General features: G+C 44.1%; 2 protein-coding genes across 2 annotated transcripts in view; both read left to right on the top strand.

The window, feature by feature from the left end:
* Window positions 1-18,052: 18,052 nt before the first annotated feature.
* On the top strand, window positions 18,053-74,941 carry SERPINI2 (serpin family I member 2). Its single transcript, XM_075861571.1, has 8 exons — window positions 18,053-18,329; window positions 24,090-24,320; window positions 32,221-32,415; window positions 35,865-36,057; window positions 38,392-38,489; window positions 39,886-39,972; window positions 49,495-49,581; window positions 74,783-74,941. The coding sequence occupies exons 1-8, from the start codon at window positions 18,068-18,070 to the stop codon at window positions 74,857-74,859; spliced, it is 1,230 nt and encodes a 409-aa protein (XP_075717686.1). The 5' UTR covers window positions 18,053-18,067; the 3' UTR covers window positions 74,860-74,941.
* Window positions 74,942-98,602: 23,661 nt separating this feature from the next.
* Window positions 98,603-137,971, top strand: part of ZBBX (zinc finger B-box domain containing) — a 199,239-nt gene continuing 159,870 nt past the window's right edge. Inside the window, exon 1 of the mRNA XM_075861573.1 lies at window positions 98,603-98,725. The gene's annotated coding sequence lies outside the window, so the exon portion shown is untranslated. The remainder of the gene's footprint in view (window positions 98,726-137,971) is intronic.

Below are 137,971 nucleotides of genomic sequence, written 5' to 3'. Positions count from 1 at the left end.
GAGGAGCGAAGACATAGATGATGGAATGGAAACGCTAGAAATACCTATATTACTACTGTCACTGTGCCAAGGAACTGTAGAGGATCTGGAATCCAACGAAACCTGGCTTGAAGCCAGATCGTCAGAGTCTTCCTGCTGAGATGACCGCGAGCCAGCCAACCAGTCCACAATGGCCGTATTGTCTAAAGTAACCCGACCACCGGAGGAGATGGACAAGTCTGGCTTGCTGATACTGCTACTACTACCAGCAGGCACATGGCAGCTGCTACTAGTGGAACTGGGAACATGTCTTGTGCCACAAATGCTGGTACTGGGTCTGGCACCAACAGATCCAACATTTGGACTGGAAGAGGAGACGGCATGGGTGTTTTTTCCTCTACCCCGTCCTTTCACAACCTTTTTTTTCCCAGACATTTCACTGCTGGAGTGCAGCAAGTTGAATCAAAACCTGGGGGATGAGCACCTTCTAAAAGCGTATTCACACTGACACTGGCTTGGCAAATGGCAATGAATGAGAATTTCTAACAGCCATGCCGCAGTGCACTCAGGGAATGCTGGGCCTTGTAGTACTACTACGTCTACTACAAAGGCTGCCTGTATTGCAAGTTGTATTGTTATTTGTTTGTTATGTTAACGGCCGGGTATGAGCCCCTTCTAAAAGCGTATTCACACACTGACACTGGCTTGGCAAATGGCAATGAATGCGAATTTCTATCAGCCACGCCGCAGTGCACTCAGGGAATGCTGGGCCTTGTAGTACTACTACCACTACTACAAAGGCTGCCTGTATTGCAAGTTGTATTGTTATTTGTTTGTTATGTTAACGGCCGGGGATGAGCCCCTTCTAAAAGCGTATTCACACACTGACACTGGCTTGGCAAATGGCAATGAATGAGAATTTCTATCAGCCACGCCGCAGTGCACTCAGGGAATGCTGGGCCTTGTAGTACTACTACGTCTACTACAAAGGCTGCCTGTTTTGCAAGTTGTATTGTTATTTGTTTGTTATGTTAACGGCCAGGGATGAGCCCCTTCTAAAAGCGTATTCACACACTGACACTGGCTTGGCAAATGGCAATGAATGAGAATTTCTATCAGCCACGCTGCAGTGCACTCAGGGAATGTTGGGCGTTTTAGTACTACAAAGCCTGCCTGTATTGCAAGTTGGATGCAATGGGGATGAGCCCCTTATAAAAGCGTATTCACACACTGGCTGAGTAGTGAGTAGTGGATGAGCCCCTTCGATTGCTGGATTCCTGCCTTTTAGATTCCTAAAGCTTTCCCTTACTGCACAGAGATGCTATCCCTACAGCTCCTGTCTGTAAAATGGCCGCTGAGCTCCGTGCATAGACTTTTATTGCAGGCTTGAGCCCGCCCCTATGCTGCCTCCCGATTGGCTGGGAGAGCCGTTTGCAAGGCATTATGGGGTAGCCTGATGTTAGGTGATCTTGTGAAATCCTCCATTTTAGATGTAACATGTGGCAGGCGCCAAAATGTAGCCGGGTTCGGTCAAAACGGGTTCGGCCAAACCCGGTGAAGTTTGGATTCGCTGCGAACCGAACTTGTCCCGGTTCGCTCATCTCTAAACAGCATGCAATGTCAATGAGCTGCTTCTAAGGACAGCAAGATATTGTTGTCTATTAAAAGAGGCATGGACTCGCGGGACAGGGATATAATATTACCACTTTACAAAGCATTAGTGAGGCCTCATCTAGAATATTCAGTTCAGTTCTGGGCTCCAGTTCATAGCAAGGATGCCCTGGAGATGGAAAAAATACAAAGAAAAGCAACTAAACTAATAAGGGGCATGGAGAATCTAAGTTATGAGGAAAGATTAAAAGCATTAAACCTATTTAGCCTTGAAAGGAGATGGCTAAGGGGGGACATCAGTGGCGTAGCTATAGGGGTCGCAGCGGTCGCAGTTGCGACCGGGCCCCTAAGCCTGGGGGGCCCACGGGCCCCCGTTGCCATACAGCATGTTTTCTGACTAAATCTTCTGTGCCGTTAAGCCGGCACTTCCGGGTTACGGTCACATGGTACACTTAGTGTACCATGTGACCGTGTTGTCACGTGACACGGCTTCCAGACAGAGCAGAAGAGTCGGTGCGGAGGACTCCAGGTAAGCTGCAGTGTAATGTAATGTATTGTGTTGGAACGTTATGTATTGTAATGTAATGTATGTGATGCCTTGTAATGTATTGTGTTGTATGCGGTGGAGAGGGGGGGAGCGTTAAATCACAGCCCCCCCTCCTCCACCGCAAACTGCACAATACAGTATAGTACACATGAGTGTATGAGAGCGGGGCTGCGGCTGTGTAATACAGTCACTGCCCCGCTCCTGAGTCCTGACATGTGATGATGTGATGATGTGATGCGGCCGGCGCTGCACTAATGAGCGTCGGCACTGAAGGCAGAACATGGTGGGTGCGCTACAAAACACCCCCATGTTCTGTCCCCAGGGCCTGAACCGCCGCTCATTAGTGCAGCGCCGGCCGCATCTCCTCATGCTGACCGCGCTCGCACTTATATCAGGAGCGGGGCAATGGCTGTATTACACAGCCGCAGCCCCGCTCTATAACGGCGGAGATCAGAGAAACCGCTCATCTCCGCCACTATTCTCCTGAATGCTGCGATCAAAGCTGACTGCAGCATTCAGGGGAAAATGAGAAGGGGGGATGCCCCTGGATCGCGTCACAGGGAATTCCTGTGACGCGATTAAGGGACATACCATATATGGGCAGACAGCCCAGGGTCTGTTGAAGGACCCCAGGGCTGTCCTACCATATTTCCTGTTGTTAGGGAATACTGAGGTATTGTTAGGGATCTGCCAGGTACTTCATCTAGGTATACTCCTGGGATTAATCAGTCCACACCTGAGGCCAGACCTGTTCGACTGACACCATCTCCCACCAACCAGGGTGGCAGGCTCAGGAGTGGGAGAGCCTATCGCGGCCTGGTCTGTCGGAGTTAGCTCCGCCCCCTGTCCTTTATTACCTGCCCTGTTCTCTCCTTCAGTGCTTGTAATTCTTTTGGATTCCTGGCCCCACTGCTGCTTGCTCCAGCCTGCTTCTGCCGTGCTTCTGCCTTGCTGCAGTTCTGCTTGACCTGCTTTGCTTTGCCCCTGGCTTGCTTCTGTCTCCGTGCCCGCTGGGTGTACTCACTTCGTCCTGGTCCTGACTGTTCGTTCGCCGCTCCGTTTCCTCGTGGCGTTCCGTGGCTACTGCCCCTTCCCTTGCGTGTTCCCTGTTTGTTTTCCTGTGCACTTAGACAGCGTAGGGACCGCCGCCCAGTTGTACCTCGTCGCCTAGGGCGGGTCGTTGCAAGTAGGCAGGGACAGTGCGGTGGGTAGATTAGGGCTCACTTTCCCTTCACCTCCTTCCTGCCATTACATAATTACAAGCTCTTACCTAGTCTACCATTTCTCCTACGCTGACGCTATCATGGACCCCCTTGAGACCCTGACCCAGCAGATGCAGGGCCTCTCCCTACAGGTCCAGGCCCTGGCCCAAAGGGTCAATCAGGGTGACGCTGCTTTAGTAGTACCCCTCACCTCACCTCTAGAACCCGACCTCAAGTTACCTGACCGGTTTTCAGGGGACCGTAAGACGTTTCTCTCCTTCCGGGAGAGTTGCAGACTGTATTTCCGCCTAAAGCCCCACTCCTCAGGTTCCGAGAACCAGCGGGTGGGTATCATCATATCTCGACTCCAGGAAGGGCCCCAAGAGTGGGCCTTCTCCTTGGCTCCTGACGCCCCTGAACTTTCCTCTGTTGATCGTTTTTTCTCTGCCCTCGGACTCATTTACGACGAGACTGACAGGACTGCTTTAGCCGAGAGTCAGCTGGTGACCTTACGTCAGGGTAGGAGACCGGTTGAGGAATACTGTTCTGATTTTAGGAAGTGGTGCGTAGCTTCTCAGTGGAACGATCCGGCCCTAAGGTGCCAGTTTAGGTTAGGATTATCTGACGCCCTGAAGGATCTGCTGGTTAGCTACCCCTCGTCTGACTCCCTTGACCAGGTTATGGCCCTAGCAGTACGACTTGACCGATGTCTCAGGGAACGTCAGCTTGAGCGCTTCAATGTGCTCCCCTCTGACTTTTCTGCGATCCCCCCCGAGGTCCCGTCTCCTCGCCCCTCCACGGAGGACTCGGAGGTACCTATGCAACTCGGGGCCTCCATGTCCCCTCGACAACGTAGGGAGTTTCGCAGAATGAATGGTCTCTGCTTCTACTGTGGGGACGACAAGCATCTACTGAACACCTGTCCCAGGCGCAAGAATAAGAAGCCGGAAAATTTCCGCGCCTAAGTGATCATCGGGGAGGTCACTTGGGTGCACAGGTATTTCCCGTTAATGTGAAACGCAATAAAATTTTGCTTCCCTTTCAGGTCTCGTTTGCTGGCCGGTCTGCCACGGGCAGTGCTTTCGTGGATTCTGGCTCATCTGCTAATATCATGTCTGTGGAATTTGCTATGTCTCTAAAGATGCCTTGTATTGATTTACCTTATCCTATCCCTGTAGTAGGTATCGACTCAACTCCCCTTGCTAATGGTTATTTTACTCAGCATACTCCTGTTTTTGAACTCCTGGTTGGCTCCATGCATTTGGAGCAGTGCTCTGTACTGGTGATGCAGGGATTATCGTCTGATCTGGTTTTAGGCCTTCCCTGGTTGCAGTTGCATAATCCCACGTTTGATTGGAATACTGGGGATCTCACCAAATGGGGTAGTGATTGCCTGATGTCATGTCTTTCGGTTAACTCTATTTCTCCCCGGGAGGAGGTAAACACGCTTCCTGAGTTTGTTCAGGACTTCGCCGATGTGTTTTCTAAGGAGGCCTCCGAGGTGTTGCCCCCCCATAGAGATTACGATTGCGCTATCGATTTGGTGCCTGGTGCCAAGCTTCCTAAGGGTAGGATATTTAATCTTTCATGTCCTGAACGTGAAGCTATGAGGGTGTATATCCAAGAATGCCTGGCCAAGGGTTTCATTCGCCACTCGACTTCTCCTGTAGGTGCTGGCTTCTTCTTCGTGGGGAAGAAGGATGGTGGTCTTAGGCCGTGCATTGATTATCGTAACCTGAATAAGGTCACCGTAAGGAACCAGTACCCACTTCCTTTGATTCCGGATCTTTTTAATCAGGTTCAGGGAGCCCAATGGTTTTCTAAGTTCGATCTACGGGGGGCATATAACCTTATCCGCATCAAAGAGGGGGATGAGTGGAAAACTGCGTTCAACACACCCGAGGGTCATTTCGAATACCTGGTCATGCCCTTTGGGTTGTGTAATGCCCCTGCTGTCTTCCAGAATTTTATTAATGAAATCCTGAGAGAGTACCTGGGTAATTTTCTTGTTGTGTACCTTGATGACATACTGGTGTTTTCCAAGGACTGGTCCTCCCACGTGGAGCATGTCAGGAAGGTGCTCCAGGTCCTTCGGGAGAATAATCTGTTTGCTAAGACTGAAAAATGTGTCTTTGGGGTACAGGAAATACCATTTTTAGGGCAAATCCTCACTCCTCATGAATTCCGCATGGACCCTGCCAAGGTTCAAGCTGTGGCGGAATGGGTCCAACCTGCCTCCCTTAAGGCGTTACAGTGTTTTTTAGGGTTCGCCAACTATTACAGGAGATTTATTGCCAACTTCTCGGTCGTCGCTAAGCCTCTTACGGACCTTACCCGCAAGGGTGCTGATGTCCTCCATTGGCCCCCTGAGGCCGTTCAGGCCTTTGAGACTCTCAAGAAGTGCTTTATCTCGGCCCCCGTGCTGATTCAGCCCAACCAAGAGGAGCCATTTATTGTGGAGGTTGACGCTTCCGAGGTGGGAGTGGGGGCCGTCTTGTCCCAGGGTACCAGCTCCCTCACCCATCTCCGCCCCTGTGCTTACTTCTCTAGGAAGTTTTCGCCCACGGAGAGTAACTATGATATTGGCAACCGCGAACTTCTAGCCATTAAATGGGCTTTTGAGGAGTGGCGGCACTTCCTGGAGGGGGCCAGACACCAGGTAACGGTCCTTACGGATCACAAGAATCTGGTTTTCCTAGAATCGGCCCGGAGGCTTAATCCTAGACAAGCTCGGTGGGCACTATTCTTTACCAGATTTAATTTCTTGGTTACCTATAGGGCTGGGTCCAAGAATATTAAGGCTGATGCTCTGTCACATAGTTTCATGGCCAATCCTCCTTCCGAGAAGGATCCTGCTTGTATTTTACCCCCTGGTATAATCGTCTCTGCCACGGATTCTGATTTAGCTTCTGATATCGCAGCTGATCAGGGTGCAGCTCCCGGGAACGTCCCTGGGGACAAACTGTTTGTTCCCCTGCAATACCGGCTGAGGGTACTCAGGGAAAACCATGACTCCGCTCTATCTGGTCATCCTGGCATCTTGGGCACCAAACACCTCATTACCAGAAACTATTGGTGGCCTGGGTTACCTAAAGATGTTAGGGCTTACGTCGCCGCTTGTGAGGTTTGCGCTAGGTCCAAAACCCCTAGGTCCCGACCTGCGGGCCTACTACGTTCCTTGCCCATTCCCCAGAGACCTTGGACCCATATCTCCATGGATTTTATCACCGATTTGCCTCCATCTCAGGGCAAGTCGGTGGTGTGGGTGGTAGTCGACCGCTTCAGCAAGATGTGCCACTTTGTGCCCCTTAAGAAGCTACCTAACGCCAAGACGTTAGCTTCTTTGTTTGTGAAACACATCCTGCGTCTCCATGGGGCCCCAGTCAATATCGTTTCTGACAGAGGGGTACAATTTGTTTCCTTATTTTGGATAGCTTTTTGTAAAAAGTTGGAGATTGATCTGTCCTTCTCCTCCGCCTTCCATCCCGAAACTAATGGCCAAACGGAAAGGACCAACCAATCCCTGGAACAATATTTAAGGTGTTTCATCTCTGACTGTCAATTCGATTGGGTCTCATTCCTTCCCCTTGCTGAATTTTCCCTGAATAACCGGGTCAGTAACTCGTCAGGAGTCTCCCCATTTTTCTGTAATTTCGGGTTTAACCCAAGGTTCTCCTCCGTCTCCCCTGGTTGTTCCAATAATCCTGAGGTAGAGGATGTTCATCGGGAACTGTGCACTGTCTGGGCCCAGGTTCAGAAGAACCTAGAGGCGTCCCAGAGCGCACAAAAGATTCAGGCGGATAGTAGACGTTCTGCTAACCCCCGGTTTGTCGTCGGGGATTTGGTCTGGTTGTCGTCCAGGAACTTGCGCCTTAAGGTCCCGTCCAGGAAGTTTGCTCCCCGATTTATTGGACCTTATAAGATCATTGAAGTCCTCAACCCTGTATCCTTCCGTCTGGAGCTCCCCCCATCCTTTCGCATACATGACGTCTTCCATGCCTCCCTCCTTAAACGCTGCTCCCCGTCCTGGTCCCCCTCGAGGATACCTCCTGTTCCCGTTCTCACCCCTGAGGGGGTGGAATTCGAGGTGGCCAAGATTATGGACAGTAGGATGGTCCAGGGCTCCCTCCAGTACCTGGTCCATTGGAGAGGATACGGGCCGGAGGAGAGGACTTGGGTACCTGCACGGGATGTTCACGCTGGGGTATTGATCAGGAGGTTCCACCTTCTCTTCCCCACTAAACCGGGTCCCCTTAGTAAGGGTCCGGTGGTCCCTCATAAAAGGGGGAGTACTGTTAGGGATCTGCCAGGTACTTCATCTAGGTATACTCCTGGGATTAATCAGTCCACACCTGAGGCCAGACCTGTTCGACTGACACCATCTCCCACCAACCAGGGTGGCAGGCTCAGGAGTGGGAGAGCCTATCGCGGCCTGGTCTGTCGGAGTTAGCTCCGCCCCCTGTCCTTTATTACCTGCCCTGTTCTCTCCTTCAGTGCTTGTAATTCTTTTGGATTCCTGGCCCCACTGCTGCTTGCTCCAGCCTGCTTCTGCCGTGCTTCTGCCTTGCTGCAGTTCTGCTTGACCTGCTTTGCTTTGCCCCTGGCTTGCTTCTGTCTCCGTGCCCGCTGGGTGTACTCACTTCGTCCTGGTCCTGACTGTTCGTTCGCCGCTCCGTTTCCTCGTGGCGTTCCGTGGCTACTGCCCCTTCCCTTGCGTGTTCCCTGTTTGTTTTCCTGTGCACTTAGACAGCGTAGGGACCGCCGCCCAGTTGTACCTCGTCGCCTAGGGCGGGTCGTTGCAAGTAGGCAGGGACAGGGCGGTGGGTAGATTAGGGCTCACTTTCCCTTCACCTCCTTCCTGCCATTACAGGTATGTCCTAACAACTGCCTGTGTGCTATCAGCACACAGGCTAATGTACTGGCATATAGCTATAGGCCAGTACATTGAAGTTTAAAAATAAAATAAAAACAAAGTAATGTTAAATTAAAAAAATACACATACATCTTTTTTATAATAAACATTAAAATAAGTCTCAATACATAAAACATACACATAATCGGTATTGGCGCGCCCGTAATAACCTGCACAACAATTTTTTTGCATCATTTATGATGTGTACTCTGTAAAAAAATAAAATAAAAATTGCTTTCTATCACTTAGGCCCCATTCACACGACCGTGCCCGCAATCAGGGCCCGCGATTGCGGGCACGGCCGGCCGCCGACTGCCACCCGCATTTTCGGGCCGTGCTCCCATACAAAGTATGGGAGAACGGCCCGCAAAATGCAAAAGGACGGACATGTTCCAGAATTTTCGGAACATTTCTACGGCACGGACACCCATGAAAGTGAATGGAGATTATTTACGGCCGTGTGCATGGGGCCTAATTGTGAGGCACGAGGTGTGATGATGAATTTAACCTCCATCTGCCTCACACTAATAGTAATTAACCCCATCATGTACCTTACACATTAACCCATTATGACTGAGAAACATGATGAGGTTAATTACTATTAATGTGAGGCACATTCAAAATTCATCATCACACCTCGTGCCTCACATCAGAAAATGGAAGAACTTTTTTTTATTTTTTTATTACTGTTGGCAAAGTAAACGAAGTATCGGTATCGAAGTCCAAATTTTGGTATCGTGACATCCCTACACTGTGGGTCGCGTCCCCATTGGGGTTCGTGAGTCACTCACCGAGGTCCCGGTTCCAATCAATGCTGGATCAAGGAGCTGACATCTCCTTGATCCAGCATTCCCTGTGCCGTGAGCGGCTCGACGCAGGCAGGCGGGATGTAGCGACATCATCGCGCCTGCCTGCGCTGAGTCACTCATAGTACACACCGGAGGAGGCGAAGGATCCTCCACTCGACGTGGGAACGGGGATAGGTAAGTAATTATGCACATATGGGGGCATTATACTATATGGGGGGGCTGATATTGTGGGGGGGGCATTATACTGTATGGGGGGCTGATATGGGGAGCATTATACAGTATGGGGCTATTATGGGGGGGCAGTATACGTTATGGGGCATTATACTGTGTGGGGGCAGCTATGGGAGCATTAACTGTGTGGATGCATTATACTATGGGGGCTGTTGGGCAAGGCGTCTGGGCATAGGAGCGCGCAGGGGTCTGATGATGATGGTGGTGCTGGGGAGGGGTAGGGGGGCCCAAGCTGAATTCTTGCACCCGGGCCCATGAGCCTTTAGCTACGCCCCTGGGGGACATGATTAATTTGTATAAATATATTAATGGCACATACAAGAAATATAGTGAAAACCTGTTCCATGTAAAATCCCCTCAAAAAACAAGGGGGCACACCCTCATCTGGAGAAAAAAAGGTTCAACCAGCAGTGGCGACAAGCCTTCTTTACTGTGAGAACTGTGAAATAGCCTACCGCAGGAGCTGGTCACAGAAGGAACAGTAGATTGCTTTAAAAAAGGCTTAGATAATTTTCTAGAACGAAAAAATATCAGCTCCTATGTGAATATGTAGAATATTTGTTTCATCCCTTGCCTTTTCCCATTCCGTGGTTGAACTTGATGGACATGTGCCTTTTTTCAACTGTACTAACTATGTAACTATGGAGAGAATTAACAATTGAAATAACTGTTTTATCAGCAGGACTGTTAAGGGGCTCGTCCACACGTAGCGGAATTGCTGTGTATTTTCCGTCCGGAATTGCGGATCGAAAATACAATAGCAGCAAAGTGGGTGAATTTAACAAATCTCATCCACACGCTGCGTAAATATTCCAAGCGGAAATTGACCTGCGGTCCGTATTTTTCGGACTGCAAGCATGTCAATTCCTGCTGCGGAAAGTGGACTGAATTGTTGCGTTTTTTAGAGGAGATATCCCCATCTCCCAACATTATGAAAAACGCAGCAAAATACGCACCATTTTCTAAAGTTAAGAGCACAGGAAATGGTGCGTTTTTGCCGCAGCGGAAAGTCTGCCACTTTCAACGGAATTGCTGCAGAAAATTTTCTGCAGCAATTCAATTACGTGTGGACAAGCCCTAATACCTAAGGCCAGGGCTACACCTAGACTTTTTGTAGTGCTACTGATTGATTTTAACTCTTGAGTGACAGATACAGTCCACAAGATTACATGCAACTTAAGGGGGTTCTACACTGTGTGAACAGGGCAACGATCAGCAGATGAACCAGCAAACGCTCGATCATCTAGCTGATCGTGTAGTTTTAAAAAAGTTAAATATAATCGTTGTCGGCAGCACATCTCCCTGTGTAATCAGAGAGACGCGCTGCCGACATTATAATAACATATGTGGACGAGCGATCAGAGTAACGACCGCTTGTCCCCATCCATAGCTCCGTGGGACAGGAGCAAACGAGTGCCGATTAATGATGTCTTGTTGATCGGCGCTCGCTTCACCGACCGATTATTGGCCGGTGTAATAGGGCCTCTAATGTACTCATTTGGATAGCTTTTGCAGCTCAATAGTTAAAATCAATCAGTAGCACTACAATAAGTCTAGGTGTAGCCCTGGCCTAAAGCTTGCAGAACTCCATGCAAACTGACAAAAGGATGTTTACTATCTTTATTCAATTCCTTTCTCTCTTTCTAGGTTAAAGAAGAATGTTACATAGTTTGTACGGTTGAAAAAAGACACATGTCCATCAAATTCAACCAAGGGATGGGAAAGGGGAAGTAATACATTTCTACACATAGGAGCGGATATTTTTTTTTCTAGGAAATTATCTAAGCCTTTTTTAAAGCCATCTACTGTCCCTACTGTGACCAGCTCCTGCGGTAGACTATTCCATAGATTGACAGTTCTCACAGTAAAGAAGGCTTGTCGCCTCTGCAGGTTGAACCTGTTTTTTTTTCAGACGGAGGGAGTGCCCCCTTGTTTTTTGAGGGGGTTTTTACATGGAACAGGATTTCTGTAATGTCAAGGTAGGGAGACAGACAGGTGAGCCCTGATCTACCCGCCACTCAGTCCCTGCCTACTTGCACGGCCCGTCCTAGGCGATGGCGTACAACTGGGCGATGGTCCCTATGCTCAATAAGTGCACGACAGACAAACAGACAAGGGTACACAGAAGCTAAGGGAAATGGGGCAGTTGCCCCCGGCAACACCGTGAGCAACAGAGTAGTGGACGAGCCGAGTCAACCAGGAGTGTACGAGGTACCAAATTCAGAACAGGAGAGTAGTCAGTAAAGCCAGGGTCAATTTGAAGCAGAGGTCAACAGTACTAGCAGGAACGGCAGAGCCAGGAAACCAGACAGAATCACAGGCAAAGGAAGAGCAGGAAATGAAGGTATAAACAGACTGAGGGCGGGAGCTAGCTCCGTCTGGCCAGGCTGTGATAGGTTCTCCCACTCCTCAGCCTACCAGCCTGAGTGGTAGCAGATCGAGTCACTCTATCAGACCTAGGAGCAGATGCAGACTGATTAACCACGGGCGTCGACACAGAAGCTGTGTCTGGCAGATCCTTTACAGTACCCCCCCTTTTATGAGGGGCCACTGGACCCTTCCTAGGTGGACCTGGCTTATTGGGGAACCGAAGATGGAACTCCTGAGCAAAACCCCAGCGTGAACATCCCGGGCGGGTATCCAAGTCCTCTCCTCAGGCCTGTATCCTCTCCAATGGACCAGGTACTGGAGGGAGCCTTGGACCATACTACTATCCACAATCTTGGCCACCTCGAATTCTACCCCTTCAGGGGTGATAACAGGGACCGGGGGTTTCCTTGATGTAGCCAATGACGGGGAGCAGCGTTTCAGGAGGGAGGCATGAAACACGTAGTGTATTTGAAAATACGGGGGTAAATCCAGCTGGAAGGAGACAGGGTTAAGGACCTCAATGACCTTGTACGGCCCTATATAACGGGGAGCAAATTTTTTGGATGGAACTATAAGACGCAAATTTTTTTGAAGATAGCCACACCAGATCTCCGACCACAAACAAGGGGTTAGCAGAACGTCTTCTATCTGCCTGAGTCTTTTGTATGCTCTGGGACGCCTCTAGGTTCTTCTGAACCTGGGCCCAGACTGTGCACAGTTCCCGATGAACTACATCTACCTCTGGATTGTTGGAACCACCAGGTGAAACGGAGGAGAACCGTGGATTAAACCCAAAATTACAGAAAAAGGGGGAGACCCCTGACGAGTTACTGACCCGGTTATTAAGGGAAAATTCGGCGAGGGTAATGAAGGAGACCCAATCATATTGACAGTCGGAGATAAAACACCTTAAATATTGTTCTAGAGACTGATTAGTCTTCTCAGTTTGGCCATTAGTTTCAGGATTGAAGGCTGAGGAGAAGGACAGATCAATCTCCAACTTTTTACAGAAAGCTCTCCAAAACAATGAAACAAATTGTACCCCTCTGTCAGAAACAATATTGACAGGAACCCCAGGGAGACGCAGGATGTGTTTGACAAACAAGGTAGCTAAAGTCTTGGCATTGGGTAGTTTCTTGAGGGGCACAAAGTGGCACATCTTACTGAAGCGGTCTACTACAGCCCACACCACCGACTTGCCTTGAGATGGAGGCAGATCGGTAATAAAATCCATGGAGCTATGGGTCCAAGATCTCTGGGGAATGGGCAAAGAACATAGTAAGCCTGCTGGTCGGGACCTGGGAGTCTTGGACCTAGCTCAAATTTCACAAGCGGCGACGTAGGCCTTAACGTCTTTAGGCAACCCAGGCCACCAATAGTTTCTAGCAATGAGATGCTTGGTAACCAGGATTCCTGGGTGGCCAGATAGTGCAGAGTCATAATTTTCCCTGAGTACCCTTAGCCGGAATTGCAGGGGAACAAACAGCTTGTTCTCAGGAAGGTTCCCGGGAGCTGAACCTTGATCAGCCGCAATTTCGGAGACTAAGCCAGAATCAACAGAGGATATGATTATACCTGGGGGCAAAACACAAGCAGGATCTTCCTCCGAAGGAGGGCTGGCCATGAAGCTACGCGACAGTGCATCAGCTTTAATATTTTTAGACCCAGCCCTATAGGTGACCACAAAGTTGAATCTAGTAAAAAACAACGCCCATCGAGCTTGTCTCGGGTTTAGCCTCCAGGTAGATTCTAGGAAAACCAGATTCTTGTGGTCGGTAAGGACAGTTTCCTGGTGCCTAGCCCCTTCCAGGAAGTGGCGCCACTCTTCAAATGCCCATTTAATGGCTAAGAGTTTGCGTTTGCCCATGTCATAGTTACTGTCAGTATTCGAGAACTTCCTGGAGAAGTAGGCACAGGGACGGAGATGGGTGAGGGACCTCGTGCCCTGGGACAAGACAGCACCCACTCCCACCTCGGAGGCGTCAACCTCCATGATGAATGGCTCCATTTGGTTAGGCTGAATCGGCACTGGGGCAGAGATAAAGCACTTCTTAAGGATCTCAAAAGCTTGGACCGCCTCCGGAGGCCAGTGGTGGAGATCAGCACCTTTACTAGTAAGATCCGTAAGGGGCTTAGCGATGACTGAGAAGATAGCAATAAATCTCCTGTAATAATTAATAAAAAACCTCTAGGAAGCACTGTAACGCCTTCAGGGAGGCAGGTTGGACCCATTCAGCCACAGCCTGAACCTTGGCAGGGTCCATGCAGAATTCATTAGGAGTGAGGATTTGACCCAAAAATGGTATCTCCTGCACCCCAAACACACATTTTTCGGATTTAGCAAAGAGTTTGTTTTCCCGAAGGGCCTGGAGCACCTTCCTGACATGCTCAATATGGGAGGACCAGTGTAAAGGATCTGCCAGACACAACTTCTGTGTCGACGCCCATAGGTAATCAGTCTGCACCTGCTTCTATGTCTGTGAGACTGACTCCATCTTCCACCACCCAGGATGGCAGGCTTAGGAGTGGGAGAGCCTATCACAGCCTGGCCAGACGGAGCTAGCTCCCGCCCTCTGTCTATTTATACCTGCCTTTCCTGTTACTCCTTTGCTTGTGATTCTTCTCTGTTTGTTTCCTGGCCCTGCTGCAGCTTCTTGAACTACTGATCCTCTGCTTGTGATTGACCTTGGCTTTTCTGACCACTCTTCTGCTCTGCGTTTTTGTACCTCGCTCATCTCCTGGTTTGACTCGGCTCGTTCACCTCGATTGTTGCTCACGGTGTTCCCGTGGGCAACTTCCCCATTTCCCTGGCTTCTTTGTACCCTTGTCTGTTTGTCTGTCGTGCACCTATTGAGTGTAGGGACCGTTGCCCAGTTGTACCCCGTCGCCTAGGGCAGGTCGTTGCAAGTAGGCAGGGACTGAGTGGCGGGTAGATTAGGGCTCACTTGTCTGTTTCCCTACCCCGACATTACAACCAGTCCTTGGAAAACACAAGTATGTCATCAAGGTACACTACAAGAAATACCCCAAGGTAGTCTCTTAAAATCTCATTTATGAAATTCTGGAAGATCGTGGGAGCATTACACAACCCAAAGGGCATGACGAGGTATGACCTTCGGGCGTGTTAAACGCAGTCTTCCACTCATCCCCTTCTCTGATTCGGATAAGGTTATAAGCCTCCCGAAGATCGAACTTAGAGAACCATTGGGCCCCCTGAACCTGATTGAAGAGATCAGGAATCAAAGGAAAGGGATGCTGGTTCCTTACAGTGACCTTATTCAAGTTTCGGTAATCGATGCATGGCCTAAGACCACCATCCTTCTTCCCTACGAAGAAGAAGCCAGCACCTACCGGAGAAGTAGAGGGGTGAATGTAACCCTTGGCCAGGCTTTCCTGGATATATTCTCTCATGGCCTCACGTTCGGGACAAGAAAGATTAAAAATCCTACCCTTAGGGAGCTTAATCGTATTCTCTATGAGGACGTAACACTTCGGAGGCCTTTTTAGAAAAAACATCAGCGAAGTCCTGAATAAACTCAGGTAGAGTGTTCACCTCCTCAGGGAGAGAAATAAAATTAACAGCAAAACAGGACTTCATGCATTCATTACCCCATTTGGTAAGATCCCCAGTATTCCAGTTAAACGTGGGATTATGCATCTGCAACCAGGGAAGGCCTAAAACTAAATCGGATGATAATCCCTGCAACACCAGTACAGAGCACTGCTCCAAATGAATGGAGACAACAATGAGTTCAAAAACAGGGGTATGCTGCGTAAAATAACCATTAGCAAGTGGAGTGGAGTGGAGTGGAGTCGATACCTACTACCTGGACAGGTTTAGGCAAATCAATCAGTGGCATAGCTAGAGACATAGCAAATTCTACAGACATAATATTAGCAGAAGACCCTGAATCCATGAAGGCACTGCGGGTGGCAGACCTACCCTCAAAAGAGATCTGAAAGGGAAGCAAGATCTTATTAGGTTTCATATTTACGGGAAATACCAGTGCGTCCAAGTGACCTCCCCGATGGTCACTTAGGCGCGGAAGTTTACCGGCTGCTTATTCTTACGCCTTGGACAGTTTTTCACTTGATGCTTGTCATCCCCACAGTAAAAGCAGATACCATTCTTCCTGCGGAGCACTCTACGTTGTTGGGGAGACACGGAGGCCCCGAGTTGCATTGGTTCATCCGAGATTCCCGTGGAAGAACGAAGCAACGGAAGCTCGGGATGCATCATGGGGGAGCCACAAAAACCTCAAGTCGTTGTTCTCTGAGACGTCGGTCAAGACGTACCGCTAAAGCCATAACCTGATCTAGAGAGTCAGAAGAGGGATAGCTGACTCTCGGCAAAGGCAGTCTGGTCAGTCTCGTCATAGATGAGCCCGAGAGCAGAAAAAAAAAGGTCAACAGAGGAAAGTTCAGGGGCGTTAGGAGCCAAGGAGAAGGGCCATTCTTGGGGGCCGTCCTGGAGCCGGGACATAATTATACACACTCGTTGGCTCTCAGAACCTGAGGAGTGGGGTCTTAATCAGAAATAGAGCCTACAACTCTCCCGAAAGGAGAAAAAAGTCTTCCAGTCCCCTGAGAACCGGTCAGGCAACTTGAGGTGGGGTACAAGGGGTGAGGTGGAGGGCACTACCTGGTTAGCATCACGCTGGTTGCACCTCTGAGCCAGTGCTTGGACCTGTAGGGAGAGACCCTGCATTTGCTGAGCCAGGGTCTCAAGGGGGTTCATAATTGTGTAGGAACCAGGGTAAAAAAGGTATATGGGCCTGTGATTATGTAATGTCAGGGTAGGGAGACAGACAGCCCTAATCTACCCGCCACTCAGTCCCTGCCTACTTGCACGGCCTGTCCTAGGTGATGGTGTACAACTGGGCGACGGTCCCTACGCTCAATAAGTGCACGACAGACAGACAAGGGTACACAGAAGCTAAGGGAAATGGGGCAGTTGCCCACGGCAACACCGTGAGCAACAAGAGTAGGGAACGAGCCGAGTCCAACCAGGAGTGCACGAGGTACCAAACGCAGAGCAGGAGAGTAGTCAGTAAAGCCAGGGTCAATTTGAAGCAGAGGTCAATAGTACTAGCAGGAACAGCAGAGCCAGGAAACCAGACAGAATCACAGGCAAAGGAAGAGCAGGAAATGAAGGTATAAATAGACGAAGGGCAGGAGCTAGCTCCGTCTGGCCAGGCTGTGATAGGTTCTCCCACTCCTCAGCCTACCAGCCTGAGTGGTAGCAAATCGAGTCACTCTATCAGACCTAGGAGCAGATGAAAACTGATTAACCACGGGCGTCGACACAGAAGCTGTGTCTGGCAGATCCTTTACAATTTCACTATATTTTTTGTACGTGCCATTCATATATTTATATAGGTTAATCATGTCTCCCCTTAGTCATCATTTTTAAAGGCTAAATAGTTTAGTTTTTTTTAATCTTTCCTGATAACTTAGATTCTCCATGCCCCTTTGTTGTTCTTCTTTGTATTTTTTACAACTCCAGAGCATCCTTTCTATGAACTGGAGCCCAGAACTGATTTGCATATTCTAGATGAGGCCTCATTAATGCTTTGTAAAGTGGTAATATTACATCCCTGTCCCGCGAGTCCATGCCTTTTTTAATACACGACAATATCTTGCTGGCCTTTGAAGCAGCTGATTGACATTGCATACTGTTATTTAGTTTATGATTTACAAGTACACCCAGATCCTTATCAACAACATGTAAAGTGATCAATTATAAAGCATTCCTTTATCCTTCATCTTTCATGTTTTACCAATATTTCCACATTTTCCACATGGTGCAATATGAAAGTAATACACTTACAATCCAAAGAAAGAATTTGTCTGGTTTAAAAAAAAAAAAAAGTTTCTAGATAGCAATGTCAACAAACATAGCCTGACATTTAAGAAATTAATCATTGTCCTGACAGATTAAACATACTATAGCAGCTCCCTCTACCTTTCAGAGACATTTACTTTTCTTGTCGGGGGAAATCCTAAGCTGTTTTACAAGTAAGTACTTTAAAAGACACAAATAAGTAGCAGAGATGCAGAAGCAAAGTCTCATACTTTCATGATCCCCAAGTAACTGGGCATAAAATGAATGTAAAATATAATAAGCTCAGTATTTGCACAATGTGGAATCAAAAAAATAATGAAAACACAATGTAAATGGATGAAGAAGAGGACAGCATTGTTTATCTGTAAGCGCTAGAACTTGGCACAATAGTCGAGGAATATTACATTTTAGATTCAGGACTGGATCGCAGGTAGCTTTATATGAATTGAGCAAATTGCTTGGAGACAGTAAGAGACAATAGCAATCTAGTTATGTCCGTTGTTTTTGTCTTACGTAGTTTCTATTTCAGGACCCAGAAGAGTACTTGGGGATTGTATTACAATGAGAAGAACCTTCATGCTGCTCTTTGTTGTGACTCTAGCTGGAGTTTGTATAACTAGCATGGCTCCAAGACTCTGGGGAGATACCATTACTGAATTTGCTGTGGATCTGCACCGGGCCATACGTTCAGTTGACACAGAAGAGAACATTATTTTTTCCCCACTTGGCGCTACATTGATTCTAGGAATGATAAAACTGGGAGCAAAAGGAACATCATCACATCAAATAAAGGAAGTTCTAAAACTGCAGGGAAATCAAGACAGTGAGTCTCCATTTTATTAATCCCAGACCTGTAGTTTATACACGGATTTTGGTAGCTAATCAATGCTCCTTTATACTGTCAGCAAATGGGGTCTGCCCTGTCTAAAGCCAATAATGTTAATGTATCAGTGGGCTATTTCCGAGTACAGAACTCAGGAGAGATGAGAAAGATGGGCTTGTAACTGAAACCTATTTGTTTTGCAATCATGTTTTGACAGATTATCAATCATAGGTGAATACATTCAAAAATTGGATGAAGAAATGGTCTTTGTGGGACTGACAGTGCTCTCCATTCATAGCACATTCACTGTTTTCTGACTTTTAGACTTTAAGTTTGTTTTTTAACATTTAAGAATTTAAATAGTTTTTTTTAAAAAACTGTGAAATAGCTTTCTGCACGGTGCTCCCTTGTTCTTAAAGGGCGCCCACTATATACTTAAAACCCTAGTATTAGAGCAGGCAACCTAATTATTGCACCATCTAAATGTATTTGTAAAGTCCTGAAAATAGCTTACCACATATGCTATTCCCCTCCTTGAGCCCTTTAAGCGACTCATCAGTGCTGAGAGGGGTTAAATAATTTTTATAAAGAGTCATGGGTAAAGTTCACTTCTTCAGATGGCATTTCTGGTGCTTAAGTGTATCTTTTTTCAAGCTATAATAGGGAATTGTACAGCCTGTATCTGTAATCTAATGGCAGCCTATATGAGTGACAGGTTCCCTTTAAAGGTGAATTCTACCCAAAAGCTGTACACCTAGCCTTGGACATTTACAGTAATCTTTCCCTAATTCTAAATTACCTGAGCAAGTGCAGCCAGAAAGGAGAAGGCAACCTGCTAATGTCTGAGTTAGGGTCCCTGGGTATGTAAGAACGTTAGAGGAGATGTGAGCCCACTGGAAAATCAACCCAAAGCTTTTTTTTCTAATACAAAGCTCCAAATCTTCAATATAATCACATAATGGGACATTAGTAACAAAATGCATGTTCTATGCAGAGGTCTGATGGCTAAGCAGGGACCGGCAGTATTGTTCTGTTACAGGGATACTTGGGTAAGATATTTGATAGAATACTCTAGAATGCGAACAGAAAGAACAGAATACAGGGACAAAGGTGGGATGGGTAGAAAGAAAGGGGAAGGCTGCCATGTGTCATTGTCGGAGAGCTGCTAATATTGGTGAATGGTAATATCTTGCAGGGTATCTGATAATTTTTTTAGCCAAAGAAGTGATGAGCATGTTATCTGTTACTCTGAAATAGGACTAACCCTGTCTTGGGATCTTCTGATTTATATACTTGTCATCTTGGCAGGGATATATATATTGGTGGTTAGCTAGATATTCATGGGTGCCATATGAGTAAATACTTGTGGTGAGATCCCAGTTTGATAATTCCACTGACTATTTGATCGGCTTTGTTGGCCCAATGTTCTATGGAGGGTTTTTCCAGTCGATTTTGCTTTAAATCTTTTGCATAGACACAGTTAAATGATAACAGTTTGGCTTCCTGAAGCTACCACTAGAGGGAGCTAAAAGAGTTTACTGAATACTGTTTATCAATTGAACACAGAAATAAAACTGTATGTAGAAAGCTCTTAAGCTTTAGGGTTCGCAGCCAGCAAGGGGATTGGTAGCTCTTTATCAGGAAAACAGAGCTCTGATCGCTATAAAGATATATTAAGGCTTCTTTCACATGAGTGTTAGTATAAGTTTACGTCTCTTCCATCAGAGGAAGAGAGAATCGAAAGATTAAACGGATAGCAACGTTTCTGTTAGAATTACCATTGATTTCAATGGTAATTCTTTTGTTTCAGTTGCTTTCCATTTGTCTCCATTCACAAGGTTTTCATGTTTTTTTTTGATGAAAGCAAAAGTGCAGTCTGTAGAACTTTTGTTTCTGTGGAAAAAAAAAACGGAAACCTAACGAACAGAGACAAACAGAAAGCAACTGAAACAAAAAAAAAATACCATTGAAATCAATGGTAATTCAAAGGGTATGTGCACACGCTTACTAAAAAAACGTCTGAAAATACGGCGCTGTTTTCAAGGGAAAACAGCTCCTGATTTTCAGACTTTTTTTTAGCAACTCGCATTTTTCACGGCCGTTTTTGGAGCTGGTTTTTTTCAAAACAGCCACGTAAAAAAACGCCCCATCGGAACAGAACGCCTTTTTTCCCATTGAAATCAATGGCCAGATGTTTGGAGGCATTCTGCTTCCGATTTTTCGGCCGAAAATAAGCTGTGTGCACATACCCTAAAAGGAACGTTGCTTTCTGTTTAATCTTTCGATCCGCTATTCCTCTGACGGAAGAGAGGTAAACATATACTAACGGTAGTGTTTACTTAGCCTGAGAAATGAATCAGCACTGAATTTTGGATCTAAAAATTACATTGAGTTTAAAGGTGGACATTTACTCTTAGATGTCTTTTTAGTTTTCAGTTAAAATCCATGAAGATAAAACAGAATCCAAACAGAACGTGTTCTTCCTATATAGTGCTGACACGGGTCAAATGCATACCCTTCAAACCAGGGGCGGACATACCGCATGTGCAGCCGGTGCAGCTGCACAAGGGCCCCGCGTGGGAAGGGGGCCCGTTCAGTGGCGTAACTACCACAGTAGCAGCCGTAGCAGCTGCTACGGGGCCCGCGGCATGGGGGGGCCCGTGTCGCCCTGACAGGCACATTACATTTTATGTACCAGGCCTGGCGGCACGGGCCCCCTCATGCCTAGTAGCATCACAACACTAGGCATGAGGGGAGGGAGGGGGCGGGGGCCCGGTGATAGCCGCCACACTGCACTACCAATCGGGAGGGAGGGGGCGGGTGCCCGGGCCCGGTGATAGCCGCTACACTGCACTGCCAATCTGGCACAGATGAATAGGACAGGACGGCGATGCTGGTGGTAGGAGGAGCGCTCAGGCAGGGGAGAGGACAGGGGGCGGTGCGACGTAAGACTTCGGGCGGCTGGACAGTACAGTCAGGACTGCCGGAGAACTCATAGGATGAGCGGAGGACAGACACAGGACGAGTGGAGGACGTGCAGACTGCAGAGGACAGGTAGATGAAGTTAAAAAGTTCATGTCAGAAGGGAGAAGTTTTTATGTAGAAAAATCTGCCTCATAATTCCTTCCGGAATTTTGAGGCATATTTTGACCTGCCGGTAGAACACTTCCCGCGTTTTTCATTGCGTTTTTTTGTGGCGTTTTTCGGCCATCGGGCCGTGGGCAGGGAAACGCAGCAAAAAACGCATTTTCTGCCTGCCATTGTTGTCAATGGGAAGTCAGAGACAGAAACGCCCGAAGAAAGGGCATTGCGCTTCTTTTTCCCGCATGCGGTTTTTACTGCTCGCAGGAAAAATTTCATGGATTTCAATGGGAGGCACTTTCTGACGTTTTTCGCGAAAAAAACCTCAGTGTGAACTCCCCCTAACACAGGGGCGTAACTACTGCTATAGCAGCCGTAGCGGCTGCTACGGGGCCGCGGCATGAGGGGGCCCGCGTCACCTGCCGGCACGGGCCCCCACCTTGGCCGGAATCTCCGCTAGCTGCCGCTATGGCTGCTACAGCGCGATGCCACGGAACACTACGGCAGAGCAGGGAGTATCTCCCCGCTCTGCCATTAAACATAAGACATGTATCCCCTATCCACAGGATAGGGGATACGTGTGTGATCGCTGGCATTGATAGGGAGAACGGGGGACCGAAAGTCCCCTGAAGTTCTCCATCACAAACCTCGGACTTCCGGGGTCTGTGTCGGCAGCTCCGTAGAAATGAATGGAGCGCCGGTCACACTTGAGCTGCGCAGACACCGGAAGTCAGAGGTGAGTGATGGAGAACTTCGGGGGACTTTCGGTCCCCCGCTCTCCCTATCAATGCCAGCGATCACACATGTATCCCCTATCCTGTGGATAGGGGATACATGTCTTTTGTCTTTTCACACTGTAGGTCGCATTTTTTTGAGTGATTGGGGGTGTATGGCGTTCCCTACAGGGGGGGGGCTGTATAGCGTTCCCTACAGGGGGGGGCTGTAAGGCGTTCCCTACAGGGGGGGCTGTATAGCGTTCCCTACAGGGGGGGCTGTATAGCGTTCCCTACAGGGGGGTCTGTATGGCGTTCCCTAAAGGGGGGTCTGTATGGCGTTCCCTACAGGGGGGGGCTGTATGACTTTCCCTACAGACCCCCCCTGTAGGGAACGCCATACAGAACCCCTGTAGATAACGCCATACAGACCCCACTGTAGATAACGCCATAAAGTCCCCCCTGTAGATAACACCATACAGCCCCTTGTAGATAACGCCATACAGCCCCCCTGTAGATAACGCCATACAGCCCCCTCTGTAGATAGCGCCATACAGTCCCCCCTGTAGATAGCGCCATACAGTCCCCCCTGTAGATAGCGCCATACAGTCCCCCCTGTAGATAGCGCCATACAGTCCCCCCTGTAGATAGCGCCATACAGTCCCCCCTGTAGATAGCGCCATACAGACCCCCCTGTAGATAGCGCCATACAGACCCCTCTGTAGATAGCGCCATACAGTCCCCCCTGTAGATAACGCCATACAGCCCCCTCTGTTGATAGCGCCATACAGTCCCCCCTGTAGATAACGCCATACAGCCCCCTCTGTAGATATCTTGAGATTCAGTCCTGCTTGATAGGTAACAGTGCAGTAAGCTAAGCATGATAAGATCATCTAAATTATTGCATCTCAGTTGCATGAGTGCTTTGTGTTATATTCAATGATTCAATTTAACCTAAGTCTCTAAATGTGGGCAAAGAAAATAAAAAAACTATACTCACCTCCTCCCTCGCCTCCGTTCACCCGCCGCAGCCCCCATCCTCCTGTCTCGGTCTGTGTTACAAGTGTACAAGGCTGCACTGGTGACGCGCTGCCGATGGCACGTGACCGCTGCTGCCAATAACTCCTCATTGGTGTGCTGCTGAGGACAGTAGTTCCACAGCAAATCGCTGTTGAGGGCATTGATTGGCTGCAGCGGTCATGTGCCATCGACCGCGCGTCACCACAGCAGCTTTGTAAACACAGAAAGGGATAGGGGCTGCGGAGGGGGAACGGAGGCGCCGGAGGAGGTGAGTATAGGTTTTTCATTTTCTTTGCCCACATTTAGGGACTTAGTTTAGATAAGAATTTAACCCGGAAAAAAATGTGTTACTTGTGTTCTAAACTGGTAATAAAATGTACAATATAAATCTTCCTTCATAATTTTTATTAGTAAGGTTTATTTTTATATGCATATATATGTTTAGGTAACTTTGTCGGTATTGGGGGGGGGGCGGGGGGGCCCTGGCACATTATCTGCACAGGGGCCTTTTGCAGTCTGTGTCCGCCACTGCTTCAAACCCCAGTGTATCGCGAGTTTTACTATTACATCTATACAGATCCATGGAGAGAATACAGGGCTCGGTGAATGTTCTCATGGACTAATAAATCAAGTCATTCATCTCTTTACAATTCAATAGATTTTGGTGCCCTGGATTGTTCAGCTTCTCTTGCTGCAGAATGAAAGCAAATTATATTTCTGCTATAGTGACATGAACTATTTTCCAGATCCTATTTCTTACCTTTAATATAGCCCTTTCATGACATGCTGTATGTTATACCTGGACAACCATTTGTATAATGCATAGCGTAATGTACAGTATATGTCACGGTGCAAGGCAGCAAACATTTTAGATGTGGTCTTAAAATACATTTTTACGTTTACTTTGATCAATAAAATCCAATAATACACAACTCATGTTTTGTAGGTGAGGAGTTTTCTGGGCTCCAAAAGCTGCTTGCTGTCATTTCAGAAGAAAATAAAGAATTTACATTTAATCTTGCAAATGCCCTCTACCTTCAAGAAGGCTTCCACGTGAAGGAGCAGTATCTCCATAGCAACAGAGATTTTTTCAAGAGTGAAATAAAGCCGGTGAATTTCGAAGATTTGAAAGCTTCTGCTGAAATAATAAGTGCATGGGTAGAAATGCAAACAAATGGTAATCTATACATTCTGTTCAGATAACAAAAATGTTTAGTTGTCCTTTTGTTCTACAGTACTTGGAAATGGTGTTCGCTGTGAAGTGTGTTACAAAGAAATGCTCAGACATAAATTGGAAATCTAAAGTGCTGATTGACTAGTGTGAGAGAGAGGAATAGAAAATGTGATACAAAGAAAAAACTACAGCTTGGAGACTAAGTCCACTGCCATTTCCACCCCAGGACCCCTCCAAAAGCATAAGGAAAATAAACATATTAACCTATGCTGGGTCATGGCCGCCATATTCTTCTCCGCGGCAACCAAATCGAAAGTGTGGCATTAGTCAAATTGATCTTTTCTGAATACAAGTTACAAATTTGGATCATGGAGATTTGATAGTGCCTCATCATCCTCCACTACAGATGTGTCCACGCTTAGAGAGTAACTGCACTCTCTGCAAACTATTGATCTCTATGACATATCAAAAGTTTGGATCAGTGGGGTCCGGGTGCTGAGACCCCCACCGTCGCTGAAGGTGCAAAAGCACTCAGCTGAGCACCCTGTATCTTCAGCTGTGATCGGCGCTCCTTACAAATAAGGAGCGCTGATCACAGCTAAGCAATTCTGCGCCTTCGTTTCAGCGACGGTGGTGGGTTTCAGAACTTGAACCCCCACTGATCAAAACTACTGATATGCCCCTATGACATATGAAAAGTTTGCTGAAAGTGCAGATACTCTTCAACTTTTCTTGAATTTCGTTAAGTTATACAATTTGTCATGATACCAATTCAATACAATTTTGCACCATCCAGTAAAAAAGTATCCGTTAACGTTCATGTTTTTTATCTTAGGAGTCTATGGGCGAACAGAAGCCTGTAAAAATGACAATATACTGCAATAGATTGGTATTGCAGTGTATTGTACCAGCGATTCAAATCCCTTAGGGGGACTATTAAAAAAATGTAAAAAATAGTTTAATAATATCTTCAGCAGTGAAAAAAATTATTAAAAGTTCAAAAAAAATAACCTTTTCCATTTTCTCTAAAGTAATGTAAAAAAAAATAAACAAAATTGGTATCGCCGCATCCGTAAAAGTCTGAACTATTGCGATATAACATTATTTAACTCGCACGGTAAACACCACAAAAAAAGAAATGAAAAAAATAAATAAATGAAAACACCACAATTTTTTTGATCACCTTAGCTCTCAAATTTTTTTTTAAATAAAAAGTGATTAAAAAGCTGTATGTACCAAAAAATGGTACCAATGAAAACCACAGCTCATCCCGCAAAAAATAAGCCCAAACACCTCTCAATCGCAAAAAAAAATAAAAAAATTATGGCTTTTAAAATGTGGTGAAATAAAACCATTTTTTTTTTAAATATTTTTTCCTTGTAAAAGTAGTAAAATATGAAAAAAAAAACATATAAATTTGGTATCACCGTGATCGTATTGAGCTGCAGAATAAAGTTGAGTTGTCGTTTTTACTGCACCGTGAAAGCTGGAAAAACTAAACTCAAAAAACCATGGAGGAATTACAGGTTTTCCAACTCCACCTCACAAATATTTTTTATCAATTTCCCAGTACATTACATGGCACTTTAAATAGAGCCAACAGAAACTACAACTTCTCCTGCAAAAAATAAGCCTTCACACCACTCCATTGACGGAAAAATAAAAAAACTTTATGTCTCTTGGAAGGCAGGGAGTGAAAAACTAAAAAGCAAAAAATGTCTTAGTCCTGAAAGGACCTCAATGTCTCCTTATCTCACCAATGTGTCCAAGCTATTGCCCTTGCTTCTATCTGCACAGATCTACTTGTTCTTACTGATTTGAAGGATAATCTGTACTCATAACACTATATTTTTATTGAGAACTTGCATGTCCATATTTGTATCGTTATTATTGCTCTCGATGTGTTTTTGATTGAAATGAATGAGACCCTTTAAAAGATGAGGACATTTCTAACTTAGTGTAAAGGTATGTTGTCACGTAGTGTTGAGCAGTGTTTGCGGCACGTGTCTTTCTGTATACTTTGTAAAAATGACAGGAAAAGATTTAGAAGGCAGGGGAGGAGAAGTGGGGAAGGGACAACAGGGACATTTCTATTTAGGTGGGTGACCAAAAGACTCAGCTGTTTAGCTTCAAAATGCTTGAACATGGTTGCAGCCAGCTGTCCCCAGTTTCGGTAAGAAGAGCAGCTCTGCAGCACAAATTATTGCCTTAAAGGGGTTTTCCCATCTCATAAAGTGAAGGCATGTCACTAGGATATGCCATCACTTTCTGATCTGTGAGGGTCCCCACGTTCCTAGGAACGAAGGGGCCACGACATTGCTTTAGTAATGCACCCCCTTCAGGTTTTAGTGCAGAGTGTAGCTCCAAGCCTCCGGTTAGGCAGGAAACTGCAACACAGTCCTATTCAGTTGAATGCGGCCGCACTGCTGTTCCCTGCACAGCAGGTGACTGGGAGCGCCGTTGTACAGGAAAAAATAGTAAAAGGGGTTTCAGTATTAAAGCAATGCGGCAGCCCCTTTATTCTCAAGATTGTAGAGGTTCCAGAGGTTGGACCCCCACCCTTCGGAAAGTGATGGCAAATTGTAGTAATATGCCATTACTTTATGAGACGGGAAGAACCTTTTAACAAGTGAATTACTGTGTAGTATATCTGACTATAACGTGTAGTTCTACCATTGGAGCTAGCTTGTTCAAAATCTTAGCTAATTGCGTAAATAGCAAACTAATTGAATACCTCCCTTTATTTGTTACCCAAATGATCTTCAAGCAGATGACCCTGTCTGCAAATTGAATCTGTAAAAACGGTGTAATCCTTTCTAATGTTGTCAATTTGTGCTCTACCTCGAAGTTACTTTGTAGAGCACTGTGCCCAAACCTGCGACTCTCCAGTTGTTGCATAACTACAACTCACAGCATCCCGAATTTCTTCACTTAGTCATATTAGAGTCTGCAGGCAAGAGATTGAAAACTCCACATCATCCCACATGTCTAAACTGGGGAATTCTGTTAATAATACATTATTAATACAGTTCACGGATATGTACGCATTATTCCTTTAAAGAAGTTCTAATGTAAAGGCTCACTCCAAGGAAATTATGTCTTACCTGAAAAGTTATCTATAGGCTATTTGTCATCATATATCAAGTGCAAGTCACACCTGTTAAGTTGAGGTTTTTTTTTCACATTAGGTAATAGGAAAATATCTTGGTAACCAAGCGCCACTTTGACTGCATCAGTGGTCAATAAGATAAACTGTGCCCACATGTTCTCTTCTCATAGCTACAGCCAAGTATTAGTACATTCTGGGAGTTTACTTCGCTAGTTGGAAATCGGTTATCTCTGTAATGCTCAACCTATACACATTTCATGGTGTACATAATGTGAACTGGGATAAAGAAACATCTTTATTCTATTTGTGTTCCTGAATTTAAAGAGATAGCGCAATATCCATACAATAACGAGACCATTTACAAAAAGGCAAAGAAAAAACGTATATTATTAAAAGGAACCCATCGCTTCCCTGCAATTACTTGCTTTATACAGTACAAAGCATTATGTACATATTGCACTCCCTTCGACAGACGGCCGCTTCCCATGCCGAGACATGCTGGGAGCATAACAAATGGGCGCTCAAAATAGGAAGATCTGTATCTTGTTGACTGTCTATTAGATACGCTTGATACATGGCAACTGCTAATCTGAGTGTCTCTACGAGGGAAGCGCGGTCTACTCAAGGGGGGGGGGGGGGAAATATGCTCATGGCCTACTGCGGTCTCCTGGGAGGATGAAGTTCCATAATGGAAATACAATAAAATAATGGATCTATCGACAAGTCCTCTTTAAGTTGAACAGAGCTATTTAACATAACTCTATGAAAATGGTCATGGCCTTTAGGATTATAATGTTGTTCTTATTAAAGTTTTGTTTTCTATCTGGACCTTCTATAGAAAGTTGACATTGCCTTTTGGATGTCCATCTATATTCTGTTTGTTGGAGAAACTAATACTCAAAGGGTGATTGATTTTTGTCAAAGTATAGTAGCTCAGCACATATGTGGGCTTTACAGAAATAGAGGACGTAACATGAACAATGGAAACTACATCTACTGTTTTCTCATTTCTATGTGTGTACTGTGAGTATTTATTCAGCAGTGCCCCCTGCACAACTTTCTGTCCCTCTCTTGTCCATGTCTAAACAAAAAATCTTCAAGTTCCTAATAGCCACAAATAAAAAAAATATATATGCAGGATTAAATTTTTATTTTTTAAACATTCAGTTTTTGTGCAATGTGATGCACCAATCTCCTCATGCAATGAAATAATGTTGACATTGGTTCGCTACATGGCGTTGCAGGAATGTGATCAAATACATGAACATAAAACAGGGTAATACATAAACTTGTAGGGCTTTAAAGTTATAAGAATGTGCGGCTGTCTCAGAAATATTCCACAGTAACGTAAAACATAAACATGTAGATAAACCCAATAGATGCCATGATGTGTACTGTGGAATGTAGCACTATAAGGGTATGTGCACACACACTAATTACGTCCGTAATTGACGGACGTATTTCGGCCGCAAGTACCGGACCGAACACCGTGCAGGGAGCCGGGCTCCTAGCATCATACTTATGTACGATGCTAGGAGTCCCTGCCTCGCTGCAGGACAACTGTCCCGTACTGAAAACATGATTACAGGGACAGTGTCCCGCAGAGAGGCAGGGACTCCTAGTGTCGTACATCACTATGATGCTCCCGGCTCCCTGCACTGAGTTCGGTCCGGGACTTGCGGCCGAAATACGTCCGTCAATTACGGACGTAATTAGTGTGTGTGCACATACCCTAAGGGTTTTCTGGCAATAGGAATATCCATGAAACTCCCCCAAGTTGAAAAAAAGGCATTGTAGCAGCCCTTTAATAGCTACATGTCTGTAGCCAAGCGCCATCTCCGGCAGCCCCATAGAAAAGAAATGGAGCGGCGGCTGATTAGCGAAGTACCGCTTCATTCTTATGGGGCACCCAGGGACAGCCAGGTAAGCATATTCTTAGGATCGGTGGGGTCCTATCGGTCAGATCCCCGCCAATCAGATATTTATTACCTATCCTGTGGATAGGTAATAAATATTGATTATGGAAAAACCCTTTAATGCCCTGTACGAGCTGATGGCCACTTCCTGAATGCTGTGTCTTGCTGTCTGATGTTGGTTCTGCAGTACTAGAACTTGGCAGGAAGATTTGAGTATTAATGGCAGCCATACCTCCCCTTTCATTCAAACTATGGCTATGTTCACATGCTAAATCAAAAACGGCTGAAAATTACGGAGCTGTTTTTAAGGGAAAACTGCCTCTGATTTTCAGGCGTTTTTGAAGCTGGAAATGAAGCTTCTTTAAGGGTATGTTCACACGGCAAACTAAAAACGGCTGTAAAATACGGAGCTGTTTTCAAGGAAGAACAGCTCCTGATTTTCAGCTGTTTTTTATGCATCAAGCGTTTTTTGATGCATTTTCACAACCGTTTTTCTATTGAGACAATGAAAAACGGCTCGAAAAACGACTCAAGTAGTGGCATGCACTTCTTTTTTTACAGGGCTTTTTTTTACATGTCGTTTTTACAAACGGCCTCGTAAAAAAACGCCCGTCTGAACGAAACGCCATTTTTCCTATTGAAATCAATGGGCAGATGTTTGGAGGCGTTCAGCCTCCGTATTGTTAGCCGTTTTTAGGGGCGTTTACGGCCGAAAAACGGCTGAAAATAGGCTGCGTGAACATACCCTTAATTTGAAGCTTCTTTTGAGGAGTTTTTTTGAGGCGTTTTTCATAGCGTTCAATGGAAAATCAGCTCCAAAATTAACTCCAAAAAACGCCTCAAGAAGTGACAGGCTACTTTTTTTTACAGGGAGTCTTTTTACACAACGTTTTCTAAAAGCGGCATAAAAAGATGCAAGTTTTTCCTACTGATTTCAATGGGCAGATGTTTGTAGGCGTTCAGCTACTTTTTTCAGGCGTCTTTCGGGGCATTTATGCCCCAAAATACACCTGGAAACACAATGTGTGAACATACTCTCAGGGTATGTTCACACGCAAAGTCAAAAACTGATGAAAATTACGGAGCGGTTTGCAGAGAAAACAGCCTCTGATTTTCACCCGTTTTTGAAGCTGAAAACGTTTTTTTCCAGGCGTTTTTTGGAGCCGTTTTTCTATTGACACTATGAAAAACAGCTCCAAAAACAGCTCAAGAAGGGACATGCTTCTTCTTTTATGGGGCGTTTTTTACGCACCGTTTTTTAAATCAATGGGCAGATGTTTGTAGGCGTTCAGCTTCTGTTTTTTCGGGCATTTTTCGAGGCATTTACGCCCCGAAAAACGCCTGAAAACACTGCATATGAACATACTCTAAGGTTATGTTCACACGCTTAACAAAAAACGGCTGTAAAATATGAAGCTGTTTTCAAGGGAAAACAGCCTCTGATTTACAGTCGTTTTATATGCATCATGCGTATTTTGATGCGTTTTTACGGCCGTTTTTTATTGACCCAATGAAAAACGGCTCCAAAAACGGCTTTAGAAGTGACATGCACTTCTTTTTTACGTGGCATTTTTTTAGGCGCCATGTTTAAAAACGGCTTAATAAAAAACACCCTGTGGGAACGGAACGCCTTTTTTCCCATTGAAATCAATGGGCAGATGTTTGTAGGCGTTCAGCCCCCGTATTTTTAGCCGTTTTTCGGGGCGTTTATGGCCCAAAAAACGGCTGAAAATAAGCCGTGTGAACATAACCGTAGCAGTATAAGTGAGCAGGGAGCCGGTGGCAAATGAAGATCACTGTTCCCTGACCTGTTGCATTATGCATGAGACTAGGAGGCTAGCAGCAGCATCCAGAAGATGCTTCCTTGAGGTATACATACAGTATGTGTTTGTATTTGCGTGTATCTATGTGTATGCATTCTTACGTATGTGTGCATGCATATTTAAGTTTATTCGGATGTGGCAAGTGTGGCAGCATGAGGTACTGTATGTGAGCATCAACTGATCACTGATGACATTAACTGAGCACAGTATATGGTCAATAAGCAAACATTATAGGGTGTATTGACTATACAAGGTGTGGCGCTACTAATTGAGCACTGTATGGGGCTGGGGATGAGTACTGTATTGGGTTATAAATTGGCTGCATTGTAGTAATGACCGTATTGCAGTGTAATGTGAAGTCAGTGGAGCCATTTTGGAAATAGGAATAAATTGCCGCAATATACTTTGCATACCACTGTCAGATGAGTAGGGAATGTGTTGTTAGAAATTTGAATCCCATGGCTGGATAGAGTTCCACTGTCAGTTGAAGTAACATAGGTACAAAGAAGTTTTACACAAAAAAAAACCAATGATGATTTGTGGCAAAATCGCTTGATGGCGCGTTTTTCCGAAAACATTGTGTTGGTCATGTGTGGTTGCACCATAAAGTTTCAGATGAAGGGCACCAAACTGAACCTTAACCACGGGTGAAGAAAAACCTAGCTTTGAATCAAGTGAAAAAAAATAATCTATAATAATAATGTTATTCTTAGAAATCTAGAACATGTTACAAATAATATAATGACATGAATGGGTTAAACATGACAGCCACTGAGGATTCTGGGTAAATGTTTACTATTTTAGGGCTATCAAGTAATTCAAATTTCCTAACCAGGTTCTGGTAAATGCTGAAAATGTCAGCAAAAAAAATAAAAAATACAAGACAGACACATCCAAACTATGTAATTCCTTTTCTTCACATAAATGTCACAAGCTTATAAAAGCCTTGTCATGTACAGTTCAGAAAAAAAAGTGCTCTTTAGATAAGGGATTATATCAAGGCCACCTCTCTCCTCTAAATACCTCTATATTTTTTTTTATCATTCTTTGAACAGGAAAAATCAGAAACATGTTTTCAAGTGGAGACATTGGACCGCTGACAAGACTTATATTGGTCAATGCTATTTATTTCAAAGGAGAATGGGAACACAAGTTTAGTCCAGATGCGACCCATCCGAAAGACTTCACATTGAAAAGGGGCATCAGTACCAAGATACCAATGATGAATCTTCATTTAGCAACAAAGCTCGGTAACCCCCTCTCCGCTGTATCCGTTCTGTTCAGTCATTCTATGATCTTAGTTTTTAGGAAATTTTGTTTGGTAGGAAGTAAACCATCGTGTCACCACTCATACAGAAGGTGCTTATTAATAATGTTTAGATGTAAAATAAATAATTAAATTATTATTAACCCCTTCCCGCCGCAGCCATTTTTTGGATTTTCATTTTCACTTTTTCCTCTCCAACCTCCAAAAGCCATAACTTTTTATTTTTCATCGATAAAACCATATGTGGGCTTGATTTTTGCAGGAGGAGTTGTTTTAGTTTTTAATGGCACAATTTATTGTACCATATAATGTACTGCGAAACTTTAAAAAAAAAGTATTTGTGGGGTGAAATGGAAAAAACAGCAAAAACTAATTGCTAAAAATAAAATTTGTTGAGAGCATTCTGAGAGCCATAACTTTTTTATTTTTCTGTCGATTGAGCGCTATAAGGGCTTATTTTTTTTGCTGGGCGAGCCCTAGTTTTTATTGATACGGGGGTATGGGGTACATAACACTTTTTGATCACTTTTTGTTCAATTTTTTTTTGTTGCAGAGAAGGTGACCCAAAAACTCCCATTCTGACGGTTTCATTTTTTTTTTACAGTTTACCGTGTCGGTTAAATAATGTTTAGTGTAATAGTTTGAACTTTTATGGAAGCGGAGTTACCAATTAGGTTTATTTTATTTTTTTACAATGCTTTAGGGGGAAATGGAATAAGGAGTTTTTATTAACTTTTAATATTTTTTTTGTACATAAAAAGTTTAACTGTTTTTGCACTTTTTTTTTTTTTTATTAGTCCCCCTAGGGCACTTGAACCAGCAGTTGTTGGATTGCTTGCACAATATACGGCAATACTAATGTTTTGCAGTATATCATGATTTTGATAGGCTCCTATTAACCCCGGTCTCTACCAGGGCTTAATAGGAGCACAAAGATGGCAGACCGGGGGGGGGGGGGGGGGGGTCTGCATTAGGCTTCCAGGCTGCGTAGCGAAGGGGGATTGATTGGACATCAAAAAGGGGCGCTTGACTCTTTCTAATGAAATTTTAAATTTCATGATCACTATGGGCAAAGGCATCTAAGGAGTTAAACGAGCAGGATCCCACTTGTTACAGTGAAGTGTTGGCTGTAACATACAGACAACACCTGCTTAGTAAGCAGGCTCAGACCATACTTCCCCTTGCCGGCTATGACGCAAGTATACATCAAATGTCGGCAAGGGGTAAAAGGAGAGTTCTCACTAACAACATTTATTACTTAAACAAGGTAGATGATAAATATTAGATTGCTAAAGGTCCCACTACTAAGTCAACCCCCGATTACTAGTATGGAGACACCAGACCCCTTTCCTCACATAACGGCTCATCCACGATCAGGAGGAGTTATAAACTGCCTCTCCATAAAACTTTGTGGGAGATATGAACACAGCCAAGCACTCACTCCTTTGTTTCTTACCTCCCATAGAGTTGTGTGGGATGGTAGTAATAACTCCTCTTGATCTGGGACAAGCTGGGGAGTAGGAATAAGACACTGGTGTTCCCCATGACAGTGGTTGGTGGAGGTCCCATCAGTTAGATACCCAGTTATCTATCATATTTGTAATATATGGTGGAGCCCCTAGGAATCCCCTTTGTATCTGATCAAAGTTTTGGAAAGAAAACTTGGCCAGATATAAGTCTGGCCCTTCGATCTATCTTTCACCCAGTGTAGTACAAAAGCACTAGAGGGAAATTGATGACTAAAATGATAGTTTCCTATTGGATCAGTTTTGCGCCTGGTGGGAGAGAATGCAACATTTTCCTGTGCAGTTTTTGGACGTCTGACGGGTGACTTTCATAAGAAGATAACATTTTCAAGTATCTCAAAACTCATTATGATTAAAATGGCTATATATGATATGAGTAAGTGCGTGTTTACCAACCCACACAATAATTATTTTAAATATGTCATATCGACCTACATCTTATAACCAATATATAAAAAATAACCAACTACATACAAAAACAATCAAAGTAACTTGAATTGAACTGGGATTTTAACTGCTCTCAGGTATCTGTTTTTCAGGACAATACAATTTTTATATAAAATAAGAGAGCGTAAAGTCTACAAAATAAAAATCCCAATTCTTTACACAATAATTCACACAAGTAATCTCTTAAGACTATTCTCTCTGATTTATCTAGAAAACTTCAAAAAACTGAGTAGAAATTTAAGTACACATTTAATCTGTGTGTATAATTTCTTGTATACATATCACATCCATTTTTCAGCTTTTTCCAGCCAACACACACATCAGCCTTTATGTTTAACAAAATACCCTCCACGCTATATAGATCTATTTCCTTCAGTAAAACAATATCAATTATTTATCTATCTAGCCTTTATGAAGCCCCATATTTACATGTAATAAATATATTAAGACATAGTGGAAGCAGGGTCAAGCAATTCTTTAGCAGAAAAACAGAAGTGCTATCCCATAATAGAAAGGGGAATAGATCTTATGACAATAGGACCTTCATGTTTTTTTTTTCATATATATATATATATAAAATTATTTTTTTTCTGAAGGAGTTCCCAAATCTGGAAGGTGGATATGCACACTTTACATTTATTCATTTTTATCTTATCTGGATCAATTACTTACAGCGCCTAATGTGCATGTTGTTCTTTTTCCTTAAGTAATAAACATACGTTTTGGTGCTTATTGCTTATATGTAATGGGGGTGCCATTTTGAATACATGAATATGGCAGGCTGTGGAGAAGCAGACTTTGTTCAGTTTGATCTCTAGTGCACTCCAAGTCAGTACAGATAGGCAAATAATGCAAGGCCAAAATTTTGTTTTAAAGAGGTTTTTCCATCAGGGACATATATGACATATTCACAGGATATGTCATAAATATCAGATAGATGCGGGTCCCACCATGCAAGCTACGCTGTTTCCGTAACTACCATTCAGTTCTATTGGACTTATGGAAACAGCGTAGCTCAGCGAGCTATGCTGTTCTATAAGTTATGGTCGGAATTCACCTGCTTCTGCTGCAACACAGAGCAGCAGAATGGGGTTAGGGGACCCCTTTCTAGAAATAGGTGCGGGTCCCAGAGGTGGGACCCACCTCTATCTGACATTTATGACATATCCTGTGAATATGTTATAAATGCCTCTAATGGGAAAACCCCCTTTAAAATCTTGAAGAAATGTTGAGAGAAGTCTGAGCTGCAAGTCAGGTCTCTACAGTCTGTATTTTTGAATCGAGGAACATGTCAAAGGTTTATCTTTTTAAATACTGTTTGTTTGATAACAAAATTATTGCAGTATGGTTAGGTCCTCTTTAAAGTTAGACAAATGGAGATATTCTTTGTAAACCTGTGCATCTCATGTTTCTAACTCTTATTTTTCCTTATTTTTGTGGGTTTTCTTTATTTTTTTAGGATATTTTTCAGAAAATAATCTTAACTATAAAGTATTGGAACTTCCCTACAAAGGGGGAAAACTTAGTTTATTATTAGCTCTTCCTGCTGAAAATCTAGACATAGAAGACTTAGAAAAAACCTTGACTGCGCCAATTCTAAAAGACTGGAGCAGCAATATGAAGGAGGAACTTGTTGAAATCAGCCTGCCCAGGTACGTTTTATATTTTACACGATGACTGAAAGGGAAAATAGTGCGAGTTTTTTTCCCACTAGAATGGAAATTATCAATTGTCGGTCAACGATTGTGGAGGGCAGCTATGGGACATTATACTGTGTGGGGGCATCTATGGGGGCATTATACTGTGTGGGAGGCACTATGAGGGCATTATACCGTGTAGGTGCAGCTATGGGGGCATTATACTGTATGTGGGCAGCTATGGGGCGGCTATACTGTATGTGGGCAGCTATGGGGCATTATACTGTGTGTGGGCAGCTATGGGGCGGCTATACTGTATGTGGGCAGCTATGGGACATTATACTGTGTGGGGGCATCTATGGGGGCATTATACTGTGTGGGAGGCACTATGAGGGCATTATACCGTGTAGGTGCAGCTATGGGGGCATTATACTGTATGTGGGCAGCTATGGGGCGGCTATACTGTATGTGGGCAGCTATGGGGCATTATTCTGTGTGGGAGGCACTATAGGGGCATTATACTGTGTGGGACGCACTATAGGGAATTATACGGTGTAGGGACAGCTAGAAGGGCATTATACTGTGTGGGGACAGTTATAGGGGAATTATACTGTGTGGAGAACAGCTATGGGGGCATTATACTGTTTGGGAGGCACTATGAGGGCATTATACCGTGTAGGTGCAGCTATGGGGGCATTATACTGTATGTGGGCAGCTATGGGGTGGCTATACTGTATGTGGGCAGCTATGGGGCATTATTCTGTGTGGGAGGCACTATAGGGGCATTATACTGTGTGGGACGCACTATAGGGAATTATACGGTGTAGGGACAGCTAGAAGGGCATTATACTGTGTGGGGACAGTTATAGGGGAATTATACTGTGTGGAGAACAGCTATGGGGGCATTATTCCATGTGGGAAGACACTATAGAGGCATTAAACTGTGTGGAGCAGCTTTAAGGGCATTATACTGTGTGGCGGGAAGCTATGGGAGCATTATTCTGTGTGGGGGCCACCATAGGGCATTATCCTGTGTGGGTCGGCTATAGGGGTATTATACTATGTGAAGCACACTAAGAGGCATTATCCTGTGTGGGGGGCCCACTGGGTGGGTTGGGGCCCACCCAGATGTGTTTATTTTGCACCCCCCTGTGCTAAACCCCCAGCTGTGCCTTTAATTGATCCCCTGCTTCCCTGACATAAGTAGTTTGAATACTGGCAGCCATTTACTCTCTGCAAACATAGGGAATAATATGCAAGTTTAGTTGAGCCAAATGTGCATGTTTAAAGAGGCTCTGTCACCAGATTATAAGTGCCCTATCTCCTACATAATGTAATGATCTGTAATGTAAATAAGAACAGTGGTTTTTATTTCGAAAAACTATAAATTTTGACCAAGTTATGACCTATTTTAGATTTAAGTTAATGACTTTCTTAATAGACAACTGGGCGTGTTTTTACCTTTTGACCAAGTGGGTGTTGTAAAGAGAAATGTATGACGCTGACCAATCAGTGACCAATCAGCGTCATTCACTTCTCTCCATTCATGTACTCGGCACATAGTGATCTGGCGAGATCACCATGTGCTGTCACTTACTCACACATTAACTTTACTGAAGTGTCTCGAGAGTGAATAGACATTGACTCCAGCCAGGACGTGATGCCTATTCACAATCCCGACACTTCGGTAATGTTTGTGTGTGACTTACTCACACAGCACATCGAGATCACGCTTGCTGTCATCCATAGCGCAAGCTCTGTCAAGACTATTGGGGGGGGGGGGATTAATTAACGGCTTTACACCAGTATTATGCCATAAAAAACTGAAAAATAATGGCACACACCACATTTGCGCAAACATTTGTGACTTTTTGCAGTGTATAAAAAGTGAGCGGAACTAGGAGGAAGGCCATCCACAGCACGACAAATTTACTATAATTTACACTAAAAACGGGCAGAAATTACAGAGGAAATCTATGCCATCTGGCGTAGGATATAACTTTGTGGTGTGCGGACAGAAAAAGATGCAACAAATTTATTTAGAGGCGGGAACCTCTTAATAAATGTGTCACATTTAACTCCTGCGGGCTTCAGACTAAGACTGGCGAATGAAACACCAGTCTTAGTAAATCTGTCAAATTGCACTCGCCTCAAAACCCTGCAGAATTATGAATCCAGCTCTGGATCAATGCTAGATTAGCAAAATTGTTTGTATGCAGATTATATCTATAGGTGGATAGTGTTCAAAGGTGAGCATCCACTTTTACAATAGATACAGCACTGTTAAGGAATTGACAAGAAAATTGATGATCTATTGCCAATGTATTGTAAAATTTCTGTCCTTCACAGGTTTAAAATAGAACAAAAAGTTGATTTAAAGCAATCTCTACTCTATCTGAATGTAACTGATGTCTTCAATCCAACCTGCAATCTTTCAGGGATAACAGGTGCTATCAACACATTTATTAAATCTGCTACCATACTTATTATGCCGTAAATAATCAGAGATCTGCATTATGCAACAATTAAACATAACATTTAGTAAATATAGTAGATTAAAAAAGCTAAATGTCAGCAGAGAGAAACATCCAGTTAAAAACAAGATACAAAGACAGTGATCAGTATTTCAATTTGCACGTACACTAACGTAATACCCTTCATTGTACCAGATGGTATGTGCTATCTGTACGTGCCGCACCGATATTTGTAAAATCATAACACTGAACCTAATAGCAAAGCATACCATATCATTTGGAATGTTTAAAATAATTAAATGTTGAAAAGAGCTCTAGAGGGACCGGCTTCTGGTCGCATATGGTTGCCGAGGCAACCAGACTGCCCCGTCTGACACTACATCTCTCGCTGCCGACTGAACATTTCGGCAGCAGATGCAGCTACAAATATCATGAGTGACGCTTTACATTAATGGGATCCACCATTCAATAGAATAGTCCAACAAATCAGTACTTAAATGTGTTTTTCGTTTTTTTATAAAAGTATTTCTAAAAATAATGTAATTAAAGAAGCTCATAAATACATTTCCTACAGCAGAATCATGAAATAAATTATAGACTAAGTATTCACTCCTTATAGCAGAAATGGTTTCATTCAGATCCTGGTATGGGCGTAACGATACACGTCGCGGCTATTGCTATGGGGCCCAGAGCTTGAGGGAGCCCACTCAGGAGCAAAACGTTGTTCATTTTTGTGAGGAATAGCAAGTTGGTGGCCTTCTGCTATCTACATAGCACTATTATGTGGGTTTTCTAATATATATCACGATTATCCATACCTTTAATTATTGGTACTTATGCTGCTGTTTCAGCTTCCTGTCACTAGGTGGTAGGGGCCCATCTCACTTTGCTTTGGGGCCCTCCGAATTCTGGCTACGCCCCTGGGACTTCGCCACTGCTCACAGCGTTCAAGCCAAGAATGCAAAATAAGACTCCTATCCTATATCATCCCCAATAATAGACGCAAGTATCTCAAAACTGAAATAACATACCTTTATTTTCAGATGATGCCACCATCGGTAGTAAAACTTTTCAGTGACATGGGGTATGTTTAGAAGCGGCAGATTTTGTTGCGGATTCAGATTGGATTTTGTAAAATCCATCACATCTGAACATAAGATGTTCTAAATGAGCTATCTATTAGTCTGCTTTCTATATATCAATTATGAGACACAAAAACGAATTCCAGGGTCCCAATTTCAGTTATTTTGCCCCTCTTCTTTTATGTATTTAAGAAGTCTAATGCAACACATTGAACAGAATTGTATAACAATATTTATATATTTTATATAATATTGTATGGTAAAAATTATATCAAAATTGTTTTCAGATACTTCAAACTTGTACATTTCAAAGGTGGTTCAGAAGGTTTCCATTGAAGTAAATGAAGCTGGAAGTGAAGCTGCCGCATCAACAGGTGAAAACAAAAACCCATAAAACAAAACATTATTATAATTGCATACATAGGATACATTTCTGTATATGTAGAATAAAAAGGTGAATTTGAAATTCCCTTTTGCAGAGCCAGAAATCTGTTTGTCATATTTCTTTCTAAAAGGAGATGAAAAGTGCACATAAATTTGCTTGTTTTGTGTTTTTTTTTGGGGGGGGGGGGGGGGATTTACTGTCATTCCTGTGAATTATCTCAGACACAGTGGGTCGGTGAGATATATATCCATTCTTAGGCTGGGTTCACACGACCTATTTTCAGACGTATTGGAGGCGTTTTACGCCTCGAAATACGTCTGAAAAAAAAGCCTCAAATACGTCGACAAACATCTGCCCATTCATTTCAATGGGTTTGCCGATGTACTGTGCCGACAAACTGCAATTTTACACGTCGCTGTCAAAAGACGGCGCGTAAAATAACAGCCTCGTCAAAGAAGTGCAGGACACTTATATACATTATATACAGGACACTTCTTAGGACGTAATTGGAGCCGTTTTTCATTGAATCCAATGAAGAACAGCTCCAAATTACGTCCGTAATTGACGCCTCGTAAAACGCGAGTACGAGCAATTACGTCTGAAATGCAGGAGCTGTTTTCTCCTGAAAACAGCTCCGTAATTTCAGCCGTAATTGACGTTATGTGCACATACCCTTAGACTCTCGCTGTGCAGACGGTGGGAAAAGGGTAACACAACATAAAGATATTTTCTGATATGTCATGTGAAGTTGAGTTCTTCTGACTGTCAGGAAAACTCGGTAGCTCCCCCATAAATGTTTCAATTCTGAATACTTAGGGCACGGCCAGACGTGGCGGAATTTTTCCGCTGCAAATGTTGGTGCAGATTTGGGGCAATTACGCAACGAGTCTGCACCAACATTTGCATATTTGACAGGTAATTCAGACGTTGCAGATATCACAGCGGACTTGCCACAGATTTCATTCTTTGCATTGCAAAGGCTGAAATCCGCAGTCAAATTCCGCTTCTTCTCCGCAACAGACAGTGCATGCTGCGTAGGGAAGATTCCGCACCGCAGCCTATGGTCCGCAGCGGAGTTTTCCGCAATGTCTGAACTAACTTGCCTAAAAATGTATTGAAACAACTGTAAAAAACAGCCGCTGGAGAATTCCACAGCAATTACGCCACGTCTGGCCGTGCCCTTATGGTTTAATGCACATCAGGCATAATTTTGTTTTGCTGCACCAGTGCCAGAGCTTTAAGGCAGTGCCGGGGTGTAATGGTATTTCATACAAAATGACACGATAACTGACCTCCCTATCTTACTTTATGAAGTAGTACTTAATTTCTATAATGTACAGTATATAGATATTAGGCAGCATGTAACAGTAAGAAGGTAAGACTTGATATACATTTTGTCGTGGGTACCGCCAAAGGTTCATGCTTTGTCTCTGTTCTATGCTTATACATGCTACCATCCTGCCTTTCATATAACTTATATCAATACTCTGGAAGAGGTAGTACTGCAAAGGAGTATGGAGGCAGAAATTTATTAGGCCACATTTGTGAAGAACATCTTATGTAATAACAGTCGCACAGACTAAATCAATATGGAATTCCTAGGGCTCCTGCACGCGACAGAGTGCCACTCGGGTCGTTTTTCATGGCATCCGAATGGCACCCGATAGTTTTCACCGACCCATTCACTTCAGTGGGTGAATCAGGTCTGTGAAAATGGACCCGGCTCTCAGATTCATAGAAAGATAGAACACGTCCTATCTTTGCATGCATCACGAACGGGACTCTGGTGGCACGCACGGTCATGTGCAAGAGCTCTTAAAGTTATACTGTCAGGTCCGTTTCACAGGAAAAAGTCACTTTAAGGGCTTGTCCACACGTAGCGGAATTGCTGTGTATTTTCCATCTGGAATTGCAGCAGAATACAATAGCAGCAAAGTGGGTGAGATTTAACAAATCTCAATCACATGCTGCGTAAAAATTCTGAGCAGAAATTGACCTGCGGTGCGTATTTTTTGGACCGCAGCATGTCAATTCTTGCTGCAGAAAGTGGCCTGAATTGCTGTGTTTTTCAGAGGAGATGTCACCATCTCCTAACATTGTGACATTGTGAAGCGCAGCAAAATATGCACCATTTTCTGTAGTAAAAAACGCAGGAAATGGTGCATTTTTGCCACAGCGGAAAGTCTTCTACTTTCAACGGAATTGCTGCAGAAATTTTCTGCAGCAATTCCATTACGTGTAGACAAGAACTTACTGGTAAAAAATCAGGTTAAAACACCAGTTCCCAGCAGAATGCAGACAAGTCCCAATGCTATATGGGGAGATGCACGGGTACCAAATACTAATGAATAGACACTTTCACACCTACCATTTATGAGGGGGTGGCTGCTTAGTATTATATTTGCCCACAGATAAGACTTCTATAAGGTGCCAGTCACACTTTTAGGCCTCATGCAAAGCGCCGTGCCCATAATCACGGGACGTGTTTGCGGGCACGGCCGGCCATGGGCCGTATTTTCGGGCCGTGCTCCCATACAAAGTATGGGAGCACGGCCCGTAAAATACGTAAAGTAGGACATGCTCCATAATTCCCGGCACGGTTCTACGGCACGGATACCTATAGGTAGGGATATGGAAAGGTGTCCGTGCCCAATAGAACTGAACGGGACAGTAATTGCGGACCGTGTTACGGTCCGCAATTACGGAGATTTTTTACAGTCGTGTGCATGGGGCCTTACTTGTAGTGCACCATGCTGGCTAGCAGCCTATTAGTTACAACCATACTATTTGATCAGGCGGGGCTGCCCAGCACCTTCTAGGGGTATGTTCACACAGGGCGGATACGCTGCGTGAAAGTACACAGCGTAGCCTCCCCGAACCCTGCAGGGAATTTCCCAAGTTGTGGTGCAGTACTTTGGGCAAAATTTCCACTGCGAAAAGCAGCGCTAGCAAAAAAAAACTTTCACATTTACCCCGGGCCGTAGTCAAGGCGATGCGTCCCTCTGTTGTCCAAGAAGTCCGAACTCCTGGGATGACATTTCATCCCATGTGACCGCCTGTGATTGGCTGCAGCAGTCACATGGGATGAAACTTCATCCTAGGTGTTCCGGCCTGGACTGAGAAGTTTAGAAAGCGGGGTGAGTATAAGAATTATTTTTTTCTGAGTTGTGATTTTTGTGCTGGAATCGCAGCTTTTCCACCACAAAAAAACGCAACATCTGCTATTGGCTGCGGGTTTTACCTCGCTTTAAAATTCAATGGAGAAAACCAGCAAAAAGAAAAAGCAGCGATTCTACAGCATAAATTTACATGCTGCGGATTAAAAAAAAAACTCACCGCAGGTCAATTTATGAACGTTTTTTTCGCCGTATTATTTACACAGCGTTTGGATTTGTTCAAATCTCATCCACTCTGCTGCTACTGTATTACACTGCAGATTTGCAATTAAATAATTTGCAGAAAATCTGCAGTATTTATGCTACGTGTGAACATACCCTAAGTGGACCACACAAAGCACTGACACCCCATTTTCCCCCAACATCACAAAAACAAACTGTATCCTGCAAAAATAATAAGCAAGGCAACCTGTGTCAAGGGTCGTCACTATTTTGCAAGTCCCTACACTAAGGCCTAGTTCACACGGAGTATTTTTGCAGGCAGAAAAAATCTGACTCAAAGTTCCTTCAGGAATTTTGAGGCAGATTTTGACCTGGCTGCACTTTTTTGCTGCGGCTTTCGCTGTGTTTTTTCAGGCCGCGAAAAACGCTTGAAAACGAGTGCCCCAGGTTTTTTCTGCCTTCCAGGACAAAGGACATGCCACTTTTTTTCCCCCGCGAGCGGCTAAAAGCCACCCGGGAAATAAAACGCCTTTGCCTCCCATTGAAATCAATGGAGATTTCGGCCATTTTTTTGTGCGGATTCAGACATGGTTTCCAGGTCAAAATTAGTGCCAAAAACTCAGTGTGAATTGGGTCTTACATTACAAACAAAACACAGAAATTGGATTAAATTTGCAGAAAATCACAAAAAAAGTAAATCATTACATACACAAGATCAGGTTAAAAAAAATGGTTCCCAGCAGGATTTAGACAAGCCACAATGTTATACAGTATGAGGAGTTCGTACAGGTGAAAAATACTGATAAATAGCCACTCACAAGCCTACGATTGAGGACAATGGGACCCGATTGCAGGTTGTGAATTTGCATCTTTTTGGCAAGTTGTCAATTTACTCATACATTTACAGGAGGAATAACAGAAGACCAACACAATGCAGAGCTCTGAGAACCAACGTATACCAGCCCGACTAAGGCCAAAAGGATGACCTTTTGGCCTCCGTCGGCTTAATGGAGCCCTATGGACACGTTTTGCTTGTATGTCGGGAGTTTTCCTGAAGTAAATGAAGGGTAAAAACGTGACGTGCATCAGGCCTAACAGATCCTATTAAAAGAATCTGTTGTTTTTAGATCTAGTTTCAAACAAAACATTATGAAAGACATTTTGGCCATTTAAGTCTATTGTCCAAATAATGATTAAAATCCAAATTATTGAACAAATTTGTTTTTTAAAAATGTAGTTGAAAAAAATAAAATATATTAAATATGAAGGCAAAAATAATTTTTCTGATGAATACCTATATAGTTACAGACCAAACAATAACGTTTCAATTTAACGTCCACATATATCCAAAGAATATATAGAATGAATACCTATAAATGTACATGTGGACGAATCATGCATCCACAAAGGAAAAAATAGAAACAAGTACAAATATGTACATTGTAAAAATCACATCACTTTATTGAAATACATAAAAACATATTGGCCATCAAGACCTAAAATGAGACACACAGTTAAAATACAAAGAAGTGGGGAACACCCGATTATGACACAATAGAATATACTCAGAACAGCCCAAATATAAAAGGTAGTTCAGAAAGGCATACTATTAATGGAAAAAATCCAGAAACCACTGCTGTAATATAAGTTGCCATGCCAATGCAATGACACATCAATAGATGAACAGCAAGTATACAAGGAAAGGAGCATACAGGACACACTGGTATATATGTGAACAGTATAGCAAGGGAATAACCGAGATTCAAGCCCGGTCCCAAAGAATGTACCAACCAGTATAAGTCATAATAATCCTAGGGTGAACACCACACCATGAGCCCCGACGCGCGTTTCGCGGTAGCTTTATCAAGGGGTACTGACAGGAGAGGAGATAGACGCTCAGTATATACACAGAGTGGGAGGAGTTTAATTGAAGCAGAGCCAATAGTTAAAAACTGCTGCAAATGAATACTAATAAAATGCAGGTGATGTCCTAAGTCACCTGCATAATGAATGCAGGTATCATTGTAGACGCACGATGTGTAATTACCTTAAATGTAATGAACTGAACAGACGTCAGACAACGCCGATATCCGCCCAATGTGTGCTCGCGGAGCGTGAATGCGCATGCGCACACACGACGATGGAACTGCGCCATGAGATGGCAGTGTGGACACCGGAGTATGACGTATCACACTCCGGTGGCCATCTTTAACACTGGAAACAGTCAGGGCAAGATGTATACCCTATGACAAATATCGATATCAAGAAAAATGTAAAAGGGCACAATAAGAGCGCAGTGTAGATGCCGGAGTATGACACTCCGGTGGCCATATTAAACGCTAGAAACAGGCCGGGAAAGATGTATGCCGGGACCACATAGTGATTATAGATTCAAAGTTAAACTTATATAGACAGCGATGACCCGTTAGGAACACACAATGTACAGCCACAATTCTCTACAAAATGTATCAGAGGAGAAAAAAATATTCCATGAATACAACCGTTATTTGGTGATGATCATAGTAAGACCATTACATAACACAAATACATGTACAAGACATACAATTAATAAACATAATATTACAATGAGAGAGGTGCACTTAAGGTGCACTGATTATTAATATAATATAAAGAATATAAATATATATACATAACTCTAAATTATATATGTACACCATACATACATGTAGCCACTGCGCCAATTGTTTAATTGCACAAAGAATATATATTGGCCCAAGAAAATATATATATAACAATAAAGAGTAAACAGTGAGAAATATATTTTTGTATTATTATTACATTTTTCCATTACTTTATATATAAATAAAAAAATAAAAAAATAAAAAAATATATATATAAAAAATAAATAAACACCCAAAACAAATATATATAATGTGATAAAGGTGAGTGACCACACGTGCAAAGTGAAAAGTGAAAAAAATCATAATTTTATTGAAAAACAGTACAGAAATAAAGTGATGCACACGTGAATGATGACACCTGAAACAAATTCAATTGATTAATAGTCACAACATATGAAAAAAATAATATATATAAAATATATAAATAGTGTTATGACAATCAAGTACAAATTATATGTCAAAATGAAATTATCAATATAATATAAAGTGTAAAAATATTAGTGCATATAAATATATATAAATATAAGGTGTGAAAATGTGATATGTATATATACAATAAAAATATATATACAAAAATATATATACAAAAATGTATGTATTATACAGTGAATTATAATGAATGGATATATCAAAAAAGTGCTAACAAAGTTAATTAAAAATTTTGGATGTATATAAAAGATAATAATTCATATGTATGTACATATACACAATAAAGTAAGTAGGTAATAATTGGGCCAAAATGTAATAGCTGAGCCAAAACACAAGCGCCCAAAAAGAGTCTATATTGAGTACCCCCTGAGAGAGCTACAAAAATTATGGCACACCACTGCATGAGATAATTGGCACTTTGAAACGAATTGGAACATATATGTGTAATACAAAATCCTGATATCCCAATGGATGGACGCCAAATGCAACAGAAGATCCTATGAAAATACAAAGAACAATATCAAAAACAAACTCAAATTATCACCAACCCAACAATATACAGTGAGCCAAAATCAAACTGATCCTATCACAGCTCAAAATGCAATATATATACACCAATGAAATAAAAACAAATGATGCCATGGGACCATAGGGACAATTTAAAGAAAAGAGGCAAAGGACATTTTTTCGTTTAGCCCAAAAGGCGAACTGGTCTTCAATTTTGTAATCCATTTGCACTCGATGCGTTCTAATTTCCGAAAAGTATCTCCTCCACGTGATCCGATAATGATTTTGTCAATACCGTGAACCTTTAAATCTTGCCAACTGCTATTGTGAAACTCACGAAAATGTCTGGGAATGGACTTTAGTTTCTCTATTTCATCCCAATTATTTTTCTCAATAAGTCCCGCCTTTTTAATGTCCCTGACATGTTCCTGGATTCTCGTTTTCAGCTCTCTTGTAGTCATACCAACATAAGAGAGGCCACATGGACAAGTGGCCATGTAGACCACCCCCGTTGTACTGCAATTAATAAAATGGACAATTTTGAAACTTTTTTTATTTTCAGAATCAAAAAATGTGTCAGTTCTTACAATTAATTTACAGATTGAGCAGTGGCCACAGGAGAAGGATCCCCATGTGGGCCCTTTAGACCCAAACAAAAAGGTCTTTGAATTAGGAGTACTATAATGACTACGGACCAAATGGTCACCCAGAGTTTTACTTTTTTTGGCAGTAAGTTGAGGTTTAGAGGGTAGAAACTTCTTGAGGTCAGGATCACTGAGAAGTATGGGCCAAAAACGAGTCACAATCTTTCTCATCTCCCCCCATTGTGTGTTATAGGGAGTAATGAGTCTCACCGTGTCATCCTTTCTTTTGTGTTTATATTGGGTGAGAAGATTGTTGCGATTAGTATGACGTGCTCTTAGGTATCCCTTCTCAATATCAGAATTAGGGTACCCGCGTTGTAAGAAGCGAGTCCTCAAACATTGGGATTCAGTTTCAAAATTGGAGTCAGAGTCACATACCCGTCTAGCCCTTAAAAATTGCCCAGTTGGAATAGCACGTATTGTGTGGGCGGGGTGAAAAGACGATGCATGTAAAAGAGAGTTGACAGCTGTCAACTTTCTAAAAATAGTAGTGCTCAGCTTACCTGTATCTTGTACTTTTATTTTAATGTCCAGGAAATCCATGGTGGTTTGACTAATAACGCTTGTTAATTTAATATTTAGTGTGTTGGTATTCAGGATAGATAAAAATCGATCCAATTCTGTACGAGTACCCTGCCAGATGAAAAGGATATCGTCAATGAAGCGCATCCAACCCACAACACAGCCCGACACCATATCCATGGCCTCCCGTACAGTTTCCTGTTCCCAGAAGCCTAAAAATAAGTTGGCATATGATGGCGCACAGGTCGCGCCCATTGCAGTCCCACGTAGTTGTAAATAATGTTTATCCCTGAACACAAAATAATTGTGCTCAAGGACAAAACGCATGAGAAGATTCAAAAATTCGACCAATTCATGGTCCAAATTGCATGAGCGCAGAAAATATTGGACAGCATGGAGACCCAAATCGTGGTTAATGCAGGTATACAGGGATTCCACATCGCAAGATACAAGATACATATCCTGCTCAATGGTAACCCCATCAAGACGCTTCAATACATCAGTAGAATCTTTGACATAAGATTGAAGACTCTCGACACAGGGGCGAAGAAAATAATCAAGATAACGACAGGTAGCCTCACATAAACTACCACATCCTGACACTATTGGCCGTCCAGGTGGTTTCTTACAATCCTTATGCACTTTAGGTAAAAGATATAGTGTTGGAGTGATCGGAAATTTTACAATGAGACCATCCATGATTTTCTTATCAATAATGCCATTATCGCAGGCTTCCGATAATAGCGTATCCAACTGGCCCTTGAATAGATTGGTAGGGTTATGCATTAACCGCGTATAGCAATCTGCATCCCGTAGTTGCCGGTATGCCTCTGATTCATACATACCAATGGGCCATAGTACCACATTGCCACCCTTGTCAGCTGGTTTGAACACAATGTCACGCATTTGTTTTAATTCACGCAATGCCTTGCGCTGTGCCCATGACAGGTTATCAAAACTACGTTGTTGTGGTAGCATGCGGAGTTCATCCACTACCATTCTGACAAACATCTCCACAGATGGATTAAGTGACAAGGGTGGAAATGTGGTAGACCTAGGACGAATGGACTCTGGGAACCTACTAGTACTAACCTCCTGCTCCTGGAGTAAAGATTCTAGCGCCCGGACCGCTTCCAGTTCCTCCTGTGCTGAAAACAAATTATAAGGATCGTTTTTAGAGAAGTGCTTTTTATATATGAGTTTGCGTGCAAACAAAAAGACATCTTTGATGGCTGTGAAGTCATGGCATGTGTGTCTCATTTTAGGTCTTGATGGCCAATATGTTTTTATGTATTTCAATAAAGTGATGTGATTTTTACAATGTACATATTTGTACTTGTTTCTATTTTTTCCTTTGTGGATGCATGATTCATCCACATGTACATTTATAGGTATTCATAAAAATAATTTTTCTGTCTGTTTATTATAGGAATGCACGTTGCTGCAATGAGCTTGACCAATCACAGATTTGTTGCAGATCGACCATTCTTGTTCTTCATCAGACACAACCCATCAGGTAAGATGATGTGTTGTTTTTTTTCCCCACAAAGAACATTTACCAGCTATCTACATATAGGGGATAAATGTCAGATCACTGGAAACTGCTGGTACTCCCACCGTCTTTTAGTATGAGGGTCTCAAGTCCCCCATTCCGTCTAACTAGAATACCCGCAGTGAGAAAGAGTCTGTATAGAGTGGTGTTCAAGCGTGTGCGTGCCTCTCCATAAAACTCTATGAGAGTTACACAAAATGGCTTTGGGGTCATTTTTAAAAAAGTGTCACAGTCCATATTTTGTAGTAAAAGGGTAAGGCCACATGGTGCAGTCATGGTGCGTTTATGTTGCGTTTTTAAACCAGAGCAAGTCATTTTTCAATAAAAGTCAATGGTGAAATGTTTGTTATGGACAGACTGCTGCTATTATATTGCAATGTGTTTTTTGTGCGGTTGAACACATCTTCATAATGTCCGACCGCATGCAGTTACTGACCGCGCTGCCAAAGTTGTTGCTGAACTGCTTGCGTTTTTGCTAACAGTTCTGCAATGCATTGTAATGAACTATATACAGGAAGCACCTAACAAACTTCAACACGGGTGAAAACTATGTCCATCAATTATTTCCTTTAAAAACGTAACAGAACTGCTGCATTACAGACGCAAAAAACGCATGCAGTTGACCGCATGCGATTTTCAAACGCAACAAAACCACATCAACGACGCAACGTGTGGCCTTACGCAAGTAGTGCAAAAAAGGCACTCATAAGTGCACCATTATGTCGTTTTGTAAAAACTGCTTGATAGTTTTTTGTTTGTGGGCATGTGTGAAAATCACAATTAACAATAGGTCAGACCCAACCGTGGCTGGCCTTATTGAGGGTGCAGCAGGGCAGTCTCAAGGGAGTTTTTCTGACAGGGAGAGTATGCACATAGCAACAGCACAAAAAAACAGATAAAATGACATGTGTGAATACAGCTACTGTATATGCTAATAACGTTATTAATACAAACTCCTTCTCTTCAAGTAATTTTTTCTCTACTAAGGCCCTGTTTACACAGAGTTTTTTGCAGGCTGAAAAATCTGCCTAAAATTCCTTCAGGAATTTCCGCCCGCGGCGCTCGATGGCTACCGCCTCGAGAAACGCGATCTCTGCCTCCCATTGATGTCAATGAGAGGTCAGAGACGGAAACGCCTACTTGTGAAATCAATGGGAGGCGATTTTGGGGCGTTTTTTGGCCCTGTTTCCAATGCGGTTTCCATGTCAAAAACAGCACCAAAATACTCTGTGTAAACATTCCCTAAGGCCTCATGCACACTTCCATCACCATTTTCACGGATCCGTGTGTTCGTGATTGGTTCCTGTGTGTACTCCGTGTATACTTACGTGTTTCCGTTTCCGAGAGCCGCACATGGTACTCACTGTCCAGCTGTAGTCACTGTCCAGGGTGCTGAAAGAGTTACACCATTGGGGCAGAATTAGCCCTATAAATGATTAATTATCATTTATTACGGTCATGCACTGACATAATCAGACCAGCCTATTGTTGAGTATCTTACTCCATAATGAGCTGTATTGTATGCTCTGATATGAGCTAGGTCTAATATGTCAGAGTCCAGTAGCCGTGGGACAGTGGCCCTTATTCCCAGTGTGCTGTGTTTGCATGCACTGAATGTATCAATGCTTACTATGAATTAATAGACACTATGTAAGTGTCTTGACGTCCTCACCGCGTAGATGCGAGAGACGACAGATAGCAGCACGATAAATATCGGGCTGGGAAGATTGTGTTCACCGCTAATTATACTCAGTGTGTGGTGCCAGTAAAATAATCTGGCAGACCAAACCGAGACGGTATGTATCAATGACCACCGCTGCAGTTTGCAGCAGTGATGCAGCAGCCCGTAGTGAGGTGCACGGTGTGAAGTGCCCTAATGGTTGGATGCTTGATATGAATTGGACACCAGGTCAGTGTCATGTGCACCGCTATCCACCGCTTCAGAGACAAACAGTGATGCAGCAGCCCATATGAAGTGTACTTTGTAAAGTGCCCTGAATTACTACGTGCTTGTTTCCAGTTTAAAGACACTGTGTCAGTGTCTTTGACGTTCTCACCGCTGAGACGGAAGAGACGTAGGGCAAGAGTTCAATAAAGTGTTCGGGCTGAGCAATCTCTATGTGCCGCTGCGATGACTCAGTGAACGCTGACAGTGAGTCCACCCGGTAGCGTCCGCCGAGACTCCGGGCTGAGCTATCTCTGTATGCCGCTGTGATGACTACGCAAACGCTGTCAGTGAGTTAACCCGGCAGCGTCCGCCGAAACACCACCGCCGCTCTCCCAGCTGGGAGCAACAGCTAGGCACAGGATTGATTTCGGACTACTGGATTGTATTGCAGACAGTGTTTGATAGAGGCTGGACCTATTTCATTTAATACCATGGCTAGCCATACCAATGATGCTCTCTGATTGGCTGATAATGCGAGAGTGGGCTTTTTTTAATCACTTTTTTAAATATTTAATTCATTATATGAATTTATTCATGATTTGCACCCCCTTTATCAGTCTCGTCTAAATCAAACGTCACATACAGTGACAGACGGCACAGACTGCATTGGGCTATCTGGCTGGCTAGCAGCATATTCAGGAGGCCTTAGCATATTCAGGAGGTAATCGCAGTACAGTGCTGAGAATGCCTGTAAGGCTGCTGTGCGTGCTGTTGGTAAGAGGACAAGCTTGCTGGCCAGTGGAGGATTAAAGGGTATCTGGACTTTCAAAAAACTTTTCATATCAGCTCCTTATGCTGAAGACGCAATCATAGACATTCTATGCGAGCTGTCTTCAGCCTGACAAGGAGCGCAGATCACAACTCAAGGTGCATTAACTGCTTAAGTAGAGTCGTGTGACATTGAACCTTCTTACCTTTCTTTCCATCCCCCCAACCCAGGAAAGACACGTGACAACCGAGGTTGCATGTGAAATGGCCACAGCAGCCGTTTATGGATTTACAACATTTAGAAAATGCTATTTAATCCAAAACATTCGGATAAACACAAGGAATTCTCCCAAAGAATATAATTCACATGACCCAACATAGGTCAGTAATAAAATAACATAAAGTACGCCAGGGGAAGTCCTTGAAGTTATTTTTTCCGGTTTACCTTGAGTTAGCCATCTGCAACCACCACCACGTTTTTACCTCCAGCCGTAAACCAGCTTGGAGGCACCGATAACCTCTGCAGATGGATCCAACAAGAAAACCACTTCATAGGGATAACACCCTATGAAGTCTTCCAAATATTATACCTTTCTGGGGGATGCATACCCCCGATGCGACCCCCCCCACCAGTTCGTACTGACCAACCTCAAGGACTCCCCCCCCGCCAGCTGCCATGACACCTAAAATGAAAAACACAAATTAACACTCATACCGAATAAACCTTTACTAGCGCTAGCCAACTCTGACCGCGCAATGTCCAAACAAAAACAAACACACACAACAAACAGACCCAATAGATCAAACAAAATAAGGGCGGGAGCTGTTATTTCTTGTTGTTCTTCCCGCTGCTACCCACTCAATGCCGGAAAACAGCGTGAAGAACACTATACCCAAACCCTTACACCTCCTTCCCCTAGCTCCTCCTGCCATTCCCTGCACTGACCACTACATGACCTAAAGTATTAACCCCCACCCTCCTATATGAGTCATGGAGGCTTCCCCTTATTTCTTTTAGGCTCCAGTCCAGCCTCTTCTTGACCTGCTTAAGTAGAGTCGTGTGACATTGAACCTTCTTACCTTTCTTTCCATCCCCCCAACCCAAGAAAGACACATGACAACTGAGGTTGGATGTGAAATGGCCACAGCAGCCGTTTATTGATTTACAACATTTAGAAAATGCTATGTAATCCGAAACATTCGGATAAACACAAGGAATTCTCCCAAAGAATTCCTTCTATAATTCACATGACCCAACATGGGTCAGTAATAAAATAACATAAAGTACGCCAGGGAAAGTCCTTGAAGTTATTTTTTCCGGTTTACCTTGAGTTAGCCATCTGCAACCACCACCACCTTTTTACCTCCAGCCGTAAACCAGCTCGGAGGCACCGATCACCTCTGCAGATGGCTCCAACCAGAAAACCACTTCAAAGGGATAACACCCTATGAAGTCTTCCAAATATTATACCTTTCTGGGGGACGCATATCCCCGAAGCGACCCCCCCACCAGTTCGTACTGACCAACTACAAGGACTCCCCCCACCACAGCGAAACAGGCCTTGACCACCTTAAGACCGAATTCACACGAGCGTGTGCATTATGCGCGCGCAAAATGTCCGTGTGTCATCAGCATATGATGCGTGGCTGCGTGATTTTCATGCAGCCGGCATCATTATGACACTCTGTTTTTATGTTTGTAAACAGAAAAGCACGTGGTGCTTTTCTGTTTTCAGTCATTCATTTTACTACTGTTGCGCGAATCATGCACGGCACCCGGAAGTGCTTCCGTGTGCCGAGCGTGATTTGCACGCAACCATTGACTTCAATGGGTGCGTGCAGCGTGAAACACGGGCAAATATAGGACAGGTCATGAGTTTCACACAGCGCACATACGCTGCGTGAAATTCACTGACATTCTGAACGGCCCCATTCATTAACATAGGTCCGTGCAATGCTCGTGAAAATCACGCGCGTAGCACGGATGTAAAACATGTTCGTGTGAATAAGCCCTAAGCCTGTGAGTCCCTCCAAACCACAACCGCCCTTTCATTCCTTTCTGCTAGGGCCAGGCTCCACAAATCCATCCCAACCTCGGTAAGATGCACTCCATCACTCCTCCAAAAATTACCTTCCCGACTCCAAGTCCCTGTGACGCACACAAACGCCCCCATTCCGGGCTATGAATCGTGACACTGCTCGGTTCACTTTTATGCGAGCCTTGTTAATCCCATCTACCGACCGCGCCAACCGCCAATGTCTCCTAGGGACTATGTCAGACCAGACTACAATTAGGCTCGGATAAGAAGCCCATAAGCACAAAAGATCATGCTTAATGTCCTGTACCTGCTCACGAAATTCGGCGTACACCCAAATCCTTCTCGCCCACGTGTAACACCAGGACCTCTGGAACCCGATCTAGCTGCGAGTATGTGTGGAATTCGGCCAATACCCGGTTCCATAACATACCTCTTAACCCCAGCCAATGCAGGAACGCATGTCGCGGACTTCGGAGCTGGCGACCATCAGGGCGAAAATCCGCCCTCAGGGCGCCCCAATGCCCATATGAGTGCCCTAACAGCCACACCAGACACGGGCGCTGATCTGGAATAAAAAGAAAAAACATGCACGCACAAACGTAAGCCGATCCACCATGACCACAACAACACAACCCACCACCATACAAACCCCGCAAAACAAACAATAAAACAGTACAGTACTTCTAACAAATGTGGATGGACGTGCGAAAACCCGCTGGACTACCAGCGCCCAATGCGATGCACACCCTCCTCGTACAACCCCCAGCGCACAGCCTCGGTCACCGCTCCGAAACGAATGAGAAGCGTAATGGGCGGAACCGATTCCCACCTCAGCTAAGCATTTATTAAACACGGTGCAAAACTGGTCCTGGACAGGACGTTCCATTCTTATGACGGAGCAAAGCTACTTCAGGTTCCCCAATCTGTGGCCTAAAGACAAGTATGCAACTAACAGGACATACAGCCGACCCTGGGAGAGCCAACAACACAATCCTGCAGCCCACGACCCAATTGGTCCGTCTTGGACCGCCGCAAAACAATTCCAGTCTGTCCTGATACAGACGTGCATCCTCCTGCCTCAGGCCCCCCGCCCGCGATGTACTGGGAGAAACCAACTCACCTAATCTAAGCGCACCAAAAAACGCGAGGGAAAAAACTAGGCGAAACAGCTGAACTTCAACAGACGAATTACAGACTGACTCAAAAGTTTCGCCCAAGGAGCAGAGGAGAGTAAATAACAGAGGCCGCCTCTGGTCTAATTCCTCCCTGCCTAGCCGCAAACCTTTCAAAGCTTGCCCCACGAAAAATACCTTGGTCACATCCCTTAAACCCTGCAACTTAAAACCAAAGGCCAAAGCGGATACAAAACGATTAACCTTAGCCACGGAAAAAAAACCCGCCTCCCAAGCATCCCCCAACCAATCCAATAAGGACACCAACCTGTCTTGATCTGAGCTGACGTCACCTAAACCTCTTACCCACTCCTCCCACTGCCGCCAACTAGCAGAATAAGTGCTCCACGTTCAACTCGCCAACGACCTTCGGATTAAACCTCCCACGGCACCGAACCAGGTCCCAAAGATGCCCTGGAAAGACCAAACTGACCAGACAGGCTCCCGGCGGCAGTTGTCGGAAACAATCCCACTGCGAGCGAGAAAGAGCGTCAACGATACCATTGTTCACTCCCGTCACATGCACTGCCACCACCCACATATTCAAAGACAAGCAAATCAGCACCAGGTGATGCAGCAACTGAACCACGGGCGGAGATGACGCCGAGATGTTATTAATTGCCAATACCACCCCCATATTATCACAATGGAAGCAAACCTTTTTATCCCTGAACCTGTCCACCCAAACAGTCATAGCAACCACGATGGGGAACAGCTCGAGCAGGGCCAGGTTACGCGTGAGACCACTGACCACCCAGCTTGACGGCAAACTCCCTGTACACCACTGGCCCCTGCCGTAAGCGCCAAAATCGCCCGACCCCGCTGCATCAGTAATAAGGTCTAGATCGCATGTATCCTGCACTGGAGACATCCAGAGAGATCTACCATTGTATTGACCGAAGAAATCGTCCCATACCCTTAAATCCGCCCGATGTCCTAACCCCATCCGTACAAAATGATGCGGTTCTCGTACACCCGCTGTCGCTGCTGCCACACATCTACAAAAAACTCTTCCCATGGGCATGATACGACACACAAAGTTTAGCTTCCCAAGCAGGGACAGAAGACGCAAGGTAGTTTTCTTTACGTGACAAGCTCGCCGCAACTCCTGACACAGCGAATTTAACTTATCCTCGGGAAGTCTACACTCCATCGCAACCGAATCTATCTCAATTCCTAAAAACAGATAGTGGGCCCTCTGTTTTTTTCCGGCGCTAGTGGAATCCCGAATTCCCTTGGGACGTTTTTAAGGAAAACAACAAATTTCCACAAATAGCTGAACTGTTGGAGCCAACACACAAAATCATCGAGGTAATGAATCAAGGAATCAACCACGGCTACACCCCTTGTTACACATTCCACCAAGCAAGAAGTGTGCGCAAGAGAGAGAGCACCCCATAGGGAGGCAACGATCTATGTAAAACCCCTCATTCCAAAACAATCCCAATAGCCGTTGGCTCTCGGGATGAACTGGCAACAATCGGAAAGCCGCCTCGATGTCAGTTTTTTCCCCAACAACGCGCCGGCCCCCGCTTTGTCAAAGGACATGTAGACTACTGAGCATAAATCGTGATTGACCCCATGGGAAAAGAGAGATGTGGAATCAAACTGAATTTTTTGGGACTCGCGCTTGGGCACCACTCCCTACCGGCGGATCGAGGAAGGGGCCCGCCATATGACCTAACAAAACCTCCTTAAGACGTCTTTGCGAAACAACCTCAGAGTGCTGATAAGCCGACTTAAAATTACGTCGAATAACAAAACCGGAAACAAAACCTGTCATAATGTCAGTTTTCCGCCATCCTATCGGGGTATTCATTTAGATAAGGGGCCATCTTTTCCAACCTCACCTGTGTCACCCCCTTGACCAGCAGAGCTGGGCTGATTACCCAACCGTTTTCCCTTCCGCATACATTTTGAAGCCCCGTGAGAAGACCCGTTGCATTCTGAACAAATGTGCTTAAACTTACAGGTGGCCCAGAACTTACACTAGCCGTCATTGAATTCCCAGCAAAACCCAAGTTTTGAACCAGAGCTGCGCCCAGCCTGACTGGACTGACCCACCACTCCCGGGAAAGGACTGCTTAACCGGGACAAGAACCCTTAACCACAAAGCGATATCTTTTTGATCCCACCTAATTGATGGCCGGACCGCCTTACGCTCTATGAGCCTCACCGATGGCATCCTAATAGCAGCACAGCACTGAGCAGTTTTCCGCTGCGTATTCCCCGATCCCACTTGCCAAAATGGCAAAAGCCTAAAGCCAATTCACAAACGTCAGCGGGATAAGTCTATACCGCCGACGTTCCTCCTCCTCCTGTTTATTCTCGTCCCGCTTGCTTTCATCCAAATTAAACTTCGCAAGCAGCAGAAGAGAATTTTTTTTTACGTATTCATCCATCCAAATTCGCTCACGACCCCCTTGCTTAAGATGAGCCCCGAACGGGCCCTCAAAAACATACGTAGACTTCGCCACGAGCACGATCATCAAGGCGAATCCTATCCCCGTCCTTTTGCGCCTCAGTTTGAACTGACACCGCAACCACCTCCCTGTATGCCCCCAGTGGCTCCCTGCCAATGGGCCGTGACTGTCATCCCCCCAACGTCACGAGAACCACCCCAGACTACTACCAGGAACGCCGCCGGAACTGCTGGCGCAGACGCCCTATACAAGCGCCCGACTAACTCGCGCAAATAACCCACTAAAATCGCCTAAACCTTAACGCGCCACGGCGCCACTAACAACACCCGATGACTCCGTGCTCGCCGACCCACCACCCACTACACCCGACATAAAAATTGCAGGATAAGACAAAGAAGGTGTTAAACACTCAACAGGCTGCCCAGGCGCTGTGCTCTGGCCAGCCGGAAACTTCTGACCACGCTGAAGCTCTTCCAACTCGCTATCTTCCATCTCATCCACCGCAGACGGCTGACGATTACATATGCATCTTTGACACGAGGATCCCAGAGTGCTAGTAGACAGCAACCTGCCACCCGACCGAGGGGACCCACACTCCCATCATAAGGAGGGGGTGTGACTGGGAGCCCAAGCTGCGACCCTGTTAGCCGCTGAGCCCCGCAGCGGTTGAGGATTCCTGCCAGGACATGGCCTCTGGGGTGGGGCACATCAAACCCAGATGCCTGGCCTGCAGCGTTCCTAGAGGGGCTCCTCCTGCAGCAGACTTGCGGGACGACTTCCGGGCTGAGCCTTGCTGGTAGGCGAGACCGCCGGGAGCGGCAAGGTGAGCAGGCCTAAACAGCCGCCGCCCCCTACGATGCATTAAACTCCCCGCTCCTTGAAGGAGCACTATCAGAAAGTGATTCCCCTCCCGCCGCCATGCCACCGGAAGTGGAGAGGGGGCCGGGGAAGGGGAGCACGTCCGGCCCGGCAATATCGGTCATGGAGGCTTCCCCTTATTTCTTTTGGGCTGCAGTCCAGCCTCCTCTGGGTGCTCAGCTCACCACCTGGACCCCCACTGATCAAAACTTCTGATTTGTCTCTATGACATGGATACAATATTTTTTGAAAGTGCAGTTACTCTTCAAATGTACAGTATGTCCTGGGCTGTTTACGAAATTTGGAAACCCCCCCAATATAGATAGCGCCACACACATCCCCCCTGTAGATAGGGCCAGACAGACCACCCTGTAGATAGTGCCACACAGAGCCCCTATAAATAGCATAGATAGCGCCACACACATCCCACTGTAGATCGCGCCACACAGACACCCCCTGTAGATCATGCCACACTGACCCCCTGTAGATAGCGCCACACAGACGCCCCCTGTAGATAGTGCCACAGACCCACCTGTAGATAGTGCCACACAGACCCCGCTGTAGATACTGCCACACAGACCCCGCTGTAGATACTGCCACACAGACCCCCCTGTAGATACTGCCACACAGACCCCCCTGTAGATACTGCCACACAGCCCCCTGCATCGTGTCGGACGAGCGAGGACACATCGGCACCAGAGGCTACAGTTGATTCTGCAGCAGCATCGGCGTTTGCAGGTAAGTCAATGTAGCCTCTGTCGCCTGGTGCAGATGTGTCCTCGCTCGTCCGACACGATGCAGGACCTGGGGCAGGAAGTGACGTCACAGCGTGATCTCTCGAGAACACGCTGTGTGTCTGTGCACTGCCAGAAGCAGGGTGGTAACGAAGAGAAGTGGATGATGCTGATTCGTCAGCATCATACACTTCTATTCACAACGCCCAGCTAGTAAAACAAGTAAAAACGCCCAGATGTACACACACAATACACGCCCAGTTTGATATAACTTTAAACACGCCCAGTTGTACATAAGAAAGGCTCATTTGCATAAATATAAAAATTCTCATAACTTGGCCAAAAATGCTCGTTTTTGAAAAAAAAAAAACACGTTACTGTAATCTACATTGCAGCGCCGATCTGCTGAAATACGAGATAGGGGTTTGAAAATCTGGTGATAGAGCCTCTTTAATCTTAGATATGAAGAGGCTATCACTAACCCCCATTATTACCCTGGTACCCACCGCCACCTGGGGTACCGGGAAGAGCCGGGTAAGATCCAGTACCCGACCATCCGTAGTGACTGAGGGGCACTGAGGCAGCCGCAGGCTAGTATTACTAGGCTGGGAAAGCCCAAAATCAGTGGCCCTTCCCACCCTGGTAATACTATCCAGCTGCTCCTGTGTTGTATCTGGCTGGTTATGAAAATGGGGGATCCCACATCGTGCGGTCCAATTATTTATAAAAAAAATGACGTGGGGTACCCATTTTTCATAACCAGCCAGATACTACGCAGCAGCAGCCTAGCATTACCAGGGTGGGAAGGGCCACTGTTTTTGGCCTTTCCCAGCCTAATAATACCAGCCTGCGGCCACCCCAGTGCCCGACCATCACTACAGATGGTCGGGTACTGGATCGTACCCGGCTTTTCCCGGCACCCCTAGCGGCGGTGGTACTGGGGTAGTAATGGGGTTAGTGTTAGCCTTTTCATGAGGCTAACAATAAGCCCCGCCTTAGTAATGGACGCTGTCAGTCAGCGGCCATTATTAAGGTGGTAGCGATAAAGTTTAAAAAAAATACAAAGACATAGAAAAAAATTATTTATTGAAATAAAAAAAAAACACACAACCCTCATTAACCATTTTATTGAGAATAAAAAAGCAGTTATCGAAGTAGTCCCCGAATCTGACGTAGTCCAACGACTGAACCTGTAAAAAAAAACACCAAAAAAAACATTAGTAAGGGCTAGTTCACATCACCGCTGCCCTTCCGTTGAGGGGTTCCGTCAGGTTAACCCCTCAACAGATAGGCAAACTGAAACCTCCGCTTCTGTTTCCCTCACCATTGACACATTCACAATGATGACGGAAACATTGCTAAAGGTTTCCGTTTGTCACCGCTGTGGCAGGATTACGTTGTTTTGCATTGTCGACTGCGCTATTGATTCCGCCAAAGCAACTGAACCCGTTCACAAAGGTGACAAACGGAAACCGTTAGCAAAGTTTCCATCACCATTGAGATCGATGGTGATGCAAACGGAAGCAAAGGTTTCCGTTTGCCTTTCCGTTGAGAGGTTAACCCGACAGGACCCCTCAACGGAAGGGCACCAGTGATGTGAACAGGGCCTTAGATACAGGGCCCATGTGCATGTGTGTTACGGTATGTTGGACCCTGTATCTAAGCCTAAGGTAGGCTTAGATACAGGGTCCAGCAGACAGTAATCTTATATAGTATAAGATTACGGTCTGCTGGGGCCCTGTGTCTAAGCCTAACACACGTTAAAGTGGTTGTCCAGTCCCTAAATGTTGATGGCCTATCCTGAGGATAGGCCATCAATAGCTGATGGGTCAGGGTCCGACTCCCGCCAATCAGATGTTTTGAAGGGGGTGCAGAGCTCGTACGTATTTCCCTCACATGCTCACACTGTGAATCGCTGACACGTCCACGTCGGCGATTCAGTGTGAGAAAGTGACTGGAATGAAGGGGAAGTAGCGCTCGTACGAGCTCCGCACCTCCTTCAAAACAGCTGATTGGCGGGGGTCCCGGGAGTCAGACCCCGACCCATCAGCTTCAGCAGTGGTATTAAACTTACCCTCCTCTTCGGCCGCAGCGGAGGTCCTCACTCCATCGAGTTTCGGGATGTTGTGCGCAGCGCAAAGCGTCGTGACGTCATGCGCTGCACAAAGCACGGTGATGTCAGAACCTCCGATGCGCTCCGGAAAGAGGGAGGGTAAGTACTGGGAGTTACTCTAGTAACAGGGGCCCGTGTGGTTTATTACTTAGGCCACAGTTACTATAGTAACTTTTCATTGATGTGGTGCGGGGGCCACGGACCCCCTGGCTTCAGAGGCCCAGTCGCAATCTCTGCGACCCTTATAGTTACACCACTGATCGCATTCATTTGTATGTGTGTCCTGAGGACGCACATACAAGTGAATATGGCTGTCGCTAGCACCGGAGCCCCTTCCGGTGCTAGCGATGCCACTGCATTCGCCTGCTGCACGTGACAGTGAGCGGTCGGACTGTGGAAGGTGCGCAGCCACGCACCTTATAGGGGACACTGCCCAATCACCCCTGCATGATTTTTCTTGTGCTGCACCAGTCCTCTAGAATACGCTACCACAGACAATCAGATTAATTCCCAATATCCACAGTTTTAAACATGAAAATACATCTTTTTACACAGGCCTCTACCATTTCCTAATCGGACTGCTTTCCTTGGGTCCATTAGTCATCAGAATAAGATTCCCTCACACTCCTTGCACCGTACTGCATTTCCTGTCCGTCATACTGGCTGGTGACTTGCTCATGCAGCTTTATGTGTACCACCCCATGTGTATAAAAGATGGCTGGACCATTGTACTGAACAAAAGTGCTGCGGAATATGTTGGCGCTATATAAATAAAGATTATTATTATTTTTACATCACAGCAAAGTTAATTGGGTAGTGGTGGTTATTAGGCACAGTATGGTATAGATATTTGTACTTTGTATGATCTATTATTTGGGCACTATATAGTACGCCATTTCCTAGATATAGAATTGATAGCAAAACAGTAATTTTTCTGAATGTGCTCATTCGGATTTATATTGAGGTAATTTGATAGTTAAGATACATTCACTGAACAAAGCAAGTCCAAGTCTGCTTATTTCCTACATATGCTGTGAGCTATTTTGACAGCAGTTTTTGTTAATGGCTCAGTGGATGACAACAGCAAATAAAATGGTTTACCTCAAGGTTGACAGGCCATACTATTCTCATGTCCTTCACAGTCACACATCACATTTTATTCTATCCCAATACACAGCTCTTTGCTCATGAATAACAAGGCCTGTAATGGCCTTTATAGTAAAATATTAAAATGTACGTACTTATCCATCATCAGACTGTTAGGGCACATTCAGACATGGCAGAATTTCTGTTGAATTCCGCTGTGGACAGTCCGCAGTGGAATTCTGCAGCAGCCGTTTTTTACATTACTTTCTATATATTTTTAGGACGTTGCAGAAAATAAATGTGCGGAAATTAGGCTGCGGTGCAGAATTTTCCCTCTGCCGCATGCTCATTACATTGCGGAGAAGAAGCGGAATTTCACTGCGGATTTCAGCTTTTGCAATGCAAAAACTGAAATCTGTGGCAAGTCCGCTGTGATATCTGCAACATCTGAATTACCTGTCAAATATGCAAATGTTGGTGCAGATTCGTTGCGTAATTGGCCCGAATCTGCACCAACATTTGCAGCGGAAAAATTCCACCACGTCTGACCATGGCCTCACACACTCCTGTCTGTATTCAGACAGCATATTTAGGACATAACTTGAAGTTTGAAAAACATTCTACACACTGCTTTGCTATTGAGGCTGATCAGTAAGATTCAGGGTTTGTGCACACGATAACGACAATTACGGCAGAAATTACGGAGCTGTTTCCAGGAGAAAACAGCTCCTGCATTTCAGACGTAATTGCTCGTACTCGCGTTTTGCGAGGCGTCAATTACGGCCGTAATTTGGAGCTGTTCTTCATTGAAGTCAATGAAAAACAGCTCAAATTACGTTTGTGGAATACAAAAGTTACTGCCTGCTGAGACATCTTTGGCCCCTCGCTTCTGCAGCCATCCCCAGCCACTATAGCAACTTAATTAAACTCAGATACCAGACACCTAAATTAATTCAGTACGCAAACCAGACTTCCTAAACTAATACAGACCCCCAGACCAGAACCCCTAAAGAAGAAATGCTAGCACAGGCTTCCAGTATCCGTAGTTTCAGTTGCTGCACATCTCATATCTTCACAGCATAGACAATTGCCTTCAGATGACCCCAAAGATAAAAGTCTAAGGCTGTTAGATCGGGAGGCATTTCTTCTGCGGTGTTGCTATCAGTGTGTGAAGAGTGGGAGAAGAGGGTTGCATTGACAATCCAACACAATGGGCAGCACTTTGAACACATTTTATAAGTGGTCAGAAACTTGTAAATAACTCATGAAAGAATAAAGTAACGTTAAAACCAAGCACACCATTGTTTTTCTTGTGAAATTCTCGATAAGTTTGATGTTTCACATGACCCTCTTCCCATTGAAAAAACTAAAGTTGGATACAAAATGGCCAACTTCAAAATGGCTGCCATGGTCAACACCCAGCTTGAAAAGTTTCCCCCCTCCCATATACTAATGTGCCACAAACAGGAAGTTTATATCACCAACCATTCCCATTTTATTTAGGTGTATCCATATAAATGGCCCACCCTGTATACATATATATATGGAAATATCTCTGCACACTCCAGAAGAAAGGAATCAGAGTTTTTCTTTTTCACTTTCCCTGGCAAGTGCAGGGAAGATAAGACAGGACGGCAGGGTGATTGCGCGCGGGGGGGACGGACGGAGCAGTCCTAGTCTTATCTGATAATGAGTAGCAGCTCAGATTATAGTGTCCTGAGACTCTTTGCCGGAGGGAAGGGGGAGAATCATCCAGGCACAGAGACCAGTGCGCACAGTCTCTTCCATGCGCTCTGCTGCTGCAGGTTACACTAAAGAGAACTGTGTAGTGTATGGAGGCAGAGAGACCTTCCTGACGTCACGATGGGGGCGTGAACGTCTGACATCAGGATGGGGCCACCACCCACCCGTACTCATAGGCAGCAGAATCCGTGTACAGATTTCTGCTAGAAACAGGAGAAAAACAAGAAATAAAATGTGGTAGAAAAGTGTCAGAGTAGCCATTTAAAACACATATAACACAAAAAAGGAGCCCAAATTCATTAATAAAGTATATTACAAAATATATTTATATTACACATGCTGCTGGAAAATAAAAAGTTAATCGAACGTTTAGTTAAGAGTAACAGGACCTGCACACATAAAATGTATCTGTGTGACAGAAATTGCCAAATCAATAATAAAGCACATTGTATTGAATAAATGAGTGATTCTATTACCATTATAAAGGGGACGCATATAGGGATTAGCAACCTTGTTTTCATTTTGTGTACATGTAGATATAACAAAACTCATGGCAGTGCTGCATATATGATGCATCAACATAAGGTAATGTATCATGGGGAATAGAGGTATACTCAAATTCCCCCATTCAGCAATGACAAGTGTCCCAGAAGCAGCTGGACAGTGCCAAATTCAGTACGGTCTTAACCCCTTCCCGCAAATGGGCGTTACAGTACGTCCTTTTTAGCGTCTCGTTCCCGCAAATGGGCGTACAGTAACGCCCTGAGGATGAAGCAGGCACAGGAGCTGTGCGCGCTTCATCCTCAGCGGGTGTCGGCTGTAATATACAGGTGACATCCCGCTGCAATGGCGGCGATCACTGTTATGTCCGATCGCCGCCATTTAACCCCTCAAATGCCACTGTCAATAGCGACAGCGGCATTTAAGTGATTGATACAGAGGGAGGGGGCTCCCTCTGTACCCCGTTGGCCCCCTGCGAAAAATCGCAGGGTTCTGATGGTTGCAACGGCAACCAGGAAGCCTAGCAATGGCTTCCTGGTTGCCAGGTACGGGAGCCTATTAGGTCCTGCCCGAGGCAGGACGTAATAGGCTCAACTGTCAGTTGTAAAGGGACAGTTACAATACACTGCACTACACAAGTAGTGCAGTGTATTGTACAGGGGATCAGAAGATCAGATCTTCCAGTCCCCTAGTATGTGTAAAATAAAAAGTAAAAAAAAAGGTTAAAAAAAGTTTTAGATAAATAAATAAATTAAAGTTTTATGTAATTAAAACAATAATCATCTTGTGTCCCTGATCGAGCGCTTTATAATTAGAAAAAAATTGAAAAAAAGACAAAAACTAGACATAATAGGTATCGCCGCGTTCGTATCGGCGTGACCTATAAAAATATAATATTATTTATCCCGCACGGTGAACACCGTAAAAAAAAATACAATAAAAAACAATGCCAGAATTTCCTTTTTTGGTCACGTTGTTTCCAATAAAATGGAATAAAAAGTGATCAAAAAGCCGCATGTACCCAAACATGGTACCAATAAAAACTACAGTGTGTCACGCAAAAAACAAGCCCTCACAAAGCTCCGTCGACATAAAAATACAGAAGTTATGGCTCTCAGGAGATGGTGACACTAAAACATTTTATTGTGTAAAAGTAGTAAAACATATAAAAACGATATCAATTTGGTATTGCCATAATCGTATCAAACCGCAGAATAAAAGCAAACATGTTGTTTATGCTGCACAGAGAACGCCGTTAAAAATTGATTTAAAAAAAACAGCGAGAGAATTTCTGTTTTTTGGTCTCCTAACCCCCCAAAAAATTGAATAAAAACTGATCACATTATCACATTTACCCCAAAATTATACTAATAAAAACTACAGCTCGTCCCATGAAAATCAAGCACTCACAGAGCTCGTCAACGGAAAAATAAAAAGTTATGATTCTTGGAACGCAATAATGCAAAACGACGGCCCAGACTAATTTATATGTGAAGCAGTTCTTCACCTAAAACCCCACGTCATCATTTGCAGCCCCCATTTGTAGACCCTGTAAATGCAGCGAAAACGATGACATTTTGGGGTCTGTGCTACATATGGGGCTAGTGAAGTCAAAGATTAGACAATGCTGGAGTGCGGATATTTTGTACAATACCACGGACACCCTTTAGAAGTGCGACTCCTACACCCAAAAATCCAGCCTGTGCATGAAGGATTGGTTGAAAGCGTACGTCACTATTACATATACCCTGATGCACTCCGCCCAGCTTACATATACCCTGATACACTCCACCCAGCTAACATATACCCTGATACACTCCACCCAGCTTACATATGCCCCCATATTATAAGCTGAAACACCAGTAAAACACTAAACAAAACTACTACCAAGCAAAATCTGCGCTCCAAAAGCCAAATGGAGCTCCTTCTGGGCCTGGCAGTGTGCCCAAACAGCAGTTAATGACCACATATGGGGTATTACTGTACTCTGGAGAACCGCTTAACAATAATTTATGGGGTGTGTGTCTACGGTGGTACAAGCTGGGCACAACACATTGGGCACTGAAATAACATATATGTGGAAAATGGCAATTTTAAATCTGCAACATCCACTGTGCACTAATTTCTACAAAACCTTTGGGGTTAAAATGCTCACTACACTTCTAGATTAATTCCTTGAGGGGTGTAGTTTCCCAAATGGGGTCACTTTTCGGGGGTTTTCACTGTACCGGTACCTCAGCGCAATGCAACATGGAGTAAAAAACAAATTTTGTAAAATCTCCACTCCAAAAACGAAATTGCGCTTTTTCCCTTTAGACTCTTGCTGTATGTCCAAATAGCAGTTTACAACCACATATGGGATACTTCCCTATTCAGGATAAATTTTGTCACACATTTTGGGGTGTCTTTTCTCCTGTATTGCTTGTGTAAATGAAAAATTATGTGCTAAATCTATAGGTTATTGGAAAAAAAAAAAATTCATTTTCACGGCCCAATTCAAATAAAATCTGTAAAACACCTGAGGGATCAAAATGCTCACTACACCTCTAATTTAATTCTTTGATAGGTATAGTCTACAAAATGGGATCACACCTGGGGAATTTCTACTGTACTGGTACTTCAGGGGCTCTGCAAATGCGACATGGCCCCCAGAAACCAATTCAGCAAAATCTAAGCTGCAAAATCCAAATGGTGCTCCGTCCCCTCTGAGCCCTGCCGTGGGTCCAAACAGCAGTTTATTACCACATATGGGGTATTGCCGTAATCAGGAGAAATTGCTTTACAAATGTTGAGGTGCTTTTTCTCCTTTATTCCTTATAAAAATTAGAAAATTCTATGTTTTTTCAGAAAAATAGTCTTTTTATCTTCACAGACTAATTCTAATAAATTCAACAAAAAACCTGTGGGGTCAAAATGCCAACTATACCACTAGAAAAATTCCTTGAGGGGCATAGTTTCCAAAATTGAGTCACTTTTGGGGGGTTCCCCCTGTTTAGGTCCCTCCAGGGCATTGCAAACACGACACGGCACCGAAAAATATTCCAGTAAAATCAGTGCTCCAAAATCCAAATGGCGCTCCTTCCCTTCTGAGCACTGCCGTGGGTCCAAGCAGGTGTTTATTACCACATGTGGGGTATTTCCGTAATCGGGAGAAGTAGCTTTACAAGTTTTGGGGTGCTTTTTCTCCTTTATTCCTTGCAAAAATTCGAAAATTCTAAGTTTTTCCACAATAAAAGTAGATTTTCATTTTCACAGACTAATTCGAATAAATTTAGCAGAAAACCTGTGGGGTCAAAATGCTAACTATACCCCTAGATAAATTCCCTGACTGGTGTAGTTTCAAAAATGGGGTCACTTTTGAGGGTTTCCACTGTTTTGGCACCACAAGACCTCTTCAAACCTGACATGGTGCCTAAAATATATTCTAAAAAATGGAGGCCCCAAAATCCACTAGGTGCTCCTTTGCTTCTGAGGCCTGTGTTTCAGTCCATTAGCGCACTAGGGCCACATGCGGGACATTTCTAAAAACTGCAGAATCTGGGCAATAAATATTGAGTTGCATTTCTTAGGTAAAACCTTCTGTGTTACAGAAAAAAATGTATTACAAATGAATATTGTAAAAAAAAATGAAATTTGTAAATTTCACCTCTACTTTCCTTCAATTCCTGTGAAATGCCTAAAGGGTTGAAACACTGTCTGAATGCTGTTTTGAATACTTTGAGGGGTGCAGTTTTCAAAATGGGGTGTTTTATGGGGGTTTCTAATATATAAGGCCCTCAAAACCACTTCAGAACTGAACTCGTCCCTGAAAAAAATAGCCTTTTGAAATGTGAGAAATTGCTGCTAAAGTTCTAAGTCTTGTAACGTCCTCGAAAAATAAAAGGATGTTCAAATAACGATGCAAACATAAAGTAGACATATGGAAAATGTTTATTAGTAACTATTTTGTGTGGTATTACTATCTGTTTTACAAGCAGATACATTTAAATTTAGAAAAATCATAATTTCTTCAAATTTTCTCTAAATTTTGGTGTTTTTCACAAATAAGCAATAAATTTATCTACCAAATTTTTTCACTAACCTAAAGTACAATATGTCACGAGAAAACAATCTCATAATCGCTTGGATAGGTAAAAGCATTCCAGAGTTATTACCACATAAAGTGACACATGTCAGATTTGAAAAAACGGGTCTGGTCCCGAAGGCCAAAAATAGCTTGGTCTTGAAGGGGTTAAGACACAACAACAACAACAACAACAACAACAACATCCTCTGTCCCTGCTGAAGTGATAAATTAGATCGTTTATGTAGGGCAGAAATATCTTCGATGTCAAGCGAACATGTACTTTGCCAATAGTGGAGGAGAGATACAGGAGGACTTTGTGGCTGGCCCCAGGGGTACATCTTGAATGAGGTATAGTGAGAATTTAAACGGAGACTAACTCTTCTCTTACTACAGTACATTTATATATACTGCAGTCGCAGGTGAGAAGTGCCGCACAGCAGAAAATAGTGCCACCTTCATGCCACCAAAATACAATATTAGATGTGCAAATCCACATTTGGCATCTAATATCGTTTCTGTATTCAGTTAATTTGATCCAAAATTGGGAAAGTCTAAGGCCAGGATCACACACACTGTTTCGATGGAGTTTTATGGCATTTTTTGGCTGGTTATGTTTTTTAGCCAAACTGGACACAAAAAAAGGAGATGAATCAGTCTTTTCTTTATACCTTTCCTTCCTTTTGGATCCCTTTCTGGCTTTGGTTAAAAAAAAATAGCCAAAAACTGCATCAAAAACTGTGTGTGAACCTGGCCTAAAGCTTTTATTACCACTTCCTTTAGGTTTGGGATCCATTGCTGGTTTTAGATTAAACAAAAATATAATAAAATTTCAACAATAGGCTGATATTTGATAATCATGAAACACAAAGAAAAGTCACGATTCCAATCTGCCATTTCATCGTGCCGAATCATAACTGGAAATTTGTGCAAAACATTCAGGGTATATTCACACGGCTCATTTTCAGCCGTTTTTCAGGCCGTAAACCCCCCTTGAAAAATTACTGAAGATACGGAGCCTAAACGCCTCCAAACATCTGTCCATTTCAATGGGAAAAACAGCGTTTCGTTCCTACGGGGCGTTTTTTTACACGCCGTTTGTATAAACAGCACATAAAAAAACGCCCCCTAAAAAAGAAGCGCATGTCACTTCTTGGGATGTTTTTGGAACAGTTTTTCATTGGGTCCATAGAAAAACAGCTCCAAAAATAGCCGTAAAAAAACGCTTGATGCTTTAAAAACATCTGAAAATCAGAGGCCGTTTTCCCTTGAAAACAGCTCCATATTTTACAGCCGTTTTTAGTCTAGTGTGTGAACCTACCCTAAGGGTAAGTTCACACGGCTTATTTTCGGCCATCTTTCAGCGCCTCCAAACATCTGCCCTTTGATTTCAATAGGAAAAACGGAGTTCGGTTCCGAGACAGAGTTTTTTACGTGACCGTTTTTAAAAACTGCCGCGTAACAAAACTGCTGCGAAAAGAAGTGCATGTCACTTCTTGAGACGTTTTTTGAGAAGTTTTTCATTGACTCTATAGAAAAACAGCTACAAAAACGGCTGTAAAAATCGTAGCAAAAAACGCGAGTTGCTTAAAAACAGCTCAGTCTTTTCAGACGTTTTTGTTTAGCGTATGCTCATAACCTAACACTTTTTTTTAGCAGTTACAGGACTAAAGGGGGTTAATAGTAGTGTCCTCTAGTACATGGTTTGACTCATCATATCACATGATCTACCACATTGACATTACTCTACATCTCCTCATTAAGGCCCCATGCACACGAACGTAAAAACGCCCGTAATTACGGGCTCATAGACTTCTATTGGCCACAGCTACCTTCCCGTATGCTTACGGGAAGATGCTTGGGCCGTTGAAAAATATAGAACATGTCCTATTTTAGGTCGTAATTACGGCACGGGCAGGCCCATAGAAGTCTATGGGGCTCCCGTAATTATGGGTAGCTATGTTTGTGCACCCGTAATTACTGGAGCGTTGCTATGCATGGTACTCACTGTCCAGCGGTAGTCACAGGTGCTGAAAGAGTTAAACAATCAGTGCTGGATAGAGCAGAGGGGCTGCACTGATCGGCAGTAACTCTTTCAGCACCCTGGACATTGACAACCGCTGGACAGTGAGTACCATGCGCGGCGCTCACAATATACATTTCTAACGTTTCCTTCAAAAACCTGCAACAAAAAAAAGTTCATACTTACTCAGAACTCCTTGCTTCTTACGCCAGTCCGGCCTCCTGGGATAAACTTTCATCCCATGTGACCGCTGCAGCCAATCACAGGCTGCAGCGGTCATATGGACTGCCGCGTCATCCAGGGAGGTCGGACTGGACGTCAAAATGGGGACGTGTCACCAAGACAACGGCCGGGTACGTGTTGAACTGCTTTTTCTTTCTATCGCTGCGTTACGAAAGGGCTGCCCTTTCTCTCTATCCAGCACTGATAGAGAGAAGAGGCTGCCTATCAGAGCTGGATAGAGAGAAGAAGCTGCCAATCAGAGATGGATAGAGAGAAGAGGCTGCCGATCAGAGCTGGATAGAGAGAAGAGGCTGCCGATCAGAGCTGGATAGAGAGAAGGGGCTGCCGATTAGTGCAGTGCAATCTCTCTCTCTCTACGTGTAAAGAGAAGCAGAGAAAAAGGGGTCCGTAAATACGGGTGGAATACGGGTGACTACGGACCCGTATTTACGGGAGGGAAAAAATACGGTTGTGTGCATCGGGCCTAAAGGGGTTCTCATGAAGACAAGTCCCTTCTGTAGACTTTATTAGTATTAGGACATATGGACGTCATAGAGGCAGTCTTCGCTCTGGAACCGCTCTTTAGCCAAAATGGGGAGCCACTAACAAAACGGCTTTTGCTCTAGCGGACCCAGTACTTTAAAGTATTATGTAATAATACATTTTGCTGTCCACTGCAGGGAAAAGTACAGTTGGCTGCAGCTTATTCCAGTGGTATCTGCAGGTGTCTAAGGGCTAGTTCACACGGAGCATATTGGCGCTGTTTTTGATGCGGAAACCAGGTCAGAAACTGTGCCAAAAAAACGCACTAAATTGCCTCCCATTGATTTCAATAGGAGGCGGAGGCTTTTTTTCCCGCAAGAGGTATTCGCTGCGTTTTTTTTTCAGTGGCGCTCAATGGCCGCGGCCAAAAAACAGAGCAGAAAACAGTGCAAAGAGTGCAGGCAGGTCAAAATCTTCTTCAGGAATTTTGAGGCAAATATTGCCGCCTGCAAAACAACTCTGGGTGAACTGGGCCTAAGGGTTTCTAAATCTGGACCTACACTAATCAGCTGATAGCCGTCCCGGCTACCATCTGAAATGGGTCTGTTTTGATAAGACAACCCCTTTAATGAAGTACATAATGTACACTATATTGACAAAAGTATCGGGACACAACTCTTAATCATGGAATTCAGGTTTTTCCTATCAGTCCTATTGCCACTGGTGTAAAAAAATAAAAACAAAAAATCAAGCACCTAGCCACGCAGCCTGACAAACATTTGGGAAAGAATGAGTCGTTCTAAAGAGTGCACTGAATTTAAACGTGGTACTGTAATAGGATTTCACCGTTGCAACAAGTCAGTTTGTGAAATTATTTCCCTCCCAGATAATCCACGATCAACTGTGAGTGATATTGCAAAGTGGAAGCGTTGAGGAACCTCAGCAACTCAGCTATGAAGTTGCAGACCACGTAAAGTTACAGAGCAGGGTCGCCGAGTGCTGGGGCACATAGTACATAAAAGTCACCAACGCTCTGCTGATTCAGAGTAACTTGAGCGTTCCGAACCTCCTCTGGCATTACCATCCGCACAAAAACTGTGCCCTGGGGTTTCCATGGCCGAGCAGCAGCATGCAAGCCTTACATGACTAAGCACAATGCCAAGCGTCGGATGGAGTGGTGTAAAGCACGCCACCACTGGACACTGCACCAGTGGAAATGCGTTATGTGGAGTGACTAATCACACCTCTCTATCTGGCAGTCTGATGAACGAGTCTGGGTTTGGCAAATGCCAGGAGAACGTTACCTGCCTGACTGCATTGTGCAAACTGTAAAGTTTAGTGCAGGAGGGATAATGCTATTGGGTTGTGTTTCAGGGGTTGGCCTAGACCCATTTGTTCCAGTGAATTGAAATCTTAATGCTTCAGCATACCAAGACATTTTGGACAACTGTATGCTTCCAACTTTGTGGGAACAGTTTAGGGAAAGTCCTTTTCTGTTCTAGCATGTCTGTGCCCCAGTGCACAAAGCAAGATCCATAAAGGCACGGTTGGGCGAGTTTGGTGTGGAAGAACTTGACTGGCCCGAACAGAGACTTGAACTCAACCCCATCGAACACCTTTGGGATGAACTAGAATGGAGGTTGTGAGCCAGGTCCTCTCAACATCTGGCCTCACAAATGCTCTTCTGGATGAATGGGCAAAAATTCCCACAGACACACTCCAAAATCTGATAGAAAGCTTTCTCAGAAGAGTGGAAGCTGTTTTTGCTGCAAAGGAGGACCAACTCCATATTAATGCCTATGGATTTAGAATGGGATGTCATAAAAGCTTGTGTAGGTGTAATATGTAGGTGTCCCAAAACGTTTGGTCCATGTAGTGAAGGTCAACCAATGATTGATCCAAATAGAGTGTAAGTCTAAGGGTATGTTCACACGTGCACGTCCGTTACGGCTGAAATTACGGAGCTGTTTTCAGGCGAAAACAGCTCCTGAATTTCAGACGTAATGGCATGTGCAGGCGTTTTTCGCAGCGTCCATTACGGACGTAATTGGAGTCGTTTTTCTATGGAGTCAATGGAAAACGGCTCCAATTACGTCCCTAGAAGCGACATGCACTTCTTTGAAGCGGACATCTTTTTTACGCGCCGTCTTTTGACAGCGGCGCGTAAAAAAAATGACCGTCTGCACAGTACATCGTAAAACCCATTCAAATGAATGGGCTGATGTTTGCCGACGCTTTCAAGCAGTATTTTCAGCCGTAATGCGAGGTGTAAAAAGTTGGATTTTAGTAAGGACGATGGCCATGCTAGTAGAGCAGAATACATGTAAAAGAGGAATACTAATGGTACTAAATCTCGTAAGGGTCACTGTGAAATATATTTACATTTTAAATGACCCCCACGGTGCCCTGATATAGTAATTATTGTTGCTTCTTACTTCTTGTTTTTCTCTTCTAATATCTATAAGTGTCGTAGTTAATACTATACTATTTAAACTCTATGGCTAGAGGTCGACATGGCTCACCTAAATGTGACATGTTCATGAATTTTTCAATTGATGGTTGACGATGTATGAAAATGTCACTTGCAACTTTCACTGCCAAAATATTCCACGAGAGCTGATTTATTGTTTGTTAGGGGCAATGGCTATCATAACCATGGGCCATATATCATACCTTCCGCTGCAGACTGTGAAGACAGGGTGAGCAGGTTAATGTATTATTTCGTGGAAAATCCAGTAGTGCATAACCTTTTAAATATGTGAAATTAATTGAAGATCTATATCTTTCCTGCACATACCGTATATATCAGACAATGCTGAAAGTCATATAACTCAAAGTACTTGATAACTGTGAAATATGAACCGTAAGCATCAAGTATATGTGATGGTCATAATGCCACTGGAAAAAACCACAAGCCATTGCAATACTGACAATTCTCAGTGCAATGAATATATGTAATGGTAAAAACAAGGACGTTTATTGATCACCATTGTTTCTGGAACATTCTGTCAAATATCACTGAACTCTAATGTGTTGTTTACTCTCCTAGGATCAATTCTATTTATGGGAAAGGTGACAAATCCAAATCAAAGCAATGCAAGAGGACGAGATGTTGAATCATTATAAAGAAGATAAATACTTCCAGAATACTCTCAGGGCAGTGAGACACGACTACTTCACGGTTATTAAATCAACATTCGATATAGCTACTATTTTTTCTAATGGAAGTTATAATATATTTGATGTAATGAAAAAAAAAATAATAATAAATTCTTAGCATGTATCCATGTAACATGTTTAAAGTTTTTATTTTATCTATTTAGATTCCATGTTTTATATTTTTTACTTATATCTTTTAATTATATAAAAATAGGTAGTAGTTGATCAAAAACATTACTAAAAGATACCTTTTTTTGCGTTTTCACAAGTGGTGTTTTGTTATCGATGCAGGAGGTCAGATGTTACATTCTGGGAAACGAAGTATGAAAAAACAATAGTCGTTTTTTTTTTCAGGCAGGCTGCTGTATTTTCCTAGACTTTGAAAGAGATTTTTATTTAAAAAATAAAAAATACATTTTTCAGCTGCAAATGTTGGTGCAGATTTGGGACAATTACGCAATGAATCTGCACCAACATTTGCATATTTGACAGGTAATTCAGATGTTGCAGATATCACAGCGGACTTGCCACAGATTTCAGTTTTTGCAATGCAAAGGCTAAAATCCGCAGTGAAATTCCGCTTCTTCTCCGCAATGTATTGAGCATGCTGCAGAGGGAAAATTCTGCACCACAGCCTAAATTCTGCACAGTTATTTTCTGCAACGTCTGAACTAAGTTTCCTAAAAATGTATAGAAAGAAATGTAAAAAATGGCTGCTGCAGAATTCCAATGCGGACTGTCCACAGCGGAATTCAACAGCAATTCCGCCATGTCTGGATGTGCCCTAATAATTAGTTTTCATTAAAAAAAGATTTTTACTTTTTGAGATACAGCTGATATGTATTTTTAATATACAGAGCAGCTGTATCGTTCCCTAAATCCTGTTCCCATCAGGTTCGTGGGACTGACTGGCTCAGTGAAAGCGGGTCCTGCGTATAACTGACACAAAGAATCCACCTGTAATCTATCACATCTAAGTTCATAATTAAGATGTGATAGATTACAGGTGGATCCTGCGTGTCTCTGCTCACACAACCCGTCAGATCCATGGGACTCACTGATTCAGGTATTAGTGAAATATACAACTGCGCTGTATGCAGAATACAGGAGCAGCTGTATCTCAAAAAGCGATTTTTTTTAAAATCCCTTTCAAAAGGTGTATATAGCCTTTAAAGAGGCTCTGTCACCAGATTATAAGTGCCACATCTCCTACACAATCTGATTGGCGCTGTAATGTAGATAACAGTGGTTTTTATTTTAAAAAACGATAATTTTTGAGCAAGTTATAAACAATTTTTGATTTATGCCAATTAGTTTCTTAATAGACAACTGGGTGTTGTACAGAGGAGTGTATGAGGCTGACCAATCAGTGACTAATCAGCGTCGTACACTTCTCCTTGTTCCACAGTGTGATTGTGCAGTGAAAGAAGCTGGGCTGGAACAATGAGAAGTGTATGACGCTGATTGGTCACTGATTGGTCAGCCTCATACACTTCTCTGTACAACGCCCTGTTGGTAAAAAGTAAAAACATGCCCAGTTGTCTATTAAGAAACTAATTAGCATAAATCTAAAATTGTTCATAACTTGCTCCAAAATTATCTTTTTCAAAATAAAAACCACTGCTGTTATCTACATTACAGCGCCGATCACATTATGTAGGAAATAGGGCACTTATAATCTGGTGACAGAGCCTCTATAAATGGGGGAAACTGTGGTATTAAAAACAGCATGTAAAACCTGCAATATGTAGTATTGGTTTTTAGATACCATGGGGTTTCCACGGTTTCAGTAAACAGGACCAAATATGTTTAGAACGTTTAGTCACACGTAGGGTTATTTTACATAGCGGAAAAATGCACTGCGGAAATTTGCACCATACATTCTTATGGGTGGAAATTAAAATCTGCAACACAAACGTGATTTCTGTGCAGAGTTTTTCTGCAGCATTTTCTGCATGTGTTGCGGATTTTGGATGCGAAATTTCATCATAGACTTCAATGCTATATGAAATTCCACACTGAAATATGCAAGACCACATACGCAGCAAATTCGCCACAAAATCTGTAAGGCTGGGTTCACACTACCTATTTTCAGGCGTATACGAGGCGAATTATGCCTCGTTTTACGCCTGAAAATAGGGCTACAATACGTCGGCAAACATCTGCCCATCATTTGAATGGGTTTGCCAACGTATTGTGCAGACGACCTGTAATTTACGCGTCATCGTTTGACAGCTGTCAAACGACGACACGTAAATTGACTGCCTCGGCAAAGAAGTGCAGGACACTTCTTTGCCACGTAATTTGAGCCGTTCTTCATTGAACTCAATGAAGAGCAGCTCAAGATATACGAGCGTCACAAACGCCTCATATATTACGAGGAGGAGCATTTACGGCTGAAACGACGCAGCTGTTTTCTTCTGAAAACAGGCTGTCATTTCAGCCGTAAATGACAGCTAGCGTGTGAACATACCCTAATAGTAACCCCGCCGTAGAATGTGGAATGACTGTTGCATATTTTTACGCCACATGTGAACGCACCCTATAGGAAACCAGTCACAAGTTTTGTAGGCTCCTAAACTGCCACCATACCGTGGTGATATTGACGTCCCACAGGAGCTGGCTTGTAATGACGTATTACTGCCTGTGGAACATCAATCAAGCCAGAAAGGGCACGTTTAAGGTTCGGACTGCATTAACTTTTATGGTAATTATTTTTCCCTCTGGGATGCAGCTTCTTAACCCCGCCCACCATTGCCACCTGTCTGGCCCTGACTGGCTAAGGAGCTGTCAATCAAAAAGAAGGAGGTGGAGTCCACTCTGAGACGCTGGAGGAATGAAAATCTGACTCTTTTCAGATGAAGATTTGACTCTTTTCTGCTCATTTGCATATGGTGTGGGACCACTGAAAAACGGAATACTAAAGCTACAGAGCTTACTTAGAACATATTTATAGCTTAGATGACAATGATTTTTCACCCACTTTCACCAGGTATTGCTGGCTTTATAGCTAAAAAGCTGGTGACAGGTTCCCTTTAAAGAAGAACTCCCATGAAATTTTTTTCTTTGCCTCTTTTTAATGGTCATCTTGTATATCTAAATTATATTTATTTGCTCAACGAGAGTCTATTATACAAAACGCAGGCTCCGTTCGGCTCCCCCGTGCGGTCACGTGATCTATAAGCGGACTCGCCGATTCACACAGCGTCTTATGTGTGGACCGGAAGCCAGCAGTTTCTCTATGTAAGTCTGTGAGACTCAGAATGTGTTCTTCTTTAGGAGCCAGAAAAGGAATGCCTGCAGGCAAACAAAACCCTATTTCCTGACCACCCAATAGATAATAAGGATAAAGTTAGAGTTTACAACTTTTATTAAAGAGGCTCTGTCACCAGATTTTGCAACCCCTATCTGCTATTGCAGCAGATAGGCGCTGCAATGTAGATTACAGTAACGTTTTTATTTTAAAAAAACGAGCATTTTTGGCCAAGTTATGACCATTTTTGTAGTTATGCAAATGAGGCTTGCAAAAGTCCAAGTGGGTGTGTTTAAAAGTAAAAGTCCAAGTGGGTGTGTATTATGTGCGTACATCGGGGCGTTTTTAATACTTTCACTAGCTGGGCGCTCTGATGAGAAGTAACATCCTCTTCTCTTCAGAACGCCCAGCTTGTGACAGTGCAGATCTGTGACGTCACTCACAGGTCCTGCATCGTGACGGCCACATCGGCACCAGAGGCTACAGTTGATTCTGCAGCAGCATCAGCGTTTACAGGTAAGTCGATCTTACCTGCAAACGCTGATGCTGCTGCAGAATCAACTGTAGCCTCTGCTGCCGATGTGGCCGTCACGATGCAGGACCTGTGAGTGACGTCACAGATCTGCACTGTCACAAGCTGGGCGTTCTGAAGAGAAGAGGATGTTACTTCTCTTCACAGCGCCCAGCTAGTAAAAGTATTAAAAACGCCCCGATGTACGCACCTAATACACGCCCACTTGGACTTTTACTTTTAAACACACCCACTTGGACTTTTGCAAGCCTCATTTGCATAATTAAAAAAATGGTCATAACTTGGCCAAAAATGCTCGTTTTTTAAAAATAAAAACGTTACTGTAATCTACATTGCAGCGCCTATCTGCTGCAATAGCAGATAGGGGTTGCAAAATCTGGTGACAGAGCCTCTTTAAGCTACGTGTAGCAAGAACAAACTATACACATACATTTTAAAAATTTCACTGCCACAGACCGAAGTCAGTATAACAGCTGGAGAAACCCAGCAGAGTATCTGAGAGTTGCGGTGTATGCCGAGTGTCGGCAAACAGTCAGTGCAAGGGCACCAGTGCCTCTATTAGTATGTAGACAAAGATCCGGCTGAGGCAGGGATTAAAAACTCAATACAGCCCCCCCGACATGTTTCGCTAACTAGTAGCGTCCTCAGGGGTACACGGGGCTAATGGCTTCTTTAGGAGCCCGCACCACACGGATGACTTTTGAACGGCAGCTTACATACAGCACACAATATAAGTACATTTTCTTACATTACGCAGCATCGGTAACATATACAGGGGTATCTTTTTAATAATAATACCGGGTAATTAGAAGACTAAAACTTGTGACAAGTTCCCTTTAATTACAAATCCTAAATTTGAAAGAGCTACCTTTAGCTTTATAGCAACCCTTCAATCAGAGGGTCGGTTTTATGAAATACTTTATATCTGAAATAAAACAAAGGAAGAAGCGCCTCATGGTGCGGAATCCCAAAACAATACTGAACAGAAATGCAGGTGTAAGAATTATCCTCACCTGGGAAAGTTGTGCAGTGTCCAGGCACAACGCTGTTGAAAGGCATACAATGGATGAAGTTGCTGTTTATTCCTAACCAATGGGTCCACAAAAGTTGCACCGCGTGGCAATAGATCAGTGCGAACAAAATATATACATTTACATTTTTTTCGCACTGGTTTTATGAAATGTCACGGGCCCAGTCTCCTACATAGAAATATAAACATTTGCAAAGGAGTCCATTTTCTTATTGGGAACTCTAGTCCATTCATACTTCGGCCTAATTCACACGAGCGTATTTCACGTCCGTGGTATGCATGTGAAAATAACGCACGTCACACGGACCTATGCAAGGCAATGGGGCCGTTCAGACATTGTGTTTTTCACACAGCGTGTCTGCTGCGTGAAACTTACTGCATGTCCTATACTTGTGCGTTTTTTGCGCAACACGCACCCATTGAAGTCAATGGGTGCATGAAAATCACGGACAGCACACGGACGCACATCCGTGTGCTGTGCGTGATTCACGCAACAGTTGCTAAAGAAATGATGAGAAAAAGACCTTCATTTTATTTTGCTGATGTAAATAACGCATGACATACAGATGACATAAGCGCGTAAAAACCGCTGACAAGCACCATACACTGATGTCACACGGAACTGCAACGCAGGAAAAACACTACCTTGTTTTTTTACATTCGCAAAACGGACACGTTCGTGTGAATAAGGCCTTATAGTAAATATTGTCCACATTTCAACAAGGTTTCATAATAAGTGCCAAAAAACTGAATTTATATTGAATTAGTATTGAGAAGAATAACATAAAAGTAAATCACCAATAGGTATAGTCACATGACCTACAAGAATGTAGTATTTGTATGCTGCTCTTCCCTCCCTTTTTCTACGGGAAAGTCCAAGGTAAAAAAGAAGGAATATATCATTGCTTTTATCTGCACTATTGTAATTCAGATGTGTTTAGTCATCCAGAACAGATTCTTTAAATGGCAGCATAAGAACGCAGGCGGCCTGCACACCCAATCCTAATCATAAGCTACTTCGCATGAATGACCACGCTTAGTCAGGGGACGCAGTGTAAAACTTAACCTTGGCTGGGCTTTGGGTGTGTAAGCGACCACTGCTCCTCGGCTGTCTCTTTAATAATACATGCATTTGAAGCCTGTCAAGGAAACAAAGCCCATAAACAGGATTCCAGAGTTTGGCTTCTATATGTGCAGGAACAAACTCACAACGGCGTAAATTCTGACTAAACAAAGACTCCACTTTACTTCCTCCAAATAAGGGCTTATTTACACGAACGTGCTATACGTCCGTGCAACGCGCGTGATTTTCACGCGCGTCGCACGGACCTATGTTAGTCTATGGGGCCGTGCAGACAGTCCGTGATTTTTGCGCAGCGTGAGTCCGCTGCGTAAAACTCATGACATGTCCTATATTTGTGCGTTTTTCGCGCATCATGCAACCATTGAAGTCAATGGGTGCGTGAAAATCACGCGCACCACACGGAAGCACTTCCGTGGGACACGTGTGATTCGCGCAACAGCAGTAAAAAGTATGATTGAAAACAGAAAAGCACCACGTGCACCACAAACATACAGAGTGTCATAATGATGGCGGCTGCGCGAAACTCACGCAGCCGCGCATCATATGGTGATGACACACGGAGCTGTTAAGTGCCTTTTGCGTGCGCAAAATGCCGCATTTTTTGCGCGTACGAAACGCACACGCTCGTGTGAATCCGGCCTTAATGAGACTTCAAAGAAAGTACTAAGAAAAGCGTTTATAGTGTTTTTCACAAGATTGCAAATATATATATAGATCAATATTGAAGAAAATCTCACATAACTCAGTGTTAGTGAAAAAAAATGGTGGTTTATTAAGCCAGCACAAGCTGCAACGTTTCCGTCCTGCTATAGGACCTTGAGAGAGTGAGTGTGAATATATATACAGTGAAGGAAATAAGTATTTGATCCCTTGCTGATTTTGTAAGTTTGCCCACTGTCAAAGACATGAACAGTCTAGAATTTTTAGGCTAGGTTAATTTTACCAGTGAGAGATAGATTATATAAAAAAAATTAAAAAAAATCACATTGTCAAAATTATATATATTTATTTGCATTGTGCACAGAGAAAGAAGTATTTGATCCCTTTGGCAAACAAGAGTTAATACTTGGTGGCAAAACCCTTGTTGGCAGGCACAGCAGTCAGACATTTTTAGTAGTTGATGATGAGGTTTGCACACATGTTAGATGGAATTTTGGCCCACTCCTCTTTGCAGATCATCTGTAAATCATTAAGATTTCGAGGCTGTCGCTTGGCAACTCGGATCTTCAGCTCCCTCCATAAGTTTTCGATGGGATTAAGGTCTGGAGACTGGCTAGGCCACTCCATGACTTTAATGTGCTTTTTATTGAGCCACTCCTTTGTTGCCTTGGCTGTATGTTTCGGGTCATTGTCGTGCGGAAAGACCCAGCCACGAGCCATTTTTAATGTTGTGGTGGAGGGAAGGAGGTTGTCACTCAGGATTTGACGGTACATGGCTCCATCCATTCTCCCATTGATGCGGTGAAGTAGTCCTGTGCCCTTAGCACCCCCAAAACATAATGTTTCCACCTCCATACTTGACAGTGGGGACGGTGTTCTTTGGGTCATAGGCAGCATTTCTCTTCCTCCAAACACGGCGAGTAGAGTTAATGCCAAAGAGCTCAATTTTAGTCTCATCTGACCACAGCACCTTCTCCCAATCACTCTCAGAATCATCCAGATGTTCATTTGCAAACTTCAGACGGGCCTGTGCATGTGCCTTCTTGAGCAGGGGGACCTAGCGGGCACTGCAGGATTTTAATCCATTACGACGTAATGTGTTACCAATGGTTTTCTTGGTGACTGTGGTCCCAGCTGCCTTGAGATCATTAACAAGTTCCCCCCGTGTAGTTTTCGGCTGAGGTCTCACCTTCCTCAGGATCAAGGATACCACACGAGGTGAGATTTTGCATGGAGCACCAGATCGATGTCGATTGACAGTCATTTTGTATGTCTTCCATTTTCTTACTATTGCACCAACAGTTGTCTCCTTCTCACCCAGTGTCTTACTTATGGTTTTGTAGCCCATTCCAGCCTTGTGCAGGTCTATGATCTTGTCCCTGACATCCTTAGAAAGCTCTTTGGTCTTGCCCATTTTGTAGAGGTTAGAGTCAGACTGATTACTTGAGTCTGTGGACAGGAGTCTTTTATACAGGTGACCATTTAAGACAGCTGTCTTTAATGCAGGCACCAAGTTGATTTTGAGCGTGTAACTGGTCTGGAGGAGGCTGAACTCTTAATGGTTGATAGGGGATCAAATACTTATTTCTCTGTGAACAATGCAAGTAAATATATATAATTTTGACAATGTGATAATCTTTTTTTTTTTTATATATATATAATCTATCTCTCACTGGTAAAATCAACCTAGCCGAAAAATTCTAGACTGTTCATGTCTTTGACAGTGGGCAAACTTACAAAATCAGCAAGGGATCAAATGCTTAATTCCTTCACTGTATATTTATTTAATTGTTTATTTATATATATATATATATACACACACTTACACACTGTAAGCCCTTATTCACACGACAGGGTTTCCCGGCCGGGTGACGGCCGTTCATAAATCGTCCGCCACCCGGCTGCATTAGGAACAATAGACCCCTAATGGGGCTATTCACACGACCGATTTTTTTGACGGCCCGGGAAACCTGGCCGTCAAAAAATGGTACATGCCCTATTTTCGGCCGTTTACCCGGCCGCCCGGCTCCCATAGAAGTCTATGGGGCCGGGTAATACACGGCCATCACCGAAATGTGTCCCGAGTGATGGCCATATATTCCGTCGCTCGGGTGCTCTCTCTCCTCCTCCTCACAGTGCAGAGTGCATGTGAGGAGGAGGAGGAGGGTCTTTTTTTGCTCCCTGCAGTAGTCGGAATCCCCAATCCCCGGCTGGGGATTGGGGATTCCGCTACAGGAGAAGTGCGTGACTACACTGTCCATATATGGACACAGCGAAGTCACTCACTTCTGCAGCGGAATCCCCAACTCTATGGCCGGGTATTCCGCTACAGGAGAAGTGCGTGACTACACTGTCCATATATGGACACAGCGAAGTCACTCACTTCTGCAGCGGAATCCCCGACTCTATGGCCGGGTATTCCGCTACAGGAGAAGTGCGTGACTACACTGTCCATATATGGACACAGCGATGTCACTCACTTCTGCAGCGGAATCCCCGACTCTATGGCCGGGGATTCCGCTACAGGAGAAGTGAGTGACTAAACTGTCCATTTATGGACATTGAAGTCAGTGACTTCTCCTGGAAAGGGGGGGGGGGGGGTGGGTGCAACCTACATGGGGCTGTGTGGCATTACCTACAGGGGACTTGGTGGCATCACCTACAGGGGACTTGGTGGAATCACCTACAGGGGGCAGGGTGGCATCATCTACAAGGGGCAGGGGGGCATCACCTACAGGGGGCAGGGTGGCATCACCTACAGGGGGCAGGGTGGCATCACCTACAGGGGGCAGGGTGGCATCACCTACAGGGGGCAGGGTGGCATCACCTAAAGGGGGCTGGGTGGCATCACCTAAAGGGGGCTGGGTGGCATCACCTACAGGTGGCTGGGTGGCATTACCAACAGGGGGCTGGGTGGCAATTCATCCGATTTTAAAACGGACAGGGAAAACAACGGATGCAAAACAGGTCAAAATCGGCCGTTAAAAATGGCAACGGGGCCCGGAACGGAATCAGAACGGACGCAAAACGGATGCAAACCGGCCGGGAAAAACGGCACAAAACGGCCGATTTTATCGGCCGACACTCGGACCCTGTCGTGTGAATGAGGCGTAAGGGAATTAGGTAGCGGGACAGTCGTCTCCTGGGGTAGACGGGCACTCGGTATCAAACACGCCAGTAAATTTCAGTCCGCACAGCAAAGATGTGGTACTACTGGCCTCAGCCAGTTTTATTTACAGGTTGTACATGAATAAAAAAAGAAAACAAATAAAAGAAAACTCTATGCCTGTCCGGCACTAACTATACAGTCAGGTATCCTAACTAACACAGTGCAGGCCTAATGCCTGGCACCATAAACCATGCAGGCCATACAACCTGTTATGAATGCAGTCGGTTTTGCTCTCACAAGCTCCTCTCTCAAGGCTGAGGGTATGTTCACACGATGAGAGGCATTTACGTGTGAAAAGACAGACTGTTTACATTTGCCTCGTTTCACACGTAAATGCTCCTCCTCGTAAATTACGAGGCGTCTGTGATGCTCGTAAATCTTGAGCTGTTCTTCATTGAGTTCAATGAAGAACGGCTCAAATTACGTAGCAAAGAAGTGCCCTGCACTTCTTTGCCGAGGCAGTCAATTTACGCGTCGTCATTTGACAGCTGTCAAACGACGACGCGTAAATTACAGGTCGTCTGCACAATACGTCGGCAACCCCATTCAAATGAATGGGCAGATGTTTGCCGACGTATTGTAGCCCTATTTTCAGACGTAAAACGAGGCATAATACGCCTCGTTTACGTCTGAAAATAAGTCATGTGAACCAAGCCTGTAAAGGGCTATCACACCTGACCCCTGATTAATAGCTAGATAGCCCAAGACCGGGACTGTGTGGATGGAGTGGGGACCCACCCATCTCTCCCCACTTCAACAACCAGGCCCTTTTCCAGGTTTTAGATAAAACCTATTGCAGAGGGAGAACCACATTCTCTGCTAAATTTATTCCCTGGTTGTTTTCAGATAGCAGAAGACAGAAATCTTGGGGAAATATAGACCCCATCCACAACCACTCCACATGGTCTGTCACAATACACACACACACACACACACACACACACACACACACAAACTATATATACATACACACACACTATATATACATACACACATACACTATATATACATACACACACACACTATATATACATATACACACACACACACACACACACACACACACACACACACACACACACACACACACTATACATACATACACTCAGTGGCGGATTAAGTAGACCATAGGCCCTGGGCTGTTATCCAAACTTGGGCCCCCCTTCTCCACCGCCACCCTGTAACTATTGTTAACACTTCCTTTTTGTCCAGAAATTAACAAATGGGTGTTACTACTCCCCTTGTCAAAAGGCTGTGTCCCCACATACTGACAGTCTCCAACCATCGCTGACAGTATCGCACCGTGTAGGGACACATTCTCCTGACAAGGGGAATAGTAACACTTATTTGCCTATCAGTCCTGGACTGCACAAAGGCTTTGTGAAATATAAGGATTTCCTATAATAAACATGTCAGTAGAGATGACAGATTGTCTATAAACCTAGTGACTCACAGGTGACGACGTAGTTTTTTCCCTCTTTTCTTCTCTATCCAGTCCAGACTTCATGATGACTTTTCCCGGCCATGACCCTTTTCTGCAGAATTTGCCACTCAGTTGTCTTTGGCTCCTCACTTTTCCAACATTTCCACACCTATAAACAAATATAATATTATCATGGTGCCACACACTGTGCCCCTAAATATAATAGCACCAAACACTGCGCCCCTGAATAAAATAGTACAAACACTGTGCCCCTAAATATTATAGCACCATAGACTGCGCCCCTGAATATAATTGTGTCAAACACTGTAGATAGCACCACACACAGCCCCCTGTAAATAGCGCTACACAGTCCTCCCCCTCTGTAAATAGTGTCACATAGCCCTCCCCCTCTTGTATATAGTGCTACACAGCAATCCCCCTTAGATATAGTGATACACAGCGTCTCCACCCTTGGACCTGCAGCTCTTGTAATTGCTCAGTATAATGTCCCCCATAGCTGCCCCCACAGTATATTGCCACCCATAGCTGCCCACACAGTATAATGCCCTTCATAGCTGCGACACAGTATAATGTCCCCATAGCTGCGACACAGTATAATGCCTCCATAGCTGCGACACAGTGTATTGCCTCCATAGCTGCGACACAGTATATTGCCTCCATAGCTGTGACACAGTATAATGCCCCCATAGCTGTGACACAGTATAATGCCTCCATAGCTGTGACACAGTATAATGCCCCCATAGCTGCTACACAGTATAATGCCTCCATAGCTGCGACACAGTATAATGCCCCCATAGCTGCGACACAGTATATTGCCTCCATAGCTGCGACACAGTATATTGCCTCCATAGCTGCGACACAGTATAATGCCTCCATAGCTGTGACACAGTATAATGCCCCCATAGCTGCTACACAGTATAATGCCTCCATAGCTGCGACACAGTATAATGCCTCCATGGCTGTGACACAGTATAATGCCTCCATAGCTGCGACACAGTATAATGCCTCCATAGCTGCAACACAGTATATTGCCTCCATAGCTGCGACACAGTATATTGCCTCCATAGCTGCGACACAGTATAATGCCCCCATAGCTGTGACACAGTATAATTAATGCCCCCATAGCTGTGACACAGTATAATGCCTCCATAGCTGTGACACAGTATAATGCCTCCATAGCTGCTACACAGTATAATGCCTCCATAGCTGCGACACAGTATAATGCCCCCATAGCTGCGACACAGTATATTGCCTCCATAGCTGCGACACAGTATATTGCCTCCATAGCTGCGACACAGTATAATGCCTCCATAGCTGTGACACAGTATAATGCCCCCATAGCTGCTACACAGTATAATGCCTCCATAGCTGCGACACAGTATAATGCCTCCATGGCTGCGACACAGTATAATGCCTCCATAGCTGCAACACAGTATATTGCCTCCATAGCTGCGACACAGTATATTGCCTCCATAGCTGCGACACAGTATATTGCCTCCATAGCTGTGACACAGTATAATGACCCCATAGGTGTGACACAGTATAATGCCTCCATAGCTGTGACACAGTATAATGCCCCCATAGCTGCTACACAGTATAATGCCTCCATAGCTGCGACACAGTATAATGCCCCCATAGCTGCGACACAGTATATTGCCTCCATAGCTGCGACACAGTATATTGCCTCCATAGCTGCGACACAGTATAATGCCTCCATAGCTGCGACACAGTATAATGCCCCCATAGCTGTGACACAGTATAATGCCCCCATAGCTGCTACACAGTATAATGCCTCCATAGCTGCAACACATTATAATGCCTCCATAGCTGAAACACAGTATAATGCCACCATAGCTGCAACACAGTATAATGCCTCCATAGCTGCAACACAGTATAATGCCCCCATAGCTGCGACATAGTATAATGCCTCCATAGCTGCCTCCACACAGCATAATGTCCCCATAGCTGCGACACAGTATAATGCCTCCATAGCTGCTACACAGTATAATGCCTCCATAGCTGCGACACAGTATAATGCCTCCATAGCTGCGACACAGTATAATGTCCCCATAGCTGCGACACAGTATAATGCCTCCATAGCTGCGACACAGTATAATGCCTCCATAGCTGAAACACAGTATAATGCCTCCATAGCTGCAACACAGTATAATGCCCCCATAGCTGCGACACAGTATAATGCCTCCATAGCTGCAACACAGTATAATGCCTCCATAGCTGCAACACAGCATAATGCCTCCATAGCTGCAACACAGTATAATGCCTCCATAGCTGCAACACAGTATAATGCCCCCATAGCTGTGACACAGTATATTGCCTCCATAGCTGCGACACAGTATATTGCCTCCATAGCTGCGACACAGTATAATGCCTCCATAGCTGCAACACAGTATAATGCCTCCATAGCTGTGACACAGTATATTGCCTCCATAGCTACTACACAGTATAATGCCTCCATATGAACGTACCTAATAAATAAAAAAAACATAATTACTTACCTATCCTGGTTCCCACGATGGTGGGGGATGCTTCTCCTCCTCTGCACTGTGCTGTGAGTGACTCTGTGCAGACAGGCGCGATGACGTTACTTCATCGCGCCTGCCTGCACCGAGCTGCTCACGGCAGAGTGAATGCTGGAGCGAGGCTCCAGCATTCAACCCAACTGAATCTGCGTCCTGCGGACGCAGATTCAGTTGGAAGCGGGACAGCGCGGCAGCTAGCAACGCTGCATAGTTTTGCGGTGTGTGCGGTTCGGGCGGCGATGGGCCCCCTGGGAGCCTCGGGCGACCGCCCGAACCGCCCATATTATAATCCGCCATTGCATACACTATATATACACATACATACATACATACATATACACACACACACTGTATATATATATATATATATATATATATATATATATATATATATATATATATAGTACGTGGCAAATTTAAATTCAGTGGTGTAAGAATATGCCTCGTCTGAACTACAAGGTGTATTTCCCATTGAGTTCAATAAGAGCTGTTTCTAGGCGTATTACAACTGTATTTCGAGGCATATTACAAGGCGTTTTACGCTCCGAAATACGCCTGCCTGAACATACCCTAACTGAACTTTCAAAGAACTTTTGATATGTCATAGAGATCAGTGGGGGTACAGGTGCTGAGACCCCACCGTCGCTGAAACGAAGGTGCAAAAGTGCTCAGCTGGGCTGTGATCGCCACTCCTTGTTAGGGTATGTTCACACAACCTATTTTCAGCCATTTTTTTATTTCAATGGGAAAAACGGCGTTCCGTTCTCATAAGGCGGTTTTTTTTTGCGGCCGTTTTTAAAAACTGCGCGTAAAGAAACGCCCTGTAAGAAAGAAGTGCATGTCATTTCTTGAGCCGGTTTTGGAAACATGGCCGTAAAAAACGCATTAAAAAAATGCTTTCCCTTTAAAACAGCTCTGTATTTTACAGCCGTTTTTTGTTTAGCGTGTGAACATACCCTTAGGCCTCTTTCACATGGCAGTATTTTGGATCAGTATTTAGAAACCCAAACCAGGAAGAAGTGCAAGTCTTTCCATTATACTTTTTCTGTGAAGGTTCTACTCCTAGTTTTCACTTCCAAATTCTGAAGCAAAACAAAAGAGGTGTAAAAGAGGCCATAGAGTTAGGGGGATTTACACGAGCGTGTGCGTTTTGCGCACGCAAAAAACGCGCCATTTTGCATGCACAAAAGGCACTTAACAGCTCCGTGTGTCATCACATAGGATGTGCGGCTGCGTGATTTTCGCGCAGCCGCCATCATTATGACACTCTGTTTGGATGTTTGTAAACAGAAAAGCACGTGGTGCTTTTCTGTTTCCAAACATACTTTTGACTGCTGTTGCGCGAATAACGCGCGTCCCACGGAAGTGCTTCCGTGTGGTGCGCGTGATTTTCACGCACCCATTGACTTCAATGGGTGCGTGATGCGTAAAAAACGCAGAAATATAGGACCTGTCGTGAGTTTTACGCAGCGGACTCAAGCTGCGCAAAAATCACTGACAGTCTGCACTGCCCCATAGACAAGCATAGGTCCGTGCGACACGCGTGAAAAACACGCTCGTTGCACGGACGTATTACACGTTCGTGTAAATCCGCCCTTAAGGTATGTTCACACGCAGAGTCAAAAACGTCTCAAAATACGGAGCGGTTTTCAAGAGAAAACAGCTCCTGATTTTCAGACGTTTTTTGTGCCACTCGCGATTTTCGCAGCGTTTTTTACGGCCGTTTGTGGAGCTTTTTTTCTATAGAGTCTATGGAAAACAGCTCCAAAAACGTCCCAAGAAGTGTCCTGCACTTCTTTTTCGTGGCCGTTTTTTTACGCGTAAAAAAACGCAGCGAAAAACGTTACGTCGGAACAGAACGCCGTTTTCCCATTGAAATGAATGGGTAGATGTTTGGAGGCATTCTGCTTCCGATTTTTTGCCCGTTTTTCGGCCGAAAATAGGTTGTCTGAACATACCCTAAGACCTCAAGCACACATCTGTTGCCAAATATACGGCTGCGAATAACGGATGCACGAAACACAGACCGTACACGGATGGCTTGTGTGCAGTCTGTTGTTTTAACGGACCAAATAAGTAGAATGGCCGAGACTGATCCGCAAAAAACGGACAGGAATAAGAATGTTCTATTTTTAGTTCCGTTAAAAAAACGGAAGTGTGCATGGCCTCATAGAAATAATGGGTCAGTGGGCTATCTTCCGTTTTTTCCTTCAGGGTGCTAGCCGTTTTTTTGACGGCTAGCACTTTGACCCATTCATTTCAATGGGGCCATGCACACTTCAGTTTTTTTGACGGTCCCGTTGTTCCGTTCCGACAAAAGTTGAGCATGTCCTACTTTGGTCCGAGATTCCATGACCGTGGGGCCCATACAAGTCAATGGGTCCATCAAAAAAACTGAAGGCACACGGAAGGCATCCGTGTGCCGTCCATGTGTGATGGAGCCGTTGCCTAGCAACGGCCGGGCAGAAGTACAGATGAGATATTGCACTGCACTAATCGGCAGCCCCTTCTCTCTATCAGTGCTGGATAGAGAGAAGGGGCAGCCCTTTCGGGCAGAGCATCCGCAGAGATAGAAAGAAAAAGCAGTTCATACGTACACTGGCCGTTGTCTCGGTTACGCGTCCCTCTTCTGACCTCCCTGGTTGACACGGCAGTCCATGTGACCGCTACAGCCTGTGATTAGCTGCAGAGGTCACATGGGATGAAACGTCTTCCCAGGAGGTCAGACTAGAGGAAGAAGCAGGGAGTTCGGGGTAAGGCTCATGTCCACTTCAGTTTTTTCCTTCAGGGTGCTATCCGTTTTTGTCACGGATAGCACCCTGAACCCATGCACACTTCCGTTATTTTGACGGATCCGTTGTTCCGTTCAAAGTAGAGCATGTCCTACTTTGGTCAGTGATTCCGTGACCGTGGAGCCCATAGAAGTCAATGGGTCCGTTAAAAAAATGGACGGCACACGGAAGGCTTCCATGTGCCATCCCTTTTTTGACGGATCCGTTGCCCTAGCAATGGCAGGGCGTGCCAAAGTTCACAGACTGGGACACGTGACAAGTTTAAATAAAGTTCAATACCTTCCGTTTTTTTTACGGAAACACGGAATCCAAACGGAAGAACAACGTCCATTTGAATCGGAATCACGGCACGGACACGGAGTACACACGGAAACCACACAGATACCATAACTGACACATGGATCCATGAGAAACGGCCGTGAAAATGGTGATGGAAGTGTGCATGAGGCCTTAGGGTATGTTCACACGGCAACGCCAATTACGTCAGAAATTACAGAGCTGTTTTCAGGCGAAAACAGCTCCTGAATTTCAAACGTTTTGACAAGTGCACGCGTTTTTCGCGGCGTCTTTTACGGACGTAATTGGAGCTGGTTTTCATTGGAGTCAATGAAAAACGGCTCCAATTACGTCCCAAGAAGTGCATGCATTTCTTCGAGGCGGGAGTCTTTTAACGCGCCATCTTTTGACAGCGGCGCATAAAAAAAAAGCCTGTCTGCACAGAACATCGTAAGACCCATTGAATTCAATGGGCAGATGTTTGCAGACGGTTTGGAGCAGTTTTTTCGGGCATAATTCGAGGCGTAAAACGCCTGAATTACGTCCGTAAATAGGGAGTGTGAACATACCCTTACAAGGAGCACTGATCACAGCCGAAGTTAGAAGGCGCTCAGCAAAAAATGCTGTAAAGAAAACTGGCCCAAGAACTACAACAAAGGTCACTGGCAGTTGTATTTTTGGTGCAGTTTTTTTAAAATTAAAGTCTATAGGTGGAAAACACCCTAAAATATGGTCTAACTTAGAGCACAAAAGAAGGCAAAAAAAGCACCACCGACAAAAACGCAGTGTGTAGAGAACTTCATATTTCCCTATTCACCAGCAGCAAACATCAACCAAAAACACCTGAAAAAAACACTGGAAACACCTTCCATAGGCTAGGATCACACCCCTAGTTGTTGTTTTTTTTTATACCTTCTCTTCCTTTTGGATTCACTTCTGGCATTACCTTAAAAAAAAATTAAAAAAATTAAAAAGCCAAAAACTGCGTGTGTGATTCTGGACATAGGCTGTTTTCAAACGGGTATAGCAGGTGTAGTTTTTTGCACTCTTCTTACAGATTCAACAACTATACCTCTCATAGTTTATCAGAAACGGAGTCAGAGCACCACAGAAGTCTATGATGCTCTTAGGCCAGGTTCCCACGGGACAGGTACGTTCATGTTGCGTAAAAACCACGAAGCTTATCTGACCTGAGACCCGCAGTACATTACGTCCGAAAACCGCACCACGCCGTGGTGCGTTTTTTCGGACGGAATTTCCACTGCGGAAAGAACTGCTCATACTAAGGCTGGATTCACACGAGCGTGTGGTTTTTGCGCGTTTCTGCGTTTTTTACATGCGTATGCCATGCGTTTTTCACGCGCGTAAAAAAAACGGAGGGTGGAGTAATGGAGAGGCCAGCCTACACACCCTTCTCAAACACCTGCTTGATGTGAGCACATGTTCTCATCATTTTTGCACCTTGCAAAATACTTTGAGTCGTTTACTGTGTTTCTTGGCTTGTTGGCGTCTAAAAGCCAAATTATGCCGTTGACTCCGCTGGGCCGTGTGCTGCTATGGTGGTTGGTTTCTAGGCGATTTGGCGAGCGCCGACCCATGCTTCAGGAGGAAACTCGGAGAAGAGGGAGGATTTGGGCTCATCCGCTTGTGGCACAGCGCACCTACAAAGGGCACTTTCATACTCTCTATGATGACCTCCGCCATCACCCCAAAAAATTTAGGTCGTTTTGCCGCATGTCTGTAGCCACGTTTGATATTCTGCTGGAGCAGATTCGTACAGGAAACACCTACCAGGACACAAACATGCGGCGCTGCATTTCCCCCGAGGAGCGACTCCTTGGGACGTTAAGGTATGTGTGTTTTATACAATAAGTGCTTACAGGATGGTGTGTGGGTGTCATGTCCTACCTATAAGGTGTAAAATTTGTTTGTGTCTTTTTTTTCTCGTGCATTTAGATTTCTTGCAACCGGAAATAGCTACCATTCATTACATTTTGAATTCCTTCTGGGAGTGAGCACAATTTCGGGCATTGTGACAGGCACATGTGTGGTGCTTTGGCAGAGATTAAAGCCCACAGTGATGCCTCAGCCCACGGAGGAGCACTGGCTTCGAATTTCCTAAGATTTTCTGTCCGCCACCCAATTTCCACATTGTATTTGTGCCCTAGACGGGAAGCACATATGTGTAAAGAAGCACCCCCACTCTGGCTCAAGATACTATAATTACAAAAAGGAATTTTTCCATCGTCTTGTTGGCCTTGGCCGACAGTTTTTATTGTTTCACAATAGTCCACATAGGGTCGTATGGAAGCTCTGCCGATGCACGCATATTTCGCTCATCCAGAATGGGCCATCGTCTAATGAGCAATCAACTTTCTGTGCCGGTACCGAGCATCCTCCCTGGCTCGCGAGGACCACCAGTCCCATATGTCATCGTTGCAGAGGAGCGTTTTGGCCTCACAAGCCAAGTTATGCGTCCTTTTGCAAGAAGGGGCTTGGATGACCGTAGGCGCATCTTCAATTACCGGCTAAGCCGAGCTCGAAGATGTGTTGAATGTGCATTTGGCATTATGACAAACAAATGGCGGGTGTTTCTCACAACAATGCAACTGACGCCGCAGAATGTGACCCGTGTCATACAAGCGTCTGTCGTTCTTCATAACTTCAGCTGCATATATGACGCCGGTTTTGATGATGAATATATTGGGAGAAATGCAACCACATCAACTATTCTGGGCCAAATTCCACTAGGAAGGGCACAAACATCTGGTATCCGAGTGCGCGAAATTTTGGCCGAATATTTTGACAGCCCCGATGGAGCACTGTCATGGCAGGAACATTCTCTGTGAAGGGTGGCTTCGTGGAGATTATTGCCACAATTTCTCATTACTGTGGGCAATGATAGTAATTTTTGGGGGGAATTTAGTATTAGGGACTCGCAAGAAATGAGGACCCTTGACATGGGTTGCGAGCTTATATCTTTTGTTTTTTTCCCATATTGTTTTGCTGCCAAACAACTCATTGTATGTGAATCACATTGGCCAATCCAATGTTCGCAAATACAGTCACAAATTTCCTTAGTGTGTCCATTATCATAGCACTGCAAGGCCTCAGAGAAGTCTTTTGTGTTTCGAGCAAAACCGCAAAAGATACACTAATACCTCAATTATGGCATGCAACTACAATGGGCCCTGGCCAGCATGTTGCAACGTTAACTAAGGACATATTTGGGAAAGCATGTAACATAACATATATGTAGGGAAACACACACACACTTTTGTTGCTCCACAAAACCACACTTTATTGTGTAATGGGCCAACAAAACATTACATACAACATAGGTCAAAAACCCAACAAAACAACGCACTAACATGATGCACAATGTGGAAACATTTGGCAAAATAAGGCCTAAATTCGGCACCAAAACTATGCTGCGCCACCAGCACTACAACTGCTGATAATGGTGGGATGGGGAGTTGTAGCTGCCCATTTCAGCACCACTATCCTGTCCATGGGCCTGCAGAGGATGTTCCTCCACAGCATAGTGGTGCTGATGCTGCGTGTGGTAGCCTAGAGGTGGGCCATGTGGAAAGTTTACCACGGGTCGGTACAGGCCGGTCCCGCATCGGCACAGGTGACATGCGGGCCGGGATTGGGCGGTGGAAGTGTTGGCGTGCCAAGGGGGTGGCAGGCTGTGAAGGGCCTGGTGCAGTGAAGGGCACCAATGGCTCGGGCAATCCACGCCAATGCTCAATTGCCTGGAAGCACTGGCGTGGGTTGTTAAGAGGTGTGGCCGCGTCTATGAGGCTGAGTATCGAGCCTTGGAGGCGCGCCATACCGTCGTCGGGTACTCACCGGAGAAGCGGGGCGCTGCGACGCAGGTACTCGAGTACCCTGGAGTCCACTTGGGCAGCTGCGGATCCATTGTGGCTGCGCCTGGCTGCTGCGGTGGTTTCAGGCGGAACGTCCCGTGGCACCTGGGGTTGGCTGAACGCCTGTGGGGCTGGTTCTGGTGCAGTCGCCTCTAGGGTTAAGGGCAGCACGGGATGTTCTTCTTGTGGCGCCTGCGCCTCCTCATGGCCAGCCTCCTCTTCCGTGTCCAGAAGATTGTCACTGCATCTGTAATAAAAAATGTACAGTTCTTCGTAACATTGCCACAAGGGACAAACAAAGAGTTTTGGTTGCATGACATGTGAACACAGACATTTTTTCAAGGTACAGTCATTACTTAAGGCCGCATCTCCATAATGTCCTTGAGGAACATTAGCTGCTGTGTATTTGCGCTTTTTGCTGGCCCCGTCACCACTGCGGCCTCTGGCGCCATATTCACGGCGGAATTGATCCCGGCAGCTCCTCCACCGGGTTTTTACATCATCAACTGTTGAAAGGAACAAAAAAACAAAATTGTACTGTCACCAGGTGGCATAACCGAAATATGCACTTGTTGTAAACTTCGCCATTCCCTTACACACCAAGATACATGATACACAGGCTCACTGATGCTGTGACACACCCGCTACGTTGGCCATTGGGAACATGTTAACACAAGGATACACTACAGCATGTGGGTTTACAGGGCACAGATAAACCAATGTACTTACCAATGCTCTTGCGGTCTCGTGTGATGCCTTTAGCCCACTCATGGCTGAAGAGGGTCTGCGCTACCTCATCCCAAGCGACCTCCTTGCCCGTGCGGTCGCGGTAGGCCTCATCCCGCGTGTCCCACAACTGTGGCCTCTCCTGGACCAGGCAGATCATCTTCTCGACATCACAAGCACGAGGCATTCCAGCAGTTGTCGGTTTCAAGATCAAGCATGTGCCCAACAAGTGAAAATCCACTTCCTGGTTGGTGCTTGTTTGGACCAGTTTTCTCAACTCATTTACATAGACTTAACAAGTCTTGCGTGAAAAACGCAGTCCGCACGGAAGTGCTTCCGTGTGGCATGCGTGGTTTTCACGCACTCATTGACTTCAATGGGTGCGTGATGCGTGAAAAACGCCCAAAGAACGGACATGTCGTGACTTTTTCGCAACGGACTCACGCAGCGTAAAAATCACGCACATGTCTGCACGGCCCCATAGACTAATATAGGTCCGTGCGACGCGAGTGACAATCACGTGCGTTGCACGGACGTATATCCCGTTCGTCTGAATAAGTCCTTATGGAGGTCTTGGTTATGGCGACGAGTCCCTCCATTGCAGTCCGGTCCGGCCTCCCTGGATGATGCTGCAGCCCATGTGACTGCTGCAGCCTGTGATTGGCTGCAGCGGTCACATAGGACAAAACGTCATCCTAGGAGGCAGAACTGCAGGAAGGAGGAGGGTGTTCTGGGTAAGTAGGATTTCTTTTTTTTTTCCGTAGCTGCAAATCTTGCGGCGTAATCACTGCGAATACGTCACAACACTGGACTTCTGTTGCGGGTTTTGCATCCCCATTGAGTTCAATGGGGAAAACCTGCAACGGAAAAAAATCAACAGAACGAAGCATAAACTGACATGCTGTGGAATTTAATTCCGTACCGCAGGTCAATTTATTAACGTTTACACTGTGGTTTTTTTCCGCATCGTGGGCATGAGATTTTGTGACTCTCATACTGCAGCATTTACAGTAGCAGAAAAGTGTATCTCCGCACAAAATTCTATAGCGGAAATTGTGCAATGTTGAGGCTCTGGGGGAACCCAGCTTATGGCCCAGTTTACACAGAAATTTTATGCGGAGTTTGACGCGGAAACCACGTCGGAATCAGCGCCAAAAAACAGCCGAAACCACCCCCATTGATTTTTAATGGGATGTGGAGCCTTTTAGCCGCTCGCGGTAATAAAAAGGGCATGCTCTTTCTTGCTGCAGTTATGCCTCTTACCTCCCATTAAAACAATGGGAGGCAGAGAGCTTTTCACAGCATTTTTTACCGTGGCACTCAACGGTCACCGGCGCCAAGAAATTGCAGGCAAGTCAAAATCTTTTTGAGGCACATTTTTCTGCCTGGAAAAAAACTCTGTGTGAACAGGGCCTAAGCGTATCCAACCCAGAACCTGAAGGGAATTGCGGCTAAAATGCTGTACTGAATTGTGTTGTATTTGGTGCAGATTTTTGGCTGGAATGGCTATCTGATATATTTTTTTTAACGCGGATTAACCGCTTTTCCGCAGCCTGTAGATGAAATTTGCTAGGCATGTTCACATGGCGGATTTATCACGTAGAAAAATCCAAAATGTAAATTGGCTGAGAAACTGCAGCAGAAATTCCAGGTTGGCCCAAATCGACTACGTGTTTGTGCATTTTTTACTATCAATCTTAGATTCTAATAAAACAAAATACCTGAACACGTATCATCAGGACGTCTGAACACCACAGTTATCTGGGGCGGAAACATATCAGCAGGTAGAAGCCTATCCAGGAAAACTCATGATCATTGGTGTTTTTTTCCACCTAAACTTTAAAAACATAATTCATGGGAGAGTATATGTATATAATGGGGGGGGGGGGGGGGGTGTCACTGGCAGGACAGAGGGCAACAAAATAAATATACATATAATAAAAACTTACAAAATAAATAACTTCATAAATAAATAAAAATTCATCACATAACAGGAAAATAAATAAATAAATCAATAAATAAACCAGCCAGGACAAATGAACGCATAAAAATAAACGAGCCCCAGGACAGATAGAAAAACAAGAATCATCCACAGGACGCTGCGTTCGAAACAAACGTGAGAGAAGCCATGAAATAGAAGACAAGTAACAGCACTCCTACCTCTTATAACAGTCGTCTCCAACAGGTGCCTCTCCAGCTGTTGAGAAACTACAACTCCCAGCATCCCCGGCAGCCACAGGTAGCCGACCAATGCCATACTGCCACAAAGGATCACGGTCGTTCACCGCTCGCCGTCAGCCAGTCACAGCCCTGAGTTGAGGACACGCCCCGGGGCGGGGTTTCCAGGTTGTAGTGTAGCAAGCTCTAGTTGCGTAGCAACATGTAATCCAAGCTCCTGCGCTGTAGTCCGGCCTGAGCCTCCACGGAAACTACACGGAGATCTCCGGCAGCCGCGGTGAGTTGTGAGATTGGAAGTGTAATAAGCGGGACCCCTGGTTTGCCCTGCTGGTCCATGATGCCAGGGTGCCCGCAAGTCTTTACTGTGTAGTCTAGTCTGTTTACCTGCTTAATGAGAGAGCACGGTGATAAAAACATTACAGGGAACATTTATATCAAATCTCAGAAATGTATCATTTACATTCAATGAAAATGATGCAAAGTTTATTCAATGTATAACAGATTCACAGAAATGGCGCATTGAGGTGTGACAAATGTGCCATATATTGGACTGCAACTGCTAAAATCCGAAACGCACCATACACGGACTATGTCTGTTATTCCTTGGTCTGAACTGTGGTTGGACAACCGTTTCTTGTCTTTATAAATGTGGCGCTTCACCAAACTGAAAACTCGTTCATGTGGAAAACCTGTCAGAATTGGCGGCCAGTGACTATAAATTTGGCACATGCACGAAGTGCCCTCCTGTGCTAGGCCATATGATCTAGAAAAAGAAATAGATAATTATATTGAGATGAATATCAAACCTGCAAACATTTCAATAGTGAGGTCGCAAAAACCCAGCCTTCACATCCCGCTTTACCTACGTGTAGCGTGTGCATTGGGTTCCATTAGCCAGGCAGAGGAAAAAAGACGGTACTTTTGGCCTCCGTCGGCTGGCATATGTCAGTTTACTTTTTTTTTTTTTTTGAGGATGAGATAGCGCAGTAGACTAGTCTATCCTGCAGGATCCCACAAAAAAGGATACACCACGATATAAGTGTTTTTTTTTTTTTTTTTTTTAAATAGGATACTATGGGTGATGGATGCCACTGTATGGCAAGCATGTGTCGCTGTGTGCCTGGAATGTGTCGCTGTGTGCCTGGAATGTGTCGCTGTGTGCCTGGAATGTGTCGCTGTGTGCCTGGAATGTGTCGTTGTGTGCCTGGAATGTGTCGCTGTGTGCCTGGAATGTGTCGCTCTGTGCCTGGAATGTGTCGCTCTGTGCCTGGAATGTGTCGCTGTGTGCCTGGAATGTGCCGCTGTGTGCCTGGAATGTGCCGCTGTGTGCCTGGAATGTGCCGCTGTGTGCCTGGAATGTGCCGCTGTGTGCCTGGAATGTGCCGCTGTGTGCCTGGAATGTGCCGCAGTGTGCCTGGATTGTGTCGCAGTGTGCCTGGAATGTGTCGCTGTGTGCCTGGAATGTGTCGCTGTGTGCCTGGAATGTGTCGCTGTGTGCCTGGAATGTGTCGCTGTGTGCCGCAGTGTGCCTGGAATGTGTCGCTGTGTGCCTGGAATGTGTCGCTGTGTGCCTGGAATGTGTCGCTGTGTGCCTGGAATGTGTCGCAGTGTGCCTGGAATGTGTCGCAGTGTGCCTGGAATGTGTCGCAGTGTGCCTGGAATGTGTCGTTGTGTGCCTGGAATGTGTCGTTGTGTGCCTGGAATGTGTCGCTGTGTGCCTGGAATGTGTCGCTGTGTGCCGCAGTGTGCCTGGAATGTGTCGCAGTGTGCCTGGAATGTGTCGCAGTGTGCCTGGAATGTGTCGCAGTGTGCCTGGAATGTGTCGCAGTGTGCCTGGAATGTGTGGCTGTGTGCCTGGAATGTGTCGCTGTGTGCCTGGAATGTGTTGCTATGTGCCGCAGTGTGCCTGGAATGTGTTGCTGTGTGCCGCAGTGTGCCTGGAATGTGTCGCTGTGTGCCTGGAATGTGTCGCTGTGTGCCTGGAATGTGTCGCTGTGTGCCTGGAATGTGTTGCTATGTGCCGCAGTGTGCCTGGAATGTGTTGCTGTGTGCCGCAGTGTGCCTGGAATGTGTTGCTGTGTGCCTGGAATGTGTTGCTGTGTGCCTGGAATGTGTTGCTGTGTGCCTGGAATGTGTTGCTGTGTGCCGCAGTGTGCTTGGAATGTGTTGCAGTGTGCCTGGAATGTGTTGCAGTGTGCCTGGAATGTGTTGCTGTGTGCCTGGAATGTGTTGCTATGTGCCGCAGTGTGCCTGGAATGTGTTGCTGTGTGCCTGGAATGTGTTGCTGTGTGCCTGGAATGTGTTGCTGTGTGCCGCTGTGTGCCTGGAATGTGTTGCTGTGTGCCTGGAATGTGTTGCTGTGTGCCGCAGTGTGCCTGGAATGTGTTGCTGTGTGCCGCAGTGTGCCTGGAATGGGTTGCTGTGTGCCTGGAATGTGTTGCTGTGTGCCTAGAATGTGTTGCTGTGTGCCTGGAATGGGTTGCTGTGTGCCTGGAATGTGTTGCTGTGTGCCACAGTGTGCCTGGAATGTGTTGCTATGTGCCTGGAATGTGTTGCTGTGTGCCTGGAATGTGTTGCTATGTGCCGCAGTGTGCCTGGAATGTGTTGCTGTGTGCCTGGAATGTGTAGCTGGTTTATGCTTCAGAATGTGTTTCTGTGAGCCTCGGGTGTGCCACAGCGTGGCTTTCTTCTTTCGTGTGCAGGTGAAGAGGTATCTCTGGGAGTTGGTAAAGTTTATGATAGGGGCAGGTAGAGGATGGGTTAAACTAGTGGGCACTAACGAGTGGAGTATGGAGGGCTGCACACCGTGTCCTCTTCCCATCTGAAATAGTTGGATGGGCCTCGTGGTATAAGGCCCCATGCACACGGCCATGCCCGTAATCAGGGCCCGTGATTGCGGGCACGGCCGGCCACGGATTCCCACCCGCATTTTCGGCCCGTGCTCCCATACAAAGCATGGGAGCACGGCCCATAAAAAGCAAAAGAATGGACATGTCCTATCATTTGCGGTACACTTCTAAGGCCCGAACACCTTCCCGTAAATAAACAGGAAAGTGTCTGTGGTCAATAGAAGTGAATAGGTCCGTAATTGCGGACCATTTCTAAGGTCGTGTGCATGGGGCCTATAATATATTTGCAACTGCTCTGAATATCACAACTATTTTTACTGTGTTTTTTTTTTTTACAAGACTTTAATTTTCTAGTTTAGTTTGTTTAATTCCATGTTAAATTTTTATTGTAAGCAGACAAATCACTAAAAAAAGTGAGAAAAACCCCACTTTTTTGTAATTTTTAATATATATTTTTTTCTATATTATATGTGTATGTGTATGTGTGTGTGTATATATATATATATATATATATGTGTGTGTGTGTGTGTACACTGTACAGCTCTGTAAGCGTCCCCTTAGTGACGGCCGTGAAAAGGTGTATTGGTGGTCACTAAGGGGTTAAAGCTGCGTCCGTTTGCCATGAAAAGAATTTAAAAAGAAGGGGCCCAAGAAAAACTTTTGCACCAGGGTCCATGAGCCATTAGCCACACCCCTGGCAATATCTATACAGATCACCTCGACTCAGGTGGCACTCTTTCCTGACTGCAGGGGGTGGAAAAATATTAAAAGGATGCCACCCCCTGCATATTTTAACAAATCGCGATTTTGCTGTCAATTTTCTGCGATTTGCACAGAACAGCCTTGTTTCTAACGCGGCTCTACATAAATCATAACTGCCTCTGGAAGGGGTGCAGGAACTTCTGTCACCTCATGGTCACGGGATCAAGATTCTGCAGTCAAGCACCGCAGAGGAGGACTAGTGAGTCACATCGCTTGACAGAGAACTGAAGGAACATTGGGGAAGGGGGGATACAGAGAAACAGATGAGTAAGAAGAAAGAGATAAGGGGGATAAGGAACATCAGACGGGAAGGGTGGGGCATGGTGGTACATGCAGGGTACAATAAGTAGAAGCAGAAGGCAAATGGAGAATGAACAGGGAGAAAGTTGGCTTAGACAAACCGGGATATAATAAAATATATGCATGGGGCAGTGAGGGGTGCTGTTAGATAATATTGATGAAGGGTTCTACTTCATCTCCAAAGCTGTTAAACATTCATTTGTCAAAGTTGCTATAGGATGTAATGGTGCATCCAGTGGATGGCAGAGGAGCTGTACCTGCACCATCAGCAGAGGGTGCTGGCTGTAATATATAGCTGACATTCCTCTGCAGGGCATCAGAGAGTACTCCAATCCTGGTCATTTAACTCTTTAGATGTCGCATTGCATTGTGACCCCATCAGTGCCCCAAATGCATTGCTAAGTTCCTTAGTGGAATAAAAAAAAAAAAAAAAAGTAACGTTTATTAAAGTTTGTTAAAATAAAAAAATAAAAAGTGTATTGTAATTGGTTCTGGTGCTGTATATATGTAATGAGCTTTGTTCTGGTGCTGTATATATGTAATGAGCTTTGTTCTGGTGCCGTATATATGTAATGAGCTTTGTTCTGGTGCTGAATTTATGTACTGAGCTTGGTCCTGGTGCTGTGTTTATGTACTGGGCTTGGTTCTGATTCCTTATTTATATAGTAAATTTGGTTCTGATAGAGTATTTATGTACTGTTCTTAATTTTGATACTGTATTTACAGCGTTTTGTGATAGTATTCACCCCGATTGGTGTTTTTCTTATTTTGTTACATTACAACCTGTAATTAAAATGGATTTTAAAGTTGATTTTATGTAATGGACCTGACAAAATAGTCAAAATAGTTAATGTGGAAAAAAAAACCTCCTTAAAAAAATAAACAAAACTGAAAATTTGTTATGATAATTATATGTAGCGTTTTTTCTTTTATTTTAGTTTTTTCATAATAAATCACTTTGTAAGGGGGAATTTTTTTTAAATGTTTTTACTTGGAATTTTTCCTTTTTTTTTTTAACAACTTTATTAATACATTTTTTACTTTTTTCACTATGCGATCGTTTTGGTATTGCAGTGTATTATGCCTGTCCGTGTTAAACTGAAAGACATTCTTTTAGGCTCTGCTTCCATGAAACACATCGGCTTCATGCATTTGCAACACGTTGGTTCCGATGGGGTGAATGAAAAAGACCCCTCCCTCCTGAAACCATTTAAATGCCCTGGTCGCTATAGATTACGGCATCTAAGGGGTTAAATTCTGGGACCAGAGGCAACTCTCATCTTGGCCGTGATAGCAGGACCTGGGCTGTCTTCAGACTGCACCGCACCTGCTTTAGCCAGTGCGGGAACCCCTTACAGAGCTTATGACGCAGCACCGTGAAAAGGCGGCACTGTGGCATAAGGATCCTTAATGGCTGCTGTAAAAAGGCATATGGGCAATGTTCCCTCTAAGTCTTGGCAGCTCCTGAGCAGGGCAGTTAGGGTGCAGGGCAAGTCTCCATCAATGGTGGGCGATCTGATGACCAAAGATAATACCCCCAGTAAGCGCTAATATAGCGACTAAATAAGAGAATAAGAAAACTTATTTTAAATTAGTCTTTAATGACTTTTTTAAATACTATAATATTACAAGTCTAGCAGTTAAATAGACCGTTATAAGCACCAATTATAGGCATCAATGAAAGAATCCCTCATTACACCACTGTCCTTATAGATAGCGGCGCACAGCCCTAAGTATAGATAGCGTCACACACAAACCCCTGTAGATAGCGCCCCACAGACCCCCTTTAGATAGCGCCACACACATTCCCCCTGTAGATAGGGCCACACAGACCTCCCCTGTAGATAGGGCCACACCGACCTCCCCTGTAGATAGGGCCACACCGACCTCCCCTGTAGATAGCGCCACACAGACCCCCCTGTAGATAGCGCCACACAGACCCCCCTGTAGATAGCGCCACACACAGCCCCTTTGTTTATATAGTGCCACACAGCCCCCTTGTTTATATAGTGCCACACAACTCCCTTGTGTGTGTATGTGTATATATATATATATATATATATGTATATATATATATATATATTAGTGCCGCACAGCCCCCTTGTATATAGTGCCACACAACTCCCTTGTGTGTGTGTGTGTGTGTATATATATATATATAGTGCCGCACAGCCCCCTTGTATATAGTGCCACACAGCAATCCCCCCTGTATATAGTGCTACACTGCAATTCCCCCATGTATATAGCGCTACAAAGCCCTCTTCTCCCACAGCGCCTTAAAAAAAAAGATTTGTACTTACCTTGCCCTGTTCCCGCGACAGACAGAGTGCTACACTGGCTCACCGGCAGGGCGCATGCGCAGACCGGTGTGATGTGACGTCATCACGCCGGGCTGCGCGACTCCCAGCGCCTTATAGGCTGCAGGCTTAACGTCGCCTGCAGCCTATACAGGGGCGTAGCTAAAGGCTCATGGGCACTGATGCAAAGGTTCTTCTTGGGCTCCCCCCCCCCCCCAACTTTTCATGGTCGATGGCCCGCAGCTTTCAGCTGCATCGCTGGGTCTTCTAAGTGATCCAACAATGCAGCACTAGCAGCCAGGGGTGTCACTAAGGACTTAAAACATCAGGGGGAATAGCCCCAATACATATACCCCCCCCCCAAAAAAAATGTGTGCGTGTATGTATATGTTTGTTTATATATATATATATATATATATATATATATATATAATGTGAAACAGCATATCTATATCAATATGACCCTATAGCTATGGATAGAATTAGATACAGCGGCTCAGCAGACCGTATCACATATTATAGGATTAGATACAGTGGCTCAGCAGACCGTATCACACATTATAGGATTAGATATAGGGCCCAGCTCGCTGATATTGCGGCTCCAGCGCTGGACCCAGGAAAGTTAAGTATAAGAATTGTTTTCCTATTTTATGTGTTTGTTTTTTTACAAGTTCGGTTGTTGGACTACTTCAGATTCAAGGACTACTTCGTTAACTGCATTTTTTTTTATTCTCAATAAAATGGATAAGGGGGATTATGTGTGGGATTTTTATTTCAATAAAATATTTTATCGATGTCTTTGTATTTTTTTAAACTTTATTACTACCACCTTAGTAAATACTGCTGGCTGATTGACAACGTCCATTACTAAGGCCGGTCTTAATGTTAGACATGAAGAGGCTAACACTGACCCCCATTATTACCCTGGTACCCACCGCCACTAGGGGTACCGGGAAGAGCTGGGTACGATCCAGTATCTGACCATCTGTAGTGACGGAGGGGCACTGGGGAGGCCGCAGGCAGGTATTATTAGGATAGGTCCCCCCCATTTTTCATAACCAGCCAGATACAACGCAGCAGCAGCAGCCTAGCATTACCAGGGCGGTAAGGGCCACTGTTTTTGGCCTTTCCCAGCTTGATAATACCAGTCTGCGGCCATCCCATTTCCCGACCATCACTACAGATCGTCGGGTACTGGATCGTACTCGGCTCTTCCTGGCACCCCTTTTGGCGAGGGGTACCAGGGTAATAATGGGGGTTAGTGTTAGGCTTTTCACCTGCTAACGTTAAGCCCCGCCTTAGTAATGGATGCTGTCAATCAGTCACCGGCCATTAGTAAGGTGGTAGCGATAAAGTTTAAAAAAAATTACAAAGAAAAAATTGATTATTGAAATTTAAAAAAAAAACACACGACTCTCATTAACCATATTGAGAATAAAAAAATCCGTCATCGAAGTAGTCCTCGAATCCGACGTAGTCCAACGATCACACTTGTAAAAAAAAAACACAATAAACCCATTAGTAAGGGCCTGTTCACATCACCGCTGCCCTTCCGTTGAGGGGTTCCATCTGGTTAACCCCTAAACAGAAAGGCAAGCTGAAACCTATGCTTCCATTTTCCTCACCATTGATCTCAATTGTGACGGAAACGTTGCTAAAGGTTTCCATCTGTCACCGCTGTGGCAGGGTTCCTTTGTTCTGCATTGTTGACTGCGCTATTGATTCCGCCAAAACAACGGAACCCATTCACAGTGGTGACAAACGGAAACCATTAGCAAAGTTTCCGTAAACATTTAGATCAATGATGATGCAAACGGAAACTAAGGTTTACGTTTGCCTTTCCGTTGAGGGGTTACTCCAACAGGACCCCTCAACGGAAGGGCAGCAGTGATGTGAACAGGGCCTTAGATACAGGGTCCATGTGCATGTGTGATACTGCTTGTTGGACCCTGTATCTAAGCCGAAGGTAGGCTTAGGTACCGTGTCCAGCAGACCGTAATCTTGAACAGTATAAGATTACTGTCTGCTGGGGCCCTGTGTCTAAGCCTAACACACGTTAAAGTGGTTGTCCAGTCCCTAAACATTGATGGGTTGGGGGTCCGACTCCCGGGACCCCGGCCAATCAGCTGTTTTGAAGGGGGTGCAGAGCTTCATTTCCCTCACTCACGCCCGTGTCATCGATTCAGTGTGAGAAAGTGACCGGAATGAAGGGGAAGTAACGCTCGTACAAGCTCTGCACCACCTTCAAAACAGCTGATTGGCAGGGGTCCCGGGATTCAGACCCTGACCCATCAGCTTCAGCAAGACAGTGGTATTAAACGTACCCAACTTTTCGCCCGCAGCTGAGGTCCTCAATCCATCGAGTGTCGGGATGTTGTGCGCAGCGCATAGCGTCGTGACCTCATGCGCTGCGACGTCAGAACCCCCGCTGCGCTCCAGAAAGAGGGAGGGTAAGTACTTTCAGTTACTAAAATAACAGGGGCCCGTGTAGTTTATTACATAGGGCCCAGTTACTATAGTAACTTTTCATTGATGTGGTGCTGGTGCTAGCGATGCCACTGCATCTGCCCACCGCCCGTGAAGGTGCGTGCGCTTTAAACTTTATTGTTTGTAGAAGAGAAGGGGGATGGATCCAGCGCTATGGTGGTTAAAAAGAAACTTTTTCTAAGTTTTAATTATCTTCGTTAAAAATAGGATCAGTAGCATGATAATGATGATGTCCTGAAATGCTGAGAGAGTGGAATGAAGGTAGATAGCCTAAGCGTTTCGAACGCTGCCTGCGTTCTTATTCATGGCTTGAGTTTAAACTTTACTGAGCGGGCAGACTGTGGAAGGTGCATATGGGCAGTCATTAACTTCTTAATGCACCATGACGTAACTGCATGCCATGGAGCAGGGGCTAAAGTATGGATCGGGCTCATGCGCTGTGCCCGCTCCATATTTTGCGGATGTCAGTTGTGTATTACAGCTGAAACCTCGCTCCAATGGCCAGAAACAGCGCGACCGTGTAAACACTCAAAGTGTAGCTAAACGTTTGACAAACTTCTGACATCTCATAGTGACCTGTCAGAAGTTTGGATTGATGGGGGTCCACACACTGATACCCCCACCAATCGCTAGAACGAAGCCGCTGAAGTGCTCGTGTGAGCGCTCAGCCGCTTCGTGTCTGTTCAGCGGTTTCCAGAAATAAATGTATTGGTGTATGGACTCATTAAAAAGTCTATGAGCCCGTACTCCGATAGATTGGCTTTCCGGAAAAAGTGAACAGACACGAAGCGGCTGAGCGCTCACGCGCAATTGGTGGGGGTCTCAGTGCTCGGAGCCCCACCAATCAAAACTTCTGATATGTCACTATCAAAACTTCTGATATGTCATAGCGACCGTGGCATCCAAGCCATTAGAAAGAGGGGGGCGGCCATCTCCGACAGCCCATTGGTCCCCGCGACGCGCCGATGGTTGTCATGGCAGCCCGGGGGCCTAATTAAGGCCCCCAGGTCTGAGGCAGGGCTTAACAGGAGCCTATAAAAATTACAATATACCGCAATACATTAGTATTGTACCAGCGATCTGTAAAAAAAAATGTTAAATGAAGTTTTTAGTAGTAAAAAAAAAAAATTACCCGTTTCCCATTTTTCCTCTAATGTAATATAATAAACATAATTGGTATAATTGCGTCTGTAAAAGTCTGAACCATTACAATATATATATATATATATAAGAAATGAAAACGCCAGAATCGCTGTTTTTTTGGTCACCTTAGCGCTAAAAATGTTCCAATAAGTGATCAAAAAGTCATACAGTGAAGGAAATAAGTATTTGATCCCTTGCTGATTTTGTAAGTTTGCCCACTGTCAAAGACATGAGCAGTCTAGAATTTTTAGTCTAGGTTAATTTTACCAGTGAGAGATAGATTATATTTAAAAAAAAACAGAAAATCAGTCAAAATTATATATATTTATTTGCATTGTGCACAGAGAAATAAGTATTTGATCCCCTACCAACCATTAAGAGTTCAGCCTCCTCCAGACCAGTTACACGCTCCAAATCAACTTGGTGCCTGCATTAAAGACAGCTGTCTTAAATGGTCACCTGTAAACCATTGGTAACACATTACGCCGTAATGGATTAAAATCCTGCAGTGCCCGCAAGGTCCCCCTGCTCAAGAAGGCACATGTACAGGCCCGTCTGAAGTTTGCAAATGAACATCTGGTTGATTCTGAGAGTGATTGGGAGAAGGTGCTGTGGTCAGATGAGACTAAAATTGAGCTCTTTGGCTTTAACTCAACTCGCCGTGTTTGGAGGAAGAGAAATGCTGCCTATGACCCAAAGAACACCGTCCCCACTGTCAAGCATGGAGGTGGAAACATTATGTTTTGGGGGTGTTTCTCTGCTAAGGGCACAGGACTACTTCACCGCATCAATGGGAGAATGGATGGAGCCATGTACCGTCAAATCCTGAGTGACAACCTCCTTCCCTCCACCAGGACATTAAAAATGGCTCGTGGCTGGGTCTTCCAGCACGACAATGACCCGAAACATACAGCCAAGGCAACAAAGAAGTGGCTCAAAAAGAAGCACATTAAGGTCATGGAGTGGCCTAGCCAGTCTCCAGACCTTAATCCCATCGAAAACTTATGGAGGGAGCTGAAGATCCGAGTTGCCAAGCGACAGCCTCGAAATCTTAATGATTTACAGATGATCTGCAAAGAGGAGTTGGCCAAAATTCCATCTAACATGTGTGCAAACCTCATCATCAACTACAAAAAACGCCTGACTGCTGTGCTTGCCAACAAGGGTTTTGCCACCAAGTATTAAGTCTTGTTTGCCAAAGGGATCAAATACTTATTTCTCTGTGCACAATGCAAATAAATATATATAATTTTGACAATGTGATTTTCAGTTTTTTTTTTTAAAATATAATCTTTCTCTCACTGGTAAAATTAACCTAGCCTAAAAATTCTAGACTGTTCATGTCTTTGACAGTGGGCAAACTTACAAAATCAGCAAGGGATCAAATACTTATTTCCTTCACTGTATGTACATCCCAAAAAATGGTATCAATAAAAACTACAGCTCGTCCTGAAGAAAATAAGCCCTCATACCGCTCAATCGACTAAAAAAATAATAACGTAAAAGCTTTCAGAATGATGACACAAAGCTATTTTTTTTTTTAACAAATAGTTTTTTCTTTGTAAAAGTAGTAAAAGATAAAAAGAACTATATAAATTTGGTATCGTAATCGCATTGACCAGCAGAATAAAGTTAAGTGGACGTTTTTCCGCACGGGGAAAGCCGTAAAAACGAAACCCAAAATACTCTGGAGGAATGCCAGTTTTTTCCAATTCTACCCCACAAAGAATTTTTGTTTTGTTTCCCAGTACATTACATGGTACTTTAAAATGTGCTAATAAAAAGTACAATACCTTCTGCAAAAAATAAACCTACACACAACTCTATTAACGTAAAAATAAAAAGTTATGGCTTTCGGAAGGCGGGGATAACTAGATAACGAAAATGAAAAATAACTTGGACGAAGGGGGTTAAGGGTTTAATAAGGTAATTCCCCCTGTGTATAATCAAAGTGTCACATAATATCAGTATAAGACTTGGTTTACACGAGCGTGTGCATTTTTCGCACGCAAAAAACGCGACGTTTTGTGTGCGCAAAAGGCACTTAAGAGCTCCGTGTGTCATCAGCGTATGATGCGCGGCTGCGAGATTTTCGCGCAGCCGCCATCATTATGACACTCCGTTTGGATGTTTGTAAACTGAAAAGCACGTGGTGCTTTTCTGTTTACATTCAGAGTTTGACAGCTGTTGCGTGAATCACGCTTTTCGCACGGAAGTGCTTCCATGTGACCTGCGTGATTTTCACGCACCCATTGACTTCAATGGGTGCGTGATTTTCACGCACCCATTGACTTCAATGGGTGCGTGATGCGCGAACAGCGCACAAATATAGGACATGTCGTGAGATTTTTTCAGCAGACCCACGCTGAGCAAAACTCACGGACTGTCTGCACTGCCCCCATAGACTTACATAGGTCCGTACGACACTCGTGAAAAGCACGCGCGTCGTAACGGACGTATATCACGCTCGTGTAAACGAGGCCTAACTGTTCTGAAAGACCCCTGTGTCTACAACACCAATAAGCAAGCAACATGAATACCAAGGGGCTCTACAAACAGGTCAGAGACAATATTGTGGGGAGTTTTCTAAAATCCTATACACTTGTATTATAAATAAAATCAATCACAAGATTCTTTTCTTTTAGAATGTAATAAAAAGGAATGTGTAATGACTGGCAGGTAAGTGGACCCACTGGGTCTCTCCGCCGTAATGGAGCAGCTGCTGATCAACAGTCAGTAATGATAATGTACCTGGTAGGTCAGAAGTGGGTATATGCCAGACAGTCAGGGGGAAGCAGGCCTGTGCAGGATAATGAAGTATGGAGTAGATTGGACTGGAGTAGTGCAGTCGTCTCGGACACTGGACTTGGCTAGGACACCGGACTCTGCTAGGACACCGGACTGGCGTAGTGTAGTCATCTTGGACACTGGACTTGACTAGGACACTGGACTGGAGTAGTGCAGTCGTCTCGGACACCGGGCTTGGCTAGGGTACAAGACACGGATGGTGAAGTCGCCTCGGACACTCTGCTTGCCACGAGGCACCGGACACAGATGGTGAAGTCCCCTCGGACACTCAATTTGGCACAGGCATAGGACACAGATGGTGAAGTCCCCTCGGACACTCAGTTTGGCACGGGCACCGGACACTGATGGTGAGGTCGTCTCGGACACTCGGTTTGGGCACTAGAATTAGACACACATACTGGATACAGGATACAACTAAGGAACCATTTGCAAGACAAACATAGGAAAGACACAACATTGATTGGTCAGCGTCATGCACTCCTCTGTACAACGCCCACTTGGTCGAAAGTAAAAGTACGCCCACTTGGGCATTAAGAAAGCTCATTAGCATAAACTTAAATCGCTCCTAACTTTGTGAAAAAAGATCGTTTTTTTTAAATAAAAAGCATTACTGTCACCTACATTACAGCGCCGATCTCCTTATATAGGAGACAGGGCACTTATAATGTGGTGACAGAGCCTCTTTAATAGGGAAGCTTATTGGGTTTTACAACTAGAAACCAAATTTCCCAAAAGTCTCAATTGGAGAGGAGACCTGCTTTACTTTTATTAACCATTTATAATGTACTTTACAGGTATAACTGTCTAGAATGGTATTTAGGCTAATTATAATGTGATTTATGTAGCGATTAGTCAAATATTATCCAAAATAGTTTGCTTGTTTTATTGCATTGCAAATGTGAATGAACTCTAACAAGAAAATTGTGCATCACTTAAACCTGTGTAGGGTCTAATATTTAGAGCAGCCGGGATTGGTTGATTATGCTTTTAAAACACATGCAGTAGTTTAGTGACGTATGCTATGAGTTTGGGTATGTTCACACGGGTAACAAAAAACGGCTGAAAATACGAAGCTGTTTTCAAGGGGAAACCGCTCCTGATTTTCAGATGTTTTTTAATTAACTAGCGTTTTTCACGTCCATTTTTGGAGCTGCTTTTTTATAGAGTCAATGAAAAACGGCTCCAAATTCTGCTCAAGACGTGACATGCACTTCTTTTTCACAGGGTTTTTTTTAACGCTGACGTTTTTCAAAACGACTGTGTAAAAAAATATCCCCGTCGGAACAGAACACCGTTTTTCCCAAACAATGGGCAGATGTTTGTAGGCGTTCTGCTTCCGATTCTTCATCCATTTATGACCCGAAAAATGGCCGAAAATAAGCTGTGTGAACATACCCTAAGAACTCTTTTGTTCGAAATGCGTAAGCGTCCACATGCCTAACCCGTGCTCTGACTCAAATTTTTAATCATGTTTGACGAATAAATGTATAGCTTTTTAAGGATGTGCTGGAAGATCCCCTATATTCCTTGTGTGTATATACACTTGTATTATACCGAATTCTTTGACATCTTTGGATGGCCTGTACCCCCACTCCCAACCGATGATGCAGGTGGGGACATCGTTTCAATGTTCGCCTCAGGCAGCAGAAAGGGTAGGTGTAGCGCTGTATCTATACAATGTGGTCGCTATCATACTTCTTGATAACTCAAGGTACGTTGGTAATGGGATTTTATGGTGATGGATGTGACAAAAGCCTGGAAGACACGTCACTGTGAACATGGTGGTACTACGAACCCGCTGGCGAGTTTGTGTGCCCCTGCATAACCTGCAAGTGGCTTTGCATGAGGCCTTAGGGTATGTTCACACACTGAATTTCTTCCACATTGTGAGAATGAGGGTTTCTAATACCTCATTCAATTGCATTGTGCTACACTTTCATTGCAGATATTTACCTGATTCTACACTCAAAATTCACACCTGATCTGAACATGGTTTTACAGTCTGTTGTACACATTTCTGTCAGCTGCATCATAATAAACTGCATTTAGATGACCTTGCAAAAACTGTACCCGTCACCAGTGCAGTTTCATTAATGTAAAAACATTTTAAGTATACAGGAACAGTAAAACCTACTAAAAAAAAAAATATATTAACTCGTCCGATTACTGCTGGGAATTAATGAAAATATAGCCTTCAAAATATGATACACATTTTCTCAGCCAAATTGTTCTGAGGAGAACTGTGCCGGCTTTCTTCCAGGAATAATGGTTCCTATTTATAAAAACTGTCACAGATTGTTTATTGGAGTAGATATGGAGTTGAAAATGGCACAAGGTCATGCACCATGTTTATAAATAGTTTTGCTGCCATTCTTTGCATGTTGTCGGTTATCTAATTTGTTGCAAATGCACTCCAATTTTATAAAATGGAATTTTCTACACCCAAAAAACGGTCAGTGCACCTCATGTACAAAATCTGCTATTTTCACTGACAGAAATTTTTATGAATGTTCCTCAATATGTCTACTTTCTTCTCACTGGTTGCCGTGAACTGTCGTACAATAAAGCCTCAAGTGGAAGGTGTGACACATACATAGTAACATGGTTTGTAAGGCTGAACAAAGATATAAGTCCATCCAGTTCATCCTATTATACCGTAATAGTGATCCAGGGGAAGGCAAAACCTCTGAGGCAAAAGCAAATTTTTCTCATCTTAGGCCTCATGCACACGACCGTAGCCATGTGCACGGCCGTGATTTTCGGGTGGGCCGGGGGCGGAATGTCACCCGCAAGCCTCCCACAAATCGCGGGCCGTGCACATGGCCGCGTCCATTATTTCCTATGAGCCTGGACCGCAGAACACGGCCGTAATAAGGCATGCCTGTTCTTTCTGCAGTCCTGGCTCCTGGGCCATGCACGGACCAAGGAAACTAAGGTCGTGTGCATGGCCCCATAGAAATGAATGGGGCCGCAATTCTCCCTTGGCTTTTCGGGGAAATTGCGGCCGCAAAAGCACGTTTGTGTGCATGGGGCCTTAGGGAAAAAATTCCTTCCCGACTACAGTATGGCAATCAGAATAAATCCCTGGATCAACGACCCATGTACAATAATCTAGTACCCATAACTTGTAATATCAGTACCCTCAAGAAAGACATCCAGGCTTCTTTTGAACTCTTTCTGTGAATTGACCATAACAACTTCCTCTGGCAGAGAGTTTCATAGTCTCACTTCTCTTACAGTAAAGAATCCCTTTCTATGTCAGTGTAGAGATCTTCTCTCCTCTAGATGTATAGTAACATAGTTACAAGGAAACCGAACTTATGTTTTAGGGAAATTCATTAAAATGGTATTCTTATTTGCTTGCATGGATAACATTTAGCAGATGACCGCAATGGGACATTTGCATTGATCTGTCCGCTTATATTGTCATAGAGCTAAGGGCACTACTTTGAGTTCCAACCTAGCAGGGTCATTTCTCAGAGATATGCTACGGGCTTCCAGTAAAAGAAGAAATATATTTTTATGATTAATGTAAATGTATTAAAATCACCCGTTCCACTCATTGTGACAATAGTTACTGTCCTGCAGAGGAAATTGCACAGCAAGAACTTCAGATGACACAGGTATAAGATGCTGAACAGAACTTTACTCCAACAGAGGCGCAATCGTCATGGTTACAATATTTGGTAAATACTTATCGGTTTCTGTGAGAACGGGACATCGTGTTGGCTAATGGTTCAGTCTCAAGTTAAACTTGTGATGCAAGGGATCTTTGTTCTCATATGAAGTGCTGAGCTAGCGATACAATATTCAGCCGAGCAATACAAAGTCTTTTTTGTGGATCAGTCACTTGGTAGCTTGCGTCCTACCTGGCAATCTCAACTGGCAGCTCTCGCCCTGCTCGGCTATCCAACAGCGGCTCTCCCCCTGCCCGGCTATCCAACAGCGGCTCTCGCCCTGCCCGGCTATCCAACAGCGGCTCTCGCCCTGCCCGGCTATCCAACAGCGGCTCTCGCCCTGCCCGGCTATCCAACAGCGGCTCTCGCCCTGCCCGGCTATCCAACAGCGGCTCTCGCCCTGCCCGGCTATCCAACAGCGGCTCTCGCCCTGCCCGGCTATCCAACAGCGGCTCTCGCCCTGCCCGGCTATCCAACAGCGACTCTCGCCCTGCCCGGCTATCCAACAACGTCTCTCGCCCTGCCCGGCTATCCAACAACGTCTCTCGCCCTGCCCGGCTATCCAACAGCGGCTCACGCCCCGCTCGATAAATCCACCTACTTTGTACTGACTTCTTTCTCCCTCTCCTGTTTATCCCATAGGCATCACTCTTTCTATCTCTCTCCTCCATCACTCACCAACTGCCACTGGCTCCAGAGCCCGCCTCCCTATAACTCCTCCCCCTTTCAGTCCACTCACACGACTAATGTTAAAAACAAGACACACACAGAGGGAACAGACAAGGGGAACAAATGAGGAACACACACACACACACACACACACACACACACACACACACACACACACACACCACATCACCACAGACAGAAGGCACACAAGGGGATGTTTATAATTGATGTACGGCATATCCCCCTTACACTTTCCGACTGCTTATCGAGTGCAGTCCTCTGACCAAGATTCAGCCCATGTATTCAAAAGTTTAAAGTATTGCTAAACGTTCGGCAAACTTCTGACATGTCCTAGTGACATGTCAGAAGTTTGGATTGCTGGGGGTCCGAGCACCGAGACCAACACCAATCTCTAGAACAAAGCAGCTGAAGTGCTCGTGTGAGCGCTCAGCTGCTTCGTGTCTGTTCGACTATTTCCGGAAATAAGTGTATCGGTTTACGGACTCAATAGAAAGTCTATGAGCCCGTACTCCGATACATGGGCTTTCCGAAAAAAGCCGAACAGAAACTAAGCAGCGGAACGCTCACACGAGTGCTTCGTTCTAGCGATTGGTGGGGGTCTCAGTGCTCGGACCCCCACCAATCCAAACTTCTGACATGTCACTAGGACATGTCAGAAGTTTGCCGAACGTTTAGCAATACTTTAATTATGGGCAGCGGGATAACCAGTTGATACTCCTGTTGAAGCAGCTTCATCTGTTGCCCAACATCACAAGTAATGTTCTTTGGCTTGGTCTCTGGGAAATTTTCTAAGGTCTGAGCTGCCACTGGTGACGATGCTACTCCTGGTTGATTACATCTAACAGGTGGAAAAGTGTGCTGAAACCTCTCCTTCTGTTGCTGAGCCCTATTCATTACTGTCACAGCTTCAGGACTGGAAACTGGGGAAAGTGACCGTAGTACGGTTTGGGGCCTGGATTGCTAACTGGTGCAAGGATGGTGACGATGTTTTGATTTCCTCTTTCTACTTCGCTTCGTGGGATATCTGATACCACACATCTGCAGGACTGCTCATGGTAAGGACAAAACCTGCTTCCTGGCACAGATTCACTTTTAGGACTTGCAACATTGTCATTCCGCATTGGTCAGCTAACAGCTAAGTTAGAAAATAAAGGTGGCTGCTGAAAGCTGGCTTACCTGGCCACAATGCACTCTAGCAAAGTGTTCTGGTTGATCACATTTCCAACATCGCTGTGAACTATTCTTTGATCCACTTGCTACTCGTGGTCCTGACACCCTGGGTTGAGGACTTGCCTGCCATTGTGTCATCTCTTCCCGCAGCTCCCTCAAGGATTCCCTAACATATGATTAAATCTCTGAAGGCTGTTCTGATTGTGTCAGTTACAACATGGGGAGTGTTATTGTGACTTTTCATCGCCTGGACGGATACATAAGTGTTATTTTCCTCTTTCCTTTGAGGTTCCAAAGCTTCCTGAACTGTGTCATTTAGGGTAGCCAATAGTTTCACTTTTATGTAGCCTCTAAGGGCTTGTTTGATAGAGTGGTTACGGAGACCAGCTATAAAATTATTCCGAAGCAGCCTGTCAGGCTGAGTCACTGCAGCACAACACTCCTGGTCTTTGAGGGCTAATCGGTTCCACAGGCTCTGTAAGCCAGTTGGGAACTGCTGGAGATTCTCACGCTCCATCGGATCTCGAGTATAGAACTTTTTGCACAGGTCAGTTGCAGTGGCAATATCTCCATACAAGGCCTTTAGTCTCTGTATGATGGCCTCTAGGGTTGATCGTTGCTTTGCAGGCATCAAAATAACAGCTTGGCGAGCATCCTCTTCTAGGGAGTTCAGTGCCCGTTGGGTGACACAACTGGGTCACACTTTGTAGATGTTCAACCCATTCTGTAAGGCCTCATGCACACTAATTGATATTACAAGTTATGGGTATTAGATTATTGTACATGGGTCGTTGATCCAGGGATTTATTCTGATTGCCATACTGGAGTTGGGAAGGAATTTTTCCCCTAAGGCCCCATGCACATGAACGTTCTTCTGCGGTCGCAATTTCCCCGAAAATCCATGGGAGAACTGCGGTCCCATTCATTTCTATGGGCCCATGCACACGCCCGTGGTTTCCACGGTTCGTGCATTGCCCGGGAGCCGGGACCGCAAAAAGATAGGGCATGTCTTATTATGGCCGCATTTTGCGGTTCGGGCTCATTGAAATTAATGTGCACGGCCCATGATTTGCGGGCGGATCGCGAATGACACTCTGTGGCTGTCCGAGCCGCAAATCACGGGCCGTGCACACCACTACACTCGTGTGCATGAGGCCTTAGCAGCATATTTTTACCATCAAGCTTGTGCAAATTGGCCATTGCTATCCCCATATTAATGATATGGGTGGGTTGAGTAGAAACCATTGTACTGCTTTGGTTGTCCATATTTGTGCCTGTGTCTTATCCTGCCCACTATTCAAAAAATGTAACAGGTGAGAGGGGGTTTAGGATGGTTATTGCCCCAGAGGAAATTTCACAGCACGAACTTCAAATGACACAGGTATAAGATGCTGAACAGAACTTTACTCCAACAGAGGCGCAATCGTCATGGTTACAATGTTTGGTATATAAGCTTGACGGTTTCACTAATAAACAGGCTCTGTACTTATCGGTTTCTGTGAGAACGGGACATCGTGTTGTCTATGGTTCAGTCTCAAGATAAACTTGTGGTGCAAGGGATCTTTGTTCTCATATGAAGTGCTGAGCTAGCGATAATTAACAGGAGAAACCTCCCAGAAATTGACCTGTGGTGCGTTTTTTTTAATCCGCAGCATGTCAATTGTATTTGTGTAATCGCTGTTTTTTGTTGCAGGTTTTTCCCATTGAATTCAATGGGGGAGTAAAACCTCCAACAAATAGCAGATGTTTCGATTTTTGTGGCGGAAAAACTAATTCCACTGCAAAAATTGCAGCTCCGATAAAGTTTTCTTTTTCCAAAATTTTGTGCTTCTTCGTCGAGGCTGCCCTCCCGGGATGATGTTTCATCCCATGTGAGCACTGCAGCGGTCACATGGGATGACATGTCCTCCCAGAAGGCAGGGATGCAGGACGGAAGAGGGACACGTCACCAAGGCTACGTAAGTATGAAATTAAACGTTTTAATTTTTTTAATTTTATGTGCAGTTTTCCGCAGCGGACATTCCGGCTGAAAAATTGCACCACAATTTGGTGCATTTTTTTTTGGCCGGAATTCCTTGCGGCGACTGAGGTGAATAAGCTGTGTGCTTTTATGCAGAGTATCCACCCTGTGTGAACATTATACAGCGGACACCTGCAAGTATACGGCCATCACCATGACGAGCTATTCGGTCAATTTGCGAGAACTACTTCGATCCCATGACGTACTTCATGAGGCCGAAGAGTTTAATATATTTTGTGTTTCAATTCCTCAACATTTTCTGTCATTGAATAAGAACAGAAAATGTATGGGAGGAAACCTCCAGCTCACCTTAGGGCAAATGGATTTCCAATGCCTGCTGCGCACGGATCCTCGTGTCGGCACACGTTGGTAGGAGTGTAGAAAAGTAGTGGATGAGATCCAGCGCAAAAATATATAGGATAGTCCAATGGTAGGTTTAAAAATGGAATCTGGTTCCAATTTTATTGAATAAATATAAAACCGGGAGTCAGGCTTCCCACAGCGGGTAAGGTGGATGTGAAAAGAAGAAATAGGTGTGTAGCCTACGCGTTTCAGACGAAGTCCTCGTCCTTAGTCATGGCTGAGAAAATGAAAAGTTTGACAGCCGGGGTTGGAACTATATCCGGTTCTATGCAGGTGAATTTGATTGCGGTTCAGAGAAGTGGACATATGAAACGCAACAATACAATTGATACTAAACAATTAACATATTTTTGGACTTCCGAGTATTGTGGTAAAATAAAACTCGGTACAATTTCTGTGTAGTAAATAAAAAACTAACAAAAAGAACTGAACTCATAAGCCCCTTGCCATAACGTCATTCATTTGAGACGCACTACAGTCAAGGCAAGCAGCATCACGATCTACGCCTGGTAAGACAGTATTTTATCAGCGTAATTTCTATAGTATAAATATTCTGATGTCAAATTATAATTACAGAAAAAAGTATGTGTTATTGATCTAGAATAGTGATGTTTAATTGAATTAGAACCGGAGATAAATCCTGCTTTGATAGAAGAACCCCTACATGTCATACATATTGTAATGGAGTGAAAAAATGGTGTGAATACAGTGCAAAGAAAGTGCTTAAAATAGATTAAAAGTGACAAACATTAATGTATATATCTATAGGTCTATACTAGACTGCTGATCAGATATAACATATCTCATATCACATAACAAAAACCCTGAATGTATATCAATTAATTGATTTAAGTGCAGCAAAAAACCTAGTCTGCCGTAGAATAATTGTTATTTTTTGCAGGACGGAAACGATGGATATAAATATAAATTCATTCGTGTGTCAATGACTTGGCCATGAATGCGATATGTCGCAATGTGTGTTGGACTATGAAGTCATAGACCGACAACCATTGATTATGATTTCCCAGGAAACAAAATCCATAGAATTTAGGTCAATAATATGACGATCTAACCATAGCATAAATAGATAACAACAGTATGAATCCAGTAAACACTGTTGTTATGGAGAGATACTAAAGTGGGAATACTTATTGTATAATCGTATGTATCCTTCAAGAATTTGGAACATGAATTTCTGGATTTGTGTTCTAATCTCATGTCGACTTAATATATTTATTATTTGTATATATTATATGAAACAGTGTTTATAGTTCGTGGGAATACCAAGAGGCAAACAATATTTGTCCATCAGACATTGGAATATGGGCAACTAATTCTATTGATGAAAAATATAAATAGAGAGAAAGGAACTGACATTAGTGTATTGAAAAGATGTGAATCTTATTGTTTATGTTGATGATGAATTCCCATAATTTATATATTGCTTATATGTTGGTGATGAAACGAGCGTAATTATAATTATGGGCTGATTATCAAACTATCTATTTGGGTTTTTGGTGTATAATGTATTTTACTCTTTTCATTTATTCTATACCTATCGAGTATGAACTAAAGCGATGTATTTTAAATAATGTGTGAGAGCCGTTTTAATAGTGAAACATAAGTTCCTTTCTCAAATTCAAACCATGGGGATGTCTCGTATTGAGACGAAAAATCCAAAAAGCTTCCCTTCCCAAAATTTTGTGCTTCAGATTTCCTCCCCGTTTGGGTGAATTGACCTTTTCGATGGCATAACATTTTAGGGAATCAGTGGATCTGTTATGATGTTTAATAAAATGTTTGGCTGCATTGGAGATATTCAAGATATTAGGGTTCCTAATATAGCCTAGATGTTCCAAAAATCTTAGTTTGAACTTGCGATTGGTGCAGCCAATATACTTCAAATTGCATGTTGTGCATTCAAGAATATAGATCACTGATTCGCTGTTGCAATTGATGTAATTCTTTATGGGAAAACTGTGGGTGTCTGAGGAGTCACAGAAATTTTTTGTCGGAGAGGCATAGGTACATGTTTTACATGGATGTGCACCACATCTGAAAAATCCCTTGTGTTCTATCCACATACTTGTGCGTGTGTCTGGTCTCAACATAGAAGGGGCTAAAGCATTTCCTATGGTGGAAGCTTTGCGGGCGACTATTTTGCAGCCTTCTTTCAGAATGGCATCTAATGTTGGATCTTCCTTGAGAATAGGTATATGTTTCATGATATGTTTAATTGCTGTAAACTGATTGCTGTACTGGAGAACAATAACTGGTTTATTAATATCCAATGCTTTATGTTTAATTGTATCAGTAAGCATGTCTTCTCTACTTTTTTTAGATATAATGTTAGAAGCTCTCTTGAGTGTCCAATTTGGGTATCCTCTATTATGTAATCTTTGGGAAATTGAGCTTTGTTCCACTGTAAAATTAGGGTTTGTACTACAATTACGTCTAGCTCTATGCATTTCACCGACTGGAATAGAGGTGAACGTTTGCTTTGGATGGTTGCTTTTTGCGTGTAGGATAGTGTTTCCCGAGATGGGCTTACGGTGTGTCTTGGTATAAATGATTTCACCTACAGCCCCTTTTAGTTCCAAATCCCAAAAAATTGTATTGTTAGAATGGAAGGCATGGGTGAATTTTAGATTAGCTGTGTTTGTATTAAGGTAATCAATAAAAGGGGGGATGTCTGAAATTAGTCCTTTCCAAATGAAAAGCAGGTCATCAATGTAGCGACCGTACCAATGTATGTATGTGTTGAAGATGTTATTGTCAGAAAAAATATAAAGTTCTTCCCACCATGCCATTACCAAATTGGCCATGGACGGTGAGAATTTTGCCCCCATTGAAACACCCTTAAGCTGAATGTAGAATTTATGGTTAAATAAAAAATAATTGTGTTGCATCAAGAAAATTGACACGTCTAGAATGTAGAGTTGGAGCTCCTGACTGTAAGAACTATGCTTATGTAAATGATACTCCAGTGCGTTATGTGCTACTGTGTGTGGTATGTTGGTGTATAGTGAAATAACATCACAATTCAACCACACATATTCTTGGGACCAGGATTCTTTTTCAAAAGATCTAAGAACGTCCTGGGTATCTTTGAGAAAGCCTGGAGTGTTCATTGCAAGAGGCTGTAGTAGAGAGTCCAACCATTCAGAAAGCCTTTCTAGGAGTGATCCTATCCCAGACACTATGGGTCTCATCGGTGGAGGGTTCAAGTTCTTATGTACCTTCGGTAAAGCGTGTAAAATGGATATTGTAGGAAATTCAACATCAATATATACAGACTGTTTCAAAGTGAGGAGACCTTTGTTTAGACCTTCTTGAATTAATTTCTTTATTTTAATTTGGAAATTCTTGGTGGGATTGTGGTCCAAGATCTTGTAAGTATTTGTGTCCGATAACAAATTGGATACTTCAGTAATGTACATGTCTCTGTTCATAACCGCAATACTTCCTCCTTTATCTGATTTTTTTAATGATAAGGTCATTATTATTTTCAAGGGACCTCATTGCTGTAAATAATTCTTTAGATAAATTCTTTGGGTATTTTAGCACTTTTGTGGAAGCGTCAGGACCCACTATGCTTGCTGTCAGTGAGTAGCTGACAGTTCTAATACACTGCACTACGCATGTAGTGCAGTGTATTAGAATTGCGATCAGGGCCTCCTGCCCTCAAGTCCCCTAGTGGGACAAAGTAATACAGTAAAAAAAAAGTTAAAAAAAGATGTGTAAAAATAAGAAAATAAAAGTTTAAAAAGTATTTAAAGTAAAAAACCCCCTTTTTACCTTATCAGTCATTTATTATTAATAAAAATATATAAACAAACAAATAAACTATACATAATTGGTATCACCGCGTCCGTAACGACCTGAACTACAAAATTATTTCATTATTTATCCCGCACGGTGAACGCCGTAAAAGAAAATAATAATAAACCGTACCACAATCACAATTGTTTGGTCACTTCACCTCCCAAAAAATGGAATAAAAAGAGATCAAAAAGTCGCATGTACCTAAAAATGGTCCTGATCGAAACTACAGTTCGTTACGCAAAAAATAAGTCCTCGCACGCCTTTATTGATTGAAAAATAAAAAAGTTCTGGCGCTTAGAATAAGGTAACACAAAAAGTGAATGATTGTTTACAAAACGTATTTTATTGTGCAAACGCCATAAGACATAAAAAAAAACCTATAAACATCTGGTATCGCCGTAATCGTATCGCCCTGCAGAATAAAGTGAATATGTCATTTATAGCGCACGGTGAACGCTGTAAAAAAAATAGAATTAAAAAACAATAGTAGAATTGCTGTTTTTTAGTCACCACGCCACCTAAAAATAGAATAAAAACGGATCAAAAAGCCGCATTCACCCCAAGAAAACTACAATGGATTCCTCAAGGGGTCTAGTTTCCAAATTGGGGTCACTTTTGGGGTGTTTCCAATGTTTTGGCACCACAAGACCTCTTCAAACCGGACATGGTGCCTAATAAAAAAGATGCTTCAAAATCCACTAGGTGCTCCTTTGCTTTGGAGGCCGGTGCTTCAGTCCATTACCGCACTAGGGCCACATGTGGGATATTTCTCAAAACTGCAGAATCTGGGCAATAAGTATTAAGTTGCGTTTCTCTGATGAATCCAATTGTGTTGTAAAAAAAGGGAATAAAGAGGATTTTCTGACAAAAAAAAAATGTAAACTTCACCTCTACTTTGCTCTAAATTTCTGTGAAACACCTAAAGGGTTCATAAACTTTCTACATGCTGTTGTGAATACTTTGAGGAGTCTAGTTTCTAAAATGGGGTGTTTGATAGGGGTTTCTAATATATGAGCCCCTCAAAGCAACTTCAGAACTGAACTGGAACCTAAAAAAATAAATAAATGAGGCAATACTTCGCTTCTTACATTATACTGATAATGAGCTGTGCCCACCCCGAGATGACCCCAGTTTTGACCGTTTGTATAAACGGAGACCCCTATTAGACCGTTTCAGAGCCCGGTTTTCCCAAGCATACACCCCCGAGAAGTGTATTTCTATTGATGAGTCCCTGGTACATTTTAAAGGGAGGGTTCAATTCCGTGAGTACCTGCCGGGTAAGAGGGCAAGGTATGGCGTGAAGATGTATAAGCTGTGCGAGAGTGCATCAGGGTATACCTACAGATTTAGGATATATGAAGGAAACGCCACCCCCAAACCAGACTGCATCCTGGACTACAATAGGTACATCGGAGGGATGGACTTGTCAGATAAAATCCTGAAGCCCTACAGCGCCATGCGGTGTGGTATAAGAAGCTGGCCGAGCACATCATACAGATGGCATTGTACAATGTGTACGTGCTACATCGATGTGCAGGCAAGACGGGAACTTTCCTGGAATTTCAAGAGGTGATTATCAAGAACCTAATCATTAGGGACCAAGAAGGGGGGCACCCAGTACTTCTGGAAGCGAGGCCACACGCATCGTACCAGGGCGGCAACACTTTCCAGGAGAAGTTCCCCAAACTGGCAAGAAGGGAAAAAGTCAGAAGAGGTGCAAAGTCTGTTATAAGAGGGCGATAAGGGATGACACAATATATCAATGTGACTCGTGTCCCGAATAACCAGAGCTCTGTATGAAAGTGTTTTAAAATTTATCATACATCCGTTGGTTTATAATTTACCCCAATTTTACTTACCCTGATGTACTCCGCACAGCTTATCCCCCTCATCTTTCCCTTCTGAGCCCTGCCATGTGCCCAGGCAGCTGATAACAGCCACATGTAGGGTATTGCCATACCCGGGAGAACCCACATTACAGTTTATGGGGTGTAGGTCTCCGGTCAAAATGCTCACTACACCTCTAGATGAATGCCTTAAGGGTGTAGTTTTTAAAACGGGGTCACTTCTTGGGGGTTTCAACTGTACTGGTACCTCAGGTGCTTCTGCGTACATGACTTCGCACTAGAAAATCCCCAGTAAGCCAAATGGTGGTCCTTTCCTTCTGAGCCCTCCCATGGGCCCAAACAGCAGTTTATCACCACAAATGGGGTATTGCCGCACTCAGGACAAATTGGGCAACAAAATGGAGTATTTTATTTCTTGTGAAAATAAGAATTTTTGAGCTAAAATGACATATTATTGGAAAAAATATATATTTTTTTTAATTCCCAGCCCAATTAAAATAAGTTCTGTGAAGAAACTATGGGGTCTAAATGGTCACATTACCCATAAATGAATTCCTTGAGGGGTGTAGTTTCCAAAATGGGGTCACTTCTGGTGGGTTTCCATTGCTTTGATACCTCTGGGGCTCTGCAAATGCGACATGGCACCCGAAAACCAAACCAGCAAAATCTGCACTCCAAAGAACACACAGCGCTCCTTCCCTTCTGAGGCCTCCCATGGGCCCAAACGGCAGTTTATTGCCACAAATGGGGTATTGCTGCACTCAGGAGAAATTGGGCAACAAAATTGAGTATTTTGTTCCCTGTGAAAATAAGAAATTTTGATAAAAAATTACATCTTATTGGAAAATATGTCATTTTTTTTAATGTCTTGGCCCAATTGAAATAGGTGCTGTGAAAAAACTGTGAGGTCAAAATGCTAACAACAACCATAAATGAATTCCTTGAGGGGTGTAGTTTCCAAAATGGGGTCACTATTGGGGGATTCCTACTGTTTTGGCACCTCAACACCTCTTCAAACCTGGCATGCTGCCTAAAATATATTCTAAGAAAAAAGAGGCCTCAAAATGCACTAGGTGCTTCTTTGCTTCTAGGGCTTGTGTTTTAGTCCACGAGCGCACTAGAGCCACAGGTGGGACATTTCTAAAAACTGCAGAATCTGGATAATACATATTTAGTAGTGTTTCTCTGGTAAAACCTTCTGTGTTACAGAAAAAAAATGAATAAAATTGAAATTCAGCAAGAAAAATGAAATTTGCAAATTTCACCTCCACTTTGCTTTAATTCCTGTGAAATGCCTGAAGGGTTAAAAAAAACTTTCTAAATGCTGTTTTGAATACTTTGAGGGGTCTAGTTTTTAAAATGGGGTGTTTTATCAGGGTTTATAATACATAGGCCCCACAAAGCCACTTTAGAACTGAAGAGGTACCTTAAAAAAAAAGGCATTTGACATTTTCTTAAAAATATGAGAAATTGCTGTTTATGTTCTAAGCCTTGTAACGTCCAAGAAAAATAAAATAATGTTCAAAAAACGATGCCAATCTAAAGTAGACATATGGGAAATGTGAACTAGTAACTATTTTGGGTGGTATAACCGTCTGTTTTACAAGCAGATGCATTTAAATTCTGAAAAATTCTATTTTTTCTAAATTTTGCAATTTTTCACAAATAAAGACTGAATGTATCGACCAAATTTTACCACGAACATGAAGCCCAAAGTGTCACGAGAAAACAATCTCAGAATCGCTTGGATAGGTTTAAGCATTGCGACGTTATTACCACATAAAGTGAAATATGTCAGATTTAAAAAATGGGCTCTGAGCCTTAAAGAGGCTCTGTCACCAGATTTTGCAACCCCTATCTGCTATTGCAGCAGATAGGCGCTGCAATGTAGATTACAGTAACGTTTTTATTTTTAAAAAACGAGCATTTTTGGCCAAGTTATGACCATTTTTGTAGTTATGCAAATGAGGCTTGCAAAAGTCCAAGTGGGTGTGTTTAAAAGTAAAAGTCCAAGTGGGCGTGTATTATGTGCGTACATCGGGGCGTTTTTAATACTTTCACTAGCTGGGCGCTCTGAAGAGAAGTAACATCCTCTTCTCTTCAGAACGCCCAGCTTCTGACAGTGCAGATCTGTGACGTCACTCACAGGTCCTGCATCGTGACGGCTGCATCGTGACGGCCACATCGGCACCAGAGGCTACAGTTGATTCTGCAGCAGCATCAGCGTTTGCAGGTAAGATCGACTTACCTGCAAACGCTGATGCTGCTGCAGAATCAACTGTAGCCTCTGGTGCCGATGTGGCCGTCACGATGCAGGACCTGTGAGTGACGTCACAGATCTGCACTGTCAGAAGCTGGGCGTTCTGAAGAGAAGAGGATGTTACTTCTCTTCAGAGCGCCCAGCTAGTGAAAGTATTAAAAACTCCCCGGTGTACGCACATAATACACGCCTACTTGGACTTTTACTTTTAAACACACCCACTTGGACTTTTGCAAGCCTCATTTGCATAACTACAAAAATGGTCATAACTTGGCCAAAAATGCTCGTTTTTTAAAAATAAAAACGTTACTGTAATCTACATTGCAGCGCCTATCTGCTGCAATAGCAGATAGGGGTTGCAAAATCTGGTGACAGAGCCTCTTTAAGGCCAAAACTAGGCTGCGTCCTTAAGGGGTTAAGGAACGGACTTATTTTTCTTATATCATAATAATATTATCATAATATATCATAATTTATTTTATCATAGACTATTTTTCCACTGTCACCAAGGTTTTGTGAGCATCCTGGGGGATTTATTTCACGGTCTCTGCCCTCGTATATATTGAAGCCGCATGTGTAAGCGCTCTTACTCTCAGATATTTTGTATAGCTTTACGCCATATCTTGCTCTTTGATGGTATGTACTGCCTAAAACACAATCGCCCCTTAAAATTTACAAGGGATTCATCCACACTTAAGTTCATGTTAGAAGTTTAGGATTTTAGAAATTAATCTTTTAGCAAAGTAATAAAAGGCCTCAGTTTGTGAAGGCGATCGTGCCCGGGATCACTTCTTGGCAGGCTTTCTAAATAGTTGCTAAAATGCAGAAAATGGATTAATGCCTCGTACCTTCTCCAGGACATCATTATTGAAATAAAAACTGGGGTTACATGAATAGGACTTGCTGCCCAGTAAGAACGGGTGGATGTTTTTTAAAAAAATGCCCATATTCAGAATGAGCCCTAAACTTTTAAGACCCCAGACCCTTGCATAACCACATGCAGGCTTTTCCGTCAAAAACTGCCTCGCATAAAGGTTCGTCTGGTCCACAATAAATTGCAAAAGCTCATCTGTAAAAAAAAAATATGAAAAAAATTTGTGTGGGGCAAAATTCGTGGAGTCGATGTTTATGCCCGGTGTTGACATAAATTGGGGCACCTTTCTGGGATAAAGTTTGCTGCAGGATCCCACGTTTGCGCCTGTGGCTTCGGCAACAGCAGCATGTTCCATAGGGGGAGTTGTTGCGGAAGCGTCAGAAGCAGTACTGGTAGTGTCATAAGATATTTCCGTTTCTGAAGCGGTTCCTGTGTCACTGCCTGAATCAGGGCACAAAATAGCATAAGCTTGCTCTGCGCTGTAAAGTTTGTGTGCCACTTACCCTAATAACAGGTTTTTTTTTTTAAACATTTTTTTAGTTTTTCTTTTATTGAGTTTTTTTGTTTTTTTTGTTTTGAGATTTACTGGAAAAATGGAAATTTAGAAAGCAACACTAACTAATAAAAGCCTAATTAAGGGGGGGGGGGAGTTATTACAATGTAATGTATTTTATGTGTTTTACACTTTGTAACTATTCTCTCCACAGGTCTCCCTGTCTCTCCTCTCACAAAACCACAACTGAGAGGAGAGGCAGAGAGCAGAGGAGAGAGCCCGCTGTTTACATTTAGCATGTGGTGATCGCTGTGATAGGGTGTTCACAGCGATCACCTCCTCCTATCAGACGGTCCCCTAATGCAGTCTCCAAGTCTGGTATGGAGATATTGGCTTGCAGTGCGATCCCGTTCTAAAGCACCACCGTGAAAAGGCGGCGCTCTAGAATAAAGCCCACTAGTGACCGCCGTGAAAAGGTGTATCGGCGGTCATTAAGGGGTTAAGCATTGAGCAGGAAAAACAATTGCCATTATCTCCATTCTTTGAAATTGATCCGTAGACCTGTTTTGGCATAACATATAATGTAAAAAAAAGTTTGTTACCTACAAAGCTTAAAGGTTGCCCACATAGAAATGATTATACTAGAGTCTGAGCTTAGATTCAGTCATTGTATTTAGTGAGAGACATAACCCTAACTCCGGTATAAGGCAAGAAGTGAACAGGTTAAACTTAGGAGATACATGATCTGCCATATCTCCGTACAATCAAAGCGATCTGACTGAAGCTAACTCAATTTGACTTTGTGCTTACTTAGACATAAATTCTTTGTTCATTTCCAATATATGATTTTAAGACCTAGTCATCTTGATACAAATTCTGAATTTTATGCAACTCTTCAAGACTAGTGACCTTCAGAAATGGGGTTGGTGCCAAGATCTTTAAAAATTGATTACATTTGACATTCATGAATTATGTATACTTCCTTTAGCAACAAATACTTTGGCATTTTGATTCTATTTTGTACAACTTAATTTTTATTTGCTACTGTGACCACCCAAAATTGCACCAAAAAATGGTCTTTCATTGGGTGGTCCCCTCAAAGAAAGAAGTATACAGAATGCTGGTTAAAGTGTTAAATGCAGTACATAAATAAACACATACAATGATATAACACAAACTCATGTCATCAATGATACAATTTGTATATATAATTCAATATTAAAGCATAATTCTGCAGTGGTTTTCTACCTTCTTCAAAGCTTATCCTTCCAGAGATATATAGAGTGTGATGGGAATTTAAGTTTATAACCGCTGAAGAGCGCAGGTTTAAGAACTCTGCTGGATAGTATAGTACTGTACAATATCCTTCTCAGTGGCCGGCATGGCTCTGCTCTCCTTCTCAGTGGCCGGCGTGGCTCTGCTCTCCTTCTCAGTGGCCGGCGTGGCTCTGCTCTCCTTCTCAGTGGCCGGCGTGGCTCTGCTCTCCTTCTCAGTGGCCGGCGTGGCTCTGCTCTCCTTCTCAGTGGCTGGCGTGGCTCTGCTCTCCTTCTCAGTGGCCGGCGTGGCTCTGCTCTCCTTCTCAGTCCCAGGCGTGGCTCTGCTCTCCTTCTCAGTCCCAGGCGTGGCTCTGCTCTCCTTCTCAGTCCCAGGCGTGGCTCTGCTCTCCTTCTCAGTCCCAGGCGTGGCTCTGCTCTCCTTCTCAGTCCCAGGCGGGGCTCTGCTCTCCTTCTCAGTCCCAGGCGGGGCTCTGCTCTCCTTCTCAGTCCCAGGCGGGGCTCTGCTCTCCTTCTCAGTCCCAGGCGGGGCTCTGCTCTCCTTCTCAGTCCCAGGCGGGGCTCTGCTCTCCTTCTCAGTCCCAGGCGGGGCTCTGCTCTCCTTCTCAGTCCCAGGCGGGGCTCTGCTCTCCTTCTCAGTCCCAGGCGGGGCTCTGCTCTCCTTCTCAGTCCCAGGCGGGGCTCTGCTCTCCTTCTCAGTCCCAGGCGGGGCTCTGCTCTCCTTCTCAGTCCCATGCGGGGCTCTGCTCTCCTTCTCAGTCCCAGGCGGGGCTCTGCTCTCCTTCTCAGTCCCAGGCGGGGCTCTGCTCTCCTTCTCAGTCCCAGGCGGGGCTCTGCTCTCCTTCTCAGTCCCAGGCGGGGCTCTGCTCTCCTTCTCAGTCCCAGGCGGGGCTCTGCTCTCCTTCTCAGTCCCAGGCGGGGCTCTGCTCTCCTTCTCAGTCCCAGGCGGGGCTCTGCTCTCCTTCTCAGTCCCAGGCGGGGCTCTGCTCTCCTTCTCAGTCCCAGGCGGGGCTCTGCTCTCCTTCTCAATCCCAGGCGGGGCTCTGCTCTCCTTCTCAGTCCCAGGCGGGGCTCTGCTCTCCTTCTCAGTCCCAGGCGTGGCTCCCCTTTTCCTTCTCAGTCCCAGGCGTGGCTCCCCTTTTCCTTCTCAGTCCCAGGCGTGGCTCCCCTTTTCCTTCTCAGTCCCAGGCGTGGCTCCCCTTTTCCTTCTCAGTCCCAGGCGTGGCTCCCCTTTTCCTTCTCAGTCCCAGGCGTGGCTCCCCTTTTCCTTCTCAGTCCCAGGCGTGGCTCCCCTTTTCCTTCTCAGTCCCAGGCGTGGCTCCCCTTTTCCTTCTCAGTCCCAGGCGTGGCTCCCCTTTTCCTTCTCACCCCCCAGGAGAAGAGTTAAGTAAGTGGCGCAGAGTGTCCTGACGCACAAGGTCCTTGCAAAAGAACTGTTCAAAAAGATTAGTCACAGGTCAGAATGACTTCTTAAAGAGCACCACTGTATGTAAATTTGTCCTATAAAAAATCGTGTCTTTTTTAAGCGGGGGTGCTCTGGGGGGGGGGGGTTCACTGTGAACCAAGTCTCAATTTCAAGGATTCTTTCCAGTCGTTTTTGGTGTACAGGGGCTCTATGTATTGAGGGGACTAGTTTAAAAAAAAAAAAAAAAAAAAAGCTGAAGAGTTTTGCTTATCCGCCATAAATTACGATCTACATGGAAAAAAATAGACTGCACAATCCAGTTATTAAACGTCTATTCCTAAAATCCCAGGCTGTGATTATATGGTTCTATGCTACAATTCTGCAAAGATGTAACTTGCCATCTGAGTATTGATTACAAACAAAGGGTGAAGATGAAAAAAGACAGCACTTCTCGCGATATAATAAAAAAATCTTCAACAAATGCATTAAACCAACATGCTAGAATGCGAACACGTTTCAGAATGATATAAATCCTTAATTGCAGCTACTAAGGACTTGCAGAAGTCTGAAACGTGTTAGCTCTCCAGCTGCTTTTAGTACTTTTAATAAAGAAGATTTGCTGGCCTTTTCCGTTTCCCTCTCATAGATATTGTTTTGCAGCTTGCCTGGCTCTGCTCTTAGGAAGTGCTATTGGTTTGAGCTGGAAGATTTTACTGTGCCCATGATTGTACATAGCAGTTATTTACAATCTGTTTATCCCAGAGGAACCCCTAACAAAAATGTCGTCCTCATGGGAAACTCCTTCAACCACCCCACATCTACTGTTAAAGTGACATCATTGTTGTGTATTTTGAGTATTTACACACAAGGTGTCCTCTATACCAGTGGTCCTCAATCACCGGGCCGCGGACCATTTGGTACCGGACCAAGGGCGGATACGCTGCATAAAGTTGCACTGCATATCCGCCCAGGTGGCCTCTGGGAATTCCAGGCAAAAAACTGCACGAAACTGTGGTGCAGTTTTTCGCCCAGAATGTCCGCTGCAGAAAACTGCACCATTTAGCCAGTCTGCTGTCCATCCCAGGAGACCACTGCAGCCTGTGATTGGCTGCAGCGGCGGTCACATAGGATGAAACGTCCACGCTGACGTCATCCAAGCCGGCCTCCTCGGATGACGTTTTATACCATGGGACCACCGCTGCATCCTATGATTGGCTGCAACGGTCACTTGGGATGAAACATCATCCCAGGAGGCTGTTCTGGAGGAAGAAACACAGACTTCTGGGCAAGTATAAGATTATTTTTTTTCTGAGATGCATTCTGTGCGGTGGAATCGCTGCGATTCTGCCACAATAAACGCAACAACTGCTATTTGTTGCAGGTTTTACCTCCCATTCAATTCAGTGGGGGAAAATCTGCAACAAATAAGCAGTGTTTTTGCAAATACAATTGACATGCTATGGAATAAAGCTGCACCGCATGTCAATTTCTGAGCGTTTTTTCCGCTCACTATTTACGCATCTTGTGGTTTGTCCTATCTCCTCCACTTTGCTACTACTGTATAAGTGCTTGTCCACACATAACGGAATTGCTGTAGAAAATTTCTGCAGAATTTCCATTAAAACTAGCAGACTTTCCGCTGCAGAAAAAAAACGCACCATTTCCTGCGTTTTTTACTGCAGAAAATGCTGCGGATTTTGCTGTGTTTTTCTCAATGCTGGGAGATGGTGACATTTCCTCTGAAAAATGCAGCAATTCAGTCCACTTTCCGCAGCAGGAATGGACATGCTGCAGTACGAAAAATACACACCACAGATGAATCTCTGCTTGGAAATTTTACACAGCGTGTGGATGAGATTTGTTAAATATCACCTACATTCCTGCTGCTACTGTATTCTGCTGCGTATTTTCAGTCCGAATTGCGGATGGAAAATATGCAGCAGTTCCGCTACGTGTGGACAAGCCCTTATGCTACGGGTTTTCCGCAACGAATTCCGTTGCGGAAAATCCTCAGTATTCATGCAATGTGTGAACTGACCCTAAAAACGTTTTGGTTTTTATTTTATTTATTTTATTTTATTTTATTTCCATTTAATTGCAGTCTGCAGGGTGTTTTGTAATGCACGAGATTCCCTCCCCCACCCCAACCCCGCATGAGTCCGTTCAAAAATTGTCTTTCATGAAATTGGTCATTGGTGCAAAAAGGTTTGGGGACCGCTGCATACAATGTGATTCCCTTTACACACATGATCACAGTTTATTTGGTTGGCAACGATTATCGGCAAACTGAAATCATGATCATCTCGTAAATCCAGTCGAAATAAACATTTAATCTATAACATAATTCTATGTTTCCACACAACCACTTTCTCTGTGATAACCGCATTTATCACACCACAGAAGGAAGCGGAATTAATGTTTCACTTCTTGGAATTAATAGTAAACATATGCGTATAGTTTATAGCAGGGATGTTTATCCTGTGGTTTACAACTCCATATGGATGTGCAGAACGTGTTTTTAAGGCATAGTTATTGTCAGAAATTTAATACTTGAATTTTGTAGACTTGCGGCCTAAATGTCCCGATCTAGGGGTATAGACACACGTAGCAACCCCTGTGCGACAGAGGTTCAGGCGTGATGTGGCTAAAACAGCACAAACTTTAACAATCATTTAACGACTGCACCGATTTGCAGTAAAACCCCACAGGACACTCTACATGCGTCTGTACAATTACTGCACCTCTGATGTCCGAACTTTCAAACCCAACCCTAGCTATCCGGGACGGCTTCAGATTTATGTGGGCGCTCAAGCGATAGTCATAGTGGGCATCTTTATACCTGAATTCTTTCTTGAACCCGAAGTATATTCACATGTGGAATTTGCTTCTTGTGTGCTTTTTTTATTTTTAAAAAATTACATAAATGTATTTTCCGGTCATTTTTACCAAAGGATGCAAGTAATCATAATTAAAAAAAACAAAACAGGAGAGCTGCAACCGCATGCCACAAAGTGTGTAATTCAACCCACTTACTGTCAGAAGTTCTACATTAGTTTAGATAGGCAGAATATTTTTTTTGTTTTTCCCTTGCCACATTCCAACAGCCATAACATTTTTATTTTCAAGTCAACGTAGCTGTATGACGTCTTGTAAACAGATGTTTGTAAACAGAAAAGCACGTGGTGCTTTTCTGTTTACATTCCTAGTTTTACTGCTGTTGCGAGAATCACGCGCGTCCCACGGAAGTGCTTCCGTGTGGTGCGCGTGATTTTCACGCACCCATTGACTTCAATGGGTGCGTGATGCGCGAAATATGCACAAAGAATGGACATGTCGTGATTTTTACGCAGCGGACTCACGCTGCGCAAAAATCACTGACAGTCTGCACTGCCCCATAGACTAATATAGGTCCGTGCGAGGCGCGTGAAAATCACGTGCGTTGCACGGACGTACATCACGTTCGTCTGAATAAGCCCTTATGGTGATACCAAATATATCTCTATTTATTGTGTGTTAGTAGATAGTACATTATAAAGCAGCACTCTTTTATGTAGTTGGTGCAGGTCCTATTGGTTCCCAGTGCCACAGGCCCAGATTATAAAAGAAAGTAGAAAATAGGACATCACACAACTGGATGAATGCAATAACTTGTGCAGGCTTTTATCATGGCTCCAGTGATATAACCAAGTGTAGGCAATGTCTCGGACCTAGACGGCCCTTTATCAAGTACTTGTAGCCAGGAATAGGGACAAACTGTCACCGGAGGATTCCTGGCCATTTTTTTTTTTGTCCCATTAGGCCCACTTTTTTAACTTTTTTTTTTTTTGCATTGAAGATCTCTATATGATAATGTTAGGGCATTCAGGAAGAAAAATTGTCACTGCAAGTATTTCTGCCTCCCAAATACAAGGTGCTGATCTCGAGACCCGGCAGAGACCGCTTAAAAGAAAGGACTGAGAAATAATTTAACAGAGAGACATCGCCGAGCATCAGAAAATAGCGCTGCCAGCCCTGCTGGTTATAGCCTCAAGAGATCCCCGTGCTCTCAGCCTTTTTATTTAAACTCCATGGGACAAATGACGTCCCCGAATTGATTCAAATAGCAGTGTTTGCTGTCCACAAGTTAGGGCATAGTACCTCCACATTGATTTCAGTTGTTGCCCAATGTTGTGCTTTTTGAAGAACTTTAACAGAAATGCCCATAAAATAGTTCTAATCATTGTATGCTATTACATACCCATACAAGTGTGCCAGCTAGAGAATTGCCCATACAAATATTCCAGCCACACTAGTTCTCGTATAAATGGGCCAACCCCAGTAATGCACATAGACATATTCCAGCCACAATGCCATTATAATGCAGCACAATTGTTGCTTCAGAAGAACTGATAAAAGTGCATGTTCTATGTATTTCGGAAGAGCTAGGATTTCCCTTTATTTTGTGCTTAGAAAGCAATGAGTATTTGTTGTATAGGCTACTTATGATGGTTAGATCGTATGTCTGCTATGTCCTATTGTATTGCATTATTTTTCTTTTTATGTTGTGGAAAGACACACTTGAAGTGAAGAGCATTAAAGACAAGTATCATGCTGCAGAGCTGCGCTTGGGGGTTTATTATACAGTATGATACAAGCTATTTTCAGCGCACCTTTCATGTGAGGACACCGCAGCTGTGGGATTCTTATGCATAAATGATTTACTGCCATTTTATTTTGCCTGTCTCGGTTCAGTAAAATATACATCTTGTAATATGACAGAAAGAAAATCAGTTTTTGAATGCAGTCCTATCTGTTTATACAGTGATCAATGATAAACATCAGACAATGTTTGCTTTGCTGATATTAACAAATTAAGAATAATAATAGGTTTTTGTCATTATTTATTTATCAAAAATGGGCCAAAATGGAAAAGTAAAATGTTGGAAAAACTAAGTACACCTCATGAATGAAAACCTTGTAGAACCAGCCTGAGCAGCAATAACTTCAAGTTAGGCTACAGTCATACGAGCGTGACCGATATACGCGCGTTAAAACGTGCGTAAATCTCGTCCATGTGTGTTGCGTTATTGCATCTGTGCTTTGCGAGTGGCATGTGTTTTTCACACACTCGCAAAGCACATCTTTTTTTTATTCGAATGGAATTGATGTGCTAATCACGCACAACACACAGATGTGCATCCGCGTGCTGTGCGTGAAAACGCACCAATATAGGACATTCAGTGAGTTTCACGCAACGGACTCTCACTGCGTGAAAACTCCTGCGTGTGTGAACAGCCCCATTGAAATCACCCCCCCCCCCCCACTAAATGAATTTAAATTAAAGACTCGAAAGCAAAAAAATTGAAAAAACACCAAGGGGCAGAATACATTGAAGGCTGAAAGCATTGTACCTAAATATTGTTGCAGTCCAAGACCATGTACAACTCCTCATGGCAATGTTATTCCCTAATGGCAGTGTCCTCTTTCCGTAGGATAATGTGCCCTGCCACAATAAAAAAATATGTTCAGGTAGGGTTTGAGGAACATGACAGCGTTCAAGGTGCTGAATTGACTCAAAATTCTCTGATTGTCAATCCAACCGTGCATCTGTGGGATGTGCTGGAAAAACAAGTCCAATTCATGGAGCATCCAACTCACAACTTACAGGACTTAAACAATCTGCTGCTAACGTTTTGGTGCCTGATACCCCAGGGCACCTTCAGAGGTCTTGTGGAGTCCATGCCTCGATGGGTCACAGCTGTTTGGGACAAGGGGGAACTACAAAATATTAAGCGGTTGGTTATGGCTGGATCATTGCACTGAAGCTGCTGCTTGTGCAGAGCACACTGTACAATGCTGACTGCTGCTTCTGGCTCTTGTAGTCTGTAACTGCATAGACCCCAGACTAGGGATGCACGATGCATCGAAACTTCGATACTGTGCATCCCCAAAAGGTTCGATACCGCTATTTCATGTATTTCGATACTAAGGTGTGCGGCCGCACAGCTAAGTATAGTAACACATGAATGTATGAGAGCGGGGCTGCGGCTGTGTAATACAGCCATTACCCCGCTCCTGAGTCCTGACAAGTGCGCGCCGTCAGGATGGTGCGATGCGGCCGGATCTGCACTGAGCGGCGGGACTGAAAACCGAACATGGCGGGCGCACTACAAAACACACCCATGTTCTGTCTTCAGTGCCTGAATCGCCGCTCATTAGTGCAGCACTGGCCGCATCACCTAATGCTGACCGCGCGCGCACCTAATGTCAGGAGCGGGGCAATGGCTGTCTTACACAGCCGCAGCCCCGCTCTATAACGGCGGAGATCAGAGACCTCTCATCTCCGCCGCTTTTCCCCTGAATGCTGCGATCAAAGCTGACTGCAGCATTCAGGGGAAAATGAGAAGGGGGGATTGGATCGCATCACAGGAATCCCTGTGACACGATTGATGGACATAACATATATGGGCAGACAGCCCAGGGTCAATTCAAGGACCCCAGGGCTGTCTTACCATATCTCCTTGGGTATGTCCGAACAACGGCCTGTGCACTATCCGTACACAGGCTAATGTACTGGCATATAGATATATGCTAGTTCATTAAAGTTTAAAAATAAAGTGAAAACATAAAGTAATATTAAATGTAAAAAAAAAACATACACTTTTTTTTTTACAATAAACATTAAAATAAGTCTCAATACATAAAATATACATATACGGTATTGGCGCGGCCGTAATAACCTGCACCACAATTTTTTTGCATCATTTATGATGTGTATGCTGTAAAAAAATAAAACAAAAACTTTTTTTTTTCACTTATTAATTTAAGGCACGAGGTGTGATGAATTTAACCTCCATGTGCCTCACATTAATAGTAATTAACCCCGTCATGTACCTTACACTTTAACCCATTATTACCAAGAAACCTGATGGGGTTAATTACTATTAGGGCAGATTCACACGAACGTTGCGTTTTTGCGCGCGCAAACAACGCAGCGTTT

This window comes from Rhinoderma darwinii, chromosome 4, assembly GCF_050947455.1.
Source record: "Rhinoderma darwinii isolate aRhiDar2 chromosome 4, aRhiDar2.hap1, whole genome shotgun sequence".
In the NCBI taxonomy this organism is placed as follows: domain Eukaryota; kingdom Metazoa; phylum Chordata; class Amphibia; order Anura; family Rhinodermatidae; genus Rhinoderma; species Rhinoderma darwinii.
Note: the sequence above shows the minus strand (reverse complement) of the source record. Positions and strands in the feature narration are given on the sequence as shown.

Coding starts and splice junctions, on each gene's coding strand:
- SERPINI2 (XM_075861571.1), top strand. CDS start 18,068: ATGAGAAGAACCTTCATGCTGCTCTTTGTTGTGACTCTAGCTGGAGTT. Junction 24,321..32,220: donor GGTAGAAATGCAAACAAATG/GTAATCTATACA, acceptor TTCTTTGAACAG/GAAAAATCAGAAACATGTTT. Junction 38,490..39,885: donor CAATCTTTCAGGGATAACAG/GTGCTATCAACA, acceptor AATTGTTTTCAG/ATACTTCAAACTTGTACATT.